General features: G+C 46.2%; 5 protein-coding genes across 9 annotated transcripts; 1 reads left to right on the top strand and 4 right to left on the bottom strand.

Annotated features, from left to right (window-relative positions):
- Positions 1-19409: 19409 nt before the first annotated feature.
- On the top strand, positions 19410-26818 carry Fam131b (family with sequence similarity 131 member B). Of its 2 annotated transcripts, XM_042677266.1 has the most exons (7): positions 19410-19437; positions 22862-22971; positions 23297-23332; positions 23595-23688; positions 23907-24104; positions 25891-26034; positions 26243-26818. In XM_042677266.1, the coding sequence occupies exons 1-7, from the start codon at positions 19410-19412 to the stop codon at positions 26716-26718; spliced, it is 1086 nt and encodes a 361-aa protein (XP_042533200.1). In that variant the 3' UTR covers positions 26719-26818. The 2 variants fall into 2 exon arrangements, with proteins under 2 accessions (XP_042533200.1, XP_042533201.1); XM_042677267.1 differs by lacking the exon at positions 23297-23332 and having other exon boundaries at positions 26243-26719.
- Positions 26819-31219: 4401 nt separating this feature from the next.
- Positions 31220-61088, bottom strand: Clcn1 (chloride voltage-gated channel 1). The gene is made up of 23 exons (XM_042677216.1): positions 60909-61088; positions 58245-58365; positions 57574-57705; positions 56856-56984; positions 56518-56651; positions 55478-55555; positions 54310-54388; positions 48184-48309; positions 47771-47855; positions 47448-47549; positions 47019-47103; positions 46692-46841; positions 41693-41762; positions 41186-41296; positions 39464-39677; positions 39090-39223; positions 36929-37173; positions 36461-36575; positions 36112-36191; positions 35496-35534; positions 32126-32230; positions 31961-32047; positions 31220-31591 (listed from the first exon to the last, which is right to left on the bottom strand). The coding sequence occupies exons 1-23, from the start codon at positions 61086-61088 to the stop codon at positions 31220-31222; spliced, it is 2973 nt and encodes a 990-aa protein (XP_042533150.1).
- Positions 61089-66913: 5825 nt separating this feature from the next.
- On the bottom strand, positions 66914-82988 carry Casp2 (caspase 2). 3 transcript variants are annotated; one of them, XM_042677186.1, is made up of 11 exons: positions 82818-82988; positions 80091-80241; positions 79622-79789; positions 79389-79470; positions 78758-78852; positions 78005-78181; positions 73529-73657; positions 73321-73411; positions 69691-69840; positions 69464-69573; positions 66914-69309 (listed from the first exon to the last, which is right to left on the bottom strand). In XM_042677186.1, the coding sequence occupies exons 1-11, from the start codon at positions 82889-82891 to the stop codon at positions 69178-69180; spliced, it is 1359 nt and encodes a 452-aa protein (XP_042533120.1). In that variant the 5' UTR covers positions 82892-82988; the 3' UTR covers positions 66914-69177. The 3 variants fall into 3 exon arrangements, with proteins under 3 accessions (XP_042533120.1, XP_042533121.1, XP_042533122.1); XM_042677187.1 differs by lacking the exon at positions 79622-79789; XM_042677188.1 differs by lacking the exons at positions 66914-69309; positions 69464-69573 and adding an exon at positions 73176-73236 and having other exon boundaries at positions 69753-69840.
- Positions 82989-83710: 722 nt separating this feature from the next.
- On the bottom strand, positions 83711-85701 carry Tmem139 (transmembrane protein 139). 2 transcript variants are annotated; one of them, XM_042677189.1, is made up of 4 exons: positions 85687-85701; positions 85257-85326; positions 84502-84773; positions 83712-84284 (listed from the first exon to the last, which is right to left on the bottom strand). In XM_042677189.1, exons 3-4 carry the CDS (start codon positions 84753-84755, stop codon positions 83879-83881), a joined length of 660 nt encoding a protein of 219 aa, XP_042533123.1. In that variant the 5' UTR covers positions 84756-84773; positions 85257-85326; positions 85687-85701; the 3' UTR covers positions 83712-83878. The 2 variants fall into 2 exon arrangements, with proteins under 2 accessions (XP_042533124.1, XP_042533123.1); XM_042677190.1 differs by lacking the exons at positions 84502-84773; positions 85687-85701 and having other exon boundaries at positions 83711-84284; positions 85257-85429.
- A 10504-nt stretch (positions 85702-96205) lies between these two features.
- Positions 96206-101099, bottom strand: Gstk1 (glutathione S-transferase kappa 1). The gene is made up of 8 exons (XM_042677275.1): positions 100944-101099; positions 100406-100487; positions 100130-100258; positions 99688-99788; positions 99513-99548; positions 97286-97402; positions 96810-96903; positions 96206-96505 (listed from the first exon to the last, which is right to left on the bottom strand). The coding sequence occupies exons 1-8, from the start codon at positions 101013-101015 to the stop codon at positions 96456-96458; spliced, it is 681 nt and encodes a 226-aa protein (XP_042533209.1). The 5' UTR covers positions 101016-101099; the 3' UTR covers positions 96206-96455.
- Between the last annotated feature and the right edge of the window lie 2928 nt (positions 101100-104027).

The following is a 104027-nucleotide window of genomic DNA, read 5'->3' as shown; positions in this document are numbered from 1 at the left end:
CGTCCCCAAAGCTCAGGGGTCAGCCGCCAGCTGGCAGGCCCTGTCCGGGCACTGGTTCTCCGGGGTGGGCGGGGATGGCGAGGGGGGCGTTCCCACCTCCCTTCTGCCGCCCCCCCACACTCCGCCCCACACACAGCCGGGCCTCCCTGTGGCCGGCCTGTATGTGTCTGTGTATGTGTGTCTGCTTCTGTGTGTGTGCGTGCGCGTACGCGCGCACCTCCCCGCCAGCTGCGTCTTTCGGGGCGCAGGGCAGCCACTTAGAAAGGGCTACTAGGAATTTGCGTCGCCACCCCCCCCCCCCCGCCTTGCTAGCAGATCAGTTGCACACCACCCACCCACACCCCACACCCGGGGAGGTGGGGCGCAGGGTCGGTGGGCCCACCGGGCCGAAGCGAGGAAGGGCAGGCAGCCCACCTGGACCAGAAAAGACTCACACAGACTGCCACGGACGACCAGGCGGTCCTCCACGCTGCTTCCCAGCCCGCTGGGACCCACACCCTGGCAGCGCCCATGGGCCACCTCCGGGCACTGAAGACTCGCTGGGGCCCTCCACTGGTCCGACCGGATTCCTCAGCGCCCCAGGCTAGGGTTTGCTTTTTTTTTTTTTAATTGCACAAGAAAATCTACCCAATCGAGGCCTGCTTTCTTCTACACTCATAAATTACGGAATCAAGCCTTTTGCCCTCTAGGGCAATATTCCCCCTCAGGCGCCTTTTTCTTTCGTCTGACATTCCTGACTGTCATCCATTGTCTTCTTTAAGGCCTCCACAGTTTCCAGCCCCTAAGCCTCCATATCCACTACCCCCTAACTCTACAGAAGTATTTGGGCTATGCTTTGGGTTCATGTCTACCAACCTCGTGAATTTGCAACAACAACAACAACAACAACAAAAATAACAGGCTTTCACGAAAGCCAGACTTCATTGCTTTGCACTCGGACATCAGCAACCCTGAATTTCCAGACCAAAGAGAGCTCTAGATACGTAGAGTAGAGCAAAGTCCCAGCTTGACCGGTGCCCTGTTCATTCCTCTTCACTTTCTCCATCTGTAAGAATGATACTAGTCACCAGCCTTACTTCCTTATATGGAGAGGTAAGTGGAATGTCATATCTGAAGATGCTATAGAATGCTGTGGTGATTCAAGTTCTCCCTTGAGAGTCCAAATGTGACAGTTAAGCCTGAGGTAGCTTCTTCCTATGTGTGTATGTTCTGGGTTGCCAGGAAAAACTCTCCCCAGGTCTCCATATATGTGAGACCCTTTCGTTCCTTCCATCATCATCCTTAATGATACTTAGAGCTACAACTTCATCACCTTCCCATTTCTTTCTTTTCTCCAGCAACTTATTGTTTTTGTCACTGGTATTTTTTTTCCACAGCCAAAACATGTGAGGCCACACATGATACAAAGCACACAGGTACACACGTTCTCACGACACGCACAGGCCGATCCTGGGCCTGCCTCTGTGAAGATCTGTTAGGAATTTGATACTGAACATCCTGTGCGTGTTGGAGATTGTTCCTTAGGCTTTGAAGGCCAAATGCCTCATCTCTATTCTCCTAAAGGTACTTAACTTGAGGTGGGGAGGGGGGCTGGACCAAGTTAACTTCATCAGAGTAAAAGCCACCTGCCTTCTAAAAACAAATCTCCTCCCAGAAATGTACATGTGCAAAATAGAGTATGTGTAATTGTTAGGCAGCTGAGCCTATTTATAAATCAAGAATAGAAGAGTGCGTAGGAAGGCTTAGTTTTACTGACAACGACAAGCCCTCAGATTGCAGAATATTCAAGCTTAAGACTTCTAAGCCAGCCTTCTGAACGCAAGTAGAAACACAGAATTTCCTCCCAAAGGACAGAATCACTGGACCAGAATGTCCAGAGCTTCAGAATCAATGCTACAAAGCTGCTGACAATGAACAGGAACTGACTTCATAATTCTTAAGTATTTTTTCTTGAGCAAGCCATTATGACTGCTCTCCTCAGTTATGTGTAAATTATGACAAAGAAGTGGATGTCTTCACTTAAAAGCATGACCACCAGCCCCAGGCCTGAGAGAGGAAGTAAGAGATTGATCATTGACCTTTGCTATCTAAAACATCTTTACACACCTCAAGATTTACAGCCACAGACATCAGAAAGTTTTCCTCAAGGATACACAGCATAAAGAAATCCACTTATGGGAGAGGAAAAGGAAGAAGCAAGATAGGAACAAACAAATGAATTTATTCCAAAATGAAATGAAGGAGGTCATGGGGGGGGGGGGGTTATATCTACTGTCTGGGACAGGGACAACTAGATGCCTGACACTGCCCTGCTGAAGCACTGTAACCATAGCAACACAACACAGTGGCAATAACAATATCAGCTACAATCATTGTGCACCCTTAGGACTGGGGAAAAGGCTTACAGTAGAGCACTTGATTAACCTACAAGAGGCCCTGGGTTCCAGTTCCAATCCCATGAAAGAAAAATAAGTACAAAAAAAAAGAGAGAAGCTCATACTCAATGTATAGCTGTGCCTTTTAAATATATCATCTCTATTTCTCATTTTAAACCCTTGTGAGAATATACATTATTACCCAATTTCCCATTTAAGGAAAATGAGGCTAACTAGATGTTGGAAGTTCTGCTCCAAAACTGCACAGGTTTTTGCCATACAAATATTTTTCTTATTTTCAATATCCTCATCCACACACTCCCCGCCCCCATCTGAATTGTACCCTTGTATTCCATGGCTCCTCTTGTTCCAACATTCCACAGCCATTCTGCCTCCACTGGCTTCTCCCCCTTACCTGTGAGCCACCATTTTATGTCACAAAAACATCATCACATCTATCTGCATGTGCACAGAGAGAGAGAGAGAGAATGAACGAGAACCTGTGTGTTTTATTACCTATGCTTTTGTGTTAGTAGTATTGTTCCAGGTACATTCACAAGAATTGTTAGGACAAAAAGGCCTTTACAGTTGGATTTTCTCCTGTGGTGAACATGCCTTATTTTATGATCCAAGAAATAAAAGGAGAGGAATGGAAAACATTGTGTCTTTTTTGCCTGATGCAGCATGCTCTCCTTGTTCTGACTGAGTGCCATGAGCACAGGTGCAGTTTCCCATTTGCTGTCAAATGTTAGTTATTACCCCCTCCTTGCCCCACGGTATGGAACAAACTCTAGTTAGTGGAACTACAGATACACTGGTGAAATTGGGATGAGCTAAGGATAAAGCTGTAGGTTGGACCTGAGGAGTTTTGCCTCCAAAGCCCAGACCAAGTGTCTTCCTGCTCTGCCCTCAGGGCCACTCCTTCAAAGGAAGGACACCACTAACCACAGAAGCCCTTGGGCCTGTTTCCTCCAGATCAGTTTAGGAAGCAGACGTCAGAGCATCCTCCTATATGCAATCTCCTCCCCTGCACCGCCCTCAGGCCAGCCCTAGGTACTACGAGAATGTTAAGATTCCAGACACTCTGGCTATAAAGATAAACAATCCTAGCCCAGAGCCAGTGGCTCATACCTGTAATCCTAGCTGCTCAGGAAGCTGAGATCTGAGGATCAAAATTCAAAGCCTGCCTGAGCAGGAAAGTCCCAGAGACTTTTATCTTCCATTAACTACCAATACATAAAAGCCAGAAATGGAGATGTGGCACAAGTAGTAGGCTCTGACTTCAAGCCCTGGTACCAGCACAAATAATAATAAAATAATAATTAGTAATAATCCAGTTCTTTAAAGGGGGGCAGTGGGAGGGACACTGGAGTTGTAATCATCTGCCCCATAGACATTGCTTGTTGTGGGGACACTAATCACAATAGGCAAGTGGCCTCCTTACTATCCAGTCCTCATTGATGTCTCCTTAGGCACCTAGCAGCAATGAGGAGGAGAAGAAGGAGGAGGAAGAGTTGCAATCTGCACATGGTGTTTATGGAGCAGAGGAAAGGCAAGAGTTCTTCATCCATAGGGCTAGACCAGATGGGCACCCAAAGATACTGTAAGCATCAGCAAGTCAGAAAAGTGGGGGCAGGGCAAGGCAGATGGTCAGATGGCAAAGAGTCAGCAACCATGGGAGCCGAGAAGGGCAGACAGGAAAAGAGGCCCAGGGCACCCATGACAGACCAAGCAGGTTGCTGGCACTGAGGCCACTCTAGTGGGGCATCTGCTGCTTTCTTCTCTCTGTACCCAGAGGAAGCCAAAATCCAAGAGAGCCTGGCCTAAAAGCTGGAGTGTTTGTCACTGAAAATAGCTCAACTAAGTCATTAGAAGGAGGAAACATTTCATGGAGTGGGGGTGAATATAGATATATAATCTCTCTTGCTTCAGATGGAAGGTACTTAGCAGCTCTTCTTGCTCACCAGCTTTCACTCCTTTTAATTTGGTGGGCTTAACCTAAAAATCCCACTGGGCTGATCTGACACAGGAAGTGGGTGCTCATGTGCTAACCCACAGACCTTGTTCAAACTTCCTTTGGCTGCCCTTCTTGCCAACCCCTGTGTTGCTATTTGCCTCACCACCCAGAAGCAGGACCAATATGGCACATGGACACTGTGTTAGAAAGACAGAGGTGTCTACCATGAACAGCAGCCACTAAGACTTGTCAAGATGCTCAAGAAAATCAGTATGGGCGTCAGTACCCGATAGGAGATGCAACCCAACAATCTCCCCAATTCTAACATCATCATTCCAGTCTGTTTAGTAGCAGTTGAAGAGAATAGGCCCAGAACAAACCTGCACAGAGCCAGGGCCTTACAAGCATCTACTGAGTGAAACTGAGTTTCCAAAATCATTGGATCACATAGAGACCCTGGATTTAGCAAAGCTTGAGGGTTGTTTTTTTTTTAATGACCTCTTGAATCATCTGGTTCGTTAACAGATGCTTATTGATCACCTACTATGCACAGGACATTTTGTTTTGCACTAGGATATATTATTGAGCAAAAGCAGACATGATCCTAGCCCCTGCAGAGTCTATGTCCTTAGGAAATTTTTTAGGAGAGACAACCACTCAGCAAACAAGGACAGGATACAGGATCCTGAAACAGGATCTGATTGGCAGCTGTGACCTAGTATGGTAGCTCAAGGAAGAGCTGTCCAAGCTGAGTCTGAAAGATAAGCAGGAGTTAGCTGGGCAGAGGGGGAAGTGAAAGCATTCTGTGCAGAGAGAGCCTAGTGCTCAGCCACAAGCACAACCCATTCAAAGAACCAGGCCAGGCAGGGCATCTGAGAATGAAGTACAAGCACAGGTGAGAGAAATCTGGACAGGGAGAGAGAGAGACTACAGAGTATGAGGAAGAGCTTTGATTTATCCAGAGAATGATGGGAAGCCACTGCAGAGTTGGGGATGAAAAAGAATATTGGGAAATACCAGAACAGGGCTCTGTAGACCATAGCAGGAGGGCTTGTGCTGAGGTGGGCAGTGAAGAGGCTATGGTAGAACTCCAGAAACAGAGGGTAAGTTTGGACACCGACAAAAGTAGATAGTTGGGGGAGACATGAAATCATTGGCAGGTGCTAAGGTGAGTTTGGGGGAGGAGGGAGGAAGGAAGATGTCTTGGACCAATGGTGCTTTCTGTGACAGAGCACAGCTCTGGGAGCAAGACTGTGTTTCCTTCTGGAGAGGACCAGAATGAGTCCATGTATAGGACATCATGGGAAACTTGCATTAAGGGCAGAGAATCACACTGAAGGCTCACATTTATAAGTCATCTGCCTTCTAGGTAATAATGTGAAGCTGTTGTTGGCTGAAGAAATCACTTATCTAGTAGTGCTACCTAGCTTTCAATCGCCATGACAAAATATGATAAATCAGTTTAAAGGAGGAAATGTTGATTTTTCTTTTTTTTTTTTTTTAGCCTGTGGATTTAGACGTTCCAGTTTTTGGTGTCTTGGCTCTGTTGGCTTGGTGACTGGTGGCTCGTACCTCATAGTAGAAGTAGATAGAGGAGCCTAATCACTTCATGGTGGCCAGGAAGCAGTGAAAAGAAGGGAACGAGAGAGGGAGGGAAGAAGAAAGAGGGGAGGGAGAGAGAGGGAGAGAAGGGGCCAGGTCCCAGCATCCACTGCAAACACACACAAACAAACAAACACACAGAAACAAACAAACACACACACACACAATAATCTACCTTCCTTCACTAGGCTACATCCTCTAAAGGTTCGACCATCAAATAAGCATCAGAGGTTGGTGGTCACATTACAATACAGGCTTCTGGGGGGACTTTCAAGACCCAAACCATGGCAGAGTACCGCATGAGAAGTTGGAGAGGGCTTAGGATGATGGGCCTGCACTGCTGTTTCAGCAAAGGTGGCCCAGGTGTAAGATACGGGCCTGCTCCCTTCCTCAGACACTGGTAGGCTGCCCTTTTCCACCTATCTCCATCCTCCAGCAGAAATGAAGAATGGACATTCATCCTCCCTACCTTCCTTCTCCCCTCCCCCCACCCGGGCCTCACAGCCTTGACTCTAGTCTCTCTGCCTTGAGACCACCAGAGCTCTCTCTGAACCTCCATAGGTTAGGACCAAATGAAGCTCCAGGTTCTCAGCACATTCTCTGGCTCCTCCCCTCTCTGTCCAGGTGCTTTCTGGTGCTGCCAGACTATGCCTAGAAAACATGTCCTCTCCCGGCTTGTTCTAACCTAGATCTCTTCTGAGGACCCAGCTCCTCGCTTGGGTCCTTGCCAGTGGCAGTGTCTTCTCGCTACAACCTCCTCAGCATTAGACCTGGTAATAGGCCAATAACTCTTCGGGTCCTCATTGCTACATCCCGACAAGTTGCCTGGTCACCAGCTTCCCATTCCTCCCAGCTTATTGAGTTGCACATCACTCACTGTCTCATCACACGGGGGTACTGTACAACCATCTATCACCCTGGAGCACATCCTCATTTCTTAAACAGTATCACGTCTAGTTCACTGTCACTCACTCCAATATGACTCTCCTATGAATTCTGAGTCATTTCAGTACTCACACAGATGATCCATCTTTTTTTTTTTTTTTGGTCGGTCGTGGGGCTTGAATTCTGGGCCTGGGCGCTGTCCCTCAGCTCTTCACTCAAGGCTAGTGCTCTACCACTTGAGCCACAGCACTACTTCCAGCTTTTTCTGTTTATGTGGTACTGAGGAATTGAACCCAGGGCCTCATGCATACGAGGCAAGCACTCTACCACTGAGCCACCTTCCCAGCCCTCCATCTTTATTTTTTCCTTCTCCCTTAAATTTCTCTCCTCTCATAACTTGCCTCATCACCATCACTACATCCCTGAAAGAAAATTAAATATGAGTCACAAACATAATTTTTTAGAAGTAAAATATAAATGAGTGACATTAATTTTAATAATGTACCTTGAATCAATGTGACTATTTTAATACTTTAATATATGATGGGTAATTTTAAAAATATTATTGAAATAGCTTCATAGCTCCCCCTCCCCTTGCAGAGTTTTGTTTTTTTTTTGTTTTTCAGTATTGAGGTGTGAACTCAGGGCTTCCTAGCAGATGCTCCACCGCTTGAGACACCTCCAGCCCTTTTGGTTCTGGTTATCTGTGAGCTATGATCTCATTCTTTGCCTGGAACTAGCCTGGACTATTATCCTGTTTTTTGTTGTTTACTATGCTGGTACCGGGACTTGAACTCAGGGCTTGCTTCATGTTCTTGCTTGGCTTTTGCGATCACAGCTGTTACTCTACCTCTTGGGCCACGTTTGCACCTCCAGCTTTTTGCTGGTCAATTGGAGATAAGACGCACTTAGATTTGTCTGCCTGGGCTGGCTCTGAATCTGTTCCTCTCTGATCTCAGCCTCCCGAGTGCCAAGGATTACAGGCATGAGTCACTAGTGCTGGGCTTCAATCCTTTTTTAAAGCTTCCCACCATAGCTGAGACGACAGAGGTATGCCCATTTTTTTTCTTTTTTACCAACATTTTTGCCTGAGCTAGCCTCAAATGGTGATACGTTCAATCCCAGCCTCCCTCACAGCCAAGAGCACATCATTTTACCCAGCTCTTGGTTGAGATGGGGTTTCGTGATCGGTTTGCCTTAGCTACCCTCACTGGCCTTGGGCAATAATCCTGTTGATCTCTGTCTTCCCCAAGAGCTTGGATTACAGGTGTGAGCCACAAGTGCTCAACAATAGTTTCCATTTTCTTGGCCTGTAAGTCCCAGGAATTTGAGGTGCTTTTACATTGATTGCACAGCTCAGTTTGGACTATGCTCATTGCAGTGGTCAGTGGTCACCCTCGGCTAGTGGCTAACACAGCACAGCTTCACATAGACCTTTTTGCATCCCATCACCTTTTTTTAAGTTGTTGTTGGTTTTTGTTTTTTTTTTGGTCCGTTGTGGGGCTTGTACTCAGGGCCTGGCTGCTGTCCCTGAACCTCTTTGTGCTCAAGGCTTGCCTTCTACCACCTAAGCCCCAGTGCTACTTCCGGTTTTTGAGTGGTAGAGATAAGAGTCTCATGGAGACTTTTCTGCCCAGGCTGGCTTTGAACCATGATCTTCAGATCTCAGCCTCCTGAGTAGCTAGAATTAAGGCAGGGGCCACCAGCACCCCATTTAAGATTAGTTTTTTACTATCTTGAAGTAGTTTTACAAAAAAAACTTGCCGTTTAACAAAGCAGTTTGTGAATACAATGTATCATGATCAGTGTCGCCCCTTTCCACATTCTCATCCATTCCTCCCCTCCCTCGCTCTTCATTTTCTACAATGTACACTGTGTACACAAGATACACTGTATTTCCCCTTCTTCTTTTTTTCATTTGTCTGCCCCTTCCCCATTGACTCTACTTCACCCCTTTAGTACCTACCTACTTCTGCTGAACTGGAATTTTGGCTTTCTAGTGAATTGCACGATTTGAGATCTCCCTTGAACCCACCATATTTCAGTTAATACATGTGTATACACTTGCCTGCTACCCAAATATTTACTCAGGAGTTTGTAAGCTAAATCTAGCTTCTACATATACTGGAAAACATGCATCTTTTGTCTGTGGGCCTGACTGACTTCATTTATCTCCATCTTAATTTGAATCCTTCTTTTCTCCAAGCAGCTTTTTTTTCCTTCTATTTTGTAGCTCATTCCCTTTCTTTACCTTAACTGCAATAACCTTCGACCCACAGAGACCTACACTTTATGCAGACTTTCCTTTAAACCTTCTCCCCCTCTTGCCTCTATCAATTTCAATTATTTGGTCAGCTATCACACCCTGACATCTGCTCTTAACTTCCTTGGGTCTCTTACTCTGTGGTATTCACAAAATCCGTACCTGGGTTAGTCTCTGTCAGCTCTGCCTGCACCCAAAATACACGGTCCTCCTGTCCAGGCTCAGTCTAGAATTCACGAGAATGAACTTCAAGTATCACCCAAAAATTCTGCTTCCTAATAAAGAATGGATTCCGTGGCAGTAAGGAAGTGGAGAAAGGGAGTGTTAACAGCTCCTTCAGGAACTTGGCTGTGAAGGAAACGAAAGTAAAAAGAGAAAGATCAAGTGGCAAGATCCAGCTCCCACCTTAAAATAAAGAACTGGATTTCCTTCCCCTCACCTTCACTAAACCTCTGTTACCACTAGTCTTCCCGTTGCATATGTATGCACAACAATATGTAAGAGAAGATACATCAAAATGTGACTAGCCTAAGACCAGAGTGATAATTGCCTTTTTCCTTTGTATTTTTAAGTTAAAAAGTAATGTGTACCTTACATGTAATCATCACAAAGTTCAAAGTCTGCAGCCTCCTACAGATCTTGCCATTGAGGTGGACCCACTTTAGGCAGGGCAACTGGTGACCAACACTGAATGATGGGCCAGGAGGTGGAAACCTACTCAAGAAAGTAATGGCATGTTATCATGAGCTTATCACAGACACAAAGCCTTCACCAAACAATGACCTGAGCACAGGCCAGAATCACACACCCATTCTTAAACACACAGAACACAAAGGAACTCCTAAGTTAGAAAGAAGAATGGTCTCTTTTTTCCTTTGAATTCTAGTGTGGTAATATCACATCACATGAGATCTACTTTCTCAAAAAGTTGTTCTTTCTAACTCATGGCATCAGCAAGAAATGTATCAGTATTATGTGAGTAGAGGATGAGGGCTGGGTTCGTTTTCACATGCTTAATGTCATAAATGAAAATCATAAAAAGAATTATCTAATAGAATTACCAAGGAAGCTTGATAAAATAAGGAAAAGAATGGTAGGCAAAGAATAGACCTGAAGTATTTTATTTTATTTTTTTTATTTATTTTTGGGTCCGGTCGTGGGGTCAGAACTCTGGGCCTGGGCGCTGTCCCTCAGCTCTTCAGCTCAAGGCTAGCACTCTACCACTTGAGTCACAGTGCCACTTCCGGCTTTTTTCTTTTGCTTATGTGGTGCTGAGGAATCAAACCCAGGGCCTCAAAGGCAAGCGCTCTACCACTAAGCCACCTTCCCAGTCCTTTTTTTTTTAAAAAAAAAATTGAAATAGTGGGCTGGGAAGGTAGCTCAGTGGTAGAGCGCTTGCCTTGCATGCATGAGGCCCTGGGTTCAATTCCTCAGCACCACATAAGCAAAAAGAAAAAAAAAGCCGGAAGTGGCGCTGTGGCTCAAGTGGTAGACCGCTAGCCTTGAGCTGAAGAGCTGAGGGACAGCACCCAGGCCCAGAGTTCAGGCCCCACAACCGGACCCAAAAAAAAAAAAAAATTGAAATAGTCTATGAACCTCAAGCTGGTTTTGAACACAAAATCTTGGCTTCCTAGCTACTCAGGAGGCTGAGATCTAAGGATCAGGGTTCAAAGCCAGCTCAGGCAGGAAAGTCTGTGAGACTCTTATCTCCAATTAACCACCACAAAACTGGAAGTAGTGCTATGGCTCAGAGTGGTAGAGTGCTAGCCTTGAGCAAAAGAGCTCAAGGACAGCAACCAGGCACTCAGTTCAAGCCCCACAATCGAAAAAAATAATCTTTTGCCACTGCCTCCTGAGTGCTAGGATTACAGGCTTCCACCACCACACTAAGCAAAACCAGACAAACAAGTAAAAAACCATACATTCTGGTCAGAGTTCAGTAATTGTCTTCCTGTATGGCTGTACAAATCTGAGAGATGGATTTTCCTTGTTGGTGAAAGAATAGCAAGAAACTTGATCTCTACTTGTAACAGTCAGTGAATTGTAATGCAGTGTGCCCACTGCTCTGTAACCATCAGGAAACTCTCTTCTCTGTGGACTGGATGGGATTGCTCAAAGAAGAGATGATACACTGGAGCTATGTAAGCCCATCATGTGATAAAGGTACCAGTTAGAAAAGGGACCTGTGGAAGGAAAGAGGTTTCAGGCAGATAAGACTTTACAGCCAAAACAAATCCTCAGGTTCTTGGGAGGGTGAAGGGAGGCAGAATAGAAGCTTTGTCCACCTAATCGGTGAATGAGAAAAGTCAGGATAATGAAAGAATAGACTATTCTAAAGAGAGAAAAAGGAAGAGCATTGTAAATGTGAAAGAAGGACAGAACAGCTGAAAAGTACAGAGAAATAGGTAACAGAGTAAAGGACACTCTCTGCCGTTCTAACCCTGGCTCCCCATGGGAGAGAGAGGTGAAGTCACCATCGCAAGGTAAGCTAGGCAGCCTTGAAAACAGACGGAACTAGCCGCAGGACAGTCTCGCTCTTTCCATAAGCCTTAAGCCAGTGTGAGGATTTGGTATAGTGACTTGGATGTATCCATGTCAGGCTAGCATTGGAGAGAAAGGCATTTTTTCACTCCGCACATCTCAGAGAATTAGAACGAGGTGCTGTCTTCAAGGGAGCCTACTGGTCAAGAATGAACTGCTCTGGGAATTTAAAGAAACAAGCATGGCCCCACATGTCTTAGAAGACACTGCCGGTGTCTGGGAGGAGATGGCTACAAAAGGTGGGTGAAGAAAGAAGAGGGTCTGAAGTGGATCTAATGACAAGTTTAAATAGCAGGGAGCTGGGGAAGAAGAGGGTACAGTGGGCAGTGGCGCCACCTTTTTCAGAAAGGAGTAAGTCCCATCTTGTATGGATCATTATGGAAACAGAGGACCAAGCCTATGATTGGCAGGATAATCACCCTCTCTCAGAGAGGGGTGGGGGGGAAGGAGAGGGAGAGAGAGAGAGAGGAGGATGAGTTGGAATCTGGCTACACATATGTATGTGCAATTAGTAAATGGAATGAAAGTCTTAAAAAATACTCTCAACCAATGGCTTGATCTCAGACATGCAAGTCAACCAGAATATGAGAAAGATGAAAGGAAATAAAAGGCACCATGACTACTCCTGAAAGATAGCAACTTCACAAGAATGGACCCTAATGAAAATGAAATGGATGAAATCCCAGACAAAAAATTCAAAAGGATGATTTCGTTTCAATGATCCATGAAATTAAAGAGGATATATGCATGCACTACATGAAGAAATTCAGAAAATAAACATCTGAATGAAATAAGACTATCCAGAATTCAATAAAGATACAGAAATCTTGAAAAAATTAAAATTCTGGAAAAGTTCTATAAGTCAAATTAGAAGACCTTATTTGAAAGTTTAGCCAATAGACTGAATCAGTTAGACTACCATGACTTGAAAACATGGTAGAAGTAGCAGAAAAATCACATGAAGATGTAAAAAAACAACAATGAAACAGCATAAACAGCCTAGATGAAAGCTGTTGATCAGCAGAGGGATGGCAAGTCAGGGCAAGAGAAATAGGTTCTGACAGTACCAGCAGGAAGGACTCAGGCTAACAGACAATGAAACAGATTGTTTGCAACCATGAAAGTAGAACAATGAACTTAGTGGAAACTGTTTTGGAAAGGGAAAGGGAGAGTAACAGAGATGAGATTGGTGGAAATATATTACAAACAAATATAGAAATGAAACATCACCCACAGACATATAACTAATGTAAGCTAATAAAAATCTGAAAGTTTCATGATAAAAAATAAAGACATAAATGGAAGACGCAAGGCCGGAGGGAGGGGGGAGGGAGGAGCAATTATTTTTAAGAGGCCAAACCTACAAATGATAGGCATAGAAGAAAGATGTAAAAGCTAAAAGGGATAGAAAACATTTAATAAAATAATGGCAAAAAAACTTGCCAAATCTTGGGAGATGTCCATTTAGGTACAGAAAGCTTTTAGAAATCTAAACAGACAAGAGTGAAAAAAGATCTCTCCAAGCCATATTATACTTAAAATATTGGGCACATAGATGGAAAAACTATTGAAAGCTGCAAGTCAAAAGTCACCTATCAAGGTGAATCCATTAGAATCAGATTTCTCAACAGAAACTTTAAAAGCAAAGGGCATAAACTCTGTTGCAGTCTCTAAAAGTATAACTGCCAAATGAAATTACAGTATCTAACAAACCTATCTTTCATAGTTGAAGGATAAATAGAAACCTTCCATGATGAACAACACCTAAAGAATTTATGACCACTAAAAACCACTGCAGAACATACTTAAAGGAATCCAACACAAAAGATAGACAACCCAAATCATGAAAATATAGCAAAGAATGAATCTCCTTAGATGAGAAGACAAGCACATGAGCAGGGAAGAATCACATAGTACAAAAACAAAATGGCAATAATTAGTATATATATATATATATATATATATATACTAATTATAAACAATGTTCTCAAATATCCAATCCAAGGATACTTGTGGGTAGATTGAATTTAGATACAAGACCTATTCATGTACTGCCTGTAAGAAATACCTCAATGGCAAAGACAGAAGCCATCTTAAAGCGAAAAAATATTTTCCAAGCAAATGGAAGCAAGTAGGAGTAGCTATACTAATATTGGACAAGGTGAACACCAAGTCAAACTGATTTAGAAATGAATCATATTAACAAAGGAAACAAAAAAAACAACAAAAAAACTTCAGAATTAAATGACACTATGGATCAAATGAACATAGTGTTTATCCATACAACATTCTACCCAGTAGCCAGATAATACGCATTCTTCTCAGTCAATAGATAATTCTCCACAATAATGGCATTTTAGGACATAAAGTCATAACGAATGCAAAAGATATGAAATAATTCCCTGCATTTTATCATACCACAATGGCATAAAACTAGAATTCAAGAGCAGAAAAAAATTAAATATAGAACATATAAAAACACACAGAGAATGAACAATACACTTTTGAATGATCAGTGGATCATGGCAGAAGAGATCGCAATTTTTACAAATTCTTCGAATTGAACACATTTGTAACCTCAGCTAGAGGGCAAGTGGAAGTGGAGGATTGTGTTTTGAGGTCAGAATTGAGTTGGAAGCTAGTGGCCTCAGGCTTATACACCTAGACACAGATACCACATAGCTGATACCTAGATTATGGCTGCAGTTGGGAAAATTCATGACTCAATCTTCAAAGTAACCAGCAAAAAGCCAGACTGGAGGCATGACTCAAGCTATAAGACTACCAGCCCAATATGTACAGGGCCTAAGTTCATAACCCAGCAGTTAAAAATAAAAAGAATAATAATAATAAGGTTAGTTGACCTTCAAGCCCCAGATTTTTGAACTGTAATATAACCATGAGCTGCAAAGTGATAGTTAGATATTACTATTTTTATTTTTTTCTCTATCTCCGTCATTCTCTGATTCTCAGTATATGATCTTGCCTCCTACTTGACAGAGGAGACAGATGCCAATCTGATGGGAATCCCTCATCTTTCCAACATCAAACGTGCAACCTACAGGCATCTGGCCTAGCTCTTCCCTGTGGAATGGAAGAGCTGGGCTCCCTCTCCTTCTCCCAGTCTTCCTTTCTGAGCTCATCCTGCCTCTGTGGCAGTGTTAGCAGCCAATTACTCCTTGCTCAGCCTTGGAAGCTCCCTTCTCAGTTGGATCTTTTCCTAGACCTTTCACTGGGAGTTAATAGTGCCTCCCTTGAAAAGAAAATAAATATTGAGCTGCAGGGTTTGTGAGCTGAGTCTCCATTGGCTGAGATGAGTGTGAAGGGTGGTGTCTCCTGTGAGCTGTATAGTGCTGCTTCTCAGTCCTGTAGACTAGAGGAAGAACTTACCATCATTCTTGGGGACTCCGGTGTCTAACTTGATATTATTTGTGATGGGGAAGAAGATTAATCCCCTGAAAAATGAGAAACTCCTCCACCAGTTGTGTTTTTTATAGTTCAAGGATTCTGAAGCTCTTTTTTTTTTTTGGTTGTGGGGCTTGAACTCTGGGCCTGGGCGCTGTCCCTCAGCTCTTCAGCTCAAGGCTAGCACTCTACCACTTGAGCCACAGTGCCACTTCCGGCCTTTTCTATTTATGTGGTGCTGAGGAATCGAACCCAGGGCCTCAGGCATGCAAGGCAAGCGCTCTACCACTAAGCCACCTTCCCAGCCCTTTTTTTTTTTTTTTGGTTGGTCGTAGGGCCTAAACTCTGGACCTGGGCACTGTCTCTGAGCTCTTCAGCTCAAGGCTAGTGCTCTACCACTTGACCCACAAGGCCACTTCCAGCTTTTTCTGCTTATGTGGTGCTGAGGAATCGAACCCAGGGCCTCGTGCATGCAAGGCAAGCACTCTACCGCTGAGCCACCTTCCCAGGCAGCTTCTGAAGCTCTTTTGTGTCTTGGACCCCTTTGGCAATCTGGGAAGTTTATTCCCAGAGTCAGAATCATGGTTGCCTCTCAGAATAATATTAAATGTGAGAAATAAAACATGTTTGATTACCAAGGAAATCAATTGTAAGGGAATATAATTATTTTTAAATTATCTAGTAATACATCTGATTCTTGTGAAAGGCTTTAATACAAGTAAAGACAGGTTCAAAAACCACCGTGATATCAAGGTGATGAACATAAGAAATACTGTAAAAAAAAAAAATCTAGGGGCTGGGAAGTGGCTCAGTGGTAGAGCACTTGCCTTGCATGCCTGAGGCCCTGGGTTCGATTCCTCAGCACCACATAAGCAAAAAGAAAAAAGCCAGAAGTGGTGCTGTGGCTCAAGTGGTAGAGTGCTAGCCTTGAGCTGAAGAGCTGAGGGACAGTGCCCAGGCCCAGAATTCAGGCCCCACGACTGGACCCAAAAAAAAAAATCTACAACCACTACCTTGTAATATCAACATCTATAGTTCTGACTGATGATAAAAGACACAACCCAGTGCTTCTAAGACCACAGTGGCTTGCTACCTATGTAGATAACTGAGTTAAGTGACAAATTTCAGTTTTAACTTGGTGGATACAGAGATGTAGTTTTTCCCATCTACGGTTATAGATTTTTCATTCTGTCCATGGATCTTAGAGAAAAAAAAATCATGTCATAAACAGTACTGTCACTGAATTCAAGTGATTCCTTTTGTGCAAGTACTTACCACAGGAGACCAGAGATGTGTACCAGCCACAACAGAGAAGATGAGAGGCTCAATTTCACCTTGGGACTGTGTCCCTAAGGGGACCCATTCGGAAGTACCAGTGCCATACTGAAAACATTCTGTCCAAGTCTTGTATTTTTAGACTTTGGGAAAGATCCAATTAATATGATTTTGCTGAGGATCAAATTATAAACTAGATTGGGTTGGAGCTTTGTAAAACAGGCTTTCCTTGGGAAATTCCATAAATTACTTAAGATACAAAGGCAGATGAAAGACAGGAACAATGTGTGTATATTCTAATTCTTATAACTTGTTTTTATATTATAGTATAACATGCATCATTTCTACGTCAACAAACACAATGATAAAATATTACTAATGGCTGTATATTATTTTTATTGCAGACATACCCTCGCCTTAATTATCTAGTATGGTGCTCTGGGTTAAAATTTTGTCCACATTCTATTTTAATTTCCTTAGAATAGTTCTATAAATGGATTGGTTGTATCACAGTTTAGAAACAACCAAAAGAACAATGCATATATCAAGGATTTGGGGGTTTGATGGGTACTATCAAATTGTCTTCCAGAACCACTGTTCAGGTTCCCACTGGAACTGGAGCTCCTAAAGTGGGAAGGAGAATGAAAGAATGTCTTCATGGGGAAAAGTGGCTGAGAGGAAGCTCAGGACACTCTACTTTAGTGCTGGAACTACCTTTGGGACAAAATGTGAGAGAGGAACAGGGGCTGCAAGGTAGGAAATCTCTCATGTTAACTCAATTTAAATCATCTGGATAGATATAGCCTTATACAGCTGTGCTAAGGCAACCAAAAGAAGCAGTGTCCGTGTTTAGACCATTATGGTAAACGTAGTGAAATATAAATACATATTGCTTGGAGGACTCTGTACTGGGGAACAGTTTGTTTGGAACACACAAACAGCAATGATCACTTGGTCCATGAGCTCCACACCTGGACTTTCCCCTTTCAGTGGACATTCCCCTTCCTCTCTTCTTTCCTCCTTCCATATTTCTTTTTTTTTAAATTACCATCTCTAGTTTTTCTCCTCTGCAGCTAGGTAGTATATGCCAAGAGTACTGAAACCATTTCACATTTCCTTTATGTGGTATAATCAGCAACGGTAGATATAGGAAAATGAATAGCTTTCTAAGTCTTTCTATCAGATCATGCCACAAACTATATTCGATTTAAGGAAAATAAAAAATCTACAGGTCTGTGATGATTCTCTCTTCTCCTCCTGGATTTTTACAGATGTAGACTTAGTTTATGTCTTCAAGTATCTAGACCAAAAATCAGTTTTCTCCCCATAATCCCACTTCTCAGATCTGCAATTAGATTGTATCTGCTTTGGTCCATGAGTTAGACACCAAATCACCAATGTCATCTCTGGATGCCTTTGGAGGTGAGGCCCTAGGGAGGTACCTTAAGGAAAGACTGGGCTCTCCCACTAGGGTATGAGTGGCTTTTCAAGAAGAGTTGGAGCTGTTTGCTAGTGGCTCCTTCCTGTAATGCTTGTTGCTCAGGAGGCTGAGATCTGAGACTCATGATTCAAAGCCAGCCTGGGCAGCGAAGTCCATGAGACTCTGAGCTCCAAATAACTGTCAAAACGCCTTGAGTGAGTGAAGCTGTAGCTCAAATGGTAGAGTGCTGCCTTGAGCAGAAGAAGGAAGAGGAGGAGGAAAGAGAGAGAGAGAAAGAGAGGGGGGGAAGGAAGGAAGGAAGGAAGGAAGGAAGGAAGGAAGGGGGGAGAGAGGGAAGGAGGGAGGGAGGGAGGGGGGCGAGGTGGAGCCTGCACACCTGCTGCAGAAATACCATCTTCGCCCGTGCCAAGCAGGTGTTGAGGCCAGCCTCCCTCCAGCCTCCAAAACAGTGAGGCGAATAAACTATTCTTTATAAACTGCCCGGCCTGAGGTATTTGGGGGCGATGTCGTCAGAGGATGGGCTATTTGCTCCCAGGTTTTCGTGTGTGCCTCGGGAGGCAGCTCCCTAGCATGAGGGAAACGTGACGCCTGGGCATCCCGAAGTTGCCCAGGCCACACACAGCTCCCGCGGAGCACGCCCACCCTCAATTAGCATTTGCTAATTGGTGCCGGCCGGGCCGGTTCTCTCACCCCGGGAGGCTCTCCGGTCCTTTCCCCCCAGGGGTGGTCCCGGGACCTCACTTCTGGCCTGCGGTGACAACAGTGCCCCCCCTTAAATCCTTGCGCGCAGGGCTCCCCCTCTCACCCCCGGCCCCCCGGCGCCGTCCGGCCGGGGGCAAGGTTCGCCCCCTTCCCCGCACAGCGGGCCGGCAACGGTGTTCTCCACGGTCCGAGGAGAGCCGGGCGCAGAAAAGTTCAGTGGGTGCCGAGGTCGTGATTTCCCCACCGCCGGGCCCGCGCGGCCGCCGTTCCACACCCGCGCCCGGCTCGGGCCTGGCTTTTCCGCCCCACCCCACGCGCCCGGCGGTCGGGACACTCGGGGCGGCGCCCCCCCCCCCCGCGCACGGTCCCGCCGCCCGCACTCCACCACGCATTTGGGCGGACAAAGGAGCGATCCCGGGGACGGGGGCGCCGAGCCCCCGGAGCCGAGCCCGGTCACGCCCCGCGCGCGTGTCGGACGCAGCCCAGGCAGAAAACCAACACCGGCGGAATCCGCTAGCCCAGGCCCTTCGCGGGGCTTCGTCCTCACGCACCCCACGTCCTGTCGGGACTCCCCCCAAGTCCGTTCCCCAAGCGCCCAAGGGTGACCCAGGCCGCCCCTTCTCCAGTCCCCACCCCGCGAGGAGGGCAGGGGCTCCCGGCGGCGGCGGCGGGGGTCGGGGGGCCGGGCTGGGCGGGGAGGCGCCGGGCGCAGCCAATCCCCGGGCCGCCCCCTCCCCGCCCGCCGCGAGCCGAGCCCGGGAGCGGGGGGGAGGGGGGGAGCCTGGCGGCGGCGGCGGCGGCGGCTGCCGTGGGGAGGGATGGAGAGGGGCGGGGGGAGCGGAGCCGGGCGGAGACGGCCGCGGCGCTGCAGAGCGGCTGGGGCGGCGGCGCAGCTCCCCGTGCTCCCCCCGGCGGCGCGCGCCCCGAGCCGCTGAGGGCCCAGCCCCGGCGCGCCCCGGAGCCATGGGCTGCATCGGCTCGCGGACTGTGGGTGGGTACCGCGGCCGGACGCGGGCCGGGGCGGCGGGGGTGGGGGGTGCAGGGCTTGACCCCCGGGTCGCTCCCCCCGGGGACCCTTCCCCCATCCCCGTCCTTGCCCCTCCGGGTACCCCGGTCCGCGCGCGCGCACCCCGCCGGCCCCCGCGCCCTCACCAGCCCGCCCTGCGCCCGCGGTCCTCGGGCCTCGCATCCTCCCTCCCTGCCCCGGCTGCAGCGCTCCGGTCCTTCCCTTCCCTCGATCCTCCGGTCCTTCCCTTCCCTCCATCCCTCCGGTCCTTCCCTTCCCTCCATCTCTCCGATCTTCCCCCGCTCCCCATCTCCCCGGTCCTTCCCTTCCCTCCATCCCTTCGGTCCTTCCCTTCCCTCTATCCCTTCGGTCCTTCCCTGCTCCCCATCTCCCCGGTCCTTCCCTCCATCCCTCCGATCTATCCCCGCTCCCCATCTCCCCGGTCCTTCCCTTCCCTCCATCCCTTCGGTCCTTCCTTCCCTCCATCCTCCGGTCCTTCCCTGCTCCCCATCTCCCCGGTCCTTCCCTCCATCCCTCCGATCTTTCCCCGCTCCCCATCTCCCCGGTCCTTCCCTTCCCTCCATCCCTTCGGTCCTTCCTTCCCTCCATCCTCCGGTCCTTCCCTTCTCTCCATCTCCCCTGTCCTTCCCTCCATCCCTCCGATCTATCCCCGCTCCCCATCTCCCCGGTCCTTCCCTTCCCTCCATCCTCCGGTCCTTCCCTTCCCTCCGATCTTTCCCCGTACCCCATCTCCCCGGTCCTTCCCTTCCCTCCATCCCTTCGGTCCTTCCTTCCCTCCATCCTCCGGTCCTTCCCTTCCCTCCATCCCTCCGGTCCTTCCCTTCCCTCCATCCCTTCGGTCCTTCCTTCCCTCTATCCCTTCGGTCCTTCCCTGCTCCCCATCTCCCCGGTCCTTCCCTCCATCCCTCCGATCTATCCCCGCTCCCCATCTCCCCGGTCCTTCCCTTCCCTCCATCCCTTCGGTCCTTCCTTCCCTCTATCCCTTCGGTCCTTCCCTGCTCCCCATCTCCCCGGTCCTTCCCTCCGATCTATCCCCGCTCCCCATCTCCCCGGTCCTTCCCTTCCCTCCATCCCTTCGGTCCTTCCCTTCTCCCCACCGCTCGCCCGCAGGCTCGGCCCCTCTCCTCCCCAACCATCGGCCCATCAGCCCCCCTCCGATCCCCGGCCGCCCGCCCGCCCGCCCTACTCCCGACCCTCCCCACCCTCTGCCTCCAGGCCGCCGCCTGTGCTCCGCGGTGCCCTGCGCCTCCCCCCCCCCGCCCCTGTTTCTGGAGCGCCCCTCTTCTGAGACCCTCTCGCCCCATTGCGCCCCCTCCACCTCCCGCCCCCCCCCCGGCCTGGGTGCTTCGCCCCTCTCCCCCCCCCCCCGTGGCCTTTCCGCGCCGCTCGCGCCTCCCCCGAGCGGCTTTGTTCACGTGCACGTTCCCTCCGGGGCGGGGGCGGGTTGCGCCCGGGGCCGCGGGGAGACGGACCCCGCGGCTGGGCGACCGTGCACTCCCGGGGGGGGGGGGAGAGGCCGGGGGAGCGGGGTCAGAACGCGGGCTGGGGTCTGGAGTCTGGCTTGGCCGAAGGGTGGGGCGTCGCCTGGGAACCCCGAGTCCGCCCGCACCTGCCCGGGAGGCGGGCGGGGCGGGGCCGGCTCTGTATTTACCTCCGCCGGGGCCGGGCGCTGAGGTTTCCCAGCCGCCTGCTCCCCGCGGCCGCGGCCTCGCCGCCGCCCCCTGCTCCCCCACCCCACGCACCCGCTACACTTTCGGCTTAACAGATGAACCCCCCCCCCCCCATTTTCCCTCCCGAACTCTCCCTTTCTCCCTCCTACACGCCCCGGTGACCTCAGGCTGAGAGAATAATTCGTGTTATTATTGCAAACAAACTCACCCTCAGGAAGCCTAATTTCTGAGGCTCCGCGTATTTCCATGGAGACCCCTCCCCTTCCTCCTCCGCCCCCCTTCTCTTTTCCTCCCCCTCTCTGCCCCCCAGGGCTCTGACTCAGCTCTTGTCTTCCTCGAGGGCCACCTCCCCTCTCCTCTTCTCAGAGATGGTTCCCTGCGTGCCCGATTTCTGCTGTCCTAATGAGGTCCTCACCTCCTGCTCGAGCCTCAGGCCCTTGGCCGGTCGGTCTATGCATGTCTTAGGGCTCTAAATGAGAGTGGGTCACCTCTGGGCGGTCCTAACCCTAAGTGCCATGAACTACCATCCCCTCCTTCCTTTTGCACCTGCTATGTTGTTCCAGATTGGATTGTCTTCTCCTGGTACCCATGTAGTGCACCCCTTCCAAGGAGGACCTATAACCCTAAACTTAGCATCACAACGCTTCAGGTGTGGTGAGAGTCTGTAATGGCAAAGGACATAGACAGTCATTTGATCTGTGAATTCTATATCTACCCAAGAAGTTCTTCTCCAGATTTCTGTGAGTAGCAAGCACCCCATGTTCAGGCAGGGAGTCTCTCCCCTGACCTCTTGCTTTTCTGGTAGTCCCCCACCACCCCGTTTTTGTTGGTGATGGGACTTGAACTCTGGGCTTGGGCACTGTTCCTGGGCTCTTCAGCTCAAGGCAAGCGCTCTACCACTTGAGCCACAGCGCCACTTCTGGTTTTCTGGTGGTTCATTGGAGATAAGAGTCTCACAGACTTTCCTGCTCCAGCTGGCTTTGAACCGAGATCCTCACATGTCAGCCATCTTGGTAGCTAGGGTTACACGCGTGAACCACCGGTGCCCAGCTCTTGGTCAGTCCTTTTTATTCTTCTCATTGTCTTCTGTCTTCTCTTTCTTTGTTTAAAGTCCTGTTCTTGTAACTCTTCCTTTGCCGAGTCCTCTGGTTTCCTTCCCCTCTCTCCATTCCCCCATCTTTCATGAAAGTTGGGTTCAGTGTCTCCATCTGACCCTTTCCTCTGCTCTCACTTGTTTCATGGGAGCAGACTCAACTCCTTGTCCCCTCCCTCCTGACTCTATCGCCACCAAGGTCTTGGCAAGGCGTTCACCCCTCCCAAACAAGATGAAGCCTGAGCACAGAGAAGTCTTGTTTGTAGAACTGATATTGGCAAAAAGCCCAGACCCATAAAGAAACCAGAAAAGATTTTTCGGGACCCAACCTCTGCCTGCCCACCTCTCCTACCCAAGGTAACGGGCAACAAAATGGAAGGCCAGGCCAGGAAATACTTCGGAGGTGCACGTGTTATTCTCAGTTGAGCTAAGCCCCAATGTTTTGGCTCAGCATGATTATTTTCCTCACCCAGAATTTGGAGACAGTAGGAATATTGTAGGAAATGGGTAATCAGAGGAATGTGGCAGCCGAAGGAAGGAAGGTACGGGGTGTGGCTGGCTTCAGCATCCTATAGGGAAGACCCAGGGGGATGAGAAGCAGCAAAGAACCTTGTGTCTACTTCAGGGAACGAGGTGATTGCAGTGGACTGGAAAGGCCTAAAGGATGTGGATCAGATCAACATGGACAGCACCAGCTCTCTGCATGGGAGCAGCCTCCACCGGCCTTCTACCGAGGTGAGGCTCTCTGCTCAGCTCTCCCTACCCTTTGCCAAAGCGCATCCGAGACCCAGGAACCACCAGGAACAAAAAACTTCGAAGTCTCTAGCTGCCTGATCTTCCTTACCTTCCACGGCACCTTTCCAAACACTCCTTCAGACGGATCCTTTTATATAACGTTCCTCCTGGCTTTTCCTGGAAATCCACACCCCACGGTGCACACGGAGATTCTCAGGAAAGCCTGCGTTGCCTGGCACACTTCTGGCGGTCCCCTCTGAGGAAGGTGGGGTTGAGGTTCTTCTGGAGGACTCTGGGATACCATTCCCTTTTTTCTTTCTTACAGCAAACGAGGACAGATTTCTCCTGGGACGGCATCAATGTAAGTGCTGACTCGGCCCTCCTGATCCATTCCTATTCCTCCCTCTCCCCGGACGCTATGCCACCCAGCATTGCCTGTCAGCAGCAGGCACTGTGCTCTACCTAGCCTCCAGGACAGGTGGAACAGATACCTACTTAGGATGTTGGTGTTGTGGTTTTTCTTTGCACCTGCCCTGGTTTGTGTCCTTCTTCCCGGAAGCTATGAATTCTTTGCCATCTATAAGGCACCCCAGATCTTCTTACTCCACTGCCTCTCTCCCTAGCTGTCCATGGAGGACACCACTTCCATCCTTCCCAAGCTTAAGAGGAACTCTAATGCCTATGGCATTGGAGCCCTGGCCAAGTCCTCGTTCTCAGGTGAGCTGCATCCAGATGGGAACTACCAACAGGCTTCTGGTTTTAGTCTCATGGCTCCTTAGGCTCCACAGCCCAGGCTTATCTGCCCCTTCTGTGGAGGCTGTCTCCCCCTCAATGGGAGGGAGTTCCAAGGGGAGCTGGGAGGGGGAGGATGGGGTGGGGTCTGTTATGGGTACTGAGTGTTAATCTGGAGGCTATGGGTGTGCCTGGCCCCTTAGGGATCTCGAGGAGTATGAAGGACCACGTGACAAAGCCCACAGCCATGGGACAGGGCCGAGTGGCCCACATGATTGAGTGGCAGGGCTGGGGGAAGGCCCCAGCGATTCAGCCACAGCACAGCCACGAGGCCGTGCGCAGGGATACAGACGCCTACTCCGACCTCAGCGACGGCGAGAAGGAGGCACGTTTCCTAGCAGGTACTTGTGCCCAAGTCCTGAAGAGATTCATTTTGAGGGTGGTCAGACACTGGCCCTTCAGTGTGCTCCCTTGTGGAAGGACTGGCCTTCTCCTCCTTCACACAGAGGCTTGCATAGCCTAAGAACCCTCATTTTCAAGCATTTTCACATGTTCATTCTGGGAGATGCAATCACCACTTCAGAAAATTAAATAATAGAGCTTTTTTTTTCAAGGCTACCAATTCCAGATGCTTTTCTTGGCTACCGTGTGGGCCTGTCCTAGGAGCATAGAAGGCATGGCTTTAAAAGGCTCTGCTTCTACCCATGTTTCTAGAAGTGAAAGGAAGACAGTGGGGTTTCCTCTAGCCTTGCCCCTCGGCACCTGCTGTCGTGAATTCGCTCACTGCTTTCATTGTTACCACTGGAGATCAAGGGAACGTGGAGATGGTGTGCTACAGAAGAGGTTGAACTCTAGGTTCGATGGCAGGCATGAGGAGTACCAATAAGGGAGGCTGAATGCTGGCAGCAGATCTCAGTAAGATAGCTAGGAAGAGGGACAGGTAGGCCTGGCAGGGAGGGTAAGTCTGGTTTGGGTAGTGGAGGAAATGGCAGCAGGGCAGGGCAGCAGGCACATTAGGAGTAGCAAGACCAATAGCAACTTCAGCTTCAACTTATCCCTTTTTGCTTCCCATCCCTGGAGCTTTTGATTTGATCTCACTATAAATCTAGGGATCCTTAGGAATCTCTTAAGGATCCTTCTGTGGATCTACATATGGATGCTTCTGCTCTCTTCCAGTAGTAGGCTCAATTCCTAAAAAGCCTCCAAACGTCTAGAAATCTCTGACTTGAATTCCTTAGGATACCTCACAGAAGATTCCCAACTCTTTCCTCTAGGAATCCAGTCTGACCTGGAAAGTGCCCCATGGTTTTGCCTTGTCTCAACCATAAACCAAAGCTAGGCTGTCCAGTACCCCTGGTCACCTGTGGCCATTGAGAATTTGGGCCTCCTCCCAGAGAGATGGGCTGTGTTGAATACTTGCCTGATTTCAAATATAGTGGTTATATGTTGACATGATAATCTTTTATGTATACTGAGGTAAATAGCTGTGATCCATTTTAAAAAATTAATTGTACTTTATTATTTATTCATTTATTTATTCTTTTGGCATTACGGGAGTTTGAACTCCCCATTGTACTTTATAAGCAACTACTCTGCCTCTTAAGCCAAACTTCCAGTCCTTTTTGCTTCAAGTTATTATTTCGATGGGAGCATCTCACATTTTTTTGTTTTGTTTTGACTGGTACTGGGGCTTAAAATCAGGGCCTGGGTTCTGTCCCTGATCTTTTTCACTGAAAGCTAGCACTCTACCCCTTGAGCCACAGCTCCACTTCCAGCTTTTTGGTGGATAATTGGATATAATAGTTTCAGAACTTCAAACCCTGATCCTTAGATCTCCATCTCCTGAGTAGCTAAGATTATAGGCATGAACCTCCGGTGCCTGGCAAGGGGGGGCGGGGGTGGAGGGGTCTTACTACTTTTGCCTGCGATTATAGACTTGAACCACCATATGCAGTTTGTTAAAATGGGTCTTCTTTCTTTTTTTTTTTCCCGAACTATTATCTTCCCAATGTCTAGGATTAGAGGCATGAGCCTCTGTACCCAGCCCTCTAAATCTTCTGAAGTCTGGCTACTAGGAAGTTTACAATGATCTAAGTGGCATGCATTCTATTTCTACTGAACAGTCTTGCACTAGTGTGTTTCCATACCCCTTGGAGGAATCTTGTGCTACTGCATTTCTTCTCCTAGGTGTCATGGAGCAGTTTGCTATTTCTGAGGCCACGCTCATGGCCTGGTCTTCTATGGATGGTGAGGATCTGAGTGTCAACTCCACCCAGGAGCCACTGGGCTGCAACTATAGTGACAACTACCAGGAGCTGATGGAGAGTCAGGGTGAGAGATGGGTCCACACTTCAACCCTTGGGGCCTGAGGCTTCCTAATTATGTGGGCTACTGCTACTCCTCTCTGTCTGTCTTTTAGGACTGTCATGTTTTTCTCAGCTTCCCAGTGTTCTCCCTCTGTGTCTTAGCCTCCGTTCTGTGAGCTCTGGGTACCATGATAGCCTATGACCCCCTCCTACCTTCCTCATTCTCTTCGCAGATGCCCTTGCTCAAGCCCCCATGGATGGCTGGCCTCACTCCTACGTATCCCAGGGCATGTACTGTCTGGGGTCCTCAGATGCCTGGGAAGCCAGCGACCAGTCCCTCATTGCCTCTCCAGCCACAGGATCCTATCTTGGCCCTGCATTTGATGACTCACAACCCAGCCTGCATGACATGGGGCCTTCCCAGCCTGCATCAGGATACTCTGCTCAGGAGCCTCCGCCTTTGCTGGTGGGGGACACTGACTGGGCCCCAGGGCTGGGTGGGGTGGACCTGGCCAGAGGGGGCCCTGTGGAGGAGGAGAAGAGGCCTCTGGCCACTGAGGAGGAAGAGGATGCAGGATGTCGGGACCTGGAATCTCTTTCTCCACGAGAAGACCCTGAAATGTCCACTGCTCTTAGCCGGAAGGTGTCTGACGTCACCTCCTCGGGTGTGCAGTCATTTGATGAGGAGGAGGGGGAGGCCAACAACTAGCTTCTTTGTACCCTACTCCCTCCTGAGGGGCATGGCTGCAACCTACACCCTCCCTTGCCCCAACAGCAGGGCTGAACCCCGGGGCAGAAGACGACGGGAAACCTGGAGCTTTCAGCCTTTGCCTGCCCAGAAAGTGGAGGAACCAGCAGGGGGGTTGACCTAGGCTTACACGCAGAAACCATGGGTCTAGGAGCCGAGACCCCCCGCGAGGAGATGGCTGCACCCCTGGCGAGTGGGAGAAGAGTGGTGGCTGTGGACTCCTGGGTCTGTGTCCGGGCACGGCTGTGCTGGAGACTGGATCTCAGTTCTTCATCCCCTGATTTCGTCTTTCAGGAGCCTTGGCTGTGCTGTCTGAATGCCTCCTTTCTCCATTTCACTCTTGCTTTTCCGACTCTGTTTTCTCTGGCCGTGGCCCCAGCTCATTCCCACTGTGAGAAGCAGACCTCGGGGGCTGTGGAACACGGTTTGGCAAGCGCTGGGAAGTAGCTTGACGGGCAGGGCTGCATCCACAGTGGAAAGCCTGCGCTCTGCGGGTGATTTGGCTTCGGCTAGCAGGAGCCAGGGAGGAAGTTATCTTGGCATTAGCTGCGACTTACAAGGGCCACAAGCATGATTCTTTGTCTGAAGGCCTGCCCAGAGACAACAAGGCCATTGAGGAGATCGAGAAACAAACATGGCCACTTGTTCTGGGATCTTGAATATCCCATGGCTGCAAGGAGGATCCCAAGGATCTGGGAAGACACCCAGCAGGGCTGGCAGCCCAGCGCTGCCCTCTTTCCCACTTCCTTCCCTCCCTTGCTCCAGGAGCCCAGGCCTTCCCCCCCTCCCAGGGTGGGTGCGTGTGGGGACAAGTCTCAGCTATGTTGACACAGGATGCTGTGTCCCCACCAGAGGGGGAGCATGAGGTTGGGCCCCCCCATCCCTAATTCTCTGGAGCTGTTTACACTTTTCTCTTTGCCTTTTCTACATTTTTATAACTTCTTGGGGGACTCAGGGTTGAGCAGGGTGGAAGGGGGGGAGTCTGGTGCTGTCACCACCTTGGTGGGGCTGGGCTGGGAGCTGGGATTTGCAGGGTGGGCACTGGTTTCTTCTGCCCTTTGTCAGCTCCCTGTGGGAGAAGCAGGGAGACTCATCCTGTTCTTCCTGGTAGGACAGCTGGCTGTGGGGCATGCGCAGGTCTGCCCACGCCCAGCCTCCATTCTCATTTGGGGTGGAACATGGAGGACAGGAGCGGCAAGTCAGCCCAGCACTTCTGTGAGGGTCTACGAGGGCAGGGGGCTGGAGAGTGAAGCTGGGGACATTTCACCCCTTCTGCTGCAGTGGCAGCCTCCTCCTGGTCCTTAAGGTAGAGCCTAAGGCTCACGACCCTGTTTCCCTCTTTCCTTTCGTCTGTCCAAAGCTCCAGTTCCAAGGCCTCATGTCCCATACACTGTCAGGAATCCTAAGCGACTCCCCTCTGCCAAGCCTGTCCATGGCTTTGGAAGGAAGCTGAGAGATGGGGCTGTCCCTGTCCATCAGCTTCCTACTCTCATCCACTCCCTCCTCAAGTGCAACCCAAGCAGGTGTCCTGTGTCCTCCGGTGGGAGGAGGGGACAGTGGGAGGAACCTGGGAACACTATTGGGGGGATTCTGGAGAACAGGTGACAAGGCAAGGTAGGTAAACAGTCACTTACCTCATCTAATGCTGCCCCAACAGAAGAAGATACCTCTTGTTTGCTATTGTGTCGTGATTCTGCATACCAGGGCCTTATTTCTAAGACGTCGGGGAAGGGCTAGCCCGCCCTCCCTGGCAACTGTCTCTGGCCCCAGTCTCCTACCACAGGCCCCTGGGGTTTTGCATGCTCAGGCTGCCCACCTCCCAGGGGGTCTGCTTCCTCTCCTTGTCCAGCCCATTGTGTCAAGGTAAAATCTTCTCTTTGTCTCTCATCTCCTCAGTGCTCCACGTTCCTTCTCCAGATCACAGTGGATGTGTAGTCCAGTGAGTGGGTTCATTCCTTACAGTTCGCATTTGCTCAGGGCCCTAGGGAGTTAGGAAGGGTAGACTAGTTTTCTTTCCTCCTTCCCTTTCTCAAGGAAGCCAAATGGTCCCTGATGCAAGAGGACTAAAGACAGGAAGCAGATGAGTTGGGATCACACCTGAGCAGGGGCGTGGCTTCCCCAGCTACTGGTGCAAGGCGCAGAGAGAGGTCAGGTGGGGGTCTGGCTTTAGCTAGGCATTCCACCCCATTCAGAGAAAAGACCCTGGGAAACAAGCCAGGACCACTTGAACTCTTCTAGAGGAAGGGACCACCTCTCTGGTGCTGGGGCAGGGTGCATGGGGTTTGCTTCTAGCCTATTTTAAGGGGAAGGGTGGGGGCATGTGCAGGAAGAAGCTGTTAGGGGTGGGTGGGAAGGGTTGCTTTTCCTTTGGGATTTGAGGCTGTGCAGCACGTTTTACAGCAGCTCTAGAGCAGGGCTGTTTTTATGTTCTCGTGAATGACACTGCTCTTGCTAAATGATTTTTTAGGGGGGGGGTGCACTTTCATTTTCAATTGACTTTATTAAATGAAAATTCAAACTTCCATTCCTTCCCTCCCAGCCCCCAGCCCCCTCCCTCATCCTGGTATTTATTAAGGAGGGACTCTCGGTGGATGAGTTCCTTACCTTCTCCTTGCCCCACCTACCTATCCCACATTCTGTCTTCCAGGTCTGAGAAATAGCCATTTTTTATGGCCAGTCTTAGCATGTTTTCTTAATGTGACATTCCCACCCCAGGCCCGAGAGAGATTCTATGACATATATTACAGAGAGAATTCTATATAAATATATATAAATATTATAGATTATATACATGTGGGCACGGGCTTGGATGCTCACTGCCAATCCTGCCCAGGCCTCAGCATCTCTTAGCCTGGGGAGGTGGAAGGGATGATGCTGGAAAGGGCCAGAGGCTGTGTTCAATGACACTAAACAGAATGTGGTGGCATCCTCTGGCTGTGAGTGTCTTGTTTTTGGCCCCGGGGTGGGGGGATCATGGTGGAGAGGGTGGGGGTCTTGTTTTTGGCCTGGGGTGGGGGGGATTATGGTGGAGAGGGTGGTAAGAGGACACTGGGTACGGGGCAGGAGCAGGCTAAGAATGCTAAACAGAAAGCACAACTGCAGAACTAAATAAGACAGACATCCAAGGAAGGAGAAATAAAAGGCTGGGGTGTGTTGCTGGGCACTGGTGGCTCATGCCTGTAATCTTGGTTACTCAGGAGGCTGAGATCTGAGGATCATGATTCAAAGCCAGCCTGGTAAAGAAAGGCCAGGAGGCTCATGAGACCAGAGGTGCCACTGTGGCTCGAAGTGGTAGAGCACTAGGCTTGAGCACTAAAGCTCAGGGACAGTGCCCAGGCCCTGAGTTCAAGTCCTCCCCACCCCCACCCCTCAAAAATGAGGCCTGGCATGTGGAGCTGGGTACTACAGAGGCTCAGAGCATATGGCCCTCTTTTTCCTGTGGAAGACAAGCTAATGGCATGGATCACCTCCACTGTTCTTCCTGATGCTGAGAAGGCAAGGGTGTGACTGCCCCACATCTGCCATCCCAAGGGAGCCCCCAACTCTCCACCCCAGCAGCACCGAGGAGCTACTGTAGGAGGGCCTCGGGTCGGAGTGACCCCTGCCCTTGCGGAGCCTTGCTTCCTGACAGGAGCTGCCACAGCTCCAATGGTGCCAAGTGGGTCACTGTCGTGGGGAAGGGAAGATGCGTGATCTTGTGACTAGCTGGAAATACCGGGGTGTGGGGGGGGGCACGAATCTGTGATGGGCAGCAGAAGGTCCTTCTGCTAAAGGGAGTCCACCAGTGGCATGAGGCCATTATTGTTTGGCCCTCAGACACCTGCACCTTCCTTGTGGAGCCTTCAGGAACCTTGTCTTTTCTGGGCCTCAGCCCTTGACAGTCGTTTAATCCACATTTCAGTGCTTGAAGCCCAGGCCAGAGGCTGGGGCAGGCAGTAGGCCTTTCCTGCCCTAGCAATGGGCCTGGCCTGGGACAGTCAGGATAGAATAGATAGAAGGGGCACAGGTAGACAGGAGGTCTGGGGGTCCCAGAGAAGCCGCTGTGAACAGCATGGAGGCGCACGTGGTCCCACATTTCTCCCCAGTGGAGCACTAGCAGGGCCACAGGCATTCTGGACCTCCCCTCACCCCTGTCCCGGTGAAACTGAAGGGTAGATGGGCCAGAGTGGCATTGGGACAAGAGCCCTGGGGACCGACCCCATCTACACAGCAAGAAAAGCCAGAGAGCCCCACGGGACACCAGGGGGCTAACCTTTCACCTGCATTAAAACCAACTCTCCATGGGGACCCCTCCCTGCCCAAAATGTCTCCTTTACGATGATCACTCTCAAATTAACAATCCCTGGGAAGGGCAAGATAGAGTGTAAGCTCCCCAAGTCCAGGATGCTCCGCCGCACACCAGTCTACCCTTTGGGTTGGGCCCTAAAGACCTCATGCAGAGGGCCCAGGAAGTGGTTGGTGGTCAAAGGATTAGTTCGTCCTCATCTTCTTCATCAGTGGATCGCAGACTGGGGCCCTGCAAGATGTCAGCCAGCTCCTCTTCGGGCCCTGGGCTCTCTACAAGCTCTAGCTCCTCCAGCTCACCCTCTGCCTTGGGTGGGGCCGAGGGCTGAGGGGGCTCTGGGGAAGGGGGTGGCACAGGAGTCTCTGAGGAGGCAGGAGCCTCATCCTCTGCTCCAAGGGATCCAGGACCATGCTGTGGCCGGCTCCAGCCCTCTGCAGGAGGAGGGGCCCCCCCAGGTCTCTTCCGGGTTGAAGTTGTACTCCTGAAGCTGGCAAGGGGAGGGCGCAGCTGCACCCCAGATTTGGTGTGGCCCTCGATGGCCTTCTGTAGCTAGGGAAGATAGAAGAAAGAGATGAAGAATGGGAAAGGAAGAAACAGATGAGGACAGACACAAGAGGAAACAAGAATGGAAGGCAGAGAGGCAACACCAATGGGGAGAAATGGAGAACTAGACAATACGAAAGAAAGAGAGAATACAGAATACTCAAACCGGAAGTGATGGGCACATGGCAAGAAGCTTTGCCTGTGCAGTGTGACTCTGGTTTACCCCATCCAGGGTTCCTATCCCTACTCAGTTCACCTCATCTAGGGTTCTATTCCCCTCACCCCCTCTACCCCCCCACCCCCCAGGACTGTAGCCATAACAGGCTCTGCAGTCTTGCCCTCCTGGAGAAACTTCCAGAAACATCCTCAGATTACCTCTTCCAGAGCCAGGACTCCCCTGAGCTTCCCCATGCTGGTCACATAGGCGAGATGGAGGCCGAGAAGTGAGAAGAGCGTGTGAGTCTGGGTGGGGAGAACACAGGTCAACACATGCCCCGTGCTCCTGGCCCGTCCACACCCGAGCAGTAGGCCGGGACCTGCCTTGTGAAGGGTTGTCTGCTCCACCAGCTGGAAGGGCGACTGGTCGATGCAGCAACAGTCAAAGCACACAGGCTGGCTCAGCTGCTCCTGTTCCCAGACCTCGATCTTGGGGAGGGGGGGGTGCAGAGCAGGAAAGTAACCAGTCTCCCAGAGACCACTGCCTCCTCAGAGGTGTGGCCCTGACACATGGCTTCCTAGCCCTTGCCCAGGGCCCTGTAACTGCGTAGGAGCCATCAGATACTCTTCCCAGGGGACAGTGCCGTCCCTTTCCTCCCCAATCAGACCTGAAATCTGAACTTCTCCCTCAAGTACCCAGGACATGGGTCCTTCTTCCAGTCTCCCAAATCTTCCATTTCTTGTGCCCCCAAACATGTAGTCTAGTTTTCCTTTAGACCCCTGGCTCCAGTCAAACCACACTGCCTCCTGTTCTTCGGGGCCCTTCCCCACTGTCCCTTGCTGTTCTCACTACCTGTTCCTGACCCTGGCTGACCATACAGTGTGCCTCTCCTGCTCTTTTCAGCTCCTACCCTTTGGAAACACGGCATTGTTCACACTCAGCTGGCATTTGTCTTTCCTCTGCCTGTTGGACATCGCCTCCCGGAGAGTCGTATGCGATGCCAATTGTTGTTTATTGGAGACTGAGAAGACCAGGCAATTGCCTTTTGGAAGCAAAGATTCTGATTATTTGTTGACCTGGAACAGACTTATTTCCTCACATGGCTTAGTTGACTTGATCAGGGTTTGTTTCTTTTTGTTTTCCATTCTGTGACAAACACCCTCTATCTTTTGGGCTTCAGTTAAGCTCACCCAGACCCCCAAGATCCCAGAGGAACCATTGGGTCTCTGGCTACCATAACTGACTGATTTTCTAAAATAGTTCATCCATCAGCACCTTCTGAGTGATATGGTACTGTACCTCTCCTTTTCCTTACTTGTCCAAATCTGTATCTCTAAGCTTCAGAGAATATCAGTACAGGCATTCACCTTGATCCACAATTCAATCCTTGACTGGACCCAGTCACACATCCTCTAAACTCACATTCTCCTGACCTAAAGGTTCACAAGCACTTTAAGCATCTCTCAGCACAGGAATATGACCACTTCGTAGATAAGCAGAAGAGAGGACTCAGGTATAGGGATACGATGGCTCAGGTTGCTCATCCTGCCATCTTGGTCCTTTCTAAGGTCATTTTAGACCCTTAGAACTTCCATGTTTGCCTTTCTTGCATAACAGCAGTGGCAGAGAATTTTCAGAGAATGTTCACTAGCAACTTCTTCTGTCATGGTCCTCTTTCTAATTGCTTTACATGTCTTAGCTCATTGAATCCCCTCAACAATCTGTATCTTCATCTTCACTTTACAGACAAGCAACTGGGGATATCCAGTGTTGATAGCTTGTCTGAGGCTCCGTGGTCAGTGATGGATACAACTAGGCTTCTAGCTGTGTGCTGACGATATTCTGGGTACAGCCTCAACTTCTCTCCAAAGGAAGGAAGGATGAGTTGGAAAACAGAGCTCTAACTGTGTACTCAATGTAATACACAGAATTAAATCCTAACAGCGACTTCAGGTGAATTTCTTTATTTCCCTATTACTTGTATTTGCCCTACCCCCATACTATTTTTGTCAAAACCAACATCTTGGTACCATCAAGGTTATCATCTGAAAAGTATGTTCAAATATGCCATATTTGTACTCTTATTGGATCTTACCCTACAAAATATCTCAAGCACAGCACTTGGTAGTTGCTTAAGCTTATTGGGGGAAAGACATAATCTAGACTTACATGATCTATCTCCTTTTTATACCTGGCTGTACTTTGTTTCCAAAAGTTATTAAATAGCCTTTCTGATCCAATCCACCAGCTGTTTTTCACTCTTGTTGGTGCAATAAAAAATACTTATACATATTATTAGTGTTACAACTTAACAAAATATTTAAATGTAATTATGGCCTAATTCTGCTGTAGACAGGACAGAATGCCTCTTTATGTGTGTTTCAAGGAGCAGCTTCCTTCCCTCCTTCCTTCCTTCCTTCTTTCCTTGTTTCCTTCCTTCCTTTCTTTGCCTGGGCACTGTCCCTGAGTTTTTGTTTGTCATTTCCAGCTTTTTGGTAGTTAATTGGAGATAAGAGTCTCACAGACTTTCCTGCCCGGGTTGGCTTTGAACCTCGATCCTCAGATCTCAGCCTCCTGAGTAGGTAGGATTACAGGTGTGAGCCAATGACACCTGGCTCTTTTCCCTCCTTTCTACTTACAGTCTTTCATCCAAGCCTATAGTACTCCTAGACTTTAGAATATATTTATTCGGATGTCCAGTAAGATGTATATTTTAAATTGGTATCCAGCATGGCTTTTTTTCAGCTACAACCATTAAAAGCAGCCTTCACAGCCAGCCTGCCACTCTCTCTCACTGCATGAGTAGTTGCTAATGGACAGTTTTTTTTTTTGTTCTTCTACGACCCCTAGAGACCATTCTGACCAGGCATCCAACCACTGCTTTACATTGTGTTTGTTCTTCACAACCACATGGACTCAGCATTTGATGTTTTTTCTTTTCTCTCTCTCATAAACTTGATATCCACCTCCTTTAGGAAGCAGGCATCTGTCTCCATTATTTTCTTTCAATTTATGCTTCTTCCCAGTCTTACTGCCTAACATTTCCAGTTGCTCGCTTTTTTCAGGGCCTGATAGGTTCAGTGTAGTAACCTCTATGAGAATGTATTTTCCTTTTGCAGTTTTGATGCAGTTCTTCTCATTATGTTGTTGTTGTTGTTGTGTCAGTTGCGGGGCTAGAACTCAGGGCATTGGCAATATTCCTGAGCTCTTTTGCTCAAGGCTAGTACTCTACTACTTTGAGCCACAGCTCCACTTCTGGTTTTCTGGTGGTTAATTGGAGATGAGAGTCTCATGGACTGTTCTTCCTAGGCTGGCTTTGAACTGTGATCCTCAGATCTCAGTTTCCTGAGTACCAGTGCCTGGACCTATTAGGTTTTAGTGATGGCTCCCTGGTTCCACTTTATTTCAGATAAATCCCATTCTTCCCAAACAGCCTCTGCCAAGTATGGAATGTTCATCTCCAAGAAAATGCAAGGCACCATTATCTATCCACAAAGGAAAGTCTAGAACTTCTGCTTCTTGAACAACTCCAAACAACAACATGCTTCTGGAACAATTCCATCCCCCTGGGGATACCAGTGTGCCCTATCATCTGCTCATGACTCTATGATCATACTTTATTCCGAAAAGCTTTCCTGTCTAGACTCATTCTTTATACTTATAATAACACATTAAGAAAGAAGGGGGGAAAGTAGTGATGACTTCACTGGATATAACAACGTACTGTGGACTTAGCTACTGCTTTTAGCTTACCTCTTCAGGCGACATGTTATCCACTAAATCCGGCGAGTCCTAGAGAAGATACAAGACCATGTTCTTTCCATGCCAGTTGTGGTTCTCCATATAACAGTAACCATGTCCCCTGCCAGGACCACAGAAGAACTTGGTTCCAAGTTATCTTTTTGTGGTTGTTTTTTGGTCTTAGGGCTTGAACTCAGGGCCTGAGCACTGTCTCTGAGCTTTTCTGCTCAAAGCTAATGTTCTACTATTTAAGCCACAGTTGATTGGAGAGAAGTTTTACAGATTTTCTTGCCTAAGCTGGCTTTGAGCTATTACCCTCAGCTTTCGGTTTCCTGAGTAGCCAGGATTTCAGGCATGAGCTAGCAGTGCCAGTGTCCAGTCATCATTCTTTTTTTTTTTTTTTTTTTTGTCTCAGCAAGGCAGAAGTTACTTCTACGCAGAAGGGTGCACCATCAGCCAAAAATCTAGCAAGCAAGCATCCAGAGCTCAGGTATTTATTCCTAATGTAGCAGGCCCTGAAGTCATCATTCTTAATAGGAACGCTGTCTTCCTAATGAAGAACCATAGTTTCTCAGTCCTGAAATATAAGCATCCTTCCTCCATCCCCCTCTAAACCTTTCCCCTTTACCTGGCTTGTTGTCTTCTTTGTGGGGCGAGCTCTGCCGAGCAAGCAGCGCAGCAGACACTGGAAGATGGAGCCTCTTTGACCTGAAAGGAGTGGAAAGTGAGAGCAAGTGGCCCAGAGGATCCAGGAGGCCTCTGACACTGTGCCACCAAAGGGCTTTGCTCCCTAGGGGTCACACCCCACTGGATACCTCTTTTCTACCTATGTCACGACTCCCTGGGACAGCAGTGTGTCCTAGGCATCCATAAGGTCCCCCTCCTGTCATCTGCTAGCTCCTCCTCAGAGCAGCAGCCCTTAGGTAGAGGTGAGCCCAGAAGTAGCACACAGGGCACAAGCTCAGGGGCATCTTCACCTGCAGGCTCTGTGGCTTCTGGTGGCTGTTTGTGGTTGGGCAGGGGCCCATTAGGTTCTTCAGGAGACAATGGAGCAGTAGGAAAGGCGGGAGGAGGAAGAGGAAGAGGAGGGAGCTGGAAGAAAAGCAAAACTTCTCAGTCTCAAAGAAGAGGCAGTTAGATAATTCGCTGCCTTTATGAGAAGATCTTGGGGAATCTCTCTTTGGCTCCACAGCTCAGAATTCCTCTGGATTCTCATACACACCAACATCTCTTCAGTGCCTCTCCACGTTCTGTCTCTCTATCCAAAATCCTGGCGCTGTCTTTATCAGTGCACCTACCTTCCTCCCACCCTTTTTATTTCCCTGCTTCTGCGCAGCCCAGCCCAGTCACCACTAACTGGTGGGGATGTGGCTGGTGACCCTGGCTGAGGCCTTTCCCTTTGCACCATTCTGTCCTGTCCAGTTGGCCTTTCCCAGCTTGGTCACCTCGGTCTTCCCGGAGAGGTCCTCATCTTCATCCTCATCCACAAAGGCGAAGGACTCTGGCCGGCCTCGAGGAGCCATGCCAGGGAGGTTCTCCCCAGCCAGCCTGGCCTGGCCATTGTAGGGCAGCTCAGACAATTTTCTTGCCATTTCCTGAGCCGCCTGCAGTCTCCTCTCCGGACACAGGTGGCGCTGCAGGAGAGACTGCAGTTCGGAGCGCTCCACAGAGCCCAGCAGGATCATGGAATCTGGGGGACATCAGGGATCCCTGAGCATCTATCTGCTCCACACCCTCGAGCATCAGCAGCTCAGAGCCCCCCGTCTTTCTCCAGCTGTTGCTCTGTCTTCCTAAAGTCCTGCAGGGCTGACCTCACTCAAGCCCCTTTTATTTCACCCAGGGAGCACTGACAGACCCCCATCAGTGACAAACTTGGTGGTGCTAAGGCATTCTTATTTGGATGCTGCCCTTGCATAGGTGCTTGCAAATAGGTGCACTCAGTATTAAAAATAGTCTAATCAACCAGATCCAAATAGGATGAAGGAGGAAAAGCTATTCACACAGGGTGAGATGTGGACAAAATAGGGGGGAGGGGGGGAAGTCCATAAGCAATATAAACGTCATGTCTTCTACCTCACAAGGGAAACAAGAAAAGCATCATTTACCCCTAACATTTCATCACGTAAAGATCCTGCATCCTTCTAGGATGAAGACAAATGCCCGCTTTTCCTGAGTAGAACTGCTGCTACAACAATTAACAGTATGTTTTTAAGACCATGAAGTTGCAGTGGTGCTGAGATACGATACTGTCAAACCTGAGTTGCTATTATGTAGACCCTGCATGCAGCACATGTCTGCACCTCAGATCTGATGAAGAGCCGTGGCTTTAGAACTCCTTAGGAGGAAAACATTTGAACTAATCTAATTTGAGAAAATCAGAGGCTCTGATTACCTGAAATCCAAACTAACAATTTTAATGGCTCCAAACAGCCCTGCATAATTTTTCCCTATTGCGATAATTCAAGCCACAGAAAAATATTTATAGAATATCCAGTAAATAGAACTCTGGACATACAGAAGTTGTAGTCTTGACCATCCAGGAATACTCCATCTAGTGAGGAGGACAAGACGTAACTATATTATCACAGGATGAGGTGATTCAAAGCAAGATGAAGTGCCAAAAGGAGGCCATTTCCTAAAAACATTTGTTTCTCTATAGGGAACATTTTCTCTCTTCCTTAGTCTAGGTATTAAAGACCAAATATGACAAGTTAAGTAGAGAAGGCCTTGAGATTTATCATTAATTTCTATTATTCATGCATTTCTTATTGGCAAATTGGCTTTATTGACAAATATTTTTAACCTCTACTCAATGCAGGAGGTGTGTTTCTCAGCATTCACAGACATACCCCAAGTGACAAAAGTTTGAATTGCCTGATGCCTCCGTGTTCCAGCCCATGTCAAACAAATCAGCACCCAATCTTCTCCTGTCAGCTTGAATAAGTGAACAAGTGTTCTTTCATAGCCTACTTAAGGCCAGGCTGCTTTTTACATCTTTGTGCTGTGTGGTGATTTCCCCATTTAAAATGTACCCCCTGCAGTAGTGCTGAAATATTGTCTAGTATTGCTAAGCCCGGGGAAGTTGTGTTGTGTCTTCCTGGAAAGAACATGTACTGGGTAAGCTTCATTAGTGCATGTTTATGGAATCATCAGCTGGGAGCTCCAAGTTAATAAATCAATATCTTCCCACTACGTGTCTTTGAAACAGGAACTCACAAAAACTCAAAGTTATGTACTGATTGACAATAATGGTGTGAATAGAGTCTCAAAAAGAATATATTCCAATATTTCCCTTATGAGCAGTTGTTCAGTATAGTGTTTGCTAATTCCATGTGCATGGAGACTATAGACTATAAATGCCATAAAGAATGGGACTCTAGTGTATTCCTTTCTTTTCTTTGTCTTTTTTCTTTTTTACTGTGTTTTTGTGCCTTATGCTTCCGGCTATATTTTTCCTCCTTAAGAAAGACTGAGCACGAGCTGGTCCTCACATAGCAGGTTAGAGACCTAAAGACAGGCCCAGGTGGCGGCGCTTCCTTTGTATGGAACTCTTGTTTGGGTCCCCAGTTTGGGAATAGGGCGTTGGCTTCCTTTCTCCCCACTGACCTTTGGAATCCACCAGTGGCAAAGTCTTGACTGTGGTGGTCTGGAGCAGGTTTCTCAGTTCCCCATAGGTGCAGGAAGCCGAAACAAATTTCACATCACGTACCATGATGTCCTCAACAAAGATTGTAAACTTACTATGGAAGAAGAAAGCATACTGGATCAGCCCTATCAGATGTGCCTCTGGACTTTCCTATCCCTTCCTTCCTCCCATGAGGTGTGCCATGCATTTAGTCATTTACAGTATTTATTAAGCACATGGAATCACGGAAAGAATTTAAAACAGTGCTTCCCGACATTAACCCTAACTTCATTTTCCACCTCAGAGTGTCACCATCCCCATCAAATCTAAACTAATTCCAGCTGGTGCCCCTGACCTGAGCTGGTTCCAACCAAGGTCAGGCAAGTAGGGAAGCTTCTTGACCTGGATGATGCTGTCATAGAGGGAAGGCTGCAGGCTCTGAGCCACCATGTTGGCTAAGATAACAGCTACCATCATGGGTAGGATGTGAGCGATCTGACCCGTTAATTCGAAGCAAATCACAGCTGTGGAGACGGTGTGAGACACAGCACCTGTCAGCGCTGCTGCTCCTGGAATGACAGGAACATGTGGCAGAGTTAGAGCTGCCATTCTTGGCACGGACACTCTGTGGGCATGACAAGGTGGGAGATGGGACTGGTCAGTATCAGTACTCCCATGCTGGTTAGAATGCTGGTTCATAGAAAAACATTCTTTGGCTATAATCCTACAGCTTTCCGTATGTCCTAAAAACATTTGTGTGTATTCAAATATTAATTGGTAATGAGATCTATTCTTCGTTTCTGAAAGTTTGAATCAGTCTTAATTGAGCATTTGAAAATCCAGTAATGACATTTTACCTTAGGCTATGAGTGTTGATGCCAACAGTTAACGAGCGGACAGGGTGAAACCCCAAGAATTGCCCTGTGGAACTGGGGCAATGAGACCTGTATCAGACCCAGATTCTATGTCTCGACTGTCTGGACAGAGCTTTCTTCCCTGGGAATCCTGTGCTCTCACCTGCAGAGTGAAAGCTTTATTCAATGATTTCTAAAACTCTTGAAGATTTAGAACTTAATGATTCCAGAGGTCCATTGAAGATGGAATCTGTCTTGCATATCTTAGTTGTTTTCTCATCAACCCAGGTAGTGCCTTATGCATTAACTATATTTCTTATTTAAATATGAGAGAGATGTCTTGTGCAAAAAATGTTGGAGAAGACAAATGTGATTAGATCACAATAAAAAGTCACACAAAGAGAAATAAAGGGAAGAATGGCATGATTGGGTGGTGCATACATCAGAAATCATCACGGAAAGATGTCCATCAGGGAGGCTGGGTAGAGAGAAAGGAGTCCTATTTATAAATGAAACTTTTGTAAAGGGGTAGGATGGAGTATATAACTATAAAATGGGTTAGTTCTCCTTTATCTAGGAAAGGACTGGCCTTATATGTTATAGGATTTTAATGAAGAGGGAAAGGAGAGAATGTACATAATAATTTTGGAGACGATATTAATCACTGTATTAGATATAGCTCTATCTCGGAAGTCATTGTAGAACAAAGAAATTAAAGGGCAACTAATTTTCTCCATGGTCACCAAGGCAACAAGTGGCAGAGAAAGCCTAGAGATCAAAGTTCTCAGTTCTTCCCCGTCTGCTCTTATTTCAATATTAACATGTATTAACATAAATATCTCAATATTAACATATATTCCATGTTAACATATCTCAGATTGATTACACTTGAGCCAGTAACCTGCACTGCTATTCCAGGATTCTTCAGATGGAAGGGAAAATTGTTTACCAAAATATTCAGACAAAACTCAGGCTATGTTCAGCTTATTTACTCATTTAATCCCTATTAATCCTTTTGCCACATGAGGAAATTGAGGCTCACAGAAGTTCAATAAAAACTCATGAGAGGCAGAGCCAAGGTTTCGTTATTTGAATTAAAGTTGAATTAAATAGCATTAAATTGAGACCATATGGTAGAGTCTGGAATGGGGATTTGTTGGCAGTGTGAGTAAGAATTTGGGGAACTTGAATTTTGGTTGTTGGAGGGTAGAACCGTGTCTCACCAATTACTGCATAGCCCCCTGGTAGGATCTTGTAGATGATGTCATCAAATAAGATTCCCTCAGGAAACAGCATGGCCATGATTTCTCCTACCAGCCTTCCAAATGCAGCTCCTAGAGAGAAAATCAAAGAAGCCAAAATTTTACAAGATCCCAGTATTCTCTATGTTTTGAAGCAAACCTGTCCCTGGGTCTTAAAACCCAATACAAACTCCGAGCATCCATCCCAGCATTCCTCCCCCCCTTTTTTGGGGGGTCCGGTTGTGGGGCCGAACTCTGGGCCTGGGTGCTGTCCCTCAGCTCTTCAGCTCAAGGCTAGCACTCTACCACTTGAGCCACAGCGCCATTCTGGCTTTTTTCTTTTTGCTTATGTGGTGCTAAGGAATTGAACCCAGGGCCTCAGGCATGCAAGGCAAGCGCTCTACCACTGAGCCACCTTCCCAGCCCCCATCCCAGCATTTTTCAACTACCCTATACTTCAGCTATCAGTAAGGTACTATGAGATCTTACCTAACACAAACACAGGCATGAAGCCTCCACAGGGGATGGGCATAGTGGTGGCGACAATAGACATCCAAAACTAGAATAAGAAAGAAGGGTTAAAGTGAAGTGTTAGAAAACCTTCTCAACTCTGCCCTCTCCCCTTTCCTCCTGCTTCTAGAGTCATCACAGAAAGCCTGGGATTGCCAATCCTTCTAGATGCCTTCCTGGGTGTCTTTCTCTAGGACCAAAACAGTTGGTTCTTTCAGAGTGAGAAGACACCCAGGACATAGGGGTAAGAGAAGTTTTCCAACTGGTTAACACAAACCAACCATACTTGGAGTATATTTTCCTTTTGGCACCCTAGAACAAGGAATAAAGCCCCAGAGGTACGGTACCTCTTTCACTTCTCCCAAAGGATCCTCACTCGCTGTACTCTCAGCCCGGGTAATTCACCTCTGTAGAATAGCCTGAGCCTCTTGAAGCTAGAGGATTCCTTTTCCTGGTCAGATTATATTCCTGAAAAGGAGCTTCAGTGCTAAGTGGCAGCTACCTCAAAGTCCTAGTGACTTACTACAAGCCTAACTTTGATTTGCTATAAAGCAAACCTCATAGAAGGCAATCCTCACAGAAGAACCTCTGCCTGAGTCATCTGCTTTGCCATCAAACTGTCTTAAACAAGGATCAAAAATTAGATCTGGAGACTGAGGGTGTACAGCTCTGTGGTAGAGTACATTTTTAGCATTTTTCAGGCTGTGGATTTGATCCCCAGTACTGAAAAAAAAAATTAGATCTGTCTGTCCTGAAATGGCAAATTAGAGCCTGATTAGTCAGACAATATAATAGAAACAATCTCCAGGGTCAAGTTCACCAGGGGTATTTTAGTAATTGGGACATTTTTAGCAAAAACGGTATATGCATTCTGAGGCAAAGAACACAAAAGAATGGAGAAACAGAACAGAAAAGGAGCTGTGCTTGAACTTTTAACACATCTAGAGAAGTCATAAAAATATGAGCCATAATTTGTGAACTAAGCAGCAGATTTACATCACCTGAACAATAAGCAATAGAAAAGAATCTCAAACTAATTAGGAATGAGGTGATAACAACTAATGTTTAAAGTTTCTATCCTTCTTTTTTTTTTTTTTTTTTTCCGGTTGGTCATGGAGCTTGAACTCTGGGCCTGAGCACTGTCCCTCAGCTCTTTAGCTCAAGGCAAGCGCTCTACCACTTGAGCTACAACACCACTTCCGATTTTCTGGTGGTTTATTGGAGATAAGAGTTTCACGGACTTTCCTTCCCCAAACTGGCTTTGAACTGCGATCTTCAGATCTCAGCCTCCTGAGTAGCTAGGATTACAGGCGTGAGCCACCGCCTCCCAGCTAAAGTTTCTATACTTTTAAAGTCATTCCTATCACTAACCTAATGGAAATGAACTACTTGTTTTATGAATCTTAGAAAGAGTTCCCCTCAGCCAAGAGGCAGCGATGAAGACTTATTCCAGAAGCACTGAGATGATGCAAAACTTATGCTTCTTTAGGTCAAAATATGACTATGTAGAACAGATGAAAACAAAGACACTATAGACTGAGAATTCCTTGGGGCAGAAAGTATATCTTGTTATTTCTGTTCTCTGCTCTGGCAGTGCTCTGTGGAGATCAGAAGGAAGGGAGGAAAGTCAAGTGAGAGGCTGGTCAAACAGTAGTGATTCAAAGCAGAAAATCTCCTTGGAGCTAATATTTGCTCCTGCAGGGAACTTATTTAGAATGTAAATGGCCAGACCTTTCTAAGAAGAGACTGCAACAGACTACCCAGAGACAGGATTGTAGGCACTTGTAGTTTCAGCTTCTTAAGTGATTATGATGTTTAACAGTTTAAAAGCTCTTGAACTGTCATAAACCATCTCCTAGAATAAGTACGAGGAAGATAAAAGGCATTCTGTAGGTTCAGTTAATGGGAAAGCTCCAGTAATATGAATAACAGGAGACAAATGGGCCTGATTTCAGAGGGTGAATGAAATTATCCTCCAAGATATGTATGAGAATAGGATCAAGATCATAGTTATCAACTCCTGCAGCACAAGGAATGACACATGAAAACAGCAAACTTTTTAAGCATATAAAGAAAGACATGGAACATAAATAACTCTCAAGACTTAAAGCACCCAATTCTAGAATACTGGGAAATTAGAGAGCTATTATCACAGAGTCCACTATTTTTGGACCCTTCATAAGAAGGAGTGATACAAAGATCACACAAAAAGAAATCTTTAGAAATGTTGAGAACTGGCTATGCTGAGAACTTAACGAGGTAATAATGTTAGACTCATTAAAAAGGACTGAGAAGTTGGAATTAGAGTCATTGTAAATCCTTCGATTTATGATGAGACTCGCTGTGCCTTCAGATGAAGGAAGAGAGAAGTTCCTTTCACCAATGCTATGAAAAACCTGTACTGTGAATCTTACATGCCTATGTTGATTCTGTGGACCAGGGTTTGGATCCTATTGTAGAAAAACAATTTTTGCTACTGCTCTGGTTTAGCTATGGTGTAAGTACTCCCAAAGCTTCGTGTTTTGAAATTTAATCCCTATGGTGAAATATTAAGAGGGTAGAAACTTAATCTGACTAGTGTTTAGAGTGAAGCCTTTGGAAATCAGTTAGGATCAGGCAAGATCATCCGAATGGAAGTTCCAATGTAGACTCTTACTGACTTCATAAGGAAGAGAAAGGGCTGGGGGCACATATCAAGTGGTAGAGCACCAGCCCAGCAATTGCAATAAATAAACAAAAAAGAGAAAGAAAGAAGGAAGGAAAGAAAGAAAAGAAAAGAAGATACACACATATGTTTTCTATCTCTTGCCATATGGTGGCCCTGCCCTATCTCAAGATCCTGGTAGCAAGAGTATTCTCTTTCATCAAATGTGGTTCCTTTGCCTTGGATATACAGAACTGCAGGCCGAAATACATCTCAACAACTGGTCTCTGTCATTTCCTTATAAGAATCCACAGATGAATATAATCACCTTTATCCTTTAGTCTGGCTATGGAAAATATTAGGGTATGTTTGTGAGTCTAGTAACTAGGCAGTGAAATGCTGGAGAACAGTGACACCTAGGCAACGCAGGGGTTCGTAGCAATGAATACTGTAGATTATTAGACCTTCTGCAAGCTGCTAGGCTTCAAATATAGTGCAGGAAATATGTATTTTTTTCTAATGAATTTCTGATGTAAACATTACCAGGAATATTCAATGAGAAATTAATTAAAGCAACATAGAGTTGAGTCCTTTTAGTCTGTTTAGTGGAATCCACATATATAATTAGAAGTCAGGGGAGGTGGGATGAGATAAGGGGAAATATATAGCATTTTATTCTTAAAAAAAGTTTTCAAAATTGACATTTTAATAGTATATACAATCTCAACGTTACCATATAGCTCAGTCTAGAGGAATATCTAAAATTATAAGTAATCATCTCTGGATAAGAAATTCTAAAACTTGAACTTGATTAGTACAGGTAGGCTTGTAGATTAAATATGGGTTTAGTTATACACTAAATACTCTTAGTTTGTAAACTAAGAGGAGACAGATACTATAATGAAAGTCTAGAAATTAAATCCCTAACAAGATTATGACTCCTTTTTGACAAAAGTATCAAACATTGTAAAGGAAGAAATAAAAAAGGATGAAATTAATAAATGGAGAATATAAAATATGGAAGCTATAGATCCAAGGGACCCTTCTCAAGTGGACTAGGAAGAACACAGACAAACAGAGCTTCAAGTAACACACAGCCGAGACTCTGAGAGCATAAGTGTCAGAGTCAACACCTGGTGTGGGAAGGGCCTGCTATCTCTAATCATACTATGGTAGAGTGTCAGCCTTGAGCCAAGAAGAAGCTCAGGGACAGTGCCCAGCTCCTAAGTTCTCAAGTCCCAGGACTGGCCGAAAGAGAAAAGAAAAGAAAAACAAAGGAGGAAACTTTTTAGTAATCATTTTCAATTGCAAGCATAGATTAGTCAAAGATCATTGATGGAAGACTTTGTATTTGGCACATAGTAAGTGCTGAAAAAAACCATTTATTGACTAAATGAACAGAGGAGCTCACTGTACTATAATAAATGATATAAATAAAACTTAGTGACTCACATCCAGATAAACTATAGGCTTGTAAATTGTCTTGTAGCTAGGTTAATAGGTTATTCAAGTATTTTAAACCATGAAAGTTAAGTGAGGACAAATATACAGAAAAAATGTTGGATTATTTAGGCAACATGTAGTATTAGCAAAAGGAAAATCACCACAAGATTTTTTTTAAGGTGAAAAGAGTTATAATAGGTATAACACCAGGAATGGAAATTTAAAAAAGAAATGTCTTGATGCAAGGCACCAATTGAGAAGCACATGACCTTTGGTGGGCAGACACGGAAAAAGAAACGATGGAAAAGGGATCAATTTTTGTGTCTTAGGAAAAAATGTTTTGAGTATGTCAAAATTCATATAACCTCACTACCTAATTGGAGAACAATAAAAGTTTGTAAAAGTTCTATATAATCACTGATAAAATTAATTTCAATATTTTAACTTTTTGGAAAATCTGGGAGATTACCAACAGAACGGGGAGGTAGAATTCATGAAAATGATAATCAGCTATATGGAGAATGGAGTACCTAATTATCTAATAAGTGGGAGGAATTTGGTTAATTAATCTGAGAGTTTTACATAGTTATCTACATTGCTAACCTCAAGTCTAGTCTTTGTTTACTTGGCTGCAGTAATGCCTTAATAAGATAACAAGTGGAGCCATTAGAAGGGTTATTATCTTTATGCCAAACATCATTATGTGGATGTGAATGGCGCAATTACCCCAGTTTTTGGTTCACATTTATAGAGGCACAACTTGTTTAGGTAATGGTTTCCTAGTATTGCTCTTTAGATTGGATGAAGACCAGATCGAGGTGTACCCTTTCTAAATCTGGGATTCTCAAGTGAAAACACAAGCCTAGGTGGTTGGAGGTGGGGGAGCGGTACCTTCATGATGAAGAAGAGAAAGATGATGATGACCACGTGGACCTGAGGGTGAATCCACACAGCTGACTGGCCCAGGCTTTGGAGGTCACCTACGTGTTTTACCCAGGTATTGTTGTCAAACAGGGTACTGATGGCTTCTCGGGGCATCAACTGTGACAGAAAGAAGCAGAGGGCACGGGTTCTTCAGGGAAATACTATTTCTCAGGCTCACAATTCAGTGTCTTGTGCCTTGTGCTCAGGAAGAGAATCTACCCTTTCTGACTCAGGGTCCTTGTCAATGGGTTGGGTATGACCTGACCCGCACCCTCAGCCTCCCCCAGAGCTGACCTCTCCAGCCATGAATTGACCCATTCCAGGTGGAAAGGTGAGTGAGGCAATGACAAAGGTCACAATCCCAGGATACAGCAGGCGGCTACAAAAGAAACAGAGTTAACCCTTTTTTCCAACCTTGCACACTCTACGGGGAACACCACCAGATGTCAGCAAGCTGTGGTTTCGGGTTGTTCACTAAGCGGTTGTTCACTATCATCTCAGTTCTTTGTAACAGAGAGATTTTTTTTTTTTCACAAAAGAATAACGTGACCTGGGAGCTCATGTTGTTTACTCTCCCACCGGCAGTACCCAGTACCAGAACCTCCTACTGTTTTATCACAGCCTTCTAAAGGCATTTAATGTCTAGCACAGAGATAAAAAGGGAGGAACTACGGGAGAAACCAGAAAGCCAGTGGGCAGGGCAAGGGAAGGGCGGTGACTCACTGCTTAGCGAGAAACTGGCTGAGGGCCTTGTTTTTTCGGACACCAAGCATGACTTGGCGATGAAGATACACGAACACAGCTCCCAGGAACCCACAGCAAATCCTGAGGGTGTAAGTTATAAATCTGGAACTTTATGGACACAAGGCTGTCAACCCTCAGACCCAGTCTCTGCAGGGATAAAAAACACCAGCCTTCCACCTTTGCTTTCTCCCTAGCTTCCACCCAGTTGATGATTTACCCATGTGAACCCCAACTTCCTCCCAGCCCGGGCCCACTTCCAAGTCCAGTGCCACTCCTGGCTCCCAGCACATGTCCCCACGCACCCGATGACAGCGAAGGCAGGGAGTTCCTTCAGGTCGAAGGGGAAATCCATCCGGAAGTTGGTTCTAAACAGAGCTGTGATGGTGACTATAGGGCAGAAAGGCAAGAATTACACTGGGAGCGTCACAGAAAGCCAGAGACAGGAATCGGAAGTCTTTCGATGAGTCTTCTATTCCTTTCTCGACTCCTAATTTCTCCTGCTTAAATCTTGCCTTCTGTGTACTAACTATCCCACAGGTGGTTCTTCCTAGCCCATGACCTTGATCCTTGTCCTCTATCTTTGCAACTCACACAACTTCCAAAATAACACCACCCATTTGGTTTCTAAAGCAACCCCTGAGAGTTTCGCCCCCTCCCGCCCCTTCCTTAGCACCCCTATTTCATACCAGCTGCACCTGGGGCGTCCCCCTGTTACCCGCGTCCTTGTTCCACACAGCCAGCACACGGAACACAAAGGCACTGAACGTGGCTGCAAAGAATCCTCTCCAGTAGTTCCGAACAGCAAAGTAGGTAGAGGTGACCTCGATGCTAAACAGCACCCCTAGGAGGGTAGAAAAGCAGAGTCAGATGCGGATGGACTACTGCTGGGACTGGGCAGCTTTCGCTGACACTTGAACGTGGGGGGTGCAATGGTGGATTAAAAAAAGATCTCTTGGTGTTCCACATACCTTCCTGTGCTGTTTTGTTTGGGAGGGTTTTTTTGTTTGTTTGTTTTTCAGATCAAGGATGTGGGTCAGTGAGAGGAGGTGGTAACTAAATGGGTCCTTGATTCCAAAAAATGTAAGGATCAAGTGGTTATGATCTCTCTACCTCTTAGAATTGAGTTCTGAATGGGGTTCATCACGGTGACACCCACAGGGATCTAAAGGCAATTGGAATTTCTGCTAGAAAGTTAAAGGTAGAAAGCTTCTAGAACAGGTGCTCAGCTGGTCTTGCAAAGCTCAGGATTTGCAGACTTGCATTGACACTCCCTTCCAGCCTCTCTGTCTCTTCCATTTCCGGGGACAATTTTATAATAAATAAGAAAAATAAGAGGGAACTTATATTCTAAGAAAAGAAAGCAAGAATTTCATTTAAAAAAAAAAAAGCCAGGTGCCAGTGTTTCACATCTATAATCCTAGCTACTCAGGAGGCTGAGATCTGTGGATCACAGTTCAAAGCCAGCCAGGGCTGGAAAGTCTGTGAGACTGACTCCAGTTAACCAACCATAAACTGGAAGGGGAGTTGTGGTTTAAGTAACAGCACACTAGCCTTGAGCAAATAAGCTAAGGGACAGCACCCACCTAGGTCCTAAGTTCAGGCCCTAGCCAAATTGTAGTCTTCCCCAGTACTGTTTTGGAGGGGAAATGCTAGTATCCAAGAGATGCAGAGAAAAAAAAAAAATCTTTCAATGTACCATGAATAGGGTTGGTTGGGCTTTGATTAGATGCAAAGTAGAAACTGATAATACAATTTCATGAAACCTGTCTAAGCCTCATCTTAATCAAGTACATGGAAGAATAACCAGGGAAATACAACATGTAGTAAGATGAATGGCCATGAGATCAACACTAAGAAAAAGAATGTTAACAAGGCAAGAATTTCCCTCCTTCTCTTTCTCCACAGTGAAGAGAAGTCTGTTTGCCCAAGACTGACCACTTGCCTCTCCCCTTCAGGAAACATCTCACACTCTAGGAATTTTCTTCTCTCTGTCTTCTCTCTGAAAAATCACACCTCCCAAATTCCTTAGGATCTCTGCTTCTCTTCCCAGGGGATGGCCCACAGATCATCTGAGTCACGCATATACCAAAGGGCTGGTGGTTTGGTGACTCTCCATCATGGAAAAAACTGTTGAGTGTTGGCAGGGAATTATTAGTAGTCAATACTTATGTCATCTTCTCTAGTACTCAACCCCCAAACCCCCCCCTTCAGGTAGAGACCACCCATCTCTGTTTTCTTCTTATTTTATGCTTGGAGCAACTTGTCCCTTTCAGATCTTACTATTTGTTTAGAGACTTCTGAGTTCCCCCTAAACCTAGGAGTTTCCAGAAAAGATTCTAGGCTCTTAAATGCCTGTTCTAGGGATGTACAGAACAGGAGAAAAACAGATAGGAAAGAAAGAGAACAGAATGAGGGGATTTCAGAGAAATACAGGCAAATGACAGGAAACCCGAGGCAGAGATCTACCAGCCACGCTTCCTACACGGCCCTTCGAATCTCACCACCGTGGAAGGCAGCTAGCTCGCTACTCATGCGGAAGATGGAAGACCATGGGACCACTGGAGTAGTCTCTTGCTCCTTTTCTTTGCCAGCAGCAGAAGTAAGGGCAGCTTTGATTTGCCTGGATACAACTAGCCAGCTTATGAATATTTTATAAGCATTTATTTATTTATTTGAAATCCTGGGTTAGGTTTTCTTTCCCACGATATAGATCTGGGAGCACTTTCCTTAGCAGCCTGTCTCTGTATGTTCAGGAATGAGAGCTAATTTTAATATTAGCCTGAGCCAAACATAAAATGTGCTGCTGAAAGGAAACAGAGACTTGAAAAAGACAAACGGCCTTTGGAACATGGCTCTCCTCTCCCACTCTAGATTGTTTTTTCTGCCTGTTCTGGTGCCTCTGTCCAACCCAGGGTATGGTTCTAAATCTTCCCCTCTTAATGCTCGTACACATACTTTGTCTCTCAACTTCATTTATGCTCCTTGGAGTCACGTGTTACCAATTAGCAAATCTCTAGCTTCAGCCCAGTTCCTGGGTTTCAGACTCACCAATCAGCGGCCTACTGGATATCACTTGGCTATGCCACAGGAACTTTAAACGTAATCCACATGAAAATGATCAACTCCCTCAAGATGTTTCACTTCCTGTATTCCCCACCATGGTTACCTAACACTACTATCTGCCCGATTGCCTTTATTGGCAATTTGAGTGTCAGCCTCTATCCTTCCTTCCCAGTATCACTCCCACTCACATAAAACCAGTCACCAGGTCACGTTAGTTTTACTGCCTTCGCACTCCCATTCATCGGCCTCTTTCCTATCTCTTCTGCATCTGCACAGCTCAGTCTCTCATTATTTAGCATCACGTCTAGGACAATAGTCTTCCAGTTAATCTTTGATTAATCCTGCTAATCCACAGACCAGTTCTACGCTGCCCACAGGAGCTGAAGGGATTGGATGGGCACACAAAGCTAGTTCTGTCACTTCCTTGTTCAAAATCTTTCAGTGGTTTCACTTCACCCACAGCAGCATTTCCCAAAGTCAGATCCATGTCCCATGAGGTAGTTCTGCAAGAGAGGCTCCGTGGAAAAGTCTACAGCTACCTTTGGGATATTCACAATGCATATTAGCATGGCAGATGTTCTGATAACCTTTCCGGTCTTCAGTTTTTTTTAACTAGCTGTTCAATGAAGTATCTTCTAACTGGTTTGACCTTGGAGATTTTTTTTTAAAGTCTATTAATACCATGAAGAACTGTGTGATCTGAAACACATTTAGCCTAGCCTCAAGAGAAAAACTTACATTCCTGTGCATGGCCTAGGAAGACCTTCACAGCTGATCTGTCTAGACTCGTCTCCTATCACCCTTCCCACTGTCTTCCATAGTAGCACATATAGCACATACTTACTATAATGACAGCTCTCCAGCTCACTTCTTCTGTCTAGAATACCTTGCCTGTCTTTCTCAGAGACCTTTACTTGGAAACTACACCTCATGTCAGATGCTGTTTCTTTTGGGAAGCCTCATAGGTTTCCACAGGTGTCCTGGAAGGCTCTTCAGCGCTTTGCCTGAGCTGCCATCCAGAAATCTCTCTGGAAAAGAGCATCTGTGCCACCCCTTTTAACTGTGAAGCACCCTAAGAGCGCTGGAGTCTGGCAAAGAGACATTTAACATTTCAGTGTGCTGCTGCATGACATTTCTTTTATCAGGTGTTGCCTATATTGTGATTTGATAACCTTACTATTAACTTTTCTTTCAGAATTGTTTTATATTTGTAAGAATTAAGTAATACTATTTTCAGACATATTTAGCATTCGCCATTTCATTTTAAACAGCCTGAGCATGTCACCTTAACTTCCAAGTGCTTAACAATTGTGTCAAGAGCAGTGTGTGTGTGTGTGTGTATGTGTATGCATTCTTTGGAGATAAGATTCACAGACTTTTCTACCTAGGTTGGCTTTGAACTGTGATCCTCAGATCTCAGTCTCCTGAGTTAGCTACAATTATAAGTATGAGCCACGAGCACTTGGCAAGGGTGATGTTTTATCAGGAACTTTCCAAAGGGCTTTACCTTTCCCATATTCCATGCATGACCAAAAACCTTCCTTGTTCATGTCAGAAATTCTTCTTTGGGGAGGAAATGCACATTCTCTTTGCTTTAAAAGAATCTCACCAAACTAAGCCAAACAACAAAATTCTTCCTTCCTAAACAATTCTTCCAATGTTTTGTTTGTTTGTTTGTTTTTTGCTAGTCCTGGGGTTTCACTCTACCACTAAGCTATATTCCCAGCCCCAATTCTTTGAACTTTTGACATTTTTTTGAGATATAAAGGTAAATGTGGGTAAACACCTAAGTGTGATCCTTTAACATATGTAGAAATTCAAACTCAATCCCCTCCATTGACCGAGACTAATGACTTTAATGACTCTAGCTGATAACTGAGGGGCAAACCTTATGCCAGCGGATACATTTGCTCCTTATGCTGCATGCCTGGGCAATGTTAGCACAATGTGGCATGATGCATTTTCATTAGCTTTGAACTCTTACCCATACATCACTCCTGAGCCAAGCAGTGTTAGCAACCTAGAAGACTCTTCTATGAACAGACTGATTACATGTTCATAATTGAAAAGAAACCTCTAGCAGCTGGTCATTCAGAAAGCATATGCCTTTCTTAAAGTTCTATTCTTCATTGACCAACATGGTATTCTTTATATCACCAGTGAATCTGATGAATAATCCATATAATCCTTGCCCTGTTAATCTAGACACCACTGATTTTAATGAATCAACACGTATAACTGTCTTTCTGTCCATTTGCTAGTTATACATGATTTTTAAAAAATCTGATCCAGGCGCTGGTGGCTCATGCCTGTAATCCTAGCTACTCAGGAGACTGAGATCTGAGGACTGTAGTTCAAAGCTAGCCCATGCAGAAAAGTATGTAAGCCTTTTATCTTGAATAAACTACTCAGAAAAAATTGGAAGTGGTGCTGTGGCTCAAGTGGTAGAGTACTAGCCTTGAGCACAAAGAGGCTTAGGAACAGTGCCCAGGCCCTGAGTTCAAGCCTCAGGACTGACAAAACAATAATAATAGTAATAACAACAACAATAATAATCTGAAAGACCACTATTTTCCTTATATGGATAGATAGAGCTGAACATTATCTGTAAATTACAGATTTTTTTGCAGTCAAGAGTTTAATGTCCATCCTACAAAACTAAGAGGGGTGAGGGAGGAGGGGTGGATGAGAATGTTGAAGGGGATGATACTGTCAAGATGCATTGTATTCATAAACTGCACTGTTGAATGGTAACACCTGTGTACAACCACTTAAAGATAATACAAACCAGCCGGGTGCCAGTGGCTCACGCCTGTAACCCTAGCTACTCAGGAGGCTGAGATCTCAGGATCACGGTTGAAAGCCAGCCTGGGCAGGAAAGTCCACGTGAGACTCTTATCTCCAATAAACCACTAGAAAACCAGAAGTGGCGCTGTGGCTCAAGTGTTAGAGCGCTTGCCCTGAGCCGAAGAGTGCAGGGACAGCGCCCAAGCCCAGAGTTCAAGCCCCACAATGGACCAAAAAAAAAAAAAAAAAGATAATACAAACTAAACTCCCATAAAGCTCACCTTAAAGCTCACCACTAATATGAATAAGATCCATTTAAACTCTTTGTCCACTAATAAAAAACACAACAAAATGTTAAGTTTCTCCTAGAGAAGGAAGCACATAGCATCCCATAATAAGACATAATATGTGCAGGGCAAAAGCATCAATAATTTAAATAGGGTTTAATTTAAGTGTGGGAAATATGAAGACTGCCTTGATTCTAATCCTTGGATCTGCAGCTCACGTAAAAACCAGAAATTGTGATCTCTCCTCTATGTGATCTCTCACTCACACAGCTGGGTATAAAAATCAATGTGAAGCCGGGCGCTGGTGGCTCATGCCTGTAATCCTAGCTACTCAGGAGGCTGAGATCTGAGGATCGTGGTTCAAAGCCAGCCCGGGCAGGAGAGACCATGAGACTCCTATCTCCAATAAACCACCGGAAAACCGGAAGTGGTGCTGTAGCTCAAGTGGTAGAGCGCTCGCCTTGAGCTGAAGAGCTGAGGGACAGCACTCAGGCCCAGAGTTCAAGCCCCACGACCGACAAAAAAAAAAAAAAAAAAAAAATCAATGTGAAGTGCTTAGACCATGGGCCAGGCACATAGTAAATGCTCACTGACAGTGGCTCTGGTTATAATAAGAAGCTGGTTAATCCTAGCACTTTGTGAGGTTAACAAAAAACGAGCAAGCCAGGCCAAGCAAGTGGACCAATGTGGGAGGGGACACTTGCCTCCAAGTGGCGTTCCGAAACAGCAGCCGACCCCCACAGCACAGCCCACCGTCAGGATGTCAGTGTAATAATATGGCTGCTACTGGGGAGAGACAGACAGAGGGACAGGAGGAAGGAGAAGGGCAGGGGAGAGAGAAATGGCAGGAGAACAAGCAGGGAAGGGAGAGAAAGTAGAGTGAGAAGCCTAACTCATAGGAACTCATTGTGACTTGATTGACTCTCTATCACCCAGGCCTGGAGAAACAGTGAACTCAGCACACAGGAAGTGACCTCAAGGCTCAAGGCCAACAATGGGAGAAAGAAATAAAAGTGAAGTTAATAGATGCTGGACAGGGAAGGTAAATCAGTAAGTGAAGAGACAGGAAGTGGAGGTATTCATAATAAGAAGTGGTCGTAGCGAAAGAGGTAGGCGAGGAATTCAGGCAGAAAAGTAACAATAGTGCCTGCACAAAACAACATCTGGTCTCAGAAGAACACACAGCCTTTGGGAAGAACAATCCAGATCCCTGCAGACCAGGGGTGGTGATCTATGGTCACTCCCTGGATGCCCATCCACCGGTCCCTTGGGTAAGTATGGTCCCCTCCACCCTAAACCTATGGCAGCCATCCAACCTCCCTTCCACATTCAGCTCAGGCAACCCAGGTAGGGAGGAAGTGAAACTTGCCTCCAATAGGGGCTGCAAAGCAGCATCCCACGCCCACCGCACAGGCTGGCACCAGGAGGTCAAGCTGCCCAGGCATGGTCTGCAACAGAGAAGCACGCCAGACAAAGGGTGGCAGGGTGGGAGAGGCGGACAGTACTTGGGGAGGCATGGGGGTGGGTGTTGGCAACTGAGAAGGGACAGAGATGGTTCAGGAAGGAAGGTGGAGGTGACCGGATATAGAGGAACCAAGTAGACTGGCAGAGTTACACAGGGCAGGCCCCACCCTGGAGAGGAACAGAGCAGGAAGGCAGGACAGGAGGAGGGCAGGCATAGGCTAGACAGAGACATTAGGAGGCTGGGGTCAGTGGGCAGGGCATGGAGAACAGGAGCATGGGTTAGTCGACGCCCCTTCAGCACCATGGCCAGGCTGGAGCAGGAGCAGGCAGCCCCCCAGCTCCCTGTGCACATGAGGCTTGCTGTCCCCGGCCACCAGCCTCTCTTGTACCACATTGTCCCAGCCTTACCTCATAGACCCCACAGAACATGGACATGAACTTGCTGAGGACAGCAGCACAGATGCTGGCGATGTGGACGAAAGGGCCCTGGGAGACGGCAGGAAAGGAGGGCTCAGGGTGAGCAGAGTGTCTGGAGCGGAGACTTTGTAGCTTCACTGATCTAGAATTTCCTACTCCAGACAGTGTGTTGGAAAGCCATTGTCTTAACCTTTTCAAACAATGCCCAGAGCTAGTAGGCAAATGAGAGAGAGTGGGGAGAGAAGTGGGTGGGCAGCCTCTTTGGCAGTTACAGTGATGTGAGATTGAGGTTCCTGGGTGTCGAGGACAAGCGTTCCGGGCAGACGGGATAGCAGAGGCAGAAGTCTGACTAAGGACAAGTTTGGGATGGTTGAGGGATGGGAGACGGGACAGATAAGAGGGGTCAGTGCAGAATAAGTAGAATGCAAAAGTACAATGTTTTCTACCAGAGGTCAGAGAGGACCTATTGCATTTTTAAAAGATGCCTCTGGCTGCTGCCTGGAGTACTGACAGCAGTGGGCAGGAGTGCACAGAAGCGTAGGGTTGCAGGAGATCTGAAGTGTTACCCTGAATGAAACGTGGCTTCTAAGTGTTTTCTCCTATGAGAACAGGGGGATGGACTTCTAAGGCAGAGGTCCCCTGTCCCTCCTCCCCTCTTCCCCACCCCTCCCCTCAAGGAACATCTGGCAATGTCTGGAGGCATTCTGGCTGTCAGAGATGGGGCTGCTACTGGAATTCAGGGCTGATGATCAGGGATACCGGTCACTAGCATCCCACAGTGAATAAGACAACGGCCCAGAGCTTGCCAGCCCCAAAGGCTGATTATCCTAAGGTTCTCCAGCTCTGATATTTGTCATTCCACCCAGGAGGAGGAGTCTTCCAAGGTTTCTCCTCCCCACTGCTCCTTGGTCACTCTCCCTCTACTTCTGCTCCCAGAGCGCCCTCTAGATTGAGCTCATTTCCTTCTCCCTCCCTCCCTTCCTCCCTCCCTCTCTCTGCTCACACTTCAGCAAATCCATACCCACACCCACCTCTTTCCCCACAGGGATGCCGCTGCCCAGCCCTGCAGTCAGGGCTACCACCTTGGCCACGAAGGCCTTGAGTGTAAGATATTCTTTCAGAATAACCCCTCGAAGAATTGTCTTCATTTCAGGGATTCCAGAGCCTAAACATGGTTTCAGAAGGATTACATACAGTTTCAAGTTAAAGGTTACATGGGAGATGAACATGCAAATGGGCTTGGGAAGGGTCTAAGAGACCATGGTAGGGAGGGCCGTGGTGACGCCATCCAGGGCTGGAGGTAGGGCTGGAGGACAGGAGGAAGTCAGAGGAAGTCAGATGGTATGGAGTCTCCTAGTTAAGTTCTCACCAACAGCCTGTGGAGAGATGAGGTGGCAGAAGAGGGCACTGAAGAGGATGAGGACCAGCGGGAAGGTGACCCAAGCCAGGTACTGCAGGGGGATGCTGGGCTGCATCTGGGCATAGGTCCACTTGTAGGCTGCAGGGACATGCACCTGGATCAGTGGAGGAGTGGAGGAGGGGGGACGGCAGTGGCGGTCTTACCTCCACTCCCACACCCAGAGTCGGACAGCGTACTGGCCACCTCCTCATGCCCTGGACGTCCGGCCTACCCACCTTCCTAGGGTTCCGACCCCATAGTATACGGGAGAAGCCTGAGCCGCAGTGTGCCTGCAAAGTGCCCGTTCCATCCCCTGACAAAGACAGCTAGTAGCTGCCTGCAGGTCACAATGAGTGCGAAGCAGAGGCCATGGTGGGACCACCCACCAGGAAGGCATAGGCCTTCAGTTCTGAAGCTGGGAAGAATCCCTGGGAAACTGGAACAAGCGGGCAACTCCAATGGAGGAGCCCCATAGCCTGGGTGGAAGCTAGCGGAAAAGGTGTTGCATCTGGCGCTCAATTATCAATGAGTTTGGTCTTGTCTTGTGGCAGACCTAACCCCTGACCCCTGACACTGACCTCTCCTCGCCTCATCCCCTGTCCAAACACATCCTGCTGGACACAAGTGGAAACTCAAGAAGAGTCTCTGTGTGGAGAAGGCTGAGGGCAAGGGTCCAGGGAGGACCTACCCTGAAGACTCTTGGCACTGACATAGTCCATGCACCAGCTGACCAGAGCCATCAGGAGGCCCAGGAGCACCAGAAAGATCCAGTCTTCCCCCAACTTCCTTCTCACCACTTGTCCCAGGCGGTGGATACAACCTAGGAAGAGGGAAGGGTGAACAAAGAGAGAAGCAGTTCACCAGTCACTGCTCTGGGAACGTAGCTGAGGGGTGGAAGGGAGGAACCGGGCCTGGACTTCTCTTTGTAACTGTCACTTGCTGCCTAGGTCTTTTCAGAAGAAGGCCCCACACCCCATTTCCCTATGAAGTCATTTCTGAAAAATTTTGTTTCTTGGTATTTGGAAGGACAGAGGGAACGAAGTATAAGGAGGTGGAGGGGTACCTTTGCCTGCATACCTAGAGGACTTGTGCATGTGTGTGTGTGTGTGTGTGTGTGTGTGTGTGTGTGTGAGAGAGAGAGAGAGAGAGAGAGAGAGAGAGAAAGAAACAGACAGACAGAGAGAGAGAGAAACAGACAGAGGGAGAGAGAGAGAGAAAGAAACAGACAGACAGAGAGAGAGAGAGAGAGAGAGAGAAAGAGAGAGAGAGAGAGAGGAAGTGCATGTTTAACAGGGCTCCAAGTTATTCTCTTAGTCCCTGTACCTCCTATTCCAGACTCCTTTTCCTCAGTCCCATCACCTTGACATTTAGAATAGTGGTCCTCATCCTTGCTGTCCACGGTAGAACTGGAGCCCATCTTCGTGGGCATCCCCACATTCTGCTCCTTGTTTGAGTATTGCTCTCTGTGATGGCCATAAATCTGAATGGATGAAGAATGGGCACTGTCTTATGGGAGTCAAAAAGAATAGACAGGTATCACATAGACTCAAAGGATAGAGAACATCACATAGATTCAAAGAGGAAAAGCAGCTGTTCTGGATCCTGAGCATTGATGGCTGTTTTCAAGATCCTCTGTGGTCATTCTTGCATTCATCGCTCCACTTTCTAGTTACATATCTTTTTCACTCCTCCTCCCCGCATCTATCCATTCCCACTTTGACTCAAGCCCATAATAGTCTTCCTTTAAGGAGGTGAGCTTCTATTCAGATGACACCCTGAGAACGGTGCTCATTGGGCATTTATACCAGGTGAACGTTTTATACATCCCTCACTGCTGTATGTCTGTCTCTACACTTCCCACAGATCTTGCCTGCTGCTCTGCTCCTGTACTTGGGATCCTAACACAGGCAGGGGAAGGACAGAGTGGCCTAACCAGCAGATGGCTTTTATTTTTTAACATATACAGCTTTTATATTCTATCCAGGTAGATAACTCTTGGGTTTATCTACTTGGAGGCCCCTGGGTCTTCAACCATCTTATCTTTCAGGGCTTGGAGGCACAAACAGGAGCCAGGCCCGATCAGGCAAGTCAATCTACTTCTTCCTGAATCAAGATGAGGAGAGTAAGGAAGGTGGGTAGCAAGTGTGTCTGTGCAGTGTGCAAGAGCGCTGGCTACTCTGTGTCTGTCTGTCCCTTTCTGCTACACTAAGTTGTCCTCTGGGGCCAGGGTCAGGCCAGGTAATGTTGTGGATTCTGAGTCTGGGTAGATCTGATTTCACAATATGAGCAGAGGAGTTTTACCGCCTTGGTCCTAAAGACACACAAGTAACTGTCCGCTCATGTCTGTTTCCTTTCCTGGGATGAGGTTAGTGACGGAGGACGTAACGTTTCCCTCCAAACCCTGTCTGGGATCCAGAGAGGGAAAATACTACAAGTGAAGGCCAGGTAACTGGGGCTGTCTTGGTATCTGGAGGTTTTCAGGCTGATAGAGATTAGGAAAGGGCGTGCTTCCTATCAAAAACCTGTTTGGGGGCGTGGGGTGTGGGGGGAAAACAGTAATAAAGCCAGATAAATAACAGTAATAAATCCTGCTTGTCTAGCACTAATCCCCACAGCATGGCAGGGTTATACAACAGAAAGGGAAGGAGAAATCAAAACCCCTTGATTTCTCCAAAGTGTATGAAGGATGCAATGCCTGGGAAGCATGGTACTCAGCCTGTGTGGAGGGGAGAGGATGGAAACGAAAAAGGTAGCTTCAACAACCTTGAAAAGATACTGATGACTGTTGTATGTTTAGGGTTCCATTACATCCTTCTATTTTTGTGTAACTGGAGTTTTCCATCATAAAAATTACCCCCCAAAAAACCGTAACAAAGTCCTGTGGAGAGTAGGTGAATTCTACTCCCCAAACTAACTTGCCCTTTCTTTCCTTGGTGAAGCACCAGGCTGCTTCACCAAGTGCCCTCACTGTCACCAGATCGGGCTCTAACTGCTTTTCTTAAGTTGTCATCCCCTCCTTCTCCTCCTCCTCCTGAAATGATACTCTACCCCAATCCCTCAGTGAGAAGTAGCCTGCACCGATGCTTATATTCTGCTTAACAAACCCCTTCCCCTTCTCATGCTGGCTCTATAATTACCAGGGACAGGAAAGGGAGCCTTTGGCTGAGTTCATTTGCACAGCCCACCCTTCTGGTTCACATTTGGACATCTGAAGGACTTCTAAACTCTCATCTTCTGCCTGCCAGCCACTCCATCCTGTGTCTCACTCTGTATTCTTTGCAGTTAGAAGCATATCTACTAATATTTCCCAAAACAATTTCACCTCTGCTTTCCTTGTGTCCATTCCCATTCCCCCCTCTCCTAGATTCCCCAACCCTGGAGGACACCTACCCCTCTCCCCATCTCAGCATCTTTCAGAGTGCTCTGCATCTCACAGAACACATTTTGTTCTTTAAACTTTGTGAGCAGAGGACTGACTGAAGGTCTCACACTTCATGCATTCCACCCAAGTGTTCTCCCACTGAGCTACATATCAGGCCCCTAAAAGTCCGGTTACATTTCTCTACTTGACACCCAGTAAATCTTTAACCACTCATGTTACTCAGTCTGCTTTCTCTACTTATCCTCCTATAGAAGGGTGGGGGGGGGGGAAGGGAGGCATCACTTGGCACAAATTCCCATGATGTTTGCATGTGGGTGAAGGCATGGGAGACACCTGTAGCCTTGTCCTACAGAATCACTCTGGGTAGGTTATATAAGCCCAGGTTCTATGTGCATGTGTGGTCCTGCTGGTCCTCACAGGATTCACTTATTCCACTAGTACATACTACATATTATTAGTGCATGTACTTCTAAATGTATTAAGTGATCCCAGACCTTTGAAGGATTTTCACATTGTGAACACATTACCATGTACTTTAAGTAAATGGACAATGCTCCCTCTTCTCACAGATTCTTAATTTACACCAAGCCCTGGCCCCAGTCTCAGTACCTACCCCTCCCCACCCCACCCCCAAACTTTACCTGTGTAGGATGGGCATTGTGCCGGGGGCCCACATCCTTCCGGAGCCGGTGCTGAAGGCCTCCATTCTCTGAAGGCAGACCGTAGCTGGTGCAGTGCTCAAAGGGCACATACTGGTACTGGGGAGCACTACCCCACCAGCTTTGTTCCCCCCCATGCCGCTGGGACAGGGATCGCTCCATGTGGCGCCCCCACAGCCCGGGCCAGGCCTTGGCCTGCCTGCCCCCGTTCTAGCCCCAGTGCAGCTCCTTAAGCCTCTGCTCTCGCCTGTCCCCAAGGCGTCTGGGGCAGCATGCCCACCTCCAGCTATTTATAGCTGCCTCTCCATCACATGACCCCCCCCACTGCCACATCTGATCTGCTTGGGGTCGAAGCAGGTGTGAGTGCAGTGGGGGGGTGGGGTGGGGGTTGGGAGAACCTGTGGGACAACCCCACAGGGAATTCCCTCTGTGAGCCAGCAGCATTGTCCCCTCCCTAGTCACTAGGAGGCTTCCAGCTCCAGGAAACTGGTCCCTCTATAAATATCTCCCAGATTAGGATGGGAAACTGCTTACTATGCTCTCCAGGCTGCATGTGGAGCCCCTCCAAGGCTGCGACCTCAGCCAGAGTATGTAGAAGGCAAAGGGTGCAGTGGTGCTAGATGAAGTCTTTCAAAGATCTGGGAAAACTGGACAAGTGTACTCACCTGGGAGATCAGCTGGCGTCGCTCAGCCATCTCTCCCTGTTGGCTTGTTCTCAGTTTGGTATCTTTGCAGGGTTGGTCCTCGTCTCGCCCCTGAACATCTGGTCATCTCCTCCCATCCATTACACCTCATTCTCTCCTCCAGCTCTGTCCCTGTGTCTACTGGAGGCTGCTAATAATAACCCTGGGGTCCCAACCTTATCACCTTCAGGGCGTAGAATGCTCGTGGGAAGCAAGGGTAATAATCTTGGGTTCCAGGATGGCTCCCATTTCCCAGAATCACGTGTGTCAGTGATACTACCAGTTCTGACCTACAGGAGGGACTGAAGGTCCATTTAAATTGTGGTGCCCAAGACATCTTTATTAGGATAGGTTAGATAACAGGGGAGAAGGGAAGTGAACCAGAGGCATAGGGAAGTTGGTGGTGGGAAGGGAAGGAATGTTTCTCACATTGAGTCTGATATCAAAATATGATGAAGGTATCTATTCTTCCCTTTTCTGGTCAATAAATTATTTTTTGTCCAAGGCCAAACTAGTCTATCAGGCATTGCATTTTTTAATTTTATTTTCCCCCATGAATTTTCCTAAGACATTCTTTCCCTTTAAAATCACTATAGAAGAAAAGCTAGACTGAGGAAAAGTGAGGTTTTAGGATCCATCACCGAGAGGATTCAGGAACTGCAGGGTAGGGACACTAAACATGTGCTTCAGTTTTGATGTAAGCTAAATAGAAGTGCCCATAGTAAATGGGGATAAACTCATTGATAGTACCTTTCCTAAGTGCTCAGTATCACCAGCATCCAGGGAAATGAAATCAAAACCACAGTGAGGCATCATTTCACACCTGTTAGAATGGCTACTCATTTTTGACCAAGACAAAACACTGGAGAGAATGTAGAAAACTACTGTGGGTGGGAACAGAAATTGGCACAGTCCTGATGGATGACAGGATTGACGATCCCAGCCAAATCAGAACTATAACTATCATATGATTCAACAGTACTATTTGTAGTCATATATCCAGAGAAAAGTAGATCCTAGTCGTTAAGAGGTAAATATACTTCTTTGTTCCTTCCAGCATTATCCAAAATATGAAACAATCTTAGCATCTATCAACAGATGAGTAGATAAAGAAAAGATTGTGTATAAGACAATAGACTACTAGTCAGCCACAAATACTATTCAGATAAAAATGAATCTGTCAGGTGTGTGACGTGGATGAACAAAGAAGACACAGGCTATGTAAAATCTGCCAGATACATTCAACTACTGCATAATCTCACTTCCATGTGGAATCTACAAAAGGGAAAATCATAGCAGCAGAGAAGGGTGGTTGCTATGGGCTGGGCCAGGAGAGTAGATACTGGATAGACACAGATACTGGACAAAGGGTTCAAGTTTCTGTCATTCAGGATGAGTTAAGTTCTGGAGAGCTAAAGTACAGAATGGTGACTAGTTCTTAAAACTGTATTTAATAGCTGAAATTTGCTGAGGGTAGCAAAATTCAGATATACAATATTTGATCTTAAGAGTTCTCACCACATATACACAAAAGTAACTATGAGGGCTGGGAAGGTGGCTCAGTGATAGAGTACTTGCCTTGCATGCATGAGGCCCTGGGTTCGATTCCTCAGCACCACATAAAACAGAAAAAGCTAGAAGTGGTGCTATGGCTCAAGTGGTAGAGTGCTAGCCTTGAGCTGAAAGAGCCGAGGTACAGTGCCCAGGCCCAGAGTTCAGGCTCCACAACCGGCAAAACAACAACAACAACAGCAATAAAAAAGTAACTATGAGGTGGTTAACTACCTTGATTGTAGTGATTTCACAATGTACGCATATGTCATTGCATCTTAAATAAACACAATTCCTATTTGTCAGTTACATACCAATAAAGTAAAACAAACAAAAAACCAACATCTTTTCTAGCATTAGTCCTATGTATCCACCCACAGATAACAAAAGTTGGATGGCTGAGGGATTAAAGGGTCTGTGTGATAACTTGCACTTGTGTGTGTGTGTGTGTGTGTGTGTGTGTGAGAGAGAGAGAGAGACTATTGAGACTTGAACACACAGTCTAAAGCTCTTGTTTGGCTTAGCTCAGGCTGTTCCTCTATCACTTGAGACATACCTGCACTTTGTCTTCCCAGGCTGGCTTCAAACCTTAATCCTCAGACCTCAGCCTCCTGAGTAGAGGAACCCTTTTTTAATAAAGATTACCAAAGTGAGACTATATTCTTGAAGGGCTTCAAAAACAGATTTTTCACCTGTTTGTGAAATCAGGCTCTCTCAAGGTAGTGTTTCTATAAGGTAGTTAATATATATATATATATATATATATATATATATAAAATTTTATTGTTGTTAAGGTGCTGTACACAGGGGGTTATCATTTCACAAATCAGGTAATGAATATTTGTTTTTGGAACAGTGGCACCCTTTCCTTTGCTTTTCCCTTCTATATGGAACTTTTAAAAACAAGCAATTATGGTTTCCTTACAGTTCCTATTAGCAGGTCACAAAAACAGCAGCTCAGTCATGGACTAATATTTGAAGGCAGACACTAGCAGGACTGTGAAGCTATTCACATTGGCCAGACCTAGTGGGAACATGTCTTTCCAAACCATCAGCTACAATTCTAGAACCCCTTCTTAAATTAGGAGGATTAAAGACAACCACAGGCTGCTAGTGCTGATATCTATTCTGCCAGAGAGTAAGTTAGCTCATGTTCAAAATTAGGAATAGTTTAAACCTCATGCATGCTCTCCTGCAAGAAACCTAGATATAAATCAGGCCCAGCCTTCATTCCAACAGCCCATTGGACCTAGTGCTTAGGTTCTGATTTGGAAAGCCAAAGATAGGCTTCTGTGTAGTTCCATGAAGCTTTTAAACTTGAAAGCAAATTTGTAAATAGGCATGACTGATATATATTTTCTTCTAAAGTTTTAAGTAGGTTCTCCTAGGGTCTATGATACTAAAAGGTTAAAATCTACAGGCTATGGAATTGTGATCTGAAGGAAAGTTGTACAAAGTAGGCAAGATACAAGGATCCAAGAAGGGGAAAATCTGTCTTGGGGATATTGGTAATTGTTAGGAGATAGTCTTTCAGTATCCCTGAACAATCTTTCTGCATAGATTTCTCTGTTACATTCTTGCGTTTCAACTCTAGCCTTTCCAACGTACAGAAGATTAAACACAACCATCATACTTTGTTTTCAGTCATGTATTTCCTTCTGTACATTCAGGCATGGAATCCATGCTCACTGCTGACATTTCAGCAAAGCAAGTACCGCTTCTCTGGACACCTTCTGTTTACAATAGGCCTCACTGGTGTTCACGTCTCTATTCCTTACCAGCCTTGCTCTCCTTCATTCCTTCCCATATATAACAGATTACACCTTTTCTGTAGCACATCTCTTCCACTCTCTCCAGGTTTTACAAACACAACACCCTTTCCCCTACATCATCACATTCAACTCTCATAGGTATTGTTCAAAGTAGAATTTGTGTTTGTGCGTGTGTGTGCTGGAGTTTGAATGCAAGGCCTGGGAGCTGTCTCTAGGCTTTTTTTTCCTCAAGGCTAGCATTCTACCACTTGGGACACAGCTCCTCCTCAGGCCTTTTTTGGTTGTTAATCAGAAAAAAAGCCTAGGCTGGCTTTGACCAGGATCCTCAAATCTGTTTCCTGAATACCTAGGATTTCAGGTATGAGCCACCAGCACTCAGCATTTCTTGATTTTTTTTTTTTTTTTTTTGATCAGTTGTGGGGCTTGAACTCTGGGCTTGGGCGCTGTCCCTCAGCTCTTCAGCTCAAGGCAAGTGCTCTACCCCTTGAGCTACAGCGCCACTTCGGTTTTCTGGTGGTTTATTGGAGATAGGAGTCTCACAGTCTTTCCTGCCCAGGCTGGCTTTGAACCATAATCCTCAGATCTCAGCCTCCTGAGTAGCTAGGATTACAGGCATGAGCCACCAGCACCCGGCTCATTTCTTGATTTTTAAGTAAGGGTAACTGAGGTTATTGGGTATCTCTGCCAAGGTCTCCAAAACATTATTAAAGGCAGAGCAAGCATTTAAAATGAGATCTATATATAAAAACTCCAGAGTTCATGCCCTTCTGACTACATTTCTTTCTCTTTTGGTAGTTCAGTGTCTCTGAGACTCTTAATCTTCTGAAATACATGGGAAAATGGTTCCCTCATGGGTCTATTTGGTAAGATGCAAGGCTCCACATTTAGTGCCTACCACAGACCAAACAAGTGCAGCTACTACTATTGTCTTCTTCCTCCTTAGCTACCTCTCCTTTTCTTCTTAAACCACATTTTGATGGGAATACTTGCTTGTTTCATGTCTTTCTGCTTTCCTTTCTCCATCTGAGAAAACAGGATAGAGAAGGGCAGCAGAGGGCAGCCCCCAGCTCAGGGAGGGGGATAATTTTAGAAGAGAATCCCCTGGCAGAGGTAAGTGGGGGAAGGGAACAGAGCTGTGAAATTCAACCTGACACCCTACTCAAGGGCGGGTGGGAAGGACGTGGACTCTAGCTCAGACATGGCTTTGTAATTCCCAGCTCCTCGACCTTGCATAAGCTTTCCTATCCCTAAAAATGGGTACTCGTTTTCACTATTCAGTAACTTCTTAACCTTTCCTGGATTTTTGTGTCTCACCCTTTGAGATGATGTTTTACTCTGCAGTATACAACCAACTGCTTTTCATACTTTTTGCTCCTAATGTTCTTTCATGTCAAACTATTACCTGGTAATGTGCTTCAAGGCTTCAATATCTTTTGCTCTTTTGTATACCTCAGCAACTTTCACAGCTGTTTCCGACCCAATGTTGCTACAGAATGTTCTACTACTTGCTAGACCATCTCTAGCCCAAGTGTCAGGCACTCACCTCTCTAGGAATGCACCAAGTACTCCTCAACAGTCCACTGATATACCTGTCTTTTGTACTGTCCTAGAATTTTCTAGTTATCTGTCCACTCTAGAGAAATCTTAAATCTTGGACCAAGTTGCTAAATAAAATCCTATTATCCTTTCAACATCAGCTTCCTATTCGAACCCTATTACTCCAGCCCCCATCCTGTAATCAGATAAGAACTATCACTGTTTGCTTAACTCTTCCATCTTACATGACCATGAGAAATTCCTGGGCTATGCCAACTAATATGTACAAAAAGAGTAATTAAAAAAAATAAGGTTTTCAGCTCTAGGTGTGTTTTGTGAGGTGAGGAGAAATGGCCCAGTATTAGGGGTGGGGGAGAGACAGCTAAAGAAACTGAAAGATATAGGCTCCAGAAGATGAGTATCTATAGAAATTGACATTACACACGTTACAAACATCAATATTTATTTGGCACCTGATGGCAATACAAAATCTTGGCAGTGGGAAGTGGAAAAGTTCTACCACTCAAATATGTCCATCCTGTACTGACTGACTGACCCAAAGGCAGGATGTGGGAGCAAGTCTCCAAACCACTCGGCGTGGAACAAACATTAATTGAGCACCTTGACTATTACTTTGGGCCTAGCATTTTGCTAGGCACCATGGGAGATGTGAAGGAAGTCGTCTCACAGATCATTTGTCTTCAAGGATCTAAAAATACCAGTAGATAAAAATAACCCAGAAAAACAGACTGAAAATACTAAACTGTGCATAATGTCAAATGAGAAATTCTGCCAAAAAGTAGGATTCTAGGAGGGGTTGGATACTTGCCTCCTTCTGTCATTCAACAAACATTTATTGAAGACCTAATAAGTGCTAGGCTCTGGGTATATACTGATGAGTAAGAAATGCAGGGTTTGTACTCTCTTTGAGTTTACAGCCAAGAAGGAGAGGTAAAAATGAGTAAGTAAAACAAGAAAACATATCATTACAGATTGCAGTTAAGTACAATGAAGGATTAATAAGATGCAGTAATTATGAAATACAGAAGACTGTTTGCAGACAGAATGGTGGGAAGGCCCCATCATACTTGAAGAATAAGATGCCTCTCTTATTCAAGAGCATGGGATGGAAGCTAGGTACTGGTGACACACTACTGTAACACTAGCTACTCAAGAGGCTGAGATGCAAAGGATCACAGTTCAAAGCTAGCAGAAAGGCCCCCAACACTCTTATCTAGCCAGCATGAAGTAGTACAGTACCAGCTGCAAGCAAGCAAGCCAAGCAAGTGTGAGACCCTGAATTCAAGCCCCAGTACCAGCAAAAGGAAAAGCAAAAGTGGTGGGATGGAGAACACAGAACATCTGAGCAATCAAGGAGCTCACTGGGGCTGGAGCACAGTGAGAAATCACCATTAAACGAGGTTCAAGGGGAAGTTAAGAACCAGATGAAATAAAGTACGGCAGGGGGCATGGGTAGGTCTTATGAGATGTACAGGAGGTCAAAGGGTTCCAAGCAGTAAAGGATCTAACTTATACTTAAAAAACAAAAAACTACTCTGTTGTGTGGAGAATAGACTACAGGAAGACAAGAATGGAAATAAATACAAAAGAAGGTCTTAAGAACAGGAAGTTTTCAAGGGCAGAGAGAAGGAAGTTTTTCGGTTGGAAGAGTAACATCTGTATGGTAATATATGCATTAAACAGAAATAGAGCTGAGGCCATACAAAATCAAAGGAGAGTCTGACAGAGAAGCAGAGGGCAAGAACAAGATACTGTTACACCCGTGAGCAGCGAAAAGATCAAGTGCAGGAGTATGTCAGACAGAGTTGGTGGCAGCAGTGAATAGGATGAGATGAAACAGGGAGCTAACAACTAGAAAGCTTCTACAGAAAAATTCAGATATGAGGCACAGCTGATTGCATGGAAGTGACACCTCACAGGAAGGAAAAAGCAGACACTTCACAGGTGACAGTGAGAGGAGGTACACCACTCTTCCTGGACTCCTGCTGACACTCCTGAAAGCATAACAGCTCAGGGAAAGATCAACTAAGAAAGATCATTCTATTTCCAAATGCAAGGCATGCAGACCAGAGGCTCTGTTGAAAGTCTGGGTGCTTGGAACTCAAAGGAGCACAGGTGGGGGGGGGGGGTGTTTGAGATGCTTGTCTTTATCCTGGGCCTGCAGTCCTGATGGGGAGGCACAGGGACCACCATCCCGCACCCCTAGAAGCAGGGCGAGGCTGTCACAATTGCCTCTTCAAGCCAAATGAAAATGTCTAAACAAGGACACCTTCCACTCTCACCATGGTACAAAAGGAGCTGGACCATGAAAACAGTAGATGATTGCTGAGGTGTCTGAACTGAAAGCAGTAACAAAGTGCTCTACCTAAAAGCCATGAGGACAGAATACCACAAACACCAGTGATCCACATGCCCTCTTCCATGACCACATTGTGTTCATATCACCTGCCAGGCCACAGACAAAACATTCCCAGCAACAAGTACGGCCAGAGTTGTTGGCTCTACAAGGAGTCAGTGCCACCCAGGAGAGGCTGGTCTCGAGTCCAGATACCAAGGAGGAGATGATGGGCACAGGAAACAAGCCACATCCCTGAGGGGGCAGAACGGAAACCATTCGTCCTGAAGAAAAGGCTCTCTTGTGCCTTTGGTGGTCCAATGGCTCCCAACAGCATGAACAGGAAGGTGGCATCACGTGGGAGGGTGTCCTGGGAACAGGTAGAGGTGACGGCACAGAGTGCTACAATACTCAGACATCTCCTTGCATCGGTGGAACTCTGTGCCAGGGGCGTAGCCTTCACGCTCCTTTATAAGTGCATTCACCTGGGAAGGCAGAACCAACGATCCAAAGTCTGAGACTGCTTTGTGCTTCCATGACACAACCCCACGGGGATGGTAAAAGGACCAGGAAATCAGTGCAAGGGAAGGGGGATGGGGAAGTTGCAAAGGCTCATGGAGGCAGCCAGGGCTGACCTACCTTAACCAGCATGTCAGCCACATGCATGTCACAAGCCCGCTCAGAGAACACCTGAGTGAGCGCCTCAATGTACCAAGAACCCCGTTTGGTGTTGCGCATGGCAGCAGTCCCTGCAACCAGATACGTGAGAGTCACAGCTGGACTTGTACTACACTTTGTGCCCTTCCCAATCAGCCTACCATGAAAAACTCTAGTCTAGAAGAGTAGGATTTCCGGACTCACGCTACCTTTGAGGCAGGCATAGCCACATATCATGTCTGAGCGTGTGGGCAGTCTCATCTTCAGCAACTCCTCTTTGCCTGCATCGCTCTCCTCACACCCAGGGGATCCTGCATGGTTCTTCCCATCTTGCTGGTCAACCCCTCGGTCAGTCTCATCTGCAGAAAGGCAGACAAAATGAACAAAGGTGTTATTTCCCCCCATGGATCATGGGCCTGTCACAGGCAAGCCCAAGTTCCTTTATAACCGTGACAGGGAAGAACCCGTTCCAGCTGTTGACTCCAACCTATTGCTGATGGATTAAAACAAACCAACGAACAAAAATCCATGTATATTACTTTCCCAGCATGCATGTATCCATTCCTCAGAGGGCGCCTTTTGCAGACTAGGCACTGCACTCAAGCACATGCACACATACAAGGCCAGACCGCTTGCCATTCCAAGTAAGGCAGAAGGTATCAAATTAAGAAATCCTTGTAAGTGGAATTAAAATTATCTAAGAATAAAATTTACTTGTTCAGTTAGAAATTTATCTTAAGGTCACAGGGCTTCTTACTGCATTGTTTATAATAAAACATTGATATTTAGTTTTATCACATAAGCAAAAACAAAACCAACAAAACAAAAATCTGTTCACTAAAAATCACAATCTCAAAATATCCTGTCAGCAAAAACAAATGGCGACCCCAAAACTGTAAAATTAAGCACAATCAGTGATTTCCAAGGTGTTTCTGATATTGTTATAGCATTTACTATTTGTTCATCAGTTTCATAAGTTAAATAATCACAAACATTCAAGATTTAGAAGAAAAATTCAAAAAAGGAAGAACTTAAAATTGGGATAATTTGATTTTCTCCTCCAAGTTTAAAAAGAACTCCAAGTTGCTGTTTTATCTTGGGGTTAGGCAGAGGTCCTGTCTGTCTGTAGAAAAGGGAGACAGGAAAGACACACAGATCAATACACTAAGGGTAAGACTTTTTCAGTATTTCCTGCTTGATGTGCTATTTTCAGGGTCTAGCAAAGAAGAGATATTTGAAGAACTGTGGTAAAATGGACAAAGATTCACTGGTTCAATAAAAATTCACTGAGCAACTTCCACGTACCAGGCAGCATTCTCTAGTAAGACCTAGAGACAACAATGAGGGAAAACAAAATCACTCCCCTTATTAAGTTTACATTCTAACAAGAGTCAACTAGGCAAAGCTTTTATGGACATTAACTATTTTACCAAATATGGAAGGAAGATTAGTATGTTCAAATTTTCATAGGAACAACTAACTTCTGGCCATCCCTTACCATTACCATCTCTTCTCTCTCTAAGTACGTATCCTCTCCTCCCATCTGCCTCTATCTCTTGGGGTGGGAGGAGGTGCTTGAAACAGTACCCTGTAATCTTGCTTGGCTTTCTTGCTCATTGGTAGAATGAATGGATTTATGTTTGTTTTGGTGCCAATCCTGGGGCTTGAACTCAGGGCCTGGACACTGTCCCTGAGCTACTTTTGCTCAAGGCTAGCATTCTACCACTTGAGCCATAGCTCCACTTCTGGATTTTATTTATTTTTAGTAGTTTAGTGGAGATGAGTCTCATAGACTTTCCTGCCTGGGCTGGCTCTGAACCAGGATCTTTAGATCTCGGCCTCCTGAACAGCTAGGATTACAGACATGAGCCACCATGCCTGGATATAATTTTTAGAGGAGTTGGAGAGGCAATGCAAAATATTTAATTATTCCAAAAAAGAACCCATTTCTCCCTGTTTAGATCCAATACTGCATCCACATCTGAGTTCAGAAGAAAATGTCCAGTAATGTTTTGTTTTGCTGGCAATGATTCCTAAAGTAGGCCAAGCTAAGTGAGCGTGTCCTCCAAGGGACAGGAGCCTGTCTCTTGCCTTGAAGGTGCATATTATTCAGTAAGTGCTACTGGGTCTTTCTTTACGATATCCCTTTTTCTGCTTTTTATTATTATTGTTATAATTTTCTAGACAGATAAAATTGTCATCCATTCATTCAGTATTTATAAGTGCCATCATGTGTCGGGTAGTGCTCAGGGCCTGGAAAGACAATAACCAATGAAAAATTAACTTCCTTCCTAACCTCACATGCTCTTTTGTGAGTGCAACTCTGGCCTGTGGTGACTTCTGGAAAAATTTATCACCTTATTTCCTACTTAAGCACCCAACAGTTCCGTACTATTATCTCTCAAGTCCAAAATCTCAGCTGTGTCTAAAAATTTGTAATTAGCTGCTCAACTTCCTGTGATAAACTACATTTCACTGTATACTTACACAGATGCTCAGCTTTTTAATTAGATCTGAGCATCAGGGGATATTACGTAATAGAGGGGATGCATCCTTTTATCTCTCGCCCGCTCTTCTTCTCGGTCTCCACCACCCTGACCTCTGTGAGTCATACATACTGCAACTAAGTCTTATCCTAGCCACAACTAACCTTTCTTAAAATGACCTATTATGATGGCATACTCCTTCACATGTCCACATGTAATTTCATCCTTGCTTGAAAACTAGTCTTAACTGACCTCATGTGTACTTGCTTTTGTTTTCATATTCTCTCTTGCTTTTGTAGGAGTAGCAGAAGTGTAGTGCAGTCTTAGTTACACTGCAGGACTTTAGTAGAAAAAAAACTTTACAGTGATATTAGATTAGGAAAACAATATTAAATACCATACAAGAGAGGAAACAAGACACCTGCCTGTTTGAATAAAGTACAGTTACCCACACCATAAGCCCTTTGAGGGCACTAATCACACTGAGCAGTCCCAGGTACCTTTCTCTGTGGATTTACCATCAGTCAGGTACCAGGCTAAGTAAGCTCTTAATCACCACAACTTTAAGATGAAAGTATAATGATATGAAATGTTCACATTTTATATGAAAGGAACTGAGGTGGAGGGATGAGAAGTAGCTTCTCCAATCCATATAATTACTAAGTAGCAGAGTGAGAATTTGACTCCAAATTTAGAACTCTTAATTACTACTGTTTTCCTCCAGGATGAGAAGGAGGCCTGTGTGTCTTCTAAGACTTGTCACAGAGGCTTGGCTCTTAAAGGAGTAGAACAGACTACATGCAAGAAAGAAGAGGGACAGAAGCAGCTCAGGAAAGAGTCCAGGGCTGACATAGATTCTGTACAGCTATCCTGCATGGCCCATGAATGATGAAGGAAGAAGGCAAGAATGGAAGCATGGGTGGTCACACAAGTACAAGGAGGAAGTAGAAAGGGACAGAGAGGGGAAAAAGGAAAGAAAGTAAGAAAGAGGAAAAAGACAAGCAGAAAATCCTTAATCAGGATGAGTTACAATAAAAAAGAGTATGTTACAGTTACAAAGCAGGGAAAAAGAGTCCATTTTCTCAGAAGAAAAGGTAGACATTGACAGGAGATCCTGAAAACAGGATATGGTGGTGCACAGAGATTGACCAGCCTGAGCCATGGGCTGCCCAAGTCCCCGCACACCCCATGCATTGGGAGACACTTACAGAGCAAGAGAGGCGGTGGCAGCAGTGAACAGAAGGAGGTGCCCAAGGGATCCAATAGCACCTGAGAGGAGCAAACAGGAAAGTGAGAGCTGGTGGGAGGCTGCCCAGGAGCCACCGCCCAGGTGCTGGCCTGCCAGGCACTCACCTCCACGGCAGGCCTGGATGAAGAACATTTTTGGCTTGTTCTGTAGGCCTGGACAGTTGGCATTGTCAAAGAGCCGAAAAACCTCCTGGAGCTGCCAGAGAGATAAGGGAGAAGGAGGTTAGGCAGCCAGCCGCTATCATTAGAAAAACATCAGTGGGAGATGAGGCAGCCCAGTGCCTACAGTCAGCCTGTGCAACATGAAACGCACCTGGAGCAATTTGCCGTCCACACCATAGATGCTGCCTTCAATACCATGCGAGAGGAGTGCCACGATGCAGGAGTCTGTGACCCGGTGTTCAGGTAACTGTGCGAAACTCTGGAGTTTCTCTTGCATTTCCTACAAGACAAACACCTTTCAGGATAGCTCATGATAGTCGGAGCCAAGACAAGCACCTATCTCCAGTTTTCTGTTTAAAATTCCAAGCTACAAAATGAATACCAGTAAGCCAAAACAGTAAATGCAGTCCCATTCAATGTATATAATGTAAGAACTGAACTACGTAACTTGACAGTAGGGACAGGATGAGGAAAGATGGGAGAGAACGATGGTAGGTAGGGGTGACTTTGATTAAGGTATCTTGTACTCATAATTTGACTCATGGAACTGAAACTTGTGTAAGTATTTAATGAAAAAAACACTTTTAAAAGCTTAAGTTATTAGAAGATAAAATGTATTTTGTATATTCCTGTGGCCAGTGATATGAAGTCAGAGACCTACTAAGAAGCTTAAAGAACCTTATGCACTCATCAAAAAAATGCACGCGACTTCTGCCACAAAATTATGAACACAAGTTTGCAGACTCACTGAGACAGTAACTGTTAAATTAAAGCGAGTTACTAGCAAAGAAGCTATGTGAGCTAATCAATTTAGATTCATTTCCTGATCAAACAGAGCAAATGGCCTCATATAGAAATGATACAGTAATGACCATATCTATTCAGCTACAGGAGAATAAACTACTCTGTAGCAGAGGGTATCAGTGTCATAGTAATGAGCAGCAACATTGTCTGGTGTTTTCTTTCAGGGATCATAGATATCCATCAGACAACGACCATTTCTGTATAAAATGCTTTGTGTGAGTAAACATGAATGATTTCACCCATGGATCAGACCCATCTGGGTTTAATCTCTGGGCTGATAAGGTAGAACAGATATAGTCCTTCAAAACTCCAAGTTTCACTTTGTCAGAAAATTATTATAAGTCAATTTGTTCTTAGTTTGTGAGAAGAGTAAATGAGACAATATCGAAGTGGTATCACTTTTTACTGCACAAATGTATCATTATTATGAGCATGTCTAATAGAGGAACAATGCCTTTTTAAAAAAAAGGAACCTATTGCTGCTCAACCTTGGCATCTAACTTAAGAATTTTATTTGGCTTCTAAGTCGCCTTATACTTGCACCAGTAATTTAAGCATTCAGTTCTATCAGAAAGTTATGATACCTAACAGTATAACAACTTTTAAACCTATGCCTCCTCAGCATTACAAGATATCCAAGTCTCTCACCTGAGATTAAACACAGAGGAACCAGTTCATTTTGTTTTGACCTTGAAGGACACATAAGAAGGATAAACATCCACAGTTCTAGCACATGTGTGCTTCACATTGTGAAGCACACTTGTGTGATACATTCAGAGCAGAAAGCAACCACTGCAGCACTACCTAGGAACTGAGGACAAATGCAAAATACTGGAGATGGCAAACTGTTTTAACAAGTCCTCCAGCTGACTCTGGTATCTTACAGTATAAAACCCACTAACCTACATATTTGGTATATGATTTGGTATATTTATAAATTGGCTCAAGTGGTAGAGCGCTAGCCTTGAGCTGAAGAGCTGAGGGACAGCGCCTGGGCCTAGAGTTCAGGCCCCATGACAGACAAAAATAAATACTTATAAAATATTTGGAAGATTGCAATGGAAATGGAGCAATTGATATTGGAAATATATGTATACTTTCTGGGCTAACAGAAGCCAATCATAATCATTTATTTATAAAAATATATATATATTTCATGGGACTATATGGTTGTGGATGTTCTTATGGAGTTGGCCATGAGAATAGATGATAAAGAAATTAATTTTGCCTAAATTAATTTTGCAATAGAAATTACAAATTTGGTCACCTGTATTTTTGAACTCTGAGATTATTAGGTCAGGAGATAGAAAACAACAAAGTGCAGGACAAGAATGCATACACATTGTAATTGAGCTTAGTAAGAATAAACTATTCAACAAATGCAGATCATTATTATTTGAGGGATTTTCCCACACATAATATAGCTTTAAAAAATGGTATAGTTCAAGTAGTATAGTGCCTGCTTTAGCACATACAAGGCCCAAGGTTCAATCCCATGAAAAATTGGGAAGGGGACGAGAGTGGGGCGGGGGTGAGGGGAGGGGGAAGAGGGGGATAAAGGGAGGAGGACCCACAAATTTATTTCTGATAAAATTAAATAGCACAGTTCTTATATTATTCTCATGTGTGCTGTGAGACACATGAGAATAACCTGTGAACCTCAGAAATTAGTGGCAAAATTGTATGAGTGGCTGCACTTCCTGGAGATGACTCATAGCTTATCTTTACATTGTCACTGCAGTTGATGACACAAATACAAGTGAAATAACTAACATCTGATAAAAAGAAATGTGCTGCTTTAGAAATGGAGATTTATGTTCTAATGCAGTGTATAACCTCCTGAGGTAGACACACCAGAATTTAATGTCCAAGAGAAACACTGAAAAAAAACCTGTTTTGTTGGCCAGCAACAAACCAGTGTTCCCTTTTTAGCACCATCAAGGGTTAAGGACTATTTTCTATTTTTATATAAGACATTAAAATTTGTGGTTCTGTTTTTTGGTTTTGCTCACCAAATTATTATTGAATAGCTTCTAGAGAGGGTCACCAGAGAAGAGCAGTATACAGGTGCCCAATGTGTCACATTGTGGCATCTACTGCAATTATCTGGCTTGTGACATTTCACCTATGCTCTATTCCCCTAGGCTTGCATGCCTTCACCAAATCCTCTGCTTTAGAGCCTCTGTAATTTCCTCCTACTCCACTCCTTCTCATCACATCTACCCAGGGAGTTCTAGCTCCTGCAGAAGACTTTGATTTTGTTTGGTCCTTAGGAATATAGGACAAAGTTCCTCTTCTGTTGATGTAAAAGCTTATTCCTTCATCTATCTGAAGTCCCTTGAACTCAATGTCTACATATAAAAAAAAATTGGCAGCTAATCTGGTTATCTGTTGTAAAGTACTTAAAATTTAACTTTACTGTAGTTCCAGTTGCAGAATGACATACCAGAGTATGAGATTCAATAGGCCCTTGAATCTGCCTCAGACTTACTATAGGAAATAGCACTTATGAAGTTGCTTTACAGACTCACCAAATCAACTGAATGTTTAAACAAAGTCAGAAGTATATAGCTGATTTGGTGACTCAGTATTGTACCTTTAAGTCTCAACTATATAAGATCTCTTCTTGACTAAGTAACAGTTTAGAAAACCATGCCCTAATACATTGCCAGTGAAATGAATGGCTAGACCAAAACTTCAGGAAAAAAATATATAGCCACATTTTGTTGGGCTAACAGTTTCGTAGCAGTGGAAGTGGGCAGGCTACCCTTGCTTCCCTTTTGCCAAGCAGACCTCTCTGGGCAGCATGTAACCTACTTCAATTCTTCAGCAATGGCTGGAAATGGAACAAGCGTGGATTTACTACCTTGAATGGGCTATTACCAACAAACAGGAAAAAAAAATCCTAGGATATAAAGGACAGCACTAGGCATCCACTGATGCTATACCATTTGTACAGTAAATGTTCAACTATTTCCACAGAAGCAAGACAGCTGAGATATAAATGAAGACCACAAAACAAATGCTGAACACAAAACCAGGACCACAACCATTTCCAACCCCAACAGGTCAAAGTAAATCTCCTAGAATTTTAATTTCACCACTGATAACACTAAGGCAAGTTTAAATAGGCATATAATGGGCCCAAAATAGTACTAATAAATTTGCAAATAGGCTACAGTCAGCTTCAAAACAGAAATCCTAAAGATAAGAGTGGAAGTACAACAGAGCTGCAGTAAAAAAATAACCCATAAGGAAATACTCAGTAACTTATCATTTGAGAATCTAATGCAGAAATGATCTACTCTAAAATAGACTTGTAGCCATGAGAAAGGTACACAGTTTATTGTCATGAAATAGTACTTACAAGAATAATTTTAGCAAATTTTCTTTTCAAGAATTGTATCTGCTCAAGTCATCAGTTAAACATTAGTTGGTCATCTAAGTGACGATACTAGCTAGGAAGTAAATGTCCTGAGCAGTCCTGGTTTATAAATATCTTTTCTGAGTTGGTTAGGGTAAATCTCAGTGTCTCATCACTTCCTGAGTGACTGAGAATCAAGTTTCTGAACATGTAAAAGAACCTAACCCAGGACTATTATTACTCTATGAAAGCACAGCTAGTCTGAGATGTCAGTGTTGAAACAGCTGGTGGGCCCTATCATTTTTACTAGATTGCAAGGAGGGAAATAGAACAGAGAAGCAAGAGCGTATAATGAGCAACCAACTTGTAAGACACATCCAGGAATCATGGGAACAGAAGAATCTGGCCTCAAAGGAGAGCTCAGTCCTTTACTTATCAGCCTTTCCAACCCTTAAGTACCTGCGCAGTCTGGTCATGCAAAACATGGACGCTGAAGCCCAAATGCTTGAAGAGGTTGACTAAAGTACTGTGGTCCACATCTCCTCCAGAGCGAAATTCCAGATCTTTCTCTCCAGTGAAGTGTACATTGCTTAGCACCAGTGCCAGGCCACGGGGTCGGGACTGTAATCTGTAGGCCTAAGGGAAAGAAGGCAGGTTAGATCAAGAGCTTCTTGATGTCAGAAACTATGACCCCTGCTAGATTAGGCATTTCTTCTTCTTTATTTTTTCTTGCCAGTCCTAGGGCTTAAACTCAGGGCCTGGGCACTGTCTCTGAGCTTCTTTTGCTCAAGGCTAACACTCCACCACTTAGGCCACAGTACTGGCCTTTTTCTGTTTATGTGGTACTGAGGAATTCAACCCAGGGCTTCATGCATTCTGGGCAAGCACTAAGCCACATTAGGCCACATTAGGCATTTTTTTTTGTCAGTCATGGGGCTTGAACTCTGGGCCTGAGTGCTCTCCCTCAGCTCTTCAGCTCACGGTTAGCACTCTACCACTTGAGCCACAGCAACACTTCCAGGCATTTCTTTAAAAGCAAAAACAAACAATAATACCCCCCCTGAAAACAGAGAAATTCTCCCAGATAGCATTCTCTCAACAATGACATTCTAATAAAGGGGTCAAGAACCATACATACAAACTAGGATCAGATGCTCTGGAAAAATATCTCATTGCCCAACTCTCTTCCTTCTGTTGTTATACAAGACTTACCAGCTGGTGGTGTTTCTGATAAAATTCTGGAGTACAAGGCTTCACCTGAAGGCAGGGCGGACCATCTCCATTATCAAGGGAGTGTTCCACAGTATCTACAGTATAGATAGAGAAACAAATAACTAGTATACCTTTAGACATTAATCCTAGTACATCCCAATTGAATAGACAACTCTCTGAACTGATGTTTTGTAAGCCCTCCCCCCATCTGTAAGCTCCATGAGGGTACAGACTCTTGTTAGCTTTAGCTCACAATTAGGATCTCTTCACTTGGCTTCTCTGTATATAGTAGGTGACCAACTTCCTGAATGACTGAAAGTGCTATTTCAGAAAATCCAGGTAATACAGACAGGCTGGTGGCCTCAAATAGTCTTTTTTCATTGAACTTTAAAGAAAAGACTGTTCAATCATGTGTAGGAATTTCCTACCTCCATATATTGCTCAAAGGACCTTGAAGAATATTATCTGTGACAGAAGGAAAATGGGCCCAAATAATGTCCCCTAGCTCCTAACGAATTCACTGAGGGATCTGTTCCCAACATGAAATATCTCATCCTATGGGAAAAGCTAGGTAACAGTCAAAAACAGGTAAGTCAATCTGTGAGACCTCCTTTACCCCATCAATTCTCACCTGTAGACAGGCGGAGCTGCTTGTGAGGGGGATGGGACTCACACACTGGGAAAGGGAGACTCACATCATAGTCACAGCTCAACTGTAAGAAATTGGAACGCAGCATGAAGACCTTAGGGAGATGGTCTAGTACAAATAAAACAAAACCTAGTCTCCCCAACCCTATCCCCTCCAAAATAAAACCCTTTCTAGCCACAGTCTTCCCAAGATAGCACATATCTATGGCTCCGTACCGGTGGGAGTACATGCTGAAGATCAGAGAGGGTTGTGAGCAACAGATCTTCCAGGTGACCCTGCTTGGTCTCCCTCAGCGCCTTACAGAAGGCATCAAAAGCCTGGGGCCCCCTCTTGGGAAGTAAGTTAAGGAGTTCCACGTTTTGGCTGAAACTGCCCACTTTGGCCTAAGACACAGGAATAAAACAGAAGATCATATTTACTTATCTAGTTATAATCCTATACTTCCATACGTCCTTTCTAACTAGGGAACTACACCCATCTTAAGACTTTGTTCGGGGAAAGGATTTACAGGTGCTGTCCTCCCAGTTCATCTGGAACTACATACATTTTCTATCGAACTCCCTAGTGTTAGAAGGGCATTTCCATTTTCATAGTAAAACACTGTATCTGTTCCATATTCCATCATGTGCTCTTCCACCCCTAAGGCTCATTTCTCTTCTTTGCTCTTTTCTTTCACCTCGATACCTGGATGAGCTCTCGCATTTCCAAAGTGATGATGTCCTTCTCCAGGAGATGTTCCAACAGTTCACTCAGCAACAGTTGTTTGGCCAGCACCACTCGGTTCTTTTTCAGAGTTTCCTGATGATCAGGATGCATACCACACACTCCCATTATCCTACACACAGGACATAAATAGAAAGGCCATGCGGTACAAGGCTTGATATAGAAAGCCAAAGAGATATGAGAAAGAACAACACAAAGAATAGGAGTTATTCCGAAGACCAGGTATATTTATTGAGTCCAGTTAAAATTAAGATAGATGTAGTAAGAAGTAACACACTGACATAGGGAAATAATGTGTAATTCTTATCAAGTATGTTTAACTACGACCAGATGGGGTAGTGTGATTTAAAGAGGGAAATGTCTATTTTGCTTAGAATGATATACACAACCAGATATATATTAAAGAAAAAAGAATATTCCTTTGAGATACCAATTTCAATTAAAACTAATTTTAGAAAACATTTCTTATTATTTAAATAATCTAAAATTAATTTAAGCTTAACATAATCTTAGGTGAGGAATAAAATGATTTAATACAATAGCAAAAAGTAAAGCCAAATGGCCTGTTTTAACAGACATATACTCTTAATGCTTAAATCCCTCAGAGAAAAAACACTAGAAAGATATAGATAAGTAGAAAGCATGATTTAAAAAAAACACAGTAGGAACATATCAATGATGAATACAATCAGTGAAACTTGAAATCACAGACTTAGTGCAAGTAATGGTTAAATTATTTTGGTAATTTAGTTACCTAAGTACAAACAGCTTTATTTCAAAATTCCTTGGTTTACCTATATGGTTGCAAAGACCAACTTCTGTTTATGAACTAAGAAAACCCATATTCAATACACATCATCTATTCAATTAATATACACATAGATTTAGAGCTCTTCGGTTTCCTTAGTTTTCAAATACAAGACCACATTCAAGGCCTGGTGTCCATGTGACAAAGATATGGTAGGTTCCGTTTATAACTTTAAACCTGTCTTTAAATGCATCTTGAGTTCAAAGGTAATAAAATGTGGAAGAAAAACATGTATTTTCAAATCAATGAAATACTGATGCACCTGGCTTATACATTTACTCAGAAAAGCTGGACCTGGTAGAAACATAAAGAGATCCAGGAAGGCAGAAAAGTGGGATCCTAAAGCAGAGGTGTTCAAAATACTGTCATTCTCAAGCCTTCACTAAATCTGCTGCAACAAAATCTACACAAATCAGACCCCCCTTTAAGAACACCTTAAGGAACTGGAGCTGTGGCTCAAGTGGTAGAATGCTAGATTTGAATGAAAAAGCCAAAGGAGAGCCTGAGGTCCTGAGTTCAAGCCCCAGTTTCAGCAAAACAACAAGACACTAAAACAGTAACAGTAACCCATAGAAATTTTAGTACACCTATTATAGTACTGGTTGCTGGGTATTTCCTTAGGGCACATAAGAAATGGTGAATCCTTTCAGTTTACCGGTAACATCAACTCCTTAAAACTGTTTTCCCTTAGTTTTTGTGCACCACTCTCCTTAGGTACTCTCTATTTCATACACGCCATATCTTTTTTCAGAGGAACTTGGGTCTGTGTAATCCTGATTCTGTACCAGGGCTCCCCCTGCAAACAGCTTCTGCCCTCAGCAATCTCATCCAGACTCACTCACTCAGTGACTTTCAATTCCAAACTCTTTGAAGTTCTGGGCCTGAATTTTCCCCCAACAATTCACTAGTTTCTATGTGATGCACCATTTACACTGCCCTCTTACTCCTTCCTCTATTTCATACATATGGTGGGTTTTTTTTTTTTTAATCATCTTTAAGTAGGTGTACAAAGGGGTTTCAATTCAACCTGCCAGTGTGTGAGTTCAAGGCATCTCAGTCAATGTTGTCCCTGTTATCATTCTCTCCGGTTCCCATCAATTTTCCTAGTTCTACCCGAGGAGACTCTTGTCAACTTTCCAGTCACCTTGCATTTGGGACCCCATAGCATGGGGAAGGGAATTCTCAAAGTTTCTGATCCTGTGTCCTTCTGAAGGTCCCCGTTCCAGGACCCATTAATGTGTCCTCTCGGATGCTGTCATTCAGGAGATGGCAGGGGCCAAGTGATACAACCCGAGACCCAGAATCCTCCTAGTCCCCCTCTCTCTCCAGGGCTCAAATTTCCAGAGCGTGCAATGCTTTCATTCACATATATATATATATATATATATATATATATATATATATATATATGCACAGAGAGAGAGAGAGAAGAGAGTGTCATTGACGGGGACAGTCATCAAATCAAATGAACACCCAGACCAGGTCTGCAGAAGATCTAGTCGGTTTTCGAGGAGAGAAACTATAGCTCCTCAGGTTCAAGACTCGAGAAACAGATGGGGGATGTTTAAAAAAGAAAAGAGAGAAGGGGAGGGGGGAGGGGGAGGGGGGCCGGGACTCAGCTAGTGCGACCCTCGAGCAGAAGCTAAACAAAGGGAGGCCGCGGCGGGCTCTGCCCAGGGGCGGAGACCAGGAGGCCGGCCCGCCGCCGCGCGGGGCGAGCCTGGGCGCCCCCCGCGCGTCCGCTCCCGGCCCCCGCCCTCGGCAGGAAGCGGCTGCTGGCGGCGGCTCCGAGGGCCGGGGCCGGCTGGGCTGCGCGTCGGCGACCGCGGCCTGCTCGCGCGGGCCCCACTAAAGCCCCCTGGGTCTATTTCCCCTCTCACCTGCCCCTCCTGTCAGCCGCCATAAGCCCCTTCTGCTGCAGGACAGGTCGGGAACCCGCGCGCGGCGCCGCCATTCCCCGCTTTTCCCAGCTTGTGAGCGAACCGCCCCCAAACTAAACAAACCCGAGGCCGCGGCCTCCTCCGCGTCCCCACCCCGCCTCCCGACGTCCGCCGCGCATGCGTCCAACCATCCGGACGCCAGGCAGGCCTTCCCGCCCCTGCCGTGCGCAAGCGCAGAACGCTCTCTGGGAACCAGCGTTGTCCAATGCGGTCCGAAAAAGCGGTGGACAGAACGGAAGGGACGGGAAAAGAGAAGGCTTGGGAATCCGATTGGCTGGCGATTCCCGCGGAAATTGCACCTCCGCCCCTTCGGGCATCTCCCGCTCTTCCCGCCACGCCTATTGTGATAAGTTCTCAGGAGCCGAGGAGGCTGGTGTGTGTCGGGGTTTCGAGCACCGATCGGTGCTTTTCCAGACTTTCTCGGGGCTCTCTTGGTCGCATTCGGTCCTCCCTTGCCCATAGGCACAACTGGTCCTCGAAGTCCATCCCTTCCCAGCCGTTGGCCCGAGACTGGGGTTGAGAGCAGCGTGGGTGGCATGGTTTGCGTTTTCACCTTGTATTGAAAGGACAGTAGGCTGTGCAGTTCATGGGGGTTAGTTTGTGGGATTTACCAGCAGCGTGTCCTTGTGCAGGTTTTCCACCCCTTTGACAGTCAGGCTAAAAGAGACCCAGCTTCTGGAACAGATGTAACACGCTGTCTGTCACTCCTAGGCTGCTCCAGCCCTCTAGCTTCTCTGCATCGTCTCACCATTCAGCCTCCCTCTGACAGTAGAAATACTGGACATTGAGTGGTAGGTCATCAGATGCTGCCAGAAGATTTAAATTGTGCCAACAACATCTCCACTGGCGAGGGATAAACCGTAGCTTGCCTTTGCTCAGGCTTCAAAACCCCATTTGTGATGTCCAGACAGAAACTATTCCTGACATAGTAGGCACTAGGAAATGCTGAGCAAATGAGATTGAGTCTGGGCTGGGAAAAATAGTTATGTCCGTAGATTCACCTAGGGGATTGTCCAGTTGTCTTCATAGAAAACATTATCATCATCATCCGGGTGAGCAAAGCAGACATCATAGGCAGGGGGTGGAGTATGAGGTTCCGAGGTGGGGGTCACCCTCAAGCTTTGCAGGTCAGGAGCGGTGGACACAACTCGTGGTCCTCGCAGTCGGAGGCTGATAAGAGCATTCCCAGGGCTTCTGGCAGGCGTCATAGTTCCCTCTGAACCCACTCGCCTTTCCAGTCGGCCTGTCGTAGACCTGTCTGGTTGGTTAGGCTGTCCTCCATCAACTCCTGGGATGATTACAACACTGCTGTAAGGAGGTGGTTGATCCAACGGTTGGGGCTGGTCCTGTGATTCCAACACCACCACTGCCTCTTCATAGGTTGGTACCTCAAAAGCTGCGTTGTCCCTGAGGGAGGAGAAATAAGGTTGCTAGTGGCTGGCTGAAAGAAGCCCCTTTTTCTTTTCCTGTTTGCTAGTCACAGAAGACCACTCTGCTGATCCCTGACCCCTGTTGTCACTGATACCAGTGACAGAGGAAAGTTGTCTGTGCCTCAAACTAAAAAGATAGAGGGAGCCAGGGCTCAAAGTACGTTCCTGACATCCTTTTGGCCCCTTAAACTCACCGTGCGTTGCCTGAAGACCCCGGGCTCTCTGTCTGCATAGACTGTACTGATCTTTGCATTGACCGGAACCCCCATTCCAGGCAACAGGCGAGAAGACAGGCAAAGAAGCAGCAGCCAGCCAGGCTGAGAAAGAAATATGCAGCAGGGGCGACTTTTGGCCATGAACCCAGCAAAACCAGCCCCAGGAGGAGGGAGGCACTGCTCAGGAAGAGAAATGGTTTCTTCAGTCTCCCCCACAACTGGCTTGGCACCATGGCCCCTTCCCAGGGCACCTGCAAAAAGACACACAGTTGTGTGTAAACCAGCCCTTGGCCTCATGGTTGGGTCAGACACCAAGACCAGCATAGCAGACTCCTCTGTTTCGGCTGCACGATCTTTAATTTCAAATCCAACAAGCGTCTCCTTCAGTTCCATAATTCTGTATAGGTTATTTGGAAAAGCATGAGAACCAGGCCAGAGGTTCTGATTCCCAGCCCTTGCGTGGTTTACCATATGATGGTCTGTCTGCCTGCCTCCTTATGGCTCCTTATGGCCTCCCTTCCAGCTTCTTTCTATACTATGCAGGATCCAGTGACAACCACCCTACCTGCGGCCTCAGGATATACATATAGCATCTTTGGAATCCAGGTAATAGGGCAGGCCCTGCCCTTTTCTCTATTACTTCTCTAGAAGGACTTCTACCCTCGGCCTCCCCAGTCTAGAGGCCCTCTGACTGATCTTTTTGGAGAGAGAAGCAGAGAGGGTGTATCACTTACCCTTGCCCCAGTCTTCTGATCTCCCCCACCATCCAGTCAGACAGTGCTTTGGTTGGAAGGAGAAAGTGTACTTCGATGCAACAAAGCCATGGAAAAATTCAGTAAGAAAAATTCAGGCCTGGTGTTCTGGCCCTCACGACTTTCCCATCTCTTCTACACCCCCCACCCCCCATCTTACAGACACACCCCAGCACCCATCTGCCCAATTCACTAGCCTCAGATTTCAAGTTTACTGCCAGGAATCAGCCCAAGGTCTGGGAAGGAGAATGCAGGCAGGAGAGGCCTTGTCTTTTCTCCCAAACAGAGCAACTCTTAGGCAGCCCCAATCCCCAACCAGCCTTTCAGTAGTTCCCTGAGCCCTGAGTACTAAGCGGCCCCACTGCTGGGATGTCTCCAGCCTCTGACCATGGCCCCAGCAGTTAATGCTCACCTTTCTCCACCCCGGTGTCCAGCAGAAACCAGGTCAGCCAGCAGGAGAGCAGGAGGAGGAGGCGGAGCCCACTGGTCCCACCCTCTCTTCTGCCCCAATCCCTTCTTCCTGTCCAGTCTTCTTCCTCCCTCCCCCTTTCTCTTCAAGGCTGGATCTGCTACTGCACCTTGATTTCTACTCCACCCAACCTCATAAGGAGGCTTCCCTCAACTTCCATGATCTTTGTACTTAGGACCCAAGTGAGAAGTAACCTTTCACGCTCCCGTCTCAGTGTACCTTGTAATCACAGCCATCTGCCTGAATACTTTATTTCCTGCCTGTATCAACCAGGTGACTGGGAGCAGAGGTGAAGCTTACTGAATCTCTGTCGATCACACTCTGCTGCTGTGTTTTGCACACGATGAACTATGCTGTGGCCATAATGTGCCCTGTGTCTGCTGCTGCTCCACGGATTCCTTGTTGTTTTTTGTGAGTGTGTGTGCTTCTTGGTTGGGTTAACTAGATTCTTCAAAATCTACCTCCCCACCAAGCCATAACTGCTTCAGAGTTGGTGTCTATTGTGCAACCACAGCAATCCTTCCTTCCTCTGTTCCTGCCTTTTCCAGTGCTTTCTACTTTACTGTCTACTTACTTTTCTTCCACTTAGAGTTTCTCTAGGGAAGTGACAAATGCCAGTCATCTCTGAAATGAACATGGCTCTTGACACGGGTGGGCACTGCCCAGTAGAACAGATTCTCTCACTAGAAGTCAGATGGGTCACCATGCCTGCCGATCCAGGAGCCACTGTAGTTGTGGGCCAGGCAACACTCTGTTAAGGGAGTTGTGGGGAGATGGAGAGGGGTGGTGTTCTTGAGCCAAACTTGGCTCTGTTCCTTCAGAGTATCAACAGTGACACACCAATGGGAACTGTAGACAAAGAGGCACAAATATAACCTGGGAACCTTAGGGACAGTTGTGAGGGGGCTAGGCAGGGTTGTTGTAGCAGCATGTGTGGGGTGGTGGTGAAATTTCATTATGTTCTTCAGTCCCAGATTGCTTTGGAGATAAGGAAGAGACACATAAGGCCATAGTGTCTACATGAAGTGTATGTTATACAAAGTAGAAATGGGGGTGGGGGATGGGAAGAGGGCTGGTTATTTTCTTCACATCAAATAAAATCTTCATCTTCTTCATCATCATCATCATTTGGATATAGAGCAAGCTAGATAGCTAAGAATGACTTCAAACTTATGTAGCCCATAATGGTTTCAGATTCATGGTCCTCCTGCTACATCTTCCTGAGTGTGTTGTGATTATAGACCTGTACCACAGCATCCAGCTCATATTTGTTCATTTACTATTAGGAAAGTATAGCTGGAATCAGGAGTTTTGACCTTTAATATATGAGCAGAAGGAAATTGGCAAAGGTTCACTGGTTTGTATCATAAGTTAGTGAGTTTTGTTAAGGAGTGAGAGAGGAGTGGAGGTGAGAGACAAGAGACCAAAGGGTATGGACCTGAGTTTCTACAGTATGAGGATTAGTTATGCAGGATTGGAGAGCTGGGACCTTTGTAGCTTTAAGGTCTTGGTTGACAGAGGAGAGTACAGTAGATTTGTTGATGGTAATAAGAACTAGATCCAAATCAGAGGCAGGATTTTATGGCTGCACAGTTAATGTATTCTTTGTTCCAAGAATTTTAAATGGATTAAAAAATAGCATTTCTTTAAAAATTAAATGTTACAATATATTTAAAAGTTACAGAAAATTATTTATAGTTAACATGGTCATTTAAAAGTTTTATAGCTTCTTTCGGGCCTATGTACATACAAACCAGACTTTAGTCAAGGATCTTCATCATTTTGTATCTTTAAAAAGTTTTAAATGGGGGCTAGGAAGGTGGCTCAGTGGAAGAGTGCTTGCCTTACATGCATGAGACCCTGGGTTTGATTCCTTGGCACCACATAAGCAGAAAAAGCCGGAAGTGGCGCTGTGGTTCAAGTGGTAGAGCACTAGCCTTGAGCTGAAGAGCTGAGGGACAGCGCCCAGGCCCAGAGTTCAGGCCCCACGACCAACCAAAAAAAAAAAAAAGTTTTAAATGTTAGATAGTATATATTTTCCTGTTGATACAGTCTTTATTATAGTAACTTTTCTTTCTTTTTCCTATTGTGTGTTACAGTTTTGCATATGCTAAGTACTTGTTCTGTGCTTATCTATGTGCTCCCACTTTTAAAGTAATTTCTAACAAACAAAGCAAAACAAGCTATAATTTAAAATATTCTATTTAATTTTTATGATCATTAAAAGTGATGACAGAAGAGACAGAAAATAGGTTAGAGGTTGCTAGGACCAGCAGGTGGAGGGAGGAAGGAGTAGTTAATTGCTAATGGAATTCTTTGTGGAGTGACCAAAAAAAAAAAAAAGGTTTAGAATTCGATGTTGGTGAGGCTTTCAAAACTCTATGAACAAACTAAAAAGAACCTCACTGAATTGCACACTTCCAAAGGGTGAATTATATCTCATTAAAGCTATTCAAAAAAAATGCAGAAGGCTGGGTGCCGGTGGCTCACGCCTGTAATCCTAGGAGGATGAGATCCCTGAGGATCGCAGTTCAAAGCCATCACGGGCAGGAAAGTCTGTGAAACTCTTATCTCCAATAAACCACCAGAAAACTGGAAATGGTGCTGTAGCTCAAGTGGTAGAGCACTAGCCTTGAGCTGAAGAGCTGAGGGACAGTGCCCAGGCCCAGAGTTCAAGCCCCATGACTGACAAAAAAAAAAAAAAAAAAAATATATATATATATATATATATATATATAGAGAGAGAGAGAGAGAGAGAGGGCTTCTTATATGTAGTTTTTCCTTCTTTTGGGGGTCAAATTATGAATTTTGAAAGGAGGATAAATTGTACAGTATGCCATTTTTGATAAATATTGATATGTAAGCCTCTATTGCCTTAAATACAAATGACTGAACATTTCTCAAAAGGTTTACCTTTTTAAAATTCTTCAAATTGGTATCCATAGCCAAATATGAATGTATAACTCTGTCGTTTTACTTTCTACATCTCTGGAGACTCACTAGCTCCCCTGTGCCTGCTGTTCCCACCTCACTGTGTTATAGGAGAAGAGGAGAGGACTGCCAGGCTATAGGTGAGACGTGGATGCCCCCTGCACAGTGTGCTTACTTCTATTCTGTGATTTGTGTGTGTGTGTGTGTGTTTCTGAATCAGGGTCTACTTTAAATGGTAGTATGTTTGGTGTACATTGTTCACTGTGTTACATATGCAAATTAAGAAATTAACATGTGCATGATATCATAGGAGATAGTCTGTATGATTATGCACATTTTACAAATGGGGTCAGAAACTTCGGGAACTGCAATAACCAGTGGGGCCCCAAGGGCCTGGCCCACTGGAGGGGGCTGGGCATCAAGAGGCTGAGGTCATCACCCCATGGGGTGGGCTTTCAAGAGCTGTCAAGAAGTGGTTGAAGAGTGGGCAGTTTAGGGGAGGGGCTGAGTGGTGGTTGAGACTGTTAGACCCATTGGAGTGGGGGAGGGGGCACAGCCTATGTATATAGGCTGTGTATTACAAGCAGGGAGGTATAGGGGGGGCGGAGAGAAAGACAGCAAGAGGTGCCTACCGAAGCAGATCAGAACAGGTCTGTGGAGAGGCCTGAGGCTTCTAGAGAGGCCTGTGGAGAGGCCTCCACTGGAGTAGAGCAGGGCAGGCCTGTGGAGAGGCCTGTGGAGAGTGGAGAGGCCTGCAGAGAAGGAGGAAGGAAGGAAAAGGAAAGCCTTCCCCTTTGGAGCTTTGGAGCTTTTGGAGGTCTGAGTTGTGGAGGTTTGCCAACCAAGTTACAGAACAACTAATAAAGGTCAGGGCTGCCCATAGGAGGCTTGGAGGTTTGGTGGTCCAGGCTGTTCTTGGTTCTGGGTAGCCAGCTCAGGACAAGTTGTCACCTTTGACTATGCCAAGATGGATTGTCACACTCTCAGGTCATAGTAGAACCTAGGTGGCAGGGATGAAGTTAGGGTTTTAACCCACAGTCCCAGCCTGCCAGATCCCTGGCTCTTACTGTGTCATTCTCCCTCCAGTCATTTTGGCTGCTCTTTCTAATGACAACTTAGAAAAATGGTTATGATACAGTGTCATCATTGCTCTGATCTTCCCTGAAGAATTGGTTAATTGTGATTTTCCTCATTGTTTGGCATCTTAACAGAAGGCTGATCTTCAGATGTTGAGGACAATAATGGAGACTATCAGAAATAAAGTAAGGCTATTGATACTTCAGGAAAGATGGGAAAATGAAAATTGCAGAGTTTGTATCAGATTATTAATTAAGACTTAAGAGCTGTAGAATCCAAAGCAGGTAGCTTAAAGGGATCATGAGGGTCACAGATAATAACCCATTTCTGTGTTGAAACTATGATTAGGCTCACATACATGATCTCATTGGCTCCTTGGTAACAAGCATTCAGAGTAAATCTGCTTATCATTTACATTGCATATTTGTTTAGTTTAGAAACAAACTCAGAGTCTTGACCTTTTAATCTGACTGTATTTTTCTGTTCATTAACCACCTTGTTGCTTCCATAAATCCTTTGATATCGAAGGATAAATAATACATGGTATCACCATCACTTCTGGTTTTCATATTGTACAGTGCTCATTAGGAAAGAATGGAGTGAACAGGATTCAGGCAGCCAATCAAGCTCCGGTATTTAGCACAAAGCTGCCAAAAGCTATTCTGAAATTTGAGAATGTTTGTGTGGTTGCTAAGTAACCAAAACAACAACAACAAAAGCATTGTTTTTGTAGGAAATGCCTGCTGATGATGGCCAGAGTCCTGTGTGCACATGTCCCTAAATACTAGCAAACGGGAGGTATTGGGGTTAGGCACGTGCGTATTTTGGTGATGGTTGAACTGAGTTTCAAATGTCAATTCCACCACTTCCTAGTTGTGTGACCTTGGGTAAGTTATATAACCTTTCTGAGCTTCAGTTTCTAAACTGTAAATCAGTGAAAATAAGTCTATGCTTATCACCCCTTTCTTACCCTGCTCCTTCCTGTAGCCTGTTGAACTGCAGCAGAAATTTATGGCTTGGATTTAATGGGCACATCTGTATGAGACCAGCAGGGGGCAACATCCTGTGACGGGGAACCAATTTCACCGTGTGGCACTCTGTGTGTTTACACTGTACACACTCCCTATGCCAATCTTGTAAGGATATCTACCAAGGAGAGGTATCACATTTGGCTTGTGCCTTCAGAATTTTGTGATAGAGAGATAAAGAATTTGAAAGAATTAAATACTGATTAATGACAGTATCTGAGAAAGTATCAATGTTGTGTAGATAAGTATATATATACATGATTAAAATATAGTTATTATAGTTAAGTAAACATAATCTATAATGAGAGTATAAATTAAATACTTAAAAGGATTGAAATACCATGAAAAAGAAAAACAAAAAGTGATACATAGAGTTTCCTTGAATACAATTGGAAGTATACCATAATTACTCCTTTTAATTTTATTTTTGTGTCAGTACTGAGGCTTGAACTCAGGGCCTGAGTGCTGGCTCTTAGTTTTTTTTTCCCTCAAAGCTAACACCCTATCACGTGAGCTATAGCTCCACTTCCAGTGTGGTGGTTCATTGGAAATAAGAATCTCATGGAATTTCCTTCCAGGGCTGACTTCAAATCTTGATTCTAAGAGCTCATGCTCCTCAGAAGTTAAGACTGCAGTCATGAGGTACCCATTCTTGGTTTATTACTGTCTTTTATATTGCTTTTTTCATCTAACAATATATGTTGAAGATTAGTCCTTACCAACATATATAGGCTAATTTATTATTAATTATTAAAAGCATAGAAAAAAATGGCCTGAAACTGTAGTTTAGTGATGTGTAAAGCACTGTATTTGTTCCCCAGTACTGTAAAAAAAAATATAGAAAATAATTGACTTATACCCACTTAGATTTTACAGATCTGCACCATTATTGGCTCTGCAATGACAATCTTTCCATTTGTGTCATTCACATACACAAATGAGGTGAAGTTTTTTAAGGAGGGCCAAATTATCCTCCAAAGAAGCCAGATCTCTCTTCCACATTGTAGGAGTGTCACTGACATTGCAGGAGGACCCGTGCATCCCCACACTTGCAGAAAGTGTCATCAGATGTAGGTGGAGGAAATTGTTTCATTCTGCGCTTGCTTATGTGGATGCTCTAGAGTGCATACGGTGGGTCAGAAAGGAATCATACTTGTAGGGAACTTACTGTCCAGAGAGGAAAGACAAGGTAAACAGTGACGAGTGTTGGGAGCAAGGTACAGCAGTTCAGAGGAGGGACTGAGCACCGGGAAGGGTGGGTCAGGAATGCACCAGGGAGGAGAATAGGCCTTAATGTTGTGTCAGTAATTAGCCTGCAGAATTGATTGAATAAATACCTGCCTATCATTTATTGGTTAGCAGTGAATAGGTACTGACTCAGGACTCATGATCATCTTCTGATACTTTCATTCTCTTTCAGTTGCCTTTTTCTGGCACAAATCTTTTCACTCCCTTTACAAGTCTTTTTTTTTTTTTTTGAGTCTGGCAGTTTCTAGAACCAGCCACCCCTTTGAAAAGAGACTGAGCTGAAAAAGGAAGTAGAATTTTTCTCTAGAGATGGGAACATTTTCAGAATGTTGACTTATGTATTTGAGATTTACTTCAAATTTAGATGTAAGAAATAAATAGTAGCATACACAAAGAAAACTCTTGGTAGTGGAAATAAATCACTGTTGTAATGGTATCACATGAAACTGCAGTCATGAAATCTTTCAACATGTAAATAATTTCCAACTCTCTTTTATAGTTAATTATTTAGGGTTGGTTATTTCTTTTTTCTTTTTCTTTTTTTCTTTTCTTTTCTTTTTTTTGGGTCCAGTCGTGGGGCCTGTACTCTGGGCCTGGGCCCTGTCCCTCAGCTCTTCAGCTCAAGGCTAGCACTATAATACTTGAGCCACAGCACCACTTCCAGCTTTTTTCTTTTTGCTTATGTGGTGCTGAGGAATCGAACCCAGGGCCTCATGCATGTAAGGCAAGCGCTCTACCACTGAGCCACCTTCCCAGCCCTGGCTATTTCTTTTTTAAAGTTAATTTCTAAGGGACATTATAACTAATTTATAATACATAACTAATTATGTATAACTTATGAATAATTATAACTAATATGTATATATTCTAATATATGACATATAAATGTGCTTTTATTTTTTTAGAATATTTAATATAAAAACAATTAAATAGAGCTGAGCCCCAGGCTTATGCCTATAATCCTAGCTATTCAGGAGGCTTAGGTCTGAGAATCAAAGTTCAAAGCCAGCCCAGGCAAGAAAGTCCATGAAACTGTCCAATTATCCAGCAACAAAGCCAGAAGTGGAGCTGTGGCTCAAATGATAGAGCACAGCCTTGAATGGAAAAAGCTGAGGGACAGTGCCCAGACCCTAAGTTCAAGCCCCAGTCTCATTGCCTACTCACCTAAATAAATACAAAATAAAAGATGAGTTGATCTTACTGAAGCCAAGAGTTTTTGTTCTCCCCACATCCATTAAAGGGACTTCCTAGGTGGGTTAAGGTCAGGGGATGAATAAGCAGGAGTCCAGCTGGCCTCTCTCCTGGGGTTTGAATGGCTACCTTTTCCTGCTTCTGCTGGTGCCAGAGCTGAATGAAGGGCTGTGACTTCTGAGAAGAAAAAATGATGACTAATGACCCCAAATGCCAGTCTTCCACCCAGACCCCACTTTCATCCTCAACCTCCCTGCCTTGCAACAGCATCGTTTCTGGAAATCTCCACTTGTTTTTCCTACTCTGTGCCTTTCCCCGCCTCTCCGTTGACTTTGCTTGTCTTCTTTTTTTTCCTTCTCTCACTGACCTTTTTTTCATTGCTTCATTTCTTTGAAAAGCATTTGCCCTGAATGTATTAAGTGTTTACAGCATCAGCTATTGCATTGTAGTATGTGGGGTCCAGTGCAAAGTGAAAATTCAGGTCTATGAGTTAAAATAAACATCATGAAGAGCAAGGTGTGGTGCATGCATTAAATGCATGTAATTAATGCATTTAATGCGGCCTCCCTCCGGAGCCTGAGGTAGGGGGACCACAAGTTTGAGGTCAATCTAGGATATAGTGAGACTGTGTCTCAAAAATCCATTTCTCCAAATTCTTTTATTTATTTATTTATTTGCCAGTCCTGGGTTTTGAACTCAGGGCCTGGGTGCTGTCCCTGAGCTTCTTTTTGCTCAAGGCTAGCACTCTATACTTGAGCCATAGCACTACTTCTGGCTTTTTCTGTGTATGGGGTACTAAGGAATTGAACCCAGTGTTTCATGAATGCTAGGTAAGCACTCTACCGCTAAGCCACCTTCCCAGCCCTTCCCCAAATTCTAATTTAAACATAGTGATAGGAAGCAGTGAGCCAGATGTGAGGCCATGTGGATGTATAGATTGCAAACTCTTGTGCTGGCCTCACATGCGTAGAATGGGAGTCCTAGGGTGAGCTAGAAGCTCATAGAATTATAATCTGATTACACCCCTTTCTCCCTCCTGAACAATATGAAATGTTTTATTTTTTTAAATTTTATTCTTCCGACTTTGACAAATACTGTGTTTATGGGGAACAACATGTTTATGTTGTAGAATGATTAACATATCTATGTTACCACCATTTTTGAGTTGATAACATTTAATATGCATTGCTTTAAGTATTTGGACAGAAACAATATGTCTCTAACGATGGTTATCATGATGTGCAGTAGTTAGGAGGTCGCTTAATAATTCATTATTTTTTAAAGTACCAGGGGTTTGAACTCAAAACCTCACACTTGCTAAGTTTATGTGATAACACTAAGTCATGCTTCCAATCTTAGCTGGTTAAGATAGAGTCTTTCTTCTGTTCAGCATATGCTTGAATGGTTTCTTGTTGTTAGTAGGGTGGCAGGTGAACACCACTGTGTCCAGCTTTCTTCTGTTGAGATGGGATCTCTCAGACTTCTACCTTGGCTGGCTTGGAACCAATCTCAACCTCCTATGTAGTTTAGGATGACAGATTGACAGATTGCTTAGCTATGGGTTACAAAGGGGCCCTTGAACTGCGATCCTGCTATTCTCAGCCTCTCCAGTAGCTATTACAGGGCGTGATTCATCCATAGTACCCAGCTGTGTGGGTACTATGGCTGGGTCACACTTTTTTTTGTACCAGTACTGGGACTTGAACTTAGGACCTCTTGCTATCACTCAGCATTTTTGTTTGAGACTGCTTCTCCACCACTGAGCCACGTTTCTACATCTGGCTTTTTGGTGGGAGATAAGAAGCTCTCAGATTTGACTACTTTGGTTGGTTTTGAGCTGTGAGCCTAATATCACAGCCTCCTGAGTAGCTAGGATTACATGTGTGAACCATTGGTGCCCTCATCACAATTTTTGAAATTAAAAAAAAAAAAACCACCAAAAGCCGCAGTGTGGAGACAATGATCTTTATTCATAAAACTTCCTACACTCACTGTGCTCCAGCAGCTCCTATCTACGAGGACCTCTACTTTGTTTTAACTTGGCTCTTAACTTTGTAAAGATTGGACATTTCCCCATCATTTTATGTTATTAACTTCTTTGAAAAAGGGAGGAGTTAACCTGGAAATGTACTTGTGGCACAGAGAATACAGGTTTTAAATCCTGGGTGATGTAGGAATCATGAAAAAGGGGTGAGAGGAAGAAAGCAGATGGGATGGGCTCTGGTTCTTCTGGGGCAAAGAGAAGATGGCATCGGCTGTTCAAGGCTTCCAGCACTACTGAAGGCTCTGTACTTGGTTCCAGCCAGGTGTGCCAATATGATCTCAGTTTCAGAATGAACTCTTCCCACAGTAGTGAATGTGCAATGGAAACTCAGGAACTCGGGATTCTGATGAATGTACGCTGGCACTGACAGAAGCCCTAACTTTGGATAGTGCTTCACAACTGGCATGGGGGATGGGAAAGCTAAAGTACTTTGGAGGGCACTTGGGTTATAAAAGGTCAGAGACAGGGGCTCAGGGGTGTTCTCAGCATCTGCTTGGTGAGTGAACCGAGAACTAGGAAGGGGTGAGGACCTTTCCCAAGTCTCTGTGTACTAACTTTGTTCTGGTTCTATTGGTCTTTGTAATTGGACCTGGCTTAAATATTTGGGCACAAGTTGGGCCATACTCTGGCCCCCTCCACTGGCTCCCCCTCTTATTGGGTTTCTGGTCCCAGCCCTGGTACCATCATCACTGTGGCTGGTCAGGTGGCAAGCTGCTTGGCTGGTAAGTTCATGGGGTTTAGTATTCTGTCTCTGACACAGATCCCTGGGTTTCTAAGTAAGAGAAATGGGGACTGTCTCCTGTGCCTCACACACATCCGTCCACCATGGACTGAGAGGGCTGAGAGTCTGGCAAGAGTTCTTGCCCCAGCCCCTGGAGCAGGACAGATACGACTACGGGAACAAGTGTACACCAACAGTATCAGGGCAGACCTTGACCCAGACATCTTCTGCTTATTGATTGGCATGGGCTTTATTTTGTGGGAAAGCAGAATGTGGGATTCTCCAAAAGGCACTTGGGAAGGGGCAGAAATAAAGGCAGCCATGGCTAATGGTGGACGATTGGTAGGGGTAGGTAGAAGAGACTGCCCCTGGGGCCACAGAAGAGATACCCAAAACCCAGTGCACCAAGGGGGAGGGGGAGGGGGAGGGGCAAAGCCAGTGTCCTGCTGGTTTATACCAGTACTTTGCAGTCTTAGAGTCTGGCACTCTGGGTTAGAGGCGCAGGGCCCATCCACTTCTCTCCTGGATAAAGAAAATTAGAGATGTCCACACACTGTTCACAGGTTATGTGAACAGTGTGATGGTCCCACAGAGCCCCAAGGCTTTCTAGAATGAGCAAGGCTTGCCTTCAGGATCCAGAAGCTTTCCTTCTCTCCTTTGAAGTAGGAAGTCACCCCTGCTCCCACCCCTTCTCCCCACCCTGACGTCCAGCCTTGAGCAGCACTGCTTCCTTGTTGGAAGTGCTAAGCACTTGTTCGGAACACTTCCTTCTGGTCAGCGGGAGTAAGCGTGGGTATCAAGGCCCAGAATAGAAACTTGAACTTACCCAGCAAGTATGCTAGCACCTCCATGCGGTCAGAGCCAAATAACATGTGGGTTTTACCATCCAAATGGACCACAGTGGTAGGGAGCCCAAAGGCCTGCAGAGAACAGTTGAGTGTAGAGAGAAGGTGCTGCAGCAGGTTTGTATTGGGGGTGGGGTGGGAGTTCCAGGCAACACGTGTGTGTGGGGGGGGAGGGGGTGCTGGTACAGAAGGAAAACCAACGAAGGGATCTTTGCCAAGAGCCTTCATGGGATCGGGTTCCTCTTCTGCTTCGGTAGCACAGAGCCTTTGGCTCCTGTCTCACCCTCCACCTCCCTCTCTTCCCTTCCCTTCTTGGGCTCAGGTAGAGGAGAAGCAAGTGGGTTGTTTGGAAGAACTGAGGAGGACTCATACTGAGGAGGGGACTTTGGGGAGCGAGTGAAGGGCCCCACACTTACAGTCCCTACCTTCAGGGTGGGACTTGGAAGCAGTTTCTCACCCCATATTTGCAGGCTGCCTCAGTGGTCTCCTTGAGCTTGTTCTTCACCTCTGCTGTGGATGCCTTCTTCAGAAAGTTTTGGGCTTGCTCTGCAGACAAACCTGCTTTCTCTGCAGCCTAAGAGATGGCAGAGAGCACAGCTGTGTCCACGCTGTGTCCACACTGCGTGCAAAAGCTCTAGTCTTTTCCTTCTCTGTCCTCAAGTTTTCCTGGTAAGGCCTTCAGCCACCCCTAAGTCTATTCTTGTCAAGAGAAACTGTCTCCCTGCCTCAGAGTCTTGAGATTAGTAGAAAGAGCAGGGGCATAGAGTCACAGACACAGGTGACTGAATTCCAGAGGACAGAGACTAGCTGGACTCACCTACTCCTTTCACAAGATATAAAATGAACACATCACCTGCTCAACAGGTACAGAGCTTGTCAGTAGCAATGCTAGATTCCAAGTCCAAGTGATTTCCTTTCTACCTCTCAGAATTCCTAAATATCTCTTGCTGTGTGGAATCAAGGACTGGGTTCTAACTCCTCTGGATTGTGGGAGGGGATCATGACTATAGTCACCTGCCTGGTTTTAAGAGAATGATAAAGGTTTCCATTTAAGGGTGATTGTTGAAGTTTTGGATCAGTGGTTCTCAACTTTGGTTGTAGATTACAATCTCCCAAATTGAAAAAATGCCAACCCCAGGTTGGGCATTCTCTAGAGAACATCAGAGCCCTAGGGGGTGGGGTTGGCACTGGGTACTTCTGGTAAGGCTAGTGTTAAGTGGAGCACTGAGACTTGATGTCCTTCTTTTGGAGGTCATGAAGTTTATGCTAAGGGACGATTGTCTATGGCAGGTTAAATCAGAGATTTGAGTCTCAGATGAAATGTTCAGCATAAAGGAATGGACAAGTGAGCAAAAATAAGGCTAGTATGTGGGATGTTATATGGAAATGTAACTTTCAAAAAGTTAAAAATGAGCATGGTAGGCTCATGCCTATAATCCTAGCTACACAGAAGGCTGAAAGCGTGCACACCAGTTCCGGTGCTTGAATTCAGAGTCTGTGCACTGTCCTTAAGCATTTTTCTCAAGTATTCTACTACTTGAACCACAGCTCCACTTCCAGCTTTTTTGGTAGTTAACTGGACATAAAGAGTTTCACAGATTTTCTTGCCGGGCGTGCTTCAAACTGTGATCCTCAGATCTCAGCCTCATGAGCAGCTATAATTATAGTGCCCAGTTGTGAGACTCTTATCTCCAACCACCAAAAAGCTAGACAAGTGATAGAGCACCAGCTTTGAGTAAAAAGTGTACAGGTTCTGAGTTCAAGCCCTAGGACTGGCATGCAAAAAATAGTTAAAAGTGTCATGGAAAGTGTTAAATAAAATTATGCTTATTCTCTGATGAAATAAAGACACAGAAGATATACTGACCATTCTCTGCACATTTAACTTTGGTATGGTTTACCATTTCATGTATTACACATGAATATACCTTACCTCTCTCCTGTAAACTAGAAGACAAGTATTGTTTTGAATTTCCTGACTGAACATTTTTTATCTGAAGCTCTTGCCTCTGCATGGCTTTCGGTGTTTTGAGCATTTTCAATTTGCTGCCATTTCTGTCTGTATAATTTTGGCACCAGGCCCTTATCGTTTCTAGGTCTTTTTAGTCTCCTGCTTTCCACTTTGCATCTGTTGGTGAGGTTTGTGTTGGAGTCTTTGGAGGCTGGGTTCTACCTGCATCTGGGGTTTTGCAAAGTTGATCATCTCTTCCTCATGCATGCTAAGCTCGCAATCTTAACACTGAGCTACACTTTAAGCCTCTGAGAAATCCCCCTCCCCCCCTCATTCTTTTGGTGCTGGTACTTGAACTCAGGGGACATGCTTAGTACTTTTGCTCAAGGCTCTACCACTTGAGACACACTTACACTTCTAGCTTTTTTTCTGGCCTTTTTTTTTTGGTGATTGGTTGTAGGTAAGAGTCTCTCAGATTTGTCTGCCTAGACTAGCTTCTAACCTCCAACCTCAGATCTTAGCCTCCTGAGTAACTAGGATCATAGCTTGGTGGGAAATTCTTTTGAGAATCCTCTTTGTGCCAGCTTTGCATTCATTTGCCCTCTCAAAAACAGACATTCTTTCTCTCTCTGACCTTTCCCACACACTATGAAAATGAGTCTTTGCTTTATCTCCAAAGGCCAGCAGTTGCCATAGTCTCTAGGACCGCCATGGGTGGGGCTGCAGTACTTACCTCTAGGATACTCTGGGGTGCAGCTATGTCTTCATTCTGGGAAGAAGAGAACACTCAGCAGGAAAACACTGTCAGGAGGCAGGATGGCCAGGCCCTCCCTCTGGAAAGTGGCATGGCAAAGTCAGGCCACCATCCAAGCTTCCCAATGGCAGATTCCCAAGAGCCAAGCCCTCACCCGTGACCAGATGCGCATCCACAGCTCCCTGGACACCTTCTCCAGCATCTGTGGTTGCTCCATGTTGACTGCGGTGAGGAATCGCATGGCTGCCAGGGTTCCTGCGGGGTGGAGGTGGGGAGAAGGGTAAGGGGGGGGGAGGTTTGCACACAGACACTAGAGTGTAGGGCTTCTCTCGCAAGTAATCAGACGGAGGGAGGGAGGGCCAGCTCACCCCAGGTGCTGGCTTTCCCAGGCTCACTCACTTGTGGCCTTTCACAAAACTGTTCATAACTGACTTGCCCTGCTCGGCTTCTCCTTATGTCACCAAGAACCTTTCCCCCATACCAACGCTTAGCTTAGCCTGAGTTAGTCTTCCGAGCAAGCCCCTGCTTCCTGCCCCTTTAGTCACCTGCTCTGATCACTGCTGCCCCAATTCCCCAGCCGCACCCCACCTCTTTACCTTTTGGAACAACCTCAGAGAAGAAATCATTGCGGAAATTCAAGGGCACCTGGAAATGCCTTTTCAGGAGATTAAGGTCACCTTTCATGTACTGGGCCTTGGCGGGCAACAGACCCGGCGCCTGGTTTCCTGGTGTGGAGAGTTGGGCAAGTTGGTGAGAGTCAACTCGAGGGTCTCGGGCTTGGCAGACCCGCTCTGGGGATCCCCCACAGGGCACATTACCAGCCCCTTCCTCGCAGCCTCTCACCCGCTCCTCAGAGGTCTCCCCCTTCCTACCGCTGCTCCGCATGACGCCCCCGAGGAGGGTGGGCTGCAACTTCAGCTTGATGTTCCAGAGCTTTTGGTATCTGCACAGGACCTGTCCGCGTGGAGGCAAAGGAGAGCCAGTGTGTGGAAGACTCCAGAAAGACTTCGGAGAAAGTGACAGGGTCCAGAGCAAAGGGCGACAAACTCGCTCCTCCGGATCCCCAAACCTTTGCACCACTGGACGGGTTCCATCCTGCCTGGCACCCCGACCCCCACACTGACGTCAGAGGGCTGGTGGTAGCCCTGGATCCCCCCTCGGCTCCTTGGTGTATCCATCCCCTGTTCTCTTCTGAACCCCGAGGCTGCCCTGTCTTGGGGGGTGAGGGCTCGACTTGGAACCGGCAATGGCACAAGGTGACCTTGAGTCGGGGCGCACTTTGCCTGTCCACGGCCCCCCAACCCCCAGGGCTGCGCCAGAATTCCAGACTTCTGCCCAGGGGGCGCCCCGCGCTCGCGGTGCCTCTGCCCTCCAGGCCTCGGCCTGTCTGCCCCTGTTCCCCCAGGTCACCTCGAAGCCCAGCCAGGAGTAGGGGGACATCACATCGTAGAAGAACTCCAGAGTGCGCGGCCCGGGCCCCATGCTGCCGCGGCAGGTGAAAACACGGGAAAGTCAGGCCACGGAAGAGCAACTAACTGCTCCAGGTCCCTGCGTCCCGGGCGCGCAGACACCGCCCCCGGCGACGGGCACCGCCCCCGGCGGCATGCCCCGCCCCCTGGCGCGCTGGCACCGCCCCCCGAGCGAGACACCGCCCCCCCCGGCGCGCTGGCACCGCCCCCTGCAGCAGGCTCCGCCCCCATCCCTGGCACCGCTCCCCCCGGCGCGCTGGCACCGCCCCCACGGCGCGTACACAGCGCCCCCGGCAGCAGGCTCCCTCCCCCCGCCCCTGGCACCGCCCCCTGCGCGAGACACCGCCCCCCGGCTCGCACACGTCGCCCCCGGCAGCAGGCTCCACCCCCCGCCCCTGGCACCGCCCCCAGCGCGCTGGTAGCGCAGTCCCCGCCCCATCTCCGTTCGGTCGCACTTACAGGTAGTCTTCCCCCCCTTCCGCGCCAGTGCGCAGCCTCCAGAGGCCCCGCCCCGGGGGCCCCCCCCGGCGGGGGCGGGACCGGGCTCCAGCGTGAGTGGGAGCAGAACGGTGTCCAGGGTTCCAGGGGAAGCGCGGTGGGGGGCGCCGGTGGCTCCACTCCGCACCCTGCCCTGGTGTGGGGTCTGGTGCCGAGCGGGTGCGCGGTCTGACAGGCTCTCGGAGCCTCTGCCCGGGTTGCGCGCCTTTGGCCAGTTCTCTCGGGAGCTCTGTCCCGGGGGTGGGTGGGGGGGACAGGGCAGGTGCGGGGCCGGAAGGCGCCGCCGCTCCAGCGAGCGCGAGCGTAGTGAGCTGGCGTGAACCTCGCGGACCCGGGGGGAGAAGCTCCTCAGGTTCCCGCGGCCCCCGTCGGTCTCTGCGATTGGCACCGCGGCGGCTCCTACCCTTCCGTACGCCCGGACCCTGCGCGGACCGGTGGAGCGGCCCTGGGCAGCCCTGGGCCCGCACGTGCATGAGTTAGGCGCTTTAGAGATGATCAATGGTAACCGAGTGCGTCGGGGCCCCCGCCGCGTACGGGCTACAAGGGTTACCAGCACTGGAATCCAGCACTGCCACGTTTGGTCTGGTCACCAGATTAGACACCGACCCGGAGGCGGTAGCGTACACAGAGCAGATACCCCCAGTGGCGGAGTGATTTGCCTCCCTGGAAGGGAGTCGTGATACAGACCCAGAAACACTCATAACTTCACGTTTTTGAAGTGTGTGTTTCTGGAATTTTCCATTTACTCTTTTCAGAACACAGTGGAGTACTGGAAAGTGAAACTTTGGCTGAGTAAAGGTCCTATTCCTATAGGCCCCCTCCATCTACTTATTGCTTAGCAAAGTTTCGAAAAAAAACCCACCACAAATCTTGAAAATAAGTTACAATTAACACCTGGTATGTCGCACATGTGCTACCTCTGATTAAAGATCATGGAGACGCAAGTTAAATGAGCAGAAAAGTGAAGGACATTTTTACATTTTTTTTTTTTTTTTTGAGAGACTGAAAGAGACAGGGCTAGTCAGGGCTGGGATAACTTCACTATAGCAATGTTTATAGGAATAATGGGGAACTTGTGTGTGCAAATACACCCTGTTAGCAGAGTCTTTATTTACTACAATGATATATAAAGAATCACATTCAACTGAATTAAAATTATTTTATAAATGAGAAAGCACAGAACAGATTCCATTGCTCACTTATATTCATTAGGAAATAGTTCTAGACTCTGAGAGTACCAAGATCAAGCCAGTACCTCCACATGGAATATGCTATAGATTCCTCTGTAATGTCTCCCAAAGGCCCATGTATTAAAGGCTCTGTCCCAAAGAAATGGGCAGTGCCTATCATCCTACCTACTGAGGATTTCAGTCCAAAGCCAGGGGCAGCAAAGTCCTTGTGGCTCTCGTCTACAGTTAAACACCAAATAGCGGGAAGTAGAGGTATAGCTCAAGTGGTAGAGCACCAGCCTTGAGAGAAAAGGCTCAGGTACAGTGCATGGACCCTGAGTTCAAACCCCAACACTGGCACAAATAAAAGAGTTATACAATCTGAATAGCAGCCATGGTAAGAGTTAGAAACTTTAAAAAGGGGGGTTGGTGAAGGTCATCACCGGTGAAGGTGAATGGAGCATGTCCTAGAAGGGACTGTAGAAGTGATCTGCTCCTCTTTGTCTCTTTAGAGTGCTGGCCTTGAGAAGGCTTCACCTTCTACCCCCTCCGTGATGGTAGTGCCATGCCACAGACACTTCCCCAAACAATAGGATTGCCAAATATAGCTGGATACCCCCAATGTCAAATCAAGTAAACCTTTTCTCTTTATAAACTGATTATATCAGTATTTGTTAAAGTAACATAACACTGAATTACACTCACTGAGTAGAACATACAAAATAGAAATGAGAAATGATACCCATTTGTAAATTCATTGGTTAACGACTACTGAAGCCGAACAATTGTACCTTTGTTTTTCTCTTGTAATATTAACTTGAAAGTATGCATGAAATAATTCAACATGGAAGTATAAGGTTTTACTTTAAAAGTAGATGAATTGTTTCTAAAAACATATTTGGAAATAATTTGGGACTTGAGAAAAGCATTCCTGAAAACTCCTTCCCCTGGCTTCTCCTAATGTGAATAATACATAGATGTGGTATAATAAAACTAAGAAATTAACATTGCTACATTGCTATTAATTAAATTGCAGACTTTATTCAGATTCCTCCAGTTTTCTCACTAGTGTTCTTTTTACTAGTTTCCTCTTATCTATGAATGTTTCTTGGTCTGTGTTTTATAATCTTGATACTGTTGAAAATACTGGTCAGCTAGTTTGTAGAATACTTTCTCCTTTTGGTTTGACTGAGATTCTCTCGGGTGTAGACTGGAGTTATGTATTTTGGAGAATACCATGGTGGTGAGATGCTCTTCTCCTCACATCTTACCAGAGAGTATACAATATCAACACGACTTGTGATGACAAAGTTGATCAGCTGGGCAAAGTGGATGCACTATCAAGGCTCTCTACCATA

This window comes from Dipodomys spectabilis, unplaced genomic scaffold (assembly GCF_019054845.1).
Source record: "Dipodomys spectabilis isolate Male_0828 unplaced genomic scaffold, ASM1905484v1 ptg000034l, whole genome shotgun sequence".
In the NCBI taxonomy this organism is placed as follows: domain Eukaryota; kingdom Metazoa; phylum Chordata; class Mammalia; order Rodentia; family Heteromyidae; genus Dipodomys; species Dipodomys spectabilis.
This window is presented reverse-complemented; position numbering and strand designations above follow the sequence as displayed.

Excerpts from the sequence above, each read along its gene's own strand:
- Fam131b (XM_042677266.1), top strand. The coding sequence starts at position 19,410 with ATGGGCTGCATCGGCTCGCGGACTGTGG. Across the intron at positions 22,972-23,296 it reads TCCACCGGCCTTCTACCGAG|CAAACGAGGACAGATTTCTC; the intron begins GTGAGGCTCTCT and ends TCTTTCTTACAG. Across the intron at positions 23,333-23,594 it reads TCTCCTGGGACGGCATCAAT|CTGTCCATGGAGGACACCAC; the intron begins GTAAGTGCTGAC and ends CTCTCTCCCTAG.
- Clcn1 (XM_042677216.1), bottom strand. The coding sequence starts at position 61,088 with ATGGAGCGATCCCTGTCCCAGCGGCATGGGGGGGAACAAAGCTGGTGG. Across the intron at positions 39,224-39,463 it reads CTTGGTTGGAACCAGCTCAG|TAAGTTTACAATCTTTGTTG; the intron begins GTCAGGGGCACC and ends CTTCTTCCATAG. Across the intron at positions 36,576-36,928 it reads ACCTCTCCGGGAAGACCGAG|CTCCCTCCTCTTCCTCTTCC; the intron begins GTGACCAAGCTG and ends CTTTTCTTCCAG.
- Casp2 (XM_042677186.1), bottom strand. The coding sequence starts at position 82,891 with ATGGCGGCGCCGCGCGCGGGTTCCCGACCTGTCCTGCAGCAGAAGGGG. Across the intron at positions 79,790-80,090 it reads AAATGCGAGAGCTCATCCAG|GCCAAAGTGGGCAGTTTCAG; the intron begins GTATCGAGGTGA and ends CCTGTGTCTTAG. Across the intron at positions 78,182-78,757 it reads ATCAGAAACACCACCAGCTG|GCCTACAGATTACAGTCCCG; the intron begins GTAAGTCTTGTA and ends TCTTTCCCTTAG.
- Tmem139 (XM_042677189.1), bottom strand. The coding sequence starts at position 84,755 with ATGGTGCCAAGCCAGTTGTGGGGGAGACTGAAGAAACCATTTCTCTTC. Across the intron at positions 84,285-84,501 it reads GGGTCTTCAGGCAACGCACG|GGACAACGCAGCTTTTGAGG; the intron begins GTGAGTTTAAGG and ends CTCCTCCCTCAG.
- Gstk1 (XM_042677275.1), bottom strand. The coding sequence starts at position 101,015 with ATGGGGCCCGGGCCGCGCACTCTGGAGTTCTTCTACGATGTGATGTCC. Across the intron at positions 99,549-99,687 it reads GGATGCGCATCTGGTCACGG|AATGAAGACATAGCTGCACC; the intron begins GTGAGGGCTTGG and ends TCTTCTTCCCAG. Across the intron at positions 96,904-97,285 it reads AGGCAGCCTGCAAATATGGG|GCCTTTGGGCTCCCTACCAC; the intron begins GTGAGAAACTGC and ends TGTTCTCTGCAG.